Consider the following 134,708-nt stretch of genomic DNA (forward strand, 5'->3'; position numbering starts at 1 on the left):
GGGTTAATGTCAGGGTTAGTGTTAGATTAGGGTTACTGTTTGTGTTAAGGTTAGGGATAAGTTTAGGGATTGCGTTATGTTTAGGCGTGGGGATACGTTTAGGGGTTAGGGTGAGGTTTAGGGTTAGGTTTAGAGTTAAGGTGAGGGTTTAGGGTAAGGGTTATGGTTAGGGTTAGAGTTAGAGTTAGGGTTAGGCTTAGGGTGAATTTTGAGTTAATAGTGAGGGTTAGGGTAAGGGTTAGGGTTAAGGTTAGAGTTAGGATTCAGATTAGTGTTAGGGTTAGTTTTAGGCTTAGGGTTAGGGTAGGGGCAAGGTTAGGGTTAAGGCTAGGATTACGCTCAAGGGTAGGGCGAGGTTAGGGTTAGGGCTCGGTTTAGGGTTAGAGTTAGTACTAGGGTTTAGTGTTAGGGTTAGGGTCAGCTCTCGAGTTATTGTTAGGGATAGGGTTAGGGTAGAGTTAAGATTAGGGTTAAGTGTAGGGTTTAGGGTAAAGTTTAGGTTTAGGTCAGGTTTAGGGTTAGGATTAGGGATAGGGTTAGATTTAGGGAAAGGGTTAGGGTTCGTGGGAGGGTTAGTGTTAGCTTTACAGTTAAGCTGATGATTTACGGTGTTACGGTTAGGGTCAGGGTTAGAGTTAGTGTTAGTTTAAGGTTTAGGGCTAGAGTGAGGGGATAGTTTAGGGTTAGGTTTAGTTTTAGGGTTAGGTTTAGGGTGAAGGTGAAGATTAGGGTTAGGGTAAATATTAGAGTTAGGTGTTTGGGGTATGGTTAGGATCAGTTTAGGGTTAGGTTTCGGGTTCGGATTAGGGTTAGGGTGAGAGTTGGGGGAGATTTAGTATTATGTTTAGTTTTAGGGTTAGGCTTGGGGTGACGTTTATGTTATGTGTGGGGTTTAGCGTTAGTGTTAGGGTTAGGGGTTTTGGGTTCAGTTTAGGGTCAGGGTAAGGGTTTGGGTTAGGTTTAGGGTTAGGGTTAGCGTTAGAGTTAGGTTTAGGGTTAGCTTTAGTTTTGGTTAGGGTTAGGATTGGAATGAAGTTAGGGTAGGTTTAGGGTTATGGGTAGGGTGAAATTTTGGTTGAAGATGAGGGTTCGGTTTAGGGTTAGGGTTAGAGTTATTGTTAGGGTTAGGTTTGAGTTTATGGTAGGATTAAAGTTAGGGTTAAGGTTAGGTTAGGGTTATGGTCAGGGTTAGGATTAGGTTTAGGTTGAGGGTTAGGATCAGAGTTATTGTAAGGGTTAGTTTTAGGGTTACAGGTGGGCCAAGGGTAAGGCTACGGTTAGGTTTAGGGGTAGGGATAGGTTTAGAGTTAGGGTGAGCTTTAGGTTTGGCGTAGGGTGAACTTTAAGATCGGGTGAGTGTTAGGGTTAGGGTTATGGCTAAGGTTTGGTTTAGTTTTCAGGTTAGTGTTAAGATTGTGTTTCGTGTTAGGGTTAAGTTTACGGGTTTTGTTTAGTTTTAGGGTTAGTTTATGGATTTTAGGTTAGGGTTAAGTTCAGTGTTACGGTTAGGCTTGGGGTGTCTGTTTGTGTTAGGCGTTGTGGTTGCGGTGAAGGTTAGGTTTAGGGTTAGGGGTGGGTAGGGTTAGGATTCTGGTTACGGTAAGGTGTTAGGGGTTAGAGTTTTAGTTTAGGGTTAGGGCTTGGGTGAGGGTACTTGTTAGTCGTTGTGGTTCTGGTCATGGTTAGGTTTGGTTTAGGGTTAGGGGTAGGTTTATGATTAGGTTTAGGGTTAGTGTTTAGGTTAGGGTGAGAGTTAGGGTTAAGGTTTGGGTTAGGCTTTGGTGTCAGGGGTTAGGGTTTGGGTTAGTGTTAGGGTTCTCATTAGGGCTTAGGGGTTCAGGTTAATATTAGGATTAGGGAGAGCATTAGGGTTAGGGTTTGGGGATACGGTTAGGGGTTAGGGTGAGGGTTATGGTTAGTTTTACAGTTAAGGTGAGGGATTAGGGTAAGTGTTATGTTTAGGGTTAGAGTTAGGATTAGGTGTAGGTCAGGGTTAGGTGTAGCGTAAGGTTTCAGTTTAGGTTCAGGTTTCGAATTAGAGTTAGTGTTTATTTAGGATCAAGGTTAGAGTTAGGGTTTGGGTTAGGGTTAGGTCTACGGTTAGGATTAGGATTAGGTCTAGGCTTAGGTTGAGGGCTAATGTAAGGCTTAGATTTAGGGTGACAGGTGGAGCAGTGTTATGGTTAGAGTTTGGTTTAAGGTTAGGGTTTGGGTTAGGTTTAGGTTTAGGGTTAAGTTTAAGGTTAGGGTTGGATGAAGTTTAGGATGGGGTGAGGGTTATTCTTACGGTTAGGGCTAGAGTTTGATTTGGTGTTCAGGTTAGTGTTAAGGTTAGGTTTAGGGTTCGGGTAAGGTTTAGGAGGTACGTTTAGGGTTGTTGTTAGGTTTAGGTTCAGGGTTAGAGTGACATTTAGGTTCAGGGTGAGGGTTAAGATAAGGGTTAGCATTACGGTGAGGATTATACTTAGTGTTAGAGGTTAGGTTTAGGGTGTTAGGGTTAGGTTTATGGTTAGGGTAGGGTTAAGTTTAGGGTTAATGTCAGGGTTAGTGTTAGATTAGGGTTACTGTTTGTGTTAGGGTTAGGGATAAGTTTAGGGATTGCGTTATGTTTAGGCGTGGGGATACGTTTAGGGGTTAGGGTGAGGTTTAGGGTTAGGTTTAGAGTTAAGGTGAGGGTTTAGGGTAAGGGTTATGGTTAGGGTTAGAGTTAGAGTTAGGGTTAGGCTTAGGGTGAATTTTGAGTTAATAGTGAGGGTTAGGGTAAGGGTTAGGGTTAAGGTTAGAGTTAGGATTCAGATTAGTGTTAGGGTTAGTTTTAGGTTTAGGGTTAGGGTAGGGGCAAGGTTAGGGTTAAGGCTAGGATTACGCTCAAGGGTAGGGCTAGGTTAGGGTTAGGGCTCGGTTTAGGGTTAGAGTTAGTACTAGGGTTTAGTGTTAGGGTTAGGGTCAGCTCTCGAGTTATTGTTAGGGATAGGGTTAGGGTAGAGTTAAGATTAGGGTTAAGTGTAGGGTTTAGGGTAAAGTTTAGGTTTAGGTCAGGTTTAGGGTTAGGATTAGGGATAGGGTTAGATTTAGGGAAAGGGTTAGGGTTCGTGGGAGGGTTAGTGTTAGCTTTACAGTTAAGCTGATGATTTACGGTGTTACGGTTAGGGTCAGGGTTAGAGTTAGTGTTAGTTTAAGGTTTAGGGCTAGAGTGAGGGGATAGTTTAGGGTTAGGTTTAGTTTTAGGGTTAGGTTTAGGGTGAAGGTGAAGATTAGGGTTAGGGTAAATATTAGAGTTAGGTGTTTGGGGTATGGTTAGGATCAGGTTAGGGTTAGGTTTCGGGTTAGGATTAGGGTTAGGGTGAGAGTTGGGGGAGATTTAGTATTATGTTTAGTTTTAGGGTTAGGCTTGGGGTGACGTTTATGTCATGTGTGGGGTTTAGCGTTAGTGTTAGGGTTAGGGGTTTTGGGTTCAGTTTAGGGTCAGGGTAAGGGTTTGGGTTAGGTTTAGGGTTAGGGTTAGCGTTAGAGTTAGGTTTAGGGTTAGCTTTAGTTTTGGTTAGGGTTAGGATTGGAATGAAGTTAGGGTAGGTTTAGGGTTATGGGTAGGGTGAAATTTTGGTTGAAGATGAGGTTTCGGGTTAGGGTTAGGGTTAGAGTTATTGTTAGGGTTAGGTTTGAGTTTATGGTAGGATTAAAGTTAGGGTTAAGGTTAGGTTAGGGTTATGGTCAGGGTTAGGATTAGGTTTAGGTTGAGGGTTAGGATCAGAGTTATTGTAAGGGTTAGTTTTAGGGTTACAGGTGGGCCAAGGGTAAGGCTACGGTTATGTTTAGGGGTAGGGATAGGTTTAGAGTTAGGGTGAGCTTTAGGTTTGGCGTAGGGTGAACTTTAAGATCGGGTGAGTGTTAGGGTTAGGGTTATGGCTAAGGTTTGGTTTAGTTTTCAGGTTAGTGTTAAGATTGTGTTTCGTGTTAGGGTTAAGTTTACGGGTTTTGTTTAGTTTTAGGGTTAGTTTATGGATTTTAGGTTAGGGTTAAGTTTAGTGTTACGGTTAGGCTTGGGGTGTCTGTTTGTGTTAGGCGTTGTGGTTGGGGTGAAGGTTAGGTTTAGGGTTAGGGGTGGGTAGGGTTAGGATTCTGGTTATGGTAAGGTGTTAGGGGTTAGAGTTTTAGTTTAGGGTTAGGGCTTGGGTGAGGGTACTTGTTAGTCGTGGTTCTGGTCATGGTTAGGTTTGGTTTAGGGTTAGGGGTAGGTTTATGATTAGGTTTAGGGTTAGTGTTTAGGTTAGGGTGAGAGTTAGGGTTAAGGTTTGGGTTAGGCTTTGGTGTCAGGGGTTAGGGTTTGGGTTAGTGTTAGGGTTCTCATTAGGGCTTAGGGGTTCAGGTTAATATTAGGATTAGGGAGAGCATTAGGGTTAGGGTTTGGGGATACGGTTAGGGGTTAGGGTGAGGGTTATTGTTAGTTTTACAGTTAAGGTGAGGGATTAGGGTAAGTGTTATGTTTAGGGTTAGAGTTAGGATTAGGTGTAGGTCAGGGTTAGGTGTAGCGTAAGATTTCAGTTTAGGTTCAGGTTTCGAAATAGAGTTAGTGTTTATTTAGGATCAAGGTTAGAGTTAGGGTTTGGGTTAGGGTTAGGTCTACGGTTAGGATTAGGATTAGGTCTAGGCTTAGGTTGAGGGCTAATGTAAGGCTTAGATTTAGGGTGACAGGTGGAGCAGTGTTATGGTTAGAGTTTGGTTTAAGGTTAGGGTTTGGGTTAGGTTTAGGTTTAGGGTTAAGTTTAAGGTTAGGGTTGGATGAAGTTTAGGATGGGGTGAGGGTTATTCTTACGGTTAGGGCTAGAGTTTGATTTGGTGTTCAGGTTAGTGTTAAGGTTAGGTTTAGGGTTCGGGTAAGGTTTAGGAGGTACGTTTAGGGTTGTTGTTAGGTTTAGGTTCAGGGTTAGAGTGACATTTAGGTTCAGGGTGAGGGTTAAGATAAGGGTTAGCATTACGGTGAGGATTATACTTAGTGTTAGAGGTTAGGTTTAGGGTGTTAGGGTTAGGTTTATGGTTAGGGTAGGGTTAAGTTTAGGGTTAATGTCAGGGTTAGTGTTAGATTAGGGTTACTGTTTGTGTTAGGGTTAGGGATAAGTTTAGGGATTGCGTTATGTTTAGGCGTGGGGATACGTTTAGGGGTTAGGGTGAGGTTTAGGGTTAGGTTTAGAGTTAAGGTGAGGGTTTAGGGTAAGGGTTATGGTTAGGGTTAGAGTTAGAGTTAGGGTTAGGCTTAGGGTGAATTTTGAGTTAATAGTGAGGGTTAGGGTAAGGGTTAGGGTTAAGGTTAGAGTTAGGATTCAGATTAGTGTTAGGGTTAGTTTTAGGTTTAGGGTTAGGGTAGGGGCAAGGTTAGGGTTAAGGCTAGGATTACGCTCAAGGGTAGGGCTAGGTTAGGGTTAGGGCTCGGTTTAGGGTTAGAGTTAGTACTAGGGTTTAGTGTTAGGGTTAGGGTCAGCTCTCGAGTTATTGTTAGGGATAGGGTTAGGGTAGAGTTAAGATTAGGGTTAAGTGTAGGGTTAGGGTAAAGGTTAGGTTTAGGTCAGGTTTAGGGTTAGGATTAGGGATAGGGTTAGATTTAGGGAAAGGGTTAGGGTTCGTGGGAGGGTTAGTGTTAGCTTTACAGTTAAGCTGATGATTTACAGTGTTACGGTTAGGGTCAGGGTTAGACTTAGTGTTAGTTTAAGGTTTAGGGCTAGAGTGAGGGGATAGTTTAGGGTTAGGTTTAGTTTTAGGGTTAGGTTTAGGGTGAAGGTGAAGATTAGGGTTAGGGTAAATATTAGACTTAGGTTTTTGGGGTATGTTTAGGATCAGGTTAGGGTTAGGTTTCGGGTTCGGATTAGGGTTAGGGTGAGAGTTGGGGGAGATTTAGTATTATGTTTAGTTTTAGGGTTAGGCTTGGGGTGACGTTTATGTCATGTGTGGGGTTTAGCGTTAGTGTTAGGGTTAGGGGTTTTGGGTTCAGTTTAGGGTCAGGGTAAGGGTTTGGGTTAGGTTTAGGGTTAGGGTTAGCGTTAGAGTTAGGTTTAGGGTTAGCTTTGGTTTTGGTTAGGGTTAGGATTGGAATGAAGTTAGGGTAGGTTTAGGGTTATGGGTAGGGTGAAATTTTGGTTGAAGATGAGGGTTCGGTTTAGGGTTAGGGTTAGAGTTATTGTTAGGGTTAGGTTTGAGTTTATGGTAGGATTAAAGTTAGGGTTAAGGTTAGGTTAGGGTTATGGTCAGGGTTAGGATTAGGTTTAGGTTGAGGGTTAGGATCAGAGTTATTGTAAGGGTTAGTTTTAGGGTTACAGGTGGGCCAAGGGTAAGGCTACGGTTATGTTTAGGGGTAGGGATAGGTTTAGAGTTAGGGTGAGCTTTAGGTTTGGCGTAGGGTGAACTTTAAGATCGGGTGAGTGTTAGGGTTAGGGTTATGGCTAAGGTTTGGTTTAGTTTTCAGGTTAGTGTTAAGATTGTGTTTCGTGTTAGGGTTAAGTTTACGGGTTTTGTTTAGTTTTAGGGTTAGTTTATGGATTTTAGGTTAGGGTTAAGTTTAGTGTTACGGTTAGGCTTGGGGTGTCTGTTTGTGTTAGGCGTTGTGGTTGGGGTGAAGGTTAGGTTTAGGGTTAGGGGTGGGTAGGGTTAGGATTCTGGTTATGGTAAGGTGTTAGGGGTTAGAGTTTTAGTTTAGGGTTAGGGCTTGGGTGAGGGTACTTGTTAGTCGTTGTGGTTCTGGTCATGGTTAGGTTTGGTTTAGGGTTAGGGGTAGGTTTATGATTAGGTTTAGGGTTAGTGTTTAGGTTAGGGTGAGAGTTAGGGTTAAGGTTTGGGTTAGGCTTTGGTGTCAGGGGTTAGGGTTTGGGTTAGTGTTAGGGTTCTCATTAGGGCTTAGGGGTTCAGGTTAATATTAGGATTAGGGAGAGCATTAGGGTTAGGGTTTGGGGATACGGTGAGGGTTAGGGTGAGGGTTATGGTTAGTTTTACAGTTAAGGTGAGGGATTAGGGTAAGTGTTATGTTTAGGGTTAGAGTTAGGATTAGGTGTAGGTCAGGGTTAGGTATAGCGTAAGATTTCAGTTTAGGTTCAGGTTTCGAATTAGAGTTAGTGTTTATTTAGGATCAAGGTTAGAGTTAGGGTTTGGGTTAGGGTTAGGTCTACGGTTAGGATTAGGATTAGGTCTAGGCTTAGTTGAGGGCTAATGTAAGGCTTAGATTTAGGGTGACAGGTGGAGCAGTGTTATGGTTAGAGTTTGGTTTAAGGTTAGGGTTTGGGTTAGGTTTAGGTTTAGGGTTAAGTTTAGGGTTAGGGTTGGATGAAGTTTAGGATGGGGTGAGGGTTATTCTAACGGTTAGGGCTAGAGTTTGATTTGGTGTTCAGGTTAGTGTTAAGGTTAGGTTTAGGGTTCGTGTAAGGTTTAGGAGGTACGTTTAGGGTTATTGTTAGGTTTAGGTTCAGGGTTAGAGTGACATTTAGGTTCAGGGTGAGGGTTAAGATAAGGGTTAGGATTACGGTGAGGATTATACTTAGTGTTAGAGGTTAGGTTTATGATTAGGGTAGGGTTAAGTTTAGGGTTAATGTCAGGGTTAGTGTTAGATTAGGGTTACTTTTTTTGTTAGGGTTAGGGATAAGTTTAGGGATTGCGTTAGGTTTAGGGGTGGGGATACGGTTAGGGGTTAGGGTGAGGTTTAGGGTTAGGTTTAGAGTTAAGGTGAGGGTTTAGGGTAAGGGTTATGGTTAGGGTTAGAGTTAGAGTTAGGGTTAGGCTTAGGGTGAATTTTGAGTTAATAGTGAGGGTTAGGGTAAGGGTTAGGGTTAAGGTTAGAGTTAGGATTCAGATTAGTGTTAGGATTAGTTTTAGGTTTAGGGTTAGGGTAGGGGCAAGGTTAGGGTTAAGGCTAGGATTACGCTCAAGGGTAGGGCTAGGTTAGGGTTAGGGCTCGGTTTAGGGTTAGAGTTAGTACTAGGGTTTAGTGTTAGGGTTAGGGTCAGCTCTCGAGTTATTGTTAGGGATAGGGTTAGGGTAGAGTTAAGATTAGGGTTAAGTGTAGGGTTAGGGTAAAGGTTAGGTTTAGGTCAGGTTTAGGGTTAGGATTAGGGATAGGGTTAGATTTAGGGAAAGGGTTAGGGTTCGTGGGAGGGTTAGTGTTAGCTTTACAGTTAAGCTGATGATTTACAGTGTTACGGTTAGGGTCAGGGTTAGACTTAGTGTTAGTTTAAGGTTTAGGGCTAGAGTGAGGGGATAGTTTAGGGTTAGGTTTAGTTTTAGGGTTAGGTTTAGGGTGAAGGTGAAGATTAGGGTTAGGGTAAATATTAGACTTAGGTTTTTGGGGTATGGTTAGGATCAGGTTAGGGTTAGGTTTCGGGTTCGGATTAGGGTTAGGGTGAGAGTTGGGGGAGATTTAGTATTATGTTTAGTTTTAGGGTTAGGCTTGGGGTGACGTTTATGTCATGTGTGGGGTTTAGCGTTAGTGTTAGGGTTAGGGGTTTTGGGTTCAGTTTAGGGTCAGGGTAAGGGTTTGGGTTAGGTTTAGGGTTAGGGTTAGCGTTAGAGTTAGGTTTAGGGTTAGCTTTAGTTTTGGTTAGGGTTAGGATTGGAATGAAGTTAGGGTAGGTTTAGGGTTATGGGTAGGGTGAAATTTTGGTTGAAGATGAGGGTTCGGTTTAGGGTTAGGGTTAGAGTTATTGTTAGGGTTAGGTTTGAGTTTATGGTAGGATTAAAGTTAGGGTTAAGGTTAGGTTAGGGTTATGGTCAGGGTTAGGATTAGGTTTAGGTTGAGGGTTAGGATCAGAGTTATTGTAAGGGTTAGTTTTAGGGTTACAGGTGGGCCAAGGGTAAGGCTACGGTTATGTTTAGGGGTAGGGATAGGTTTAGAGTTAGGGTGAGCTTTAGGTTTGGCGTAGGGTGAACTTTAAGATCGGGTGAGTGTTAGGGTTAGGGTTATGGCTAAGGTTTGGTTTAGTTTTCAGTTTAGTGTTAAGATTGTGTTTCGTGTTAGGGTTAAGTTTACGGGTTTTGTTTAGTTTTAGGGTTAGTTTATGGATTTTAGGTTAGGGTTAAGTTTAGTGTTACGGTTAGGCTTGGGGTGTCTGTTTGTGTTAGGCGTTGTGGTTGGGGTGAAGGTTAGGTTTAGGGTTAGGGGTGGGTAGGGTTAGGATTCTGGTTATGGTAAGGTGTTAGGGGTTAGAGTTTTAGTTTAGGGTTAGGGCTTGGGTGAGGGTACTTGTTAGTCGTTGTGGTTCTGGTCATGGTTAGGTTTGGTTTAGGGTTAGGGGTAGGTTTATGATTAGGTTTAGGGTTAGTGTTTAGGTTAGGGTGAGAGTTAGGGTTAAGGTTTGGGTTAGGCTTTGGTGTCAGGGGTTAGGGTTTGGGTTAGTGTTAGGGTTCTCATTAGGGCTTAGGGGTTCAGGTTAATATTAGGATTAGGGAGAGCATTAGGGTTAGGGTTTGGGGATACGGTGAGGGTTAGGGTGAGGGTTATGGTTAGTTTTACAGTTAAGGTGAGGGATTAGGGTAAGTGTTATGTTTAGGGTTAGAGTTAGGATTAGGTGTAGGTCAGGGTTAGGTACAGCGTAAGATTTCAGTTTAGGTTCAGGTTTCGAATTAGAGTTAGTGTTTATTTAGGATCAAGGTTAGAGTTAGGGTTTGGGTTAGGGTTAGGTCTACGGTTAGGATTAGGATTAGGTCTAGGCTTAGTTGAGGGCTAATGTAAGGCTTAGATTTAGGGTGACAGGTGGAGCAGTGTTATGGTTAGAGTTTGGTTTAAGGTTAGGGTTTGGGTTAGGTTTAGGTTTAGGGTTAAGTTTAGGGTTAGGGTTGGATGAAGTTTAGGATGGGGTGAGGGTTATTCTAACGGTTAGGGCTAGAGTTTGATTTGGTGTTCAGGTTAGTGTTAAGGTTAGGTTTAGGGTTCGTGTAAGGTTTAGGAGGTACGTTTAGGGTTATTGTTAGGTTTAGGTTCAGGGTTAGAGTGACATTTAGGTTCAGGGTGAGGGTTAAGATAAGGGTTAGGATTACGGTGAGGATTATACTTAGTGTTAGAGGTTAGGTTTATGATTAGGGTAGGGTTAAGTTTAGGGTTAATGTCAGGGTTAGTGTTAGATTAGGGTTACTTTTTTTGTTAGGGTTAGGGATAAGTTTAGGGATTGCGTTAGGTTTAGGGGTGGGGATACGGTTAGGGGTTAGGGTGAGGTTTAGGGTTAGGTTTAGAGTTAAGGTGAGGGTTTAGGGTAAGGGTTATGGTTAGGGTTAGAGTTAGAGTTAGGGTTAGGCTTAGGGTGAATTTTGAGTTAATAGTGAGGGTTAGGGTAAGGGTTAGGGTTAAGGTTAGAGTTAGGATTCAGATTAGTGTTAGGATTAGTTTTAGGTTTAGGGTTAGGGTAGGGGCAAGGTTAGGGTTAAGGCTAGGATTACGCTCAAGGGTAGGGCTAGGTTAGGTTTAGGGCTCGGTTTAGGGTTAGAGTTAGTGCTAGGGTTTAGGGTTAGGGTTAGGGTCAGCTTTCGAGTTATGGTTAGGGATAGAGTTAGGGTAGAGTTAAGATTAGGGTTAAGTGTAGTGTTAGGGTAAAGGTTAGGTTTAGGTCAGGTTTAGGGTTAGGATTAGGGATAGGGTTAGATTTAGGGAAAGGGTTAGGGTTCGTGGGAGGGTTAGTGTTAGCTTTACAGTTAAGCTGATGATTTACGGTGTTACGGTTAGGGTCAGGGTTAGAGATAGTGTTAGTTTTAGGTTTAGGGCTAAAGTGAGGGGATAGTTTAGGCTTAGGTTTAGTTTTAGGGTTAGGTTTAGGGTGAAGGTGAAGATTAGGGTTAGGGTAAATATTAGAGTTAGGTGTTTGGGGTATGGTTAGGATCAGGTTAGGGTTAGGTTTCGGGTTCGGATTAGGGTTAGGGTGAGAGTTGGGGGAGATTTAGTATTATGTTTAGTTTTCGGGTTAGGCTTGGGGTGACGTTTATGTCATGTGTGGGGTTTAGCGTTAGTGTTAGGGTTAGGGGTTTTGGGTTCAGTTTAGGGTCAGGGTAAGGGTTTGGGTTAGGTTTAGGGTTAGGGTTAGCGTTAGAGTTAGGTTTAGGGTTAGCTTTAGTTTTGGTTAGGGTTAGGATTGGAATGAAGTTAGGGTAGGTTTAGGGTTATGGGTAGGGTGAAATTTTGGTTGAAGATGAGGGTTCGGTTTAGGGTTAGGGTTAGAGTTATTGTTAGGGTTAGGTTTGAGTTTATGGTAGGATTAAAGTTAGGGTTAAGGTTAGGTTAGGGTTATGGTCAGGGTTAGGATTAGGTTTAGGTTGAGGGTTAGGATCAGAGTTATTGTAAGGGTTAGTTTTAGGGTTACAGGTGGGCCAAGGGTAAGGCTACGGTTATGTTTAGGGGTAGGGATAGGTTTAGAGTTAGGGTGAGCTTTAGGTTTGGCGTAGGGTGAACTTTAAGATCGGGTGAGTGTTAGGGTTAGGGTTATGGCTAAGGTTTGGTTTAGTTTTCAGGTTAGTGTTAAGATTGTGTTTCGTGTTAGGGTTAAGTTTACGGGTTTTGTTTAGTTTTAGGGTTAGTTTATGGATTTTAGGTTAGGGTTAAGTTTAGTGTTACGGTTAGGCTTGGGGTGTCTGTTTGTGTTAGGCGTTGTGGTTGGGGTGAAGGTTAGGTTTAGGGTTAGGGGTGGGTAGGGTTAGGATTCTGGTTATGGTAAGGTGTTAGGGGTTAGAGTTTTAGTTTAGGGTTAGGGCTTGGGTGAGGGTACTTGTTAGTCGTTGTGGTTCTGGTCATGGTTAGGTTTGGTTTAGGGTTAGGGGTAGGTTTATGATTAGGTTTAGGGTTAGTGTTTAGGTTAGGGTGAGAGTTAGGGTTAAGGTTTGGGTTAGGCTTTGGTGTCAGGGGTTAGGGTTTGGGTTAGTGTTAGGGTTCTCATTAGGGCTTAGGGGTTCAGGTTAATATTAGGATTAGGGAGAGCATTAGGGTTAGGGTTTGGGGATACGGTGAGGGTTAGGGTGAGGGTTATGGTTAGTTTTACAGTTAAGGTGAGGGATTAGGGTAAGTGTTATGTTTAGGGTTAGAGTTAGGATTAGGTGTAGGTCAGGGTTAGGTATAGCGTAAGATTTCAGTTTAGGTTCAGGTTTCGAATTAGAGTTAGTGTTTATTTAGGATCAAGGTTAGAGTTAGGGTTTGGGTTAGGGTTAGGTCTACGGTTAGGATTAGGATTAGGTCTAGGCTTAGTTGAGGGCTAATGTAAGGCTTAGATTTAGGGTGACAGGTGGAGCAGTGTTATGGTTAGAGTTTGGTTTAAGGTTAGGGTTTGGGTTAGGTTTAGGTTTAGGGTTAAGTTTAGGGTTAGGGTTGGATGAAGTTTAGGATGGGGTGAGGGTTATTCTAACGGTTAGGGCTAGAGTTTGATTTGGTGTTCAGGTTAGTGTTAAGGTTAGGTTTAGGGTTCGTGTAAGGTTTAGGAGGTACGTTTAGGGTTATTGTTAGGTTTAGGTTCAGGGTTAGAGTGACATTTAGGTTCAGGGTGAGGGTTAAGATAAGGGTTAGGATTACGGTGAGGATTATACTTAGTGTTAGAGGTTAGGTTTATGATTAGGGTAGGGTTAAGTTTAGGGTTAATGTCAGGGTTAGTGTTAGATTAGGGTTACTTTTTTTGTTAGGGTTAGGGATAAGTTTAGGGATTGCGTTAGGTTTAGGGGTGGGGATACGGTTAGGGGTTAGGGTGAGGTTTAGGGTTAGGTTTAGAGTTAAGGTGAGGGTTTAGGGTAAGGGTTATGGTTAGGGTTAGAGTTAGAGTTAGGGTTAGGCTTAGGGTGAATTTTGAGTTAATAGTGAGGGTTAGGGTAAGGGTTAGGGTTAAGGTTAGAGTTAGGATTCAGATTAGTGTTAGGATTAGTTTTAGGTTTAGGGTTAGGGTAGGGGCAAGGTTAGGGTTAAGGCTAGGATTACGCTCAAGGGTAGGGCTAGGTTAGGGTTAGGGCTCGGTTTAGGGTTAGAGTTAGTACTAGGGTTTAGTGTTAGGGTTAGGGTCAGCTCTCGAGTTATTCTTAGGGATAGGGTTAGGGTAGAGTTAAGATTAGGGTTAAGTGTAGGGTTAGGGTAAAGGTTAGGTTTAGGTCAGGTTTAGGGTTAGGATTAGGGATAGGGTTAGATTTAGGGAAAGGGTTAGGGTTCGTGGGAGGGTTAGTGTTAGCTTTACAGTTAAGCTGATGATTTACAGTGTTACGGTTAGGGTCAGGGTTAGACTTAGTGTTAGTTTAAGGTTTAGGGCTAGAGTGAGGGGATAGTTTAGGGTTAGGTTTAGTTTTAGGGTTAGGTTTAGGGTGAAGGTGAAGATTAGGGTTAGGGTAAATATTAGAGTTAGGTGTTTGGGGTATGGTTAGGATCAGGTTAGGGTTAGGTTTCGGGTTCGGATTAGGGTTAGGGTGAGAGTTGGGGGAGATTTAGTATTATGTTTAGTTTTCGGGTTAGGCTTGGGGTGACGTTTATGTCATGTGTGGGGTTTAGCGTTAGTGTTAGGGTTAGGGGTTTTGGGTTCAGTTTAGGGTCAGGGTAAGGGTTTGGGTTAGGTTTAGGGTTAGGGTTAGCGTTAGAGTTAGGTTTAGGGTTAGCTTTAGTTTTGGTTAGGGTTAGGATTGGAATGAAGTTAGGGTAGGTTTAGGGTTATGGGTAGGGTGAAATTTTGGTTGAAGATGAGGGTTCGGTTTAGGGTTAGGGTTAGAGTTATTGTTAGGGTTAGGTTTGAGTTTATGGTAGGATTAAAGTTAGGGTTAAGGTTAGGTTAGGGTTATGGTCAGGGTTAGGATTAGGTTTAGGGTGAGGGCTAGGATCAGAGTTATTGTAAGGGTTAGTTTTAGGATTACAGGTGGGCCAAGGGTAAGGCTACGGTTAGGTTTAGGGGTAGGGATATGTTTAGAGTTAGGGTGAGCTTTAGTTTGGCGTAGGGTGAACTTTAAGATCGGGTGAGTGTTAGGGTTAGGGTTATGGCTAAGGTTTGGTTTAGTTTTCAGGTTAGTGTTAAGATTGTGTTTCGTGTTAGGGTTAAGTTTACGGGTTTTGTTTAGTTTTAGGGTTAGTTTATGGATTTTAGGTTAGGGTTAAGTTTAGTGTTACGGTTAGGCTTGGGGTGTCTGTTTGTGTTAGGCATTGTGGTTGGGGTGAAGGTTAGGTTTAGGGTTAGGGGTGGGTAGGGTTAGGATTCTGGTTATGGTAAGGTGTTAGGGGTTAGAGTTTTAGTTTAGGGTTAGGGCTTGGGTGAGGGTACTTGTTAGTCGTGGTTCTGGTCATGGTTAGGTTTGGTTTAGGGTTAGGGGTAGGTTTATGATTAGGTTTAGGGTTAGTGTTTAGGTTAGGGTGAGAGTTAGGGTTAAGGTTTGGGTTAGGCTTTGGTGTCAGGGGTTAGGGTTTGGGTTAGTGTTAGGGTTCTCATTAGGGCTTAGGGGTTCAGGTTAATATTAGGATTAGGGAGAGCATTAGGGTTAGGGTTTGGGGATACGGTTAGGGGTTAGGGTGAGGGTTATGGTTAGTTTTACAGTTAAGGTGAGGGATTAGGGTAAGTGTTATGTTTAGGGTTAGAGTTAGGATTAGGTGTAGGTCAGGGTTAGGTGTAGCGTAAGATTTCAGTTTAGGTTCAGGTTTCGAATTAGAGTTAGTGTTTATTTAGGATCAAGGTTAGAGTTAGGGTTTGGGTTAGGGTTAGGTCTACGGTTAGGATTAGGATTAGGTCTAGGCTTAGTTGAGGGCTAATGTAAGGCTTAGATTTAGGGTGACAGGTGGAGCAGTGTTATGGTTAGAGTTTGGTTTAAGGTTAGGGTTTGGGTTAGGTTTAGGTTTAGGGTTAAGTTTAGGGTTAGGGTTGGATGAAGTTTAGGATGGGGTGAGGGTTATTCTAACGGTTAGGGCTAGAGTTTGATTTGGTGTTCAGGTTAGTGTTAAGGTTAGGTTTAGGGTTCGTGTAAGGTTTAGGAGGTACGTTTAGGGTTATTGTTAGGTTTAGGTTCAGGGTTAGAGTGACATTTAGGTTCAGGGTGAGGGTTAAGATAAGGGTTAGGATTACGGTGAGGATTATACTTAGTGTTAGAGGTTAGGTTTATGATTAGGGTAGGGTTAAGTTTAGGGTTAATGTCAGGGTTAGTGTTAGATTAGGGTTACTTTTTTTGTTAGGGTTAGGGATAAGTTTAGGGATTGCGTTAGGTTTAGGGGTGGGGATACGGTTAGGGGTTAGGGTGAGGTTTAGGGTTAGGTTTAGAGTTAAGGTGAGGGTTTAGGGTAAGGGTTATGGTTAGGGTTAGAGTTAGAGTTAGGGTTAGGCTTAGGGTGAATTTTGAGTTAATAGTGAGGGTTAGGGTAAGGGTTAGGGTTAAGGTTAGAGTTAGGATTCAGATTAGTGTTAGGATTAGTTTTAGGTTTAGGGTTAGGGTAGGGGCACGGTTAGGGTTAAGGCTAGGATTACGCTCAAGGGTAGGGCTAGGTTAGGTTTAGGGCTCGGTTTAGGGTTAGAGTTAGTGCTAGGGTTTAGGGTTAGGGTTAGGGTCAGCTTTCGAGTTATGGTTAGGGATAGGGTTAGGGTAGAGTTAAGATTAGGGTTAAGTGTAGGGTTAGGGTAAAGGTTAGGTTTAGGTCAGGTTTAGGGTTAGGATTAGGGATAGGGTTAGATTTAGGGAAAGGGTTAGGGTTCGTGGGAGGGTTAGTGTTAGCTTTACAGTTAAGCTGATGATTTACGGTGTTACGGTTAGGGTCAGGGTTAGAGATAGTGTTAGTTTTAGGTTTAGGGCTAGAGTGAGGGGATAGTTTAGGCTTAGGTTTAGTTTTAGGGTTAGGTTTAGGGTGAAGGTGAAGATTAGGGTTAGGGTAAATATTAGAGTTAGGTGTTTGGGGTATGGTTAGGATCAGGTTAGGGTTAGGTTTCGGGTTCGGATTAGGGTTAGGGTGAGAGTTGGGGGAGATTTAGTATTATGTTTAGTTTTCGGGTTAGGCTTGGGGTGACGTTTATGTTATGTGTGGGGTTTAGCGTTAGTGTTAGGGTTAGGGGTTTTGGGTTCAGTTTAGGGTCAGGGTAAGGATTTGGGTTAGGTTTAGGGTTAGGGTTAGCGTTAGAGTTAGGTTTAGGGTTAGCTTTAGTTTTGGTTAGGGTTAGGATTGGAATGAAGTTAGGGTAGGTTTAGTTTTATGCGTAAGGTGAAACTTTGGTTGAAGATGAGGGTTCGGTTTAGGGTTAGGGTTAGAGTTGTTGTTAGGGTTAGGTTTGAGTTTATGGTAGGATTAAAGTTAGGGTTAAGGTTAGGTTAGGGTTATGGTCAGGGTTAGGATTAGGTTTAGGGTGAGGGCTAGGATCAGAGTTATTGTAAGGGTTAGTTTTAGGGTTACACTTGAGCCAAGGGTAAGGCTACGGTTAGGTTTAGGGGTAGGGATATGTTTAGAGTTAGGGTGAGCTTTAGTTTGGCGTAGGGTGAACTTTAAGATCGGGTGAGTGTTAGGGTTAGGGTTATGGCTAAGGTTTGGTTTAGTTTTCAGGTTAGTGTTAAGATTGTGTTTCGTGTTAGGGTTAAGTTTACGGGTTTTGTTTAGTTTTAGGGTTAGTTTATGGATTTTAGGTTAGGGTTAAGTTTAGTGTTACGGTTAGGCTTGGGGTGTCTGTTTGTGTTAGGCGTTGTGGTTGGGGTGAAGGTTAGGTTTAGGGTTAGGGGTGGGTAGGGTTAGGATTCTGGTTATGGTAAGGTGTTAGGGGTTAGAGTTTTAGTTTAGGGTTAGGGCTTGGGTGAGGGTACTTGTTAGTCGTGGTTCTGGTCATGGTTAGGTTTGGTTTAGGGTTAGGGGTAGGTTTATGATTAGGTTTAGGGTTAGTGTTTAGGTTAGGGTGAGAGTTAGGGTTAAGGTTTGGGTTAGGCTTTGGTGTCAGGGGTTAGGGTTTGGGTTAGTGTTAGGGTTCTCATTAGGGCTTAGGGGTTCAGGTTAATATTAGGATTAGGGAGAGCATTAGGGTTAGGGTTTGGGGATACGGTTAGGGGTTAGGGTGAGGGTTATGGTTAGTTTTACAGTTAAGGTGAGGGATTAGGGTAAGTGTTATGTTTAGGGTTAGAGTTAGGATTAGGTGTAGGTCAGGGTTAGGTGTAGCGTAAGATTTCAGTTTAGGTTCAGGTTTCGAATTAGAGTTAGTGTTTATTTAGGATCAAGGTTAGAGTTAGGGTTTGGGTTAGGGTTAGGTCTACGGTTAGGATTAGGATTAGGTCTAGGCTTAGGTTGAGGGCTAATGTAAGGCTTAGATTTAGGGTGACAGGTGGAGCAGTGTTATGGTTAGAGTTTGGTTTAAGGTTAGGGTTTGGGTTAGGTTTAGGTTTAGGGTTAAGTTTAGGGTTAGGGTTGGATGAAGTTTAGGATGGGGTGAGGGTTATTCTTACGGTTAGGGCTAGAGTTTGATTTGGTGTTCAGGTTAGTGTTAAGGTTAGGTTTAGGGTTCGGGTAAGGTTTAGGAGGTACGTTTAGGGTTGTTGTTAGGTTTAGGTTCAGGGTTAGAGTGACATTTAGGTTCAGGGTGAGGGTTAAGATAAGGGTTAGCATTACGGTGAGGATTATACTTAGTGTTAGAGGTTAGGTTTAGGGTGTTAGGGTTAGGTTTATGGTTAGGGTAGGGTTAAGTTTAGGGTTAATGTCAGGGTTAGTGTTAGATTAGGGTTACTGTTTGTGTTAGGGTTAGGGATAAGTTTAGGGATTGCGTTATGTTTAGGCGTGGGGATACGTTTAGGGGTTAGGGTGAGGTTTAGGGTTAGGTTTAGAGTTAAGGTGAGGGTTTAGGGTAAGGGTTATGGTTAGGGTTAGAGTTAGAGTTAGGGTTAGGCTTAGGGTGAATTTTGAGTTAATAGTGAGGGTTAGGGTAAGGGTTAGGGTTAAGGTTAGAGTTAGGATTCAGATTAGTGTTAGGGTTAGTTTTAGGTTTAGGGTTAGGGTAGGGGCAAGGTTAGGGTTAAGGCTAGGATTACGCTCAAGGGTAGGGCTAGGTTAGGTTTAGGGCTCGGTTTAGGGTTAGAGTTAGTGCTAGGGTTTAGGGTTAGGGTTAGGGTCAGCTTTCGAGTTATGGTTAGGGATAGGGTTAGGGTAGAGTTAAGATTAGGGTTAAGTGTAGGGTTAGGGTAAAGGTTAGGTTTAGGTCAGGTTTAGGGTTAGGATTAGGGATAGGGTTAGATTTAGGGAAAGGGTTAGGGTTCGTGGGAGGGTTAGTGTTAGCTTTACAGTTAAGCTGATGATTTACGGTGTTACGGTTAGGGTCAGGGTTAGAGATAGTGTTAGTTTTAGGTTTAGGGCTAAAGTGAGGGGATAGTTTAGGCTTAGGTTTAGTTTTAGGGTTAGGTTTAGGGTGAAGGTGAAGATTAGGGTTAGGGTAAATATTAGAGTTAGGTGTTTGGGGTATGGTTAGGATCAGGTTAGGGTTAGGTTTCGGGTTCGGATTAGGGTTAGGGTGAGAGTTGGGGGAGATTTAGTATTATGTTTAGTTTTCGGGTTAGGCTTGGGGTGACGTTTATGTCATGTGTGGGGTTTAGCGTTAGTGTTAGGGTTAGGGGTTTTGGGTTCAGTTTAGGGTCAGGGTAAGGGTTTGGGTTAGGTTTAGGGTTAGGGTTAGCGTTAGAGTTAGGTTTAGGGTTAGCTTTAGTTTTGGTTAGGGTTAGGATTGGAATGAAGTTAGGGTAGGTTTAGGGTTATGGGTAGGGTGAAATTTTGGTTGAAGATGAGGGTTCGGTTTAGGGTTAGGGTTAGAGTTATTGTTAGGGTTAGGTTTGAGTTTATGGTAGGATTAAAGTTAGGGTTAAGGTTAGGTTAGGGTTATGGTCAGGGTTAGGATTAGGTTTAGGGTGAGGGCTAGGATCAGAGTTATTGTAAGGGTTAGTTTTAGGGTTACAGGTGGGCCAAGGGTAAGGCTACGGTTAGGTTTAGGGGTAGGGATATGTTTAGAGTTAGGGTGAGCTTTAGTTTGGCGTAGGGTGAACTTTAAGATCGGGTGAGTGTTAGGGTTAGGGTTATGGCTAAGGTTTGGTTTAGTTTTCAGGTTAGTGTTAAGATTGTGTTTCGTGTTAGGGTTAAGTTTACGGGTTTTGTTTAGTTTTAGGGTTAGTTTATGGATTTTAGGTTAGGGTTAAGTTTAGTGTTACGGTTAGGCTTGGGGTGTCTGTTTGTGTTAGGCGTTGTGGTTGGGGTGAAGGTTAGGTTTAGGGTTAGGGGTGGGTAGGGTTAGGATTCTGGTTATGGTAAGGTGTTAGGGGTTAGAGTTTTAGTTTAGGGTTAGGGCTTGGGTGAGGGTACTTGTTAGTCGTTGTGGTTCTGGTCATGGTTAGGTTTGGTTTAGGGTTAGGGGTAGGTTTATGATTAGGTTTAGGGTTAGTGTTTAGGTTAGGGTGAGAGTTAGGGTTAAGGTTTGGGTTAGGCTTTGGTGTCAGGGGTTAGGGTTTGGGTTAGTGTTAGGGTTCTCATTAGGGCTTAGGGGTTCAGGTTAATATTAGGATTAGGGAGAGCATTAGGGTTAGGGTTTGGGGATACGGTGAGGGTTAGGGTGAGGGTTATGGTTAGTTTTACAGTTAAGGTGAGGGATTAGGGTAAGTGTTATGTTTAGGGTTAGAGTTAGGATTAGGTGTAGGTCAGGGTTAGGTATAGCGTAAGATTTCAGTTTAGGTTCAGGTTTCGAATTAGAGTTAGTGTTTATTTAGGATCAAGGTTAGAGTTAGGGTTTGGGTTAGGGTTAGGTCTACGGTTAGGATTAGGATTAGGTCTAGGCTTAGTTGAGGGCTAATGTAAGGCTTAGATTTAGGGTGACAGGTGGAGCAGTGTTATGGTTAGAGTTTGGTTTAAGGTTAGGGTTTGGGTTAGGTTTAGGTTTAGGGTTAAGTTTAGGGTTAGGGTTGGATGAAGTTTAGGATGGGGTGAGGGTTATTCTAACGGTTAGGGCTAGAGTTTGATTTGGTGTTCAGGTTAGTGTTAAGGTTAGGTTTAGGGTTCGTGTAAGGTTTAGGAGGTACGTTTAGGGTTATTGTTAGGTTTAGGTTCAGGGTTAGAGTGACATTTAGGTTCAGGGTGAGGGTTAAGATAAGGGTTAGGATTACGGTGAGGATTATACTTAGTGTTAGAGGTTAGGTTTATGATTAGGGTAGGGTTAAGTTTAGGGTTAATGTCAGGGTTAGTGTTAGATTAGGGTTACTTTTTTTGTTAGGGTTAGGGATAAGTTTAGGGATTGCGTTAGGTTTAGGGGTGGGGATACGGTTAGGGGTTAGGGTGAGGTTTAGGGTTAGGTTTAGAGTTAAGGTGAGGGTTTAGGGTAAGGGTTATGGTTAGGGTTAGAGTTAGAGTTAGGGTTAGGCTTAGGGTGAATTTTGAGTTAATAGTGAGGGTTAGGGTAAGGGTTAGGGTTAAGGTTAGAGTTAGGATTCAGATTAGTGTTAGGATTAGTTTTAGGTTTAGGGTTAGGGTAGGGGCAAGGTTAGGGTTAAGGCTAGGATTACGCTCAAGGGTAGGGCTAGGTTAGGGTTAGGGCTCGGTTTAGGGTTAGAGTTAGTACTAGGGTTTAGTGTTAGGGTTAGGGTCAGCTCTCGAGTTATTCTTAGGGATAGGGTTAGGGTAGAGTTAAGATTAGGGTTAAGTGTAGGGTTAGGGTAAAGGTTAGGTTTAGGTCAGGTTTAGGGTTAGGATTAGGGATAGGGTTAGATTTAGGGAAAGGGTTAGGGTTCGTGGGAGGGTTAGTGTTAGCTTTACAGTTAAGCTGATGATTTACAGTGTTACGGTTAGGGTCAGGGTTAGACTTAGTGTTAGTTTAAGGTTTAGGGCTAGAGTGAGGGGATAGTTTAGGGTTAGGTTTAGTTTTAGGGTTAGGTTTAGGGTGAAGGTGAAGATTAGGGTTAGGGTAAATATTAGAGTTAGGTGTTTGGGGTATGGTTAGGATCAGGTTAGGGTTAGGTTTCGGGTTCGGATTAGGGTTAGGGTGAGAGTTGGGGGAGATTTAGTATTATGTTTAGTTTTCGGGTTAGGCTTGGGGTGACGTTTATGTCATGTGTGGGGTTTAGCGTTAGTGTTAGGGTTAGGGGTTTTGGGTTCAGTTTAGGGTCAGGGTAAGGGTTTGGGTTAGGTTTAGGGTTAGGGTTAGCGTTAGAGTTAGGTTTAGGGTTAGCTTTAGTTTTGGTTAGGGTTAGGATTGGAATGAAGTTAGGGTAGGTTTAGGGTTATGGGTAGGGTGAAATTTTGGTTGAAGATGAGGGTTCGGTTTAGGGTTAGGGTTAGAGTTATTGTTAGGGTTAGGTTTGAGTTTATGGTAGGATTAAAGTTAGGGTTAAGGTTAGGTTAGGGTTATGGTCAGGGTTAGGATTAGGTTTAGGGTGAGGGCTAGGATCAGAGTTATTGTAAGGGTTAGTTTTAGGATTACAGGTGGGCCAAGGGTAAGGCTACGGTTAGGTTTAGGGGTAGGGATATGTTTAGAGTTAGGGTGAGCTTTAGTTTGGCGTAGGGTGAACTTTAAGATCGGGTGAGTGTTAGGGTTAGGGTTATGGCTAAGGTTTGGTTTAGTTTTCAGGTTAGTGTTAAGATTGTGTTTCGTGTTAGGGTTAAGTTTACGGGTTTTGTTTAGTTTTAGGGTTAGTTTATGGATTTTAGGTTAGGGTTAAGTTTAGTGTTACGGTTAGGCTTGGGGTGTCTGTTTGTGTTAGGCATTGTGGTTGGGGTGAAGGTTAGGTTTAGGGTTAGGGGTGGGTAGGGTTAGGATTCTGGTTATGGTAAGGTGTTAGGGGTTAGAGTTTTAGTTTAGGGTTAGGGCTTGGGTGAGGGTACTTGTTAGTCGTGGTTCTGGTCATGGTTAGGTTTGGTTTAGGGTTAGGGGTAGGTTTATGATTAGGTTTAGGGTTAGTGTTTAGGTTAGGGTGAGAGTTAGGGTTAAGGTTTGGGTTAGGCTTTGGTGTCAGGGGTTAGGGTTTGGGTTAGTGTTAGGGTTCTCATTAGGGCTTAGGGGTTCAGGTTAATATTAGGATTAGGGAGAGCATTAGGGTTAGGGTTTGGGGATACGGTTAGGGGTTAGGGTGAGGGTTATGGTTAGTTTTACAGTTAAGGTGAGGGATTAGGGTAAGTGTTATGTTTAGGGTTAGAGTTAGGATTAGGTGTAGGTCAGGGTTAGGTGTAGCGTAAGATTTCAGTTTAGGTTCAGGTTTCGAATTAGAGTTAGTGTTTATTTAGGATCAAGGTTAGAGTTAGGGTTTGGGTTAGGGTTAGGTCTACGGTTAGGATTAGGATTAGGTCTAGGCTTAGTTGAGGGCTAATGTAAGGCTTAGATTTAGGGTGACAGGTGGAGCAGTGTTATGGTTAGAGTTTGGTTTAAGGTTAGGGTTTGGGTTAGGTTTAGGTTTAGGGTTAAGTTTAGGGTTAGGGTTGGATGAAGTTTAGGATGGGGTGAGGGTTATTCTAACGGTTAGGGCTAGAGTTTGATTTGGTGTTCAGGTTAGTGTTAAGGTTAGGTTTAGGGTTCGTGTAAGGTTTAGGAGGTACGTTTAGGGTTATTGTTAGGTTTAGGTTCAGGGTTAGAGTGACATTTAGGTTCAGGGTGAGGGTTAAGATAAGGGTTAGGATTACGGTGAGGATTATACTTAGTGTTAGAGGTTAGGTTTATGATTAGGGTAGGGTTAAGTTTAGGGTTAATGTCAGGGTTAGTGTTAGATTAGGGTTACTTTTTTTGTTAGGGTTAGGGATAAGTTTAGGGATTGCGTTAGGTTTAGGGGTGGGGATACGGTTAGGGGTTAGGGTGAGGTTTAGGGTTAGGTTTAGAGTTAAGGTGAGGGTTTAGGGTAAGGGTTATGGTTAGGGTTAGAGTTAGAGTTAGGGTTAGGCTTAGGGTGAATTTTGAGTTAATAGTGAGGGTTAGGGTAAGGGTTAGGGTTAAGGTTAGAGTTAGGATTCAGATTAGTGTTAGGATTAGTTTTAGGTTTAGGGTTAGGGTAGGGGCACGGTTAGGGTTAAGGCTAGGATTACGCTCAAGGGTAGGGCTAGGTTAGGTTTAGGGCTCGGTTTAGGGTTAGAGTTAGTGCTAGGGTTTAGGGTTAGGGTTAGGGTCAGCTTTCGAGTTATGGTTAGGGATAGGGTTAGGGTAGAGTTAAGATTAGGGTTAAGTGTAGGGTTAGGGTAAAGGTTAGGTTTAGGTCAGGTTTAGGGTTAGGATTAGGGATAGGGTTAGATTTAGGGAAAGGGTTAGGGTTCGTGGGAGGGTTAGTGTTAGCTTTACAGTTAAGCTGATGATTTACGGTGTTACGGTTAGGGTCAGGGTTAGAGATAGTGTTAGTTTTAGGTTTAGGGCTAGAGTGAGGGGATAGTTTAGGCTTAGGTTTAGTTTTAGGGTTAGGTTTAGGGTGAAGGTGAAGATTAGGGTTAGGGTAAATATTAGAGTTAGGTGTTTGGGGTATGGTTAGGATCAGGTTAGGGTTAGGTTTCGGGTTCGGATTAGGGTTAGGGTGAGAGTTGGGGGAGATTTAGTATTATGTTTAGTTTTCGGGTTAGGCTTGGGGTGACGTTTATGTTATGTGTGGGGTTTAGCGTTAGTGTTAGGGTTAGGGGTTTTGGGTTCAGTTTAGGGTCAGGGTAAGGATTTGGGTTAGGTTTAGGGTTAGGGTTAGCGTTAGAGTTAGGTTTAGGGTTAGCTTTAGTTTTGGTTAGGGTTAGGATTGGAATGAAGTTAGGGTAGGTTTAGTTTTATGCGTAAGGTGAAACTTTGGTTGAAGATGAGGGTTCGGTTTAGGGTTAGGGTTAGAGTTGTTGTTAGGGTTAGGTTTGAGTTTATGGTAGGATTAAAGTTAGGGTTAAGGTTAGGTTAGGGTTATGGTCAGGGTTAGGATTAGGTTTAGGGTGAGGGCTAGGATCAGAGTTATTGTAAGGGTTAGTTTTAGGGTTACACTTGAGCCAAGGGTAAGGCTACGGTTAGGTTTAGGGGTAGGGATATGTTTAGAGTTAGGGTGAGCTTTAGTTTGGCGTAGGGTGAACTTTAAGATCGGGTGAGTGTTAGGGTTAGGGTTATGGCTAAGGTTTGGTTTAGTTTTCAGGTTAGTGTTAAGATTGTGTTTCGTGTTAGGGTTAAGTTTACGGGTTTTGTTTAGTTTTAGGGTTAGTTTATGGATTTTAGGTTAGGGTTAAGTTTAGTGTTACGGTTAGGCTTGGGGTGTCTGTTTGTGTTAGGCGTTGTGGTTGGGGTGAAGGTTAGGTTTAGGGTTAGGGGTGGGTAGGGTTAGGATTCTGGTTATGGTAAGGTGTTAGGGGTTAGAGTTTTAGTTTAGGGTTAGGGCTTGGGTGAGGGTACTTGTTAGTCGTGGTTCTGGTCATGGTTAGGTTTGGTTTAGGGTTAGGGGTAGGTTTATGATTAGGTTTAGGGTTAGTGTTTAGGTTAGGGTGAGAGTTAGGGTTAAGGTTTGGGTTAGGCTTTGGTGTCAGGGGTTAGGGTTTGGGTTAGTGTTAGGGTTCTCATTAGGGCTTAGGGGTTCAGGTTAATATTAGGATTAGGGAGAGCATTAGGGTTAGGGTTTGGGGATACGGTTAGGGGTTAGGGTGAGGGTTATGGTTAGTTTTACAGTTAAGGTGAGGGATTAGGGTAAGTGTTATGTTTAGGGTTAGAGTTAGGATTAGGTGTAGGTCAGGGTTAGGTGTAGCGTAAGATTTCAGTTTAGGTTCAGGTTTCGAATTAGAGTTAGTGTTTATTTAGGATCAAGGTTAGAGTTAGGGTTTGGGTTAGGGTTAGGTCTACGGTTAGGATTAGGATTAGGTCTAGGCTTAGGTTGAGGGCTAATGTAAGGCTTAGATTTAGGGTGACAGGTGGAGCAGTGTTATGGTTAGAGTTTGGTTTAAGGTTAGGGTTTGGGTTAGGTTTAGGTTTAGGGTTAAGTTTAGGGTTAGGGTTGGATGAAGTTTAGGATGGGGTGAGGGTTATTCTTACGGTTAGGGCTAGAGTTTGATTTGGTGTTCAGGTTAGTGTTAAGGTTAGGTTTAGGGTTCGGGTAAGGTTTAGGAGGTACGTTTAGGGTTGTTGTTAGGTTTAGGTTCAGGGTTAGAGTGACATTTAGGTTCAGGGTGAGGGTTAAGATAAGGGTTAGCATTACGGTGAGGATTATACTTAGTGTTAGAGGTTAGGTTTAGGGTGTTAGGGTTAGGTTTATGGTTAGGGTAGGGTTAAGTTTAGGGTTAATGTCAGGGTTAGTGTTAGATTAGGGTTACTGTTTGTGTTAGGGTTAGGGATAAGTTTAGGGATTGCGTTATGTTTAGGCGTGGGGATACGTTTAGGGGTTAGGGTGAGGTTTAGGGTTAGGTTTAGAGTTAAGGTGAGGGTTTAGGGTAAGGGTTATGGTTAGGGTTAGAGTTAGAGTTAGGGTTAGGCTTAGGGTGAATTTTGAGTTAATAGTGAGGGTTAGGGTAAGGGTTAGGGTTAAGGTTAGAGTTAGGATTCAGATTAGTGTTAGGGTTAGTTTTAGGTTTAGGGTTAGGGTAGGGGCAAGGTTAGGGTTAAGGCTAGGATTACGCTCAAGGGTAGGGCTAGGTTAGGTTTAGGGCTCGGTTTAGGGTTAGAGTTAGTGCTAGGGTTTAGGGTTAGGGTTAGGGTCAGCTTTCGAGTTATGGTTAGGGATAGGGTTAGGGTAGAGTTAAGATTAGGGTTAAGTGTAGGGTTAGGGTAAAGGTTAGGTTTAGGTCAGGTTTAGGGTTAGGATTAGGGATAGGGTTAGATTTAGGGAAATGGTTAGGGTTCGTGGGAGGGTTAGTGTTAGCTTTACAGTTAAGCTGATGATTTACGGTGTTACGGTTAGGGTCAGGGTTAGAGATAGTGTTAGTTTTAGGTTTAGGGCTAAAGTGAGGGGATAGTTTAGGCTTAGGTTTAGTTTTAGGGTTAGGTTTAGGGTGAAGGTGAAGATTAGGGTTAGGGTAAATATTAGAGTTAGGTGTTTGGGGTATGGTTAGGATCAGGTTAGGGTTAGGTTTCGGGTTCGGATTAGGGTTAGGGTGAGAGTTGGGGGAGATTTAGTATTATGTTTAGTTTTCGGGTTAGGCTTGGGGTGACGTTTATGTCATGTGTGGGGTTTAGCGTTAGTGTTAGGGTTAGGGGTTTTGGGTTCAGTTTAGGGTCAGGGTAAGGGTTTGGGTTAGGTTTAGGGTTAGGGTTAGCGTTAGAGTTAGGTTTAGGGTTAGCTTTAGTTTTGGTTAGGGTTAGGATTGGAATGAAGTTAGGGTAGGTTTAGGGTTATGGGTAGGGTGAAATTTTGGTTGAAGATGAGGGTTCGGTTTAGGGTTAGGGTTAGAGTTATTGTTAGGGTTAGGTTTGAGTTTATGGTAGGATTAAAGTTAGGGTTAAGGTTAGGTTAGGGTTATGGTCAGGGTTAGGATTAGGTTTAGGGTGAGGGCTAGGATCAGAGTTATTGTAAGGGTTAGTTTTAGGGTTACAGGTGGGCCAAGGGTAAGGCTACGGTTAGGTTTAGGGGTAGGGATATGTTTAGAGTTAGGGTGAGCTTTAGTTTGGCGTAGGGTGAACTTTAAGATCGGGTGAGTGTTAGGGTTAGGGTTATGGCTAAGGTTTGGTTTAGTTTTCAGATTAGTGTTAAGATTGTGTTTCGTGTTAGGGTTAAGTTTACGGGTTTTGTTTAGTTTTAGGGTTAGTTTATGGATTTTAGGTTAGGGTTAAGTTTAGTGTTACGGTTAGGCTTGGGGTGTCTGTTTGTGTTAGGCGTTGTGGTTGGGGTGAAGGTTAGGTTTAGGGTTAGGGGTGGGTAGGGTTAGGATTCTGGTTATGGTAAGGTGTTAGGGGTTAGAGTTTTAGTTTAGGGTTAGGGCTTGGGTGAGGGTACTTGTTAGTCGTGGTTCTGGTCATGGTTAGGTTTGGTTTAGGGTTAGGGGTAGGTTTATGATTAGGTTTAGGGTTAGTGTTTAGGTTAGGGTGAGAGTTAGGGTTAAGGTTTGGGTTAGGCTTTGGTGTCAGGGGTTAGGGTTTGGGTTAGTGTTAGGGTTCTCATTAGGGCTTAGGGGTTCAGGTTAATATTAGGATTAGGGAGAGCATTAGGTTTAGGGTTTGGGGATACGGTTAGGGGTTAGGGTGAGGGTTATGGTTAGTTTTACAGTTAAGGTGAGGGATTAGGGTAAGTGTTATGTTTAGGGTTAGAGTTAGGATTAGGTGTAGGTCAGGGTTAGGTGTAGCGTAAGATTTCAGTTTAGGTTCAGGTTTCGAATTAGAGTTAGTGTTTATTTAGGATCAAGGTTAGAGTTAGGGTTTGGGTTAGGGTTAGGTCTACGGTTAGGATTAGGATTAGGTCTAGGCTTAGTTGAGGGCTAATGTAAGGCTTAGATTTAGGGTGACAGGTGGAGCAGTGTTATGGTTAGAGTTTGGTTTAAGGTTAGGGTTTGGGTTAGGTTTAGGTTTAGGGTTAAGTTTAGGGTTAGGGTTGGATGAAGTTTAGGATGGGGTGAGGGTTATTCTAACGGTTAGGGCTAGAGTTTGATTTGGTGTTCAGGTTAGTGTTAAGGTTAGGTTTAGGGTTCGTGTAAGGTTTAGGAGGTACGTTTAGGGTTATTGTTAGGTTTAGGTTCAGGGTTAGAGTGACATTTAGGTTCAGGGTGAGGGTTAAGATAAGGGTTAGGATTACGGTGAGGATTATACTTAGTGTTAGAGGTTAGGTTTATGATTAGGGTAGGGTTAAGTTTAGGGTTAATGTCAGGGTTAGTGTTAGATTAGGGTTACTTTTTTTGTTAGGGTTAGGGATAAGTTTAGGGATTGCGTTAGGTTTAGGGGTGGGGATACGGTTAGGGGTTAGGGTGAGGTTTAGGGTTAGGTTTAGAGTTAAGGTGAGGGTTTAGGGTAAGGGTTATGGTTAGGGTTAGAGTTAGAGTTAGGGTTAGGCTTAGGGTGAATTTTGAGTTAATAGTGAGGGTTAGGGTAAGGGTTAGGGTTAAGGTTAGAGTTAGGATTCAGATTAGTGTTAGGATTAGTTTTAGGTTTAGGGTTAGGGTAGGGGCAAGGTTAGGGTTAAGGCTAGGATTACGCTCAAGGGTAGGGCTAGGTTAGGTTTAGGGCTCGGTTTAGGGTTAGAGTTAGTGCTAGGGTTTAGGGTTAGGGTTAGGGTCAGCTTTCGAGTTATGGTTAGGGATAGGGTTAGGGTAGAGTTAAGATTAGGGTTAAGTGTAGGGTTAGGGTAAAGGTTAGGTTTAGGTCAGGTTTAGGGTTAGGATTAGGGATAGGGTTAGATTTAGGGAAAGGGTTAGGGTTCGTGGGAGGGTTAGTGTTAGCTTTACAGTTAAGCTGATGATTTACGGTGTTACGGTTAGGGTCAGGGTTAGAGATAGTGTTAGTTTTAGGTTTAGGGCTAGAGTGAGGGGATAGTTTAGGCTTAGGTTTAGTTTTAGGGTTAGGTTTAGGGTGAAGGTGAAGATTAGGGTTAGGGTAAATATTAGAGTTATGTGTTTGGGGTATGGTTAGGATCAGGTTAGGGTTAGGTTTCGGGTTCGGATTAGGGTTAGGGTGAGAGTTGGGGGAGATTTAGTATTATGTTTAGTTTTCGGGTTAGGCTTGGGGTGACGTTTATGTTATGTGTGGGGTTTAGCGTTAGTGTTAGGGTTAGGGGTTTTGGGTTCAGTTTAGGGTCAGGGTAAGGATTTGGGTTAGGTTTAGGGTTAGGGTTAGCGTTAGAGTTAGGTTTAGGGTTAGCTTTAGTTTTGGTTAGGGTTAGGATTGGAATGAAGTTAGGGTAGGTTTAGTTTTATGCGTAAGGTGAAACTTTGGTTGAAGATGAGGGTTCGGTTTAGGGTTAGGGTTAGAGTTGTTGTTAGGGTTAGGTTTGAGTTTATGGTAGGATTAAAGTTAGGGTTAAGGTTAGGTTAGGGTTATGGTCAGGGTTAGGATTAGGTTTAGGGTGAGGGCTAGGATCAGAGTTATTGTAAGGGTTAGTTTTAGGGTTACACTTGAGCCAAGGGTAAGGCTACGGTTAGGTTTAGGGGTAGGGATATGTTTAGAGTTAGGGTGAGCTTTAGTTTGGCGTAGGGTGAACTTTAAGATCGGGTGAGTGTTAGGGTTAGGGTTATGGCTAAGGTTTGGTTTAGTTTTCAGGTTAGTGTTAAGATTGTGTTTCGTGTTAGGGTTAAGTTTACGGGTTTTGTTTAGTTTTAGGGTTAGTTTATGGATTTTAGGTTAGGGTTAAGTTTAGTGTTACGGTTAGGCTTGGGGTGTCTGTTTGTGTTAGGCGTTGTGGTTGGGGTGAAGGTTAGGTTTAGGGTTAGGGGTGGGTAGGGTTAGGATTCTGGTTATGGTAAGGTGTTAGGGGTTAGAGTTTTAGTTTAGGGTTAGGGCTTGGGTGAGGGTACTTGTTAGTCGTGGTTCTGGTCATGGTTAGGTTTGGTTTAGGGTTAGGGGTAGGTTTATGATTAGGTTTAGGGTTAGTGTTTAGGTTAGGGTGAGAGTTAGGGTTAAGGTTTGGGTTAGGCTTTGGTGTCAGGGGTTAGGGTTTGGGTTAGTGTTAGGGTTCTCATTAGGGCTTAGGGGTTCAGGTTAATATTAGGATTAGGGAGAGCATTAGGGTTAGGGTTTGGGGATACGGTTAGGGGTTAGGGTGAGGGTTATGGTTAGTTTTACAGTTAAGGTGAGGGATTAGGGTAAGTGTTATGTTTAGGGTTAGAGTTAGGATTAGGTGTAGGTCAGGGTTAGGTGTAGCGTAAGATTTCAGTTTAGGTTCAGGTTTCGAATTAGAGTTAGTGTTTATTTAGGATCAAGGTTAGAGTTAGGGTTTGGGTTAGGGTTAGGTCTACGGTTAGGATTAGGATTAGGTCTAGGCTTAGGTTGAGGGCTAATGTAAGGCTTAGATTTAGGGTGACAGGTGGAGCAGTGTTATGGTTAGAGTTTGGTTTAAGGTTAGGGTTTGGGTTAGGTTTAGGTTTAGGGTTAAGTTTAGGGTTAGGGTTGGATGAAGTTTAGGATGGGGTGAGGGTTATTCTTACGGTTAGGGCTAGAGTTTGATTTGGTGTTCAGGTTAGTGTTAAGGTTAGGTTTAGGGTTCGGGTAAGGTTTAGGAGGTACGTTTAGGGTTGTTGTTAGGTTTAGGTTCAGGGTTAGAGTGACATTTAGGTTCAGGGTGAGGGTTAAGATAAGGGTTAGCATTACGGTGAGGATTATACTTAGTGTTAGAGGTTAGGTTTAGGGTGTTAGGGTTAGGTTTATGGTTAGGGTAGGGTTAAGTTTAGGGTTAATGTCAGGGTTAGTGTTAGATTAGGGTTACTGTTTGTGTTAGGGTTAGGGATAAGTTTAGGGATTGCGTTATGTTTAGGCGTGGGGATACGTTTAGGGGTTAGGGTGAGGTTTAGGGTTAGGTTTAGAGTTAAGGTGAGGGTTTAGGGTAAGGGTTATGGTTAGGGTTAGAGTTAGAGTTAGGGTTAGGCTTAGGGTGAATTTTGAGTTAATAGTGAGGGTTAGGGTAAGGGTTAGGGTTAAGGTTAGAGTTAGGATTCAGATTAGTGTTAGGGTTAGTTTTAGGTTTAGGGTTAGGGTAGGGGCAAGGTTAGGGTTAAGGCTAGGATTACGCTCAAGGGTAGGGCTAGGTTAGGTTTAGGGCTCGGTTTAGGGTTAGAGTTAGTGCTAGGGTTTAGGGTTAGGGTTAGGGTCAGCTTTCGAGTTATGGTTAGGGATAGGGTTAGGGTAGAGTTAAGATTAGGGTTAAGTGTAGGGTTAGGGTAAAGGTTAGGTTTAGGTCAGGTTTAGGGTTAGGATTAGGGATAGGGTTAGATTTAGGGAAAGGGTTAGGGTTCGTGGGAGGGTTAGTGTTAGCTTTACAGTTAAGCTGATGATTTACGGTGTTACGGTTAGGGTCAGGGTTAGAGATAGTGTTAGTTTTAGGTTTAGGGCTAGAGTGAGGGGATAGTTTAGGCTTAGGTTTAGTTTTAGGGTTAGGTTTAGGGTGAAGGTGAAGATTAGGGTTAGGGTAAATATTAGAGTTATGTGTTTGGGGTATGGTTAGGATCAGGTTAGGGTTAGGTTTCGGGTTCGGATTAGGGTTAGGGTGAGAGTTGGGGGAGATTTAGTATTATGTTTAGTTTTCGGGTTAGGCTTGGGGTGACGTTTATGTTATGTGTGGGGTTTAGCGTTAGTGTTAGGGTTAGGGGTTTTGGGTTCAGTTTAGGGTCAGGGTAAGGATTTGGGTTAGGTTTAGGGTTAGGGTTAGCGTTAGAGTTAGGTTTAGGGTTAGCTTTAGTTTTGGTTAGGGTTAGGATTGGAATGAAGTTAGGGTAGGTTTAGTTTTATGCGTAAGGTGAAACTTTGGTTGAAGATGAGGGTTCGGTTTAGGGTTAGGGTTAGAGTTGTTGTTAGGGTTAGGTTTGAGTTTATGGTAGGATTAAAGTTAGGGTTAAGGTTAGGTTAGGGTTATGGTCAGGGTTAGGATTAGGTTTAGGGTGAGGGCTAGGATCAGAGTTATTGTAAGGGTTAGTTTTAGGGTTACACTTGAGCCAAGGGTAAGGCTACGGTTAGGTTTAGGGGTAGGGATATGTTTAGAGTTAGGGTGAGCTTTAGTTTGGCGTAGGGTGAACTTTAAGATCGGGTGAGTGTTAGGGTTAGGGTTATGGCTAAGGTTTGGTTTAGTTTTCAGGTTAGTGTTAAGATTGTGTTTCGTGTTAGGGTTAAGTTTACGGGTTTTGTTTAGTTTTAGGGTCAGTTTATGGATTTTAGGTTAGGGTTAAGTTTAGTGTTACGGTTAGGCTTGGGGTGTCTGTTTGTGTTAGGCGTTGTGGTTGGGGTGAAGGTTAGGTTTAGGGTTAGGGGTGGGTAGGGTTAGGATTCTGGTTATGGTAAGGTGTTAGGGGTTAGAGTTTTAGTTTAGGGTTAGGGCTTGGGTGAGGGTACTTGTTAGTCGTGGTTCTGGTCATGGTTAGGTTTGGTTTAGGGTTAGGGGTAGGTTTATGATTAGGTTTAGGGTTAGTGTTTAGGTTAGGGTGAGAGTTAGGGTTAAGGTTTGGGTTAGGCTTTGGTGTCAGGGGTTAGGGTTTGGGTTAGTGTTAGGGTTCTCATTAGGGCTTAGGGGTTCAGGTTAATATTAGGATTAGGGAGAGCATTAGGGTTAGGGTTTGGGGATACGGTTAGGGGTTAGGGTGAGGGTTATGGTTAGTTTTACAGTTAAGGTGAGGGATTAGGGTAAGTGTTATGTTTAGGGTTAGAGTTAGGATTAGGTGTAGGTCAGGGTTAGGTGTAGCGTAAGATTTCAGTTTAGGTTCAGGTTTCGAATTAGAGTTAGTGTTTATTTAGGATCAAGGTTAGAGTTAGGGTTTGGGTTAGGGTTAGGTCTACGGTTAGGATTAGGATTAGGTCTAGGCTTAGGTTGAGGGCTAATGTAAGGCTTAGATTTAGGGTGACAGGTGGAGCAGTGTTATGGTTAGAGTTTGGTTTAAGGTTAGGGTTTGGGTTAGGTTTAGGTTTAGGGTTAAGTTTAGGGTTAGGGTTGGATGAAGTTTAGGATGGGGTGAGGGTTATTCTTACGGTTAGGGCTAGAGTTTGATTTGGTGTTCAGGTTAGTGTTAAGGTTAGGTTTAGGGTTCGGGTAAGGTTTAGGAGGTACGTTTAGGGTTGTTGTTAGGTTTAGGTTCAGGGTTAGAGTGACATTTAGGTTCAGGGTGAGGGTTAAGATAAGGGTTAGCATTACGGTGAGGATTATACTTAGTGTTAGAGGTTAGGTTTAGGGTGTTAGGGTTAGGTTTATGGTTAGGGTAGGGTTAAGTTTAGGGTTAATGTCAGGGTTAGTGTTAGATTAGGGTTACTGTTTGTGTTAGGGTTAGGGATAAGTTTAGGGATTGCGTTATGTTTAGGCGTGGGGATACGTTTAGGGGTTAGGGTGAGGTTTAGGGTTAGGTTTAGAGTTAAGGTGAGGGTTTAGGGTAAGGGTTATGGTTAGGGTTAGAGTTAGAGTTAGGGTTAGGCTTAGGGTGAATTTTGAGTTAATAGTGAGGGTTAGGGTAAGGGTTAGGGTTAAGGTTAGAGTTAGGATTCAGATTAGTGTTAGGGTTAGTTTTAGGTTTAGGGTTAGGGTAGGGGCAAGGTTAGGGTTAAGGCTAGGATTACGCTCAAGGGTAGGGCTAGGTTAGGTTTAGGGCTCGGTTTAGGGTTAGAGTTAGTGCTAGGGTTTAGGGTTAGGGTTAGGGTCAGCTTTCGAGTTATGGTTAGGGATAGGGTTAGGGTAGAGTTAAGATTAGGGTTAAGTGTAGGGTTAGGGTAAAGGTTAGGTTTAGGTCAGGTTTAGGGTTAGGATTAGGGATAGGGTTAGATTTAGGGAAAGGGTTAGGGTTCGTGGGAGGGTTAGTGTTAGCTTTACAGTTAAGCTGATGATTTACGGTGTTACGGTTAGGGTCAGGGTTAGAGATAGTGTTAGTTTTAGGTTTAGGGCTAGAGTGAGGGGATAGTTTAGGCTTAGGTTTAGTTTTAGGGTTAGGTTTAGGGTGAAGGTGAAGATTAGGGTTAGGGTAAATATTAGAGTTAGGTGTTTGGGGTATGGTTAGGATCAGGTTAGGGTTAGGTTTCGGGTTCGGATTAGGGTTAGGGTGAGAGTTGGGGGAGATTTAGTATTATGTTTAGTTTTCGGGTTAGGCTTGGGGTGACGTTTATGTTATGTGTGGGGTTTAGCGTTAGTGTTAGGGTTAGGGGTTTTGGGTTCAGTTTAGGGTCAGGGTAAGGATTTGGGTTAGGTTTAGGGTTAGGGTTAGCGTTAGAGTTAGGTTTAGGGTTAGCTTTAGTTTTGGTTAGGGTTAGGATTGGAATGAAGTTAGGGTAGGTTTAGTTTTATGCGTAAGGTGAAACTTTGGTTGAAGATGAGGGTTCGGTTTAGGGTTAGGGTTAGAGTTGTTGTTAGGGTTAGGTTTGAGTTTATGGTAGGATTAAAGTTAGGGTTAAGGTTAGGTTAGGGTTATGGTCAGGGTTAGGATTAGGTTTAGGGTGAGGGCTAGGATCAGAGTTATTGTAAGGGTTAGTTTTAGGGTTACACTTGAGCCAAGGGTAAGGCTACGGTTAGGTTTAGGGGTAGGGATATGTTTAGAGTTAGGGTGAGCTTTAGTTTGGCGTAGGGTGAACTTTAAGATCGGGTGAGTGTTAGGGTTAGGGTTATGGCTAAGGTTTGGTTTAGTTTTCAGGTTAGTGTTAAGATTGTGTTTCGTGTTAGGGTTAAGTTTACGGGTTTTGTTTAGTTTTAGGGTTAGATTATGGATTTTAGGTTAGGGTTAAGTTTAGTGTTACGGTTAGGCTTGGGGTGTCTGTTTGTGTTAGGCGTTGTGGTTGGGGTGAAGGTTAGGTTTAGGGTTAGGGGTGGGTAGGGTTAGGATTCTGGTTATGGTAAGGTGTTAGGGGTTAGAGTTTTAGTTTAGGGTTAGGGCTTGGGTGAGGGTACTTGTTAGTCGTGGTTCTGGTCATGGTTAGGTTTGGTTTAGGGTTAGGGGTAGGTTTATGATTAGGTTTAGGGTTAGTGTTTAGGTTAGGGTGAGAGTTAGGGTTAAGGTTTGGGTTAGGCTTTGGTGTCAGGGGTTAGGGTTTGGGTTAGTGTTAGGGTTCTCATTAGGGCTTAGGGGTTCAGGTTAATATTAGGATTAGGGAGAGCATTAGGGTTAGGGTTTGGGGATACGGTTAGGGGTTAGGGTGAGGGTTATGGTTAGTTTTACAGTTAAGGTGAGGGATTAGGGTAAGTGTTATGTTTAGGGTTAGAGTTAGGATTAGGTGTAGGTCAGGGTTAGGTGTAGCGTAAGATTTCAGTTTAGGTTCAGGTTTCGAATTAGAGTTAGTGTTTATTTAGGATCAAGGTTAGAGTTAGGGTTTGGGTTAGGGTTAGGTCTACGGTTAGGATTAGGATTAGGTCTAGGCTTAGGTTGAGGGCTAATGTAAGGCTTAGATTTAGGGTGACAGGTGGAGCAGTGTTATGGTTAGAGTTTGGTTTAAGGTTAGGGTTTGGGTTAGGTTTAGGTTTAGGGTTAAGTTTAGGGTTAGGGTTGGATGAAGTTTAGGATGGGGTGAGGGTTATTCTTACGGTTAGGGCTAGAGTTTGATTTGGTGTTCAGGTTAGTGTTAAGGTTAGGTTTAGGGTTCGGGTAAGGTTTAGGAGGTACGTTTAGGGTTGTTGTTAGGTTTAGGTTCAGGGTTAGAGTGACATTTAGGTTCAGGGTGAGGGTTAAGATAAGGGTTAGCATTACGGTGAGGATTATACTTAGTGTTAGAGGTTAGGTTTAGGGTGTTAGGGTTAGGTTTATGGTTAGGGTAGGGTTAAGTTTAGGGTTAATGTCAGGGTTAGTGTTAGATTAGGGTTACTGTTTGTGTTAGGGTTAGGGATAAGTTTAGGGATTGCGTTATGTTTAGGCGTGGGGATACGTTTAGGGGTTAGGGTGAGGTTTAGGGTTAGGTTTAGAGTTAAGGTGAGGGTTTAGGGTAAGGGTTATGGTTAGGGTTAGAGTTAGAGTTAGGGTTAGGCTTAGGGTGAATTTTGAGTTAATAGTGAGGGTTAGGGTAAGGGTTAGGGTTAAGGTTAGAGTTAGGATTCAGATTAGTGTTAGGGTTAGTTTTAGGTTTAGGGTTAGGGTAGGGGCAAGGTTAGGGTTAAGGCTAGGATTACGCTCAAGGGTAGGGCTAGGTTAGGTTTAGGGCTCGGTTTAGGGTTAGAGTTAGTGCTAGGGTTTAGGGTTAGGGTTAGGGTCAGCTTTCGAGTTATGGTTAGGGATAGGGTTAGGGTAGAGTTAAGATTAGGGTTAAGTGTAGGGTTAGGGTAAAGGTTAGGTTTAGGTCAGGTTTAGGGTTAGGATTAGGGATAGGGTTAGATTTAGGGAAAGGGTTAGGGTTCGTGGGAGGGTTAGTGTTAGCTTTACAGTTAAGCTGATGATTTACGGTGTTACGGTTAGGGTCAGGGTTAGAGATAGTGTTAGTTTTAGGTTTAGGGCTAGAGTGAGGGGATAGTTTAGGCTTAGGTTTAGTTTTAGGGTTAGGTTTAGGGTGAAGGTGAAGATTAGGGTTAGGGTAAATATTAGAGTTAGGTGTTTGGGGTATGGTTAGGATCAGGTTAGGGTTAGGTTTCGGGTTCGGATTAGGGTTAGGGTGAGAGTTGGGGGAGATTTAGTATTATGTTTAGTTTTCGGGTTAGGCTTGGGGTGACGTTTATGTTATGTGTGGGGTTTAGCGTTAGTGTTAGGGTTAGGGGTTTTGGGTTCAGTTTAGGGTCAGGGTAAGGATTTGGGTTAGGTTTAGGGTTAGGGTTAGCGTTAGAGTTAGGTTTAGGGTTAGCTTTAGTTTTGGTTAGGGTTAGGATTGGAATGAAGTTAGGGTAGGTTTAGTTTTATGCGTAAGGTGAAACTTTGGTTGAAGATGAGGGTTCGGTTTAGGGTTAGGGTTAGAGTTGTTGTTAGGGTTAGGTTTGAGTTTATGGTAGGATTAAAGTTAGGGTTAAGGTTAGGTTAGGGTTATGGTCAGGGTTAGGATTAGGTTTAGGGTGAGGGCTAGGATCAGAGTTATTGTAAGGGTTAGTTTTAGGGTTACACTTGAGCCAAGGGTAAGGCTACGGTTAGGTTTAGGGGTAGGGATATGTTTAGAGTTAGGGTGAGCTTTAGTTTGGCGTAGGGTGAACTTTAAGATCGGGTGAGTGTTAGGGTTAGGGTTATGGCTAAGGTTTGGTTTAGTTTTCAGGTTAGTGTTAAGATTGTGTTTCGTGTTAGGGTTAAGTTTACGGGTTTTGTTTAGTTTTAGGGTTAGATTATGGATTTTAGGTTAGGGTTAAGTTTAGTGTTACGGTTAGGCTTGGGGTGTCTGTTTGTGTTAGGCGTTGTGGTTGGGGTGAAGGTTAGGTTTAGGGTTAGGGGTGGGTAGGGTTAGGATTCTGGTTATGGTAAGGTGTTAGGGGTTAGAGTTTTAGTTTAGGGTTAGGGCTTGGGTGAGGGTACTTGTTAGTCGTGGTTCTGGTCATGGTTAGGTTTGGTTTAGGGTTAGGGGTAGGTTTATGATTAGGTTTAGGGTTAGTGTTTAGGTTAGGGTGAGAGTTAGGGTTAAGGTTTGGGTTAGGCTTTGGTGTCAGGGGTTAGGGTTTGGGTTAGTGTTAGGGTTCTCATTAGGGCTTAGGGGTTCAGGTTAATATTAGGATTAGGGAGAGCATTAGGGTTAGGGTTTGGGGATACGGTTAGGGGTTAGGGTGAGGGTTATGGTTAGTTTTACAGTTAAGGTGAGGGATTAGGGTAAGTGTTATGTTTAGGGTTAGAGTTAGGATTAGGTGTAGGTCAGGGTTAGGTGTAGCGTAAGATTTCAGTTTAGGTTCAGGTTTCGAATTAGAGTTAGTGTTTATTTAGGATCAAGGTTAGAGTTAGGGTTTGGGTTAGGGTTAGGTCTACGGTTAGGATTAGGATTAGGTCTAGGCTTAGGTTGAGGGCTAATGTAAGGCTTAGATTTAGGGTGACAGGTGGAGCAGTGTTATGGTTAGAGTTTGGTTTAAGGTTAGGGTTTGGGTTAGGTTTAGGTTTAGGGTTAAGTTTAGGGTTAGGGTTGGATGAAGTTTAGGATGGGGTGAGGGTTATTCTTACGGTTAGGGCTAGAGTTTGATTTGGTGTTCAGGTTAGTGTTAAGGTTAGGTTTAGGGTTCGGGTAAGGTTTAGGAGGTACGTTTAGGGTTGTTGTTAGGTTTAGGTTCAGGGTTAGAGTGACATTTAGGTTCAGGGTGAGGGTTAAGATAAGGGTTAGCATTACGGTGAGGATTATACTTAGTGTTAGAGGTTAGGTTTAGGGTGTTAGGGTTAGGTTTATGGTTAGGGTAGGGTTAAGTTTAGGGTTAATGTCAGGGTTAGTGTTAGATTAGGGTTACTGTTTGTGTTAGGGTTAGGGATAAGTTTAGGGATTGCGTTATGTTTAGGCGTGGGGATACGTTTAGGGGTTAGGGTGAGGTTTAGGGTTAGGTTTAGAGTTAAGGTGAGGGTTTAGGGTAAGGGTTATGGTTAGGGTTAGAGTTAGAGTTAGGGTTAGGCTTAGGGTGAATTTTGAGTTAATAGTGAGGGTTAGGGTAAGGGTTAGGGTTAAGGTTAGAGTTAGGATTCAGATTAGTGTTAGGGTTAGTTTTAGGTTTAGGGTTAGGGTAGGGGCAAGGTTAGGGTTAAGGCTAGGATTACGCTCAAGGGTAGGGCTAGGTTAGGTTTAGGGCTCGGTTTAGGGTTAGAGTTAGTGCTAGGGTTTAGGGTTAGGGTTAGGGTCAGCTTTCGAGTTATGGTTAGGGATAGGGTTAGGGTAGAGTTAAGATTAGGGTTAAGTGTAGGGTTAGGGTAAAGGTTAGGTTTAGGTCAGGTTTAGGGTTAGGATTAGGGATAGGGTTAGATTTAGGGAAAGGGTTAGGGTTCGTGGGAGGGTTAGTGTTAGCTTTACAGTTAAGCTGATGATTTACGGTGTTACGGTTAGGGTCAGGGTTAGAGATAGTGTTAGTTTTAGGTTTAGGGCTAGAGTGAGGGGATAGTTTAGGGTTAGGTTTAGTTTTAGGGTTAGGTTTAGGGTGAAGGTGAAGATTAGGGTTAGGGTAAATATTAGAGTTAGGTGTTTGGGGTATGGTTAGGATCAGGTTAGGGTTAGGTTTCGGGTTCGGATTAGGGTTAGGGTGAGAGTTGGGGGAGATTTAGTATTATGTTTAGCTTTCGGGTTAGGCTTGGGGTGACGTTTATGTTATGTGTGGGGTTTAGCGTTAGTGTTAGGGTTAGGGGTTTTGGGTTCAGTTTAGGGTCAGGGTAAGGATTTGGGTTAGGTTTAGGGTTAGGGTTAGCGTTAGAGTTAGGTTTAGGGTTAGCTTTAGTTTTGGTTAGGGTTAGGATTGGAATGAAGTTAGGGTAGGTTTAGTTTTATGCGTAAGGTGAAACTTTGGTTGAAGATGAGGGTTCGGTTTAGGGTTAGGGTTAGAGTTGTTGTTAGGGTTAGGTTTGAGTTTATGGTAGGATTAAAGTTAGGGTTAAGGTTAGGTTAGGGTTATGGTCAGGGTTAGGATTAGGTTTAGGGTGAGGGCTAGGATCAGAGTTATTGTAAGGGTTAGTTTTAGGGTTACACTTGAGCCAAGGGTAAGGCTACGGTTAGGTTTAGGGGTAGGGATATGTTTAGAGTTAGGGTGAGCTTTAGTTTGGCGTAGGGTGAACTTTAAGATCGGGTGAGTGTTAGGGTTAGGGTTATGGCTAAGGTTTGGTTTAGTTTTCAGGTTAGTGTTAAGATTGTGTTTCGTGTTAGGGTTAAGTTTACGGGTTTTGTTTAGTTTTAGGGTTAGTTTATGGATTTTAGGTTAGGGTTAAGTTTAGTGTTACGGTTAGGCTTGGGGTGTCTGTTTGTGTTAGGCGTTGTGGTTGGGGTGAAGGTTAGGTTTAGGGTTAGGGGTGGGTAGGGTTAGGATTCTGGTTATGGTAAGGTGTTAGGGGTTAGAGTTTTAGTTTAGGGTTAGGGCTTGGGTGAGGGTACTTGTTAGTCGTGGTTCTGGTCATGGTTAGGTTTGGTTTAGGGTTAGGGGTAGGTTTATGATTAGGTTTAGGGTTAGTGTTTAGGTTAGGGTGAGAGTTAGGGTTAAGGTTTGGGTTAGGCTTTGGTGTCAGGGGTTAGGGTTTGGGTTAGTGTTAGGGTTCTCATTAGGGCTTAGGGGTTCAGGTTAATATTAGGATTAGGGAGAGCATTAGGGTTAGGGTTTGGGGATACGGTTAGGGGTTAGGGTGAGGGTTATGGTTAGTTTTACAGTTAAGGTGAGGGATTAGGGTAAGTGTTATGTTTAGGGTTAGAGTTAGCATTAGGTGTAGGTCAGGGTTAGGTGTAGCGTAAGATTTCAGTTTAGGTTCAGGTTTCGAATTAGAGTTAGTGTTTATTTAGGATCAAGGTTAGAGTTAGGGTTTGGGTTAGGGTTAGGTCTACGGTTAGGATTAGGATTATGTCTAGGCTTAGTTGAGGGCTAATGTAAGGCTTAGATTTAGGGTGACAGGTGGAGCAGTGTTATGGTTAGAGTTTGGTTTAAGGTTAGGGTTTGGGTTAGGTTTAGGTTTAGGGTTAAGTTTAGGGTTAGGGTTGGATGAAGTTTAGGATGGGGTGAGGGTTATTCTAACGGTTAGGGCTAGAGTTTGATTTGGTGTTCAGGTTAGTGTTAAGGTTAGGTTTAGGGTTCGTGTAAGGTTTAGGAGGTACGTTTAGGGTTATTGTTAGGTTTAGGTTCAGGGTTAGAGTGACATTTAGGTTCAGGGTGAGGGTTAAGATAAGGGTTAGGATTACGGTGAGGATTATACTTAGTGTTAGAGGTTAGGTTTAGGGTGTTAGGGTTAGGTTTATGGTTAGGGTAGGGTTAAGTTTAGGGTTAATGTCAGGGTTAGTGTTAGATTAGGGTTACTGTTTGTGTTAGGGTTAGGGATAAGTTTAGGGATTGCGTTATGTTTAGGCGTGGGGATACGTTTAGGGGTTAGGGTGAGGTTTAGGGTTAGGTTTAGAGTTAAGGTGAGGGTTTAGGGTAAGGGTTATGGTTAGGGTTAGAGTTAGAGTTAGGGTTAGGCTTAGGGAGAATTTTGAGTTAATAGTGAGGGTTAGGGTAAGGGTTAGGGTTAAGGTTAGAGTTAGGATTCAGATTAGTGTTAGGGTTAGTTTTAGGTTTAGGGTTAGGGTAGGGGCAAGGTTAGGGTTAAGGCTAGGATTACGCTCAAGGGTAGGGCTAGGTTAGGGTTAGGGCTCGGTTTAGGGTTAGAGTTAGTACTAGGGTTTAGTGTTAGGGTTAGGGTCAGCTTTCGATTTATTGTTAGGGATAGGGTTAGGGTAGAGTTAAGATTAGGGTTAAGTGTAGGGTTAGGGTAAAGGTTAGGTTTAGGTCAGGTTTAGGGTTAGGATTAGGGATAGGGTTAGATTTAGGGAAAGGGTTAGGGTTCGTGGGAGGGTTAGTGTTAGCTTTACAGTTAAGCTGATGATTTACAGTGTTACGGTTAGGGTCAGGGTTAGACTTACTGTTAGTTTAAGGTTTAGGGCTAGACTGAGGGGATAGTTTAGGGTTAGGTTTAGTTTTAGGGTTAGGTTTAGGGTGAAGGTGAAGATTAGGGTTAGGGTAAATATTAGACTTAGGTTTTTGGGGTATGGTTAGGATCAGGTTAGGGTTAGGTTTCGGGTTCGGATTAGGGTTAGGGTGAGAGTTGGGGGAGATTTAGTATTATGTTTAGTTTTCGGGTTAGGCTTGGGGTGACGTTTATGTTATGTGTGGGGTTTAGCGTTAGTGTTAGGGTTAGGGGTTTTGGGTTCAGTTTAGGGTCAGGGTAAGGGTTTGGGTTAGGTTTAGGGTTAGGGTTAGCGTTAGAGTTAGGTTTAGGGTTAGCTTTAGTTTTGGTTAGGGTTAGGATTGGAATGAAGTTAGGGTAGGTTTAGGGTTATGGGTAGGGTGAAATTTTGGTTGAAGATGAGGGTTCGGTTTAGGGTTAGGGTTAGAGTTATTGTTAGGGTTAGGTTTGAGTTTATGGTAGGATTAAAGTTAGGGTTAAGGTTAGGTTAGGGTTATGGTCAGGGTTAGGATTAGGTTTAGGTTGAGGGCTAGGATCAGAGTTATTGTAAGGGTTAGTTTTAGGGTTACAGGTGGGCCAAGGGTAAGGCTACGGTTAGGTTTAGGGGTAGGGATAGGTTTAGAGTTAGGGTGAGCTTTAGGTTTGGCGTAGGGTGAACTTTAAGATCGGGTGAGTGTTAGGGTTAGGGTTATGGCTAAGGTTTGGTTTAGTTTTCAGGTTAGTGTTAAGATTGTGTTTCGTGTTAGGGTTAAGTTTACGGGTTTTGTTTAGTTTTAGGGTTAGTTTATGGATTTTAGGTTAGGGTTAAGTTCAGTGTTACGGTTAGGCTTGGGGTGTCTGTTTGTGTTAGGCGTTGTGGTTGGGGTGAAGGTTAGGTTTAGGGTTAGGGGTGGGTAGGGTTAGGATTCTGGTTATGGTAAGGTGTTAGGGGTTAGAGTTTTAGTTTAGGGTTAGGGCTTGGGTGAGGGTACTTGTTAGTCGTTGTGGTTCTGGTCATGGTTAGGTTTGGTTTAGGGTTAGGGGTAGGTTTATGATTAGGTTTAGGGTTAGTGTTTAGGTTAGGGTGAGAGTTAGGGTTAAGGTTTGGGTTAGGCTTTGGTGTCAGGGGTTAGGGTTTGGGTTAGTGTTAGGGTTCTCATTAGGGCTTAGGGGTTCAGGTTAATATTAGGATTAGGGAGAGCATTAGGGTTAGGGTTTGGGGATACGGTGAGGGTTAGGGTGAGGGTTATGGTTAGTTTTACAGTTAAGGTGAGGGATTAGGGTAAGTGTTATGTTTAGGGTTAGAGTTAGGATTAGGTGTAGGTCAGGGTTAGGTATAGCGTAAGATTTCAGTTTAGGTTCAGGTTTTGAATTAGAGTTAGTGTTTATTTAGGATCAAGGTTAGAGTTAGGGTTTGGGTTAGGGTTAGGTCTACGGTTAGGATTAGGATTATGTCTAGGCTTAGTTGAGGGCTAATGTAAGGCTTAGATTTAGGGTGACAGGTGGAGCAGTGTTATGGTTAGAGTTTGGTTTAAGGTTAGGGTTTGGGTTAGGTTTAGGTTTAGGGTTAAGTTTAGGGTTAGGGTTGGATGAAGTTTAGGATGGGGTGAGGGTTATTCTAACGGTTAGGGCTAGAGTTTGATTTGGTGTTCAGGTTAGTGTTAAGGTTAGGTTTAGGGTTCGTGTAAGGTTTAGGAGGTACGTTTAGGGTTATTGTTAGGTTTAGGTTCAGGGTTAGAGTGACATTTAGGTTCAGGGTGAGGGTTAAGATAAGGGTTAGGATTACGGTGAGGATTATACTTAGTGTTAGAGGTTAGGTTTAGGGTGTTAGGGTTAGGTTTATGGTTAGGGTAGGGTTAAGTTTAGGGTTAATGTCAGGGTTAGTGTTAGATTAGGGTTACTGTTTGTGTTAGGGTTAGGGATAAGTTTAGGGATTGCGTTATGTTTAGGCGTGGGGATACGTTTAGGGGTTAGGGTGAGGTTTAGGGTTAGGTTTAGAGTTAAGGTGAGGGTTTAGGGTAAGGGTTATGGTTAGGGTTAGAGTTAGAGTTAGGGTTAGGCTTAGGGAGAATTTTGAGTTAATAGTGAGGGTTAGGGTAAGGGTTAGGGTTAAGGTTAGAGTTAGGATTCAGATTAGTGTTAGGGTTAGTTTTAGGTTTAGGGTTAGGGTAGGGGCAAGGTTAGGGTTAAGGCTAGGATTACGCTCAAGGGTAGGGCTAGGTTAGGGTTAGGGCTCGGTTTAGGGTTAGAGTTAGTACTAGGGTTTAGTGTTAGGGTTAGGGTCAGCTTTCGATTTATTGTTAGGGATAGGGTTAGGGTAGAGTTAAGATTAGGGTTAAGTGTAGGGTTAGGGTAAAGGTTAGGTTTAGGTCAGGTTTAGGGTTAGGATTAGGGATAGGGTTAGATTTAGGGAAAGGGTTAGGGTTCGTGGGAGGGTTAGTGTTAGCTTTACAGTTAAGCTGATGATTTACAGTGTTACGGTTAGGGTCAGGGTTAGACTTACTGTTAGTTTAAGGTTTAGGGCTAGAGTGAGGGGATAGTTTAGGGTTAGGTTTAGTTTTAGGGTTAGGTTTAGGGTGAAGGTGAAGATTAGGGTTAGGGTAAATATTAGACTTAGGTTTTTGGGGTATGGTTAGGATCAGGTTAGGGTTAGGTTTCGGGTTCGGATTAGGGTTAGGGTGAGAGTTGGGGGAGATTTAGTATTATGTTTAGTTTTCGGGTTAGGCTTGGGGTGACGTTTATGTTATGTGTGGGGTTTAGCGTTAGTGTTAGGGTTAGGGGTTTTGGGTTCAGTTTAGGGTCAGGGTAAGGGTTTGGGTTAGGTTTAGGGTTAGGGTTAGCGTTAGAGTTAGGTTTAAGGTTAGCTTTAGTTTTGGTTAGGGTTAGGATTGGAATGAAGTTAGGGTAGGTTTAGGGTTATGGGTAGGGTGAAATTTTGGTTGAAGATGAGGGTTCGGTTTAGGGTTAGGGTTAGAGTTATTGTTAGGGTTAGGTTTGAGTTTATGGTAGGATTAAAGTTAGGGTTAAGGTTAGGTTAGGGTTATGGTCAGGGTTAGGATTAGGTTTAGGTTGAGGGCTAGGATCAGAGTTATTGTAAGGGTTAGTTTTAGGGTTACAGGTGGGCCAAGGGTAAGGCTACGGTTAGGTTTAGGGGTAGGGATAGGTTTAGAGTTAGGGTGAGCTTTAGGTTTGGCGTAGGGTGAACTTTAAGATCGGGTGAGTGTTAGGGTTAGGGTTATGGCTAAGGTTTGGTTTAGTTTTCAGGTTAGTGTTAAGATTGTGTTTCGTGTTAGGGTTAAGTTTACGGGTTTTGTTTAGTTTTAGGGTTAGTTTATGGATTTTAGGTTAGGGTTAAGTTCAGTGTTACGGTTAGGCTTGGGGTGTCTGTTTGTGTTAGGCGTTGTGGTTGGGGTGAAGGTTAGGTTTAGGGTTAGGGGTGGGTAGGGTTAGGATTCTGGTTATGGTAAGGTGTTAGGGGTTAGAGTTTTAGTTTAGGGTTAGGGCTTGGGTGAGGGTACTTGTTAGTCGTTGTGGTTCTGGTCATGGTTAGGTTTGGTTTAGGGTTAGGGGTAGGTTTATGATTAGGTTTAGGGTTAGTGTTTAGGTTAGGGTGAGAGTTAGGGTTAAGGTTTGGGTTAGGCTTTGGTGTCAGGGGTTAGGGTTTGGGTTAGTGTTAGGGTTCTCATTAGGGCTTAGGGGTTCAGGTTAATATTAGGATTAGGGAGAGCATTAGGGTTAGGGTTTGGGGATACGGTGAGGGTTAGGGTGAGGGTTATGGTTAGTTTTACAGTTAAGGTGAGGGATTAGGGTAAGTGTTATGTTTAGGGTTAGAGTTAGGATTAGGTGTAGGTCAGGGTTAGGTATAGCGTAAGATTTCAGTTTAGGTTCAGGTTTCGAATTAGAGTTAGTGTTTATTTAGGATCAAGGTTAGAGTTAGGGTTTGGGTTAGGGTTAGGTCTACGGTTAGGATTAGGATTATGTCTAGGCTTAGTTGAGGGCTAATGTAAGGCTTAGATTTAGGGTGACAGGTGGAGCAGTGTTATGGTTAGAGTTTGGTTTAAGGTTAGGGTTTGGGTTAGGTTTAGGTTTAGGGTTAAGTTTAGGGTTAGGGTTGGATGAAGTTTAGGATGGGGTGAGGGTTATTCTAACGGTTAGGGCTAGAGTTTGATTTGGTGTTCAGGTTAGTGTTAAGGTTAGGTTTAGGGTTCGTGTAAGGTTTAGGAGGTACGTTTAGGGTTATTGTTAGGTTTAGGTTCAGGGTTAGAGTGACATTTAGGTTCAGGGTGAGGGTTAAGATAAGGGTTAGGATTACGGTGAGGATTATACTTAGTGTTAGAGGTTAGGTTTAGGGTGTTAGGGTTAGGTTTATGGTTAGGGTAGGGTTAAGTTTAGGGTTAATGTCAGGGTTAGTGTTAGATTAGGGTTACTGTTTGTGTTAGGGTTAGGGATAAGTTTAGGGATTGCGTTATGTTTAGGCGTGGGGATACGTTTAGGGGTTAGGGTGAGGTTTAGGGTTAGGTTTAGAGTTAAGGTGAGGGTTTAGGGTAAGGGTTATGGTTAGGGTTAGAGTTAGAGTTAGGGTTAGGCTTAGGGAGAATTTTGAGTTAATAGTGAGGGTTAGGGTAAGGGTTAGGGTTAAGGTTAGAGTTAGGATTCAGATTAGTGTTAGGGTTAGTTTTAGGTTTAGGGTTAGGGTAGGGGCAAGGTTAGGGTTAAGGCTAGGATTACGCTCAAGGGTAGGGCTAGGTTAGGGTTAGGGCTCGGTTTAGGGTTAGAGTTAGTACTAGGGTTTAGTGTTAGGGTTAGGGTCAGCTTTCGATTTATTGTTAGGGATAGGGTTAGGGTAGAGTTAAGATTAGGGTTAAGTGTAGGGTTAGGGTAAAGGTTAGGTTTAGGTCAGGTTTAGGGTTAGGATTAGGGATAGGGTTAGATTTAGGGAAAGGGTTAGGGTTCGTGGGAGGGTTAGTGTTAGCTTTACAGTTAAGCTGATGATTTACAGTGTTACGGTTAGGGTCAGGGTTAGACTTACTGTTAGTTTAAGGTTTAGGGCTAGAGTGAGGGGATAGTTTAGGGTTAGGTTTAGTTTTAGGGTTAGGTTTAGGGTGAAGGTGAAGATTAGGGTTAGGGTAAATATTAGACTTAGGTTTTTGGGGTATGGTTAGGATCAGGTTAGGGTTAGGTTTCGGGTTCGGATTAGGGTTAGGGTGAGAGATGGGGGAGATTTAGTATTATGTTTAGTTTTCGGGTTAGGCTTGGGGTGACGTTTATGTTATGTGTGGGGTTTAGCGTTAGTGTTAGGGTTAGGGGTTTTGGGTTCAGTTTAGGGTCAGGGTAAGGGTTTGGGTTAGGTTTAGGGTTAGGGTTAGCGTTAGAGTTAGGTTTAGGGTTAGCTTTAGTTTTGGTTAGGGTTAGGATTGGAATGAAGTTAGGGTAGGTTTAGGGTTATGGGTAGGGTGAAATTTTGGTTGAAGATGAGGGTTCGGTTTAGGGTTAGGGTTAGAGTTATTGTTAGGGTTAGGTTTGAGTTTATGGTAGGATTAAAGTTAGGGTTAAGGTTAGGTTAGGGTTATGGTCAGGGTTAGGATTAGGTTTAGGTTGAGGGCTAGGATCAGAGTTATTGTAAGGGTTAGTTTTAGGGTTACAGGTGGGCCAAGGGTAAGGCTACGGTTAGGTTTAGGGGTAGGGATAGGTTTAGAGTTAGGGTGAGCTTTAGGTTTGGCGTAGGGTGAACTTTAAGATCGGGTGAGTGTTAGGGTTAGGGTTATGGCTAAGGTTTGGTTTAGTTTTCAGGTTAGTGTTAAGATTGTGTTTCGTGTTAGGGTTAAGTTTACGGGTTTTGTTTAGTTTTAGGGTTAGTTTATGGATTTTAGGTTAGGGTTAAGTTCAGTGTTACGGTTAGGCTTGGGGTGTCTGTTTGTGTTAGGCGTTGTGGTTGGGGTGAAGGTTAGGTTTAGGGTTAGGGGTGGGTAGGGTTAGGATTCTGGTTATGGTAAGGTGTTAGGGGTTAGAGTTTTAGTTTAGGGTTAGGGCTTGGGTGAGGGTACTTGTTAGTCGTTGTGGTTCTGGTCATGGTTAGGTTTGGTTTAGGGTTAGGGGTAGGTTTATGATTAGGTTTAGGGTTAGTGTTTAGGTTAGGGTGAGAGTTAGGGTTAAGGTTTGGGTTAGGCTTTGGTGTCAGGGGTTAGGGTTTGGGTTAGTGTTAGGGTTCTCATTAGGGCTTAGGGGTTCAGGTTAATATTAGGATTAGGGAGAGCATTAGGGTTAGGGTTTGGGGATACGGTGAGGGTTAGGGTGAGGGTTATGGTTAGTTTTACAGTTAAGGTGAGGGATTAGGGTAAGTGTTATGTTTAGGGTTAGAGTTAGGATTAGGTGTAGGTCAGGGTTAGGTATAGCGTAAGATTTCAGTTTAGGTTCAGGTTTTGAATTAGAGTTAGTGTTTATTTAGGATCAAGGTTAGAGTTAGGGTTTGGGTTAGGGTTAGGTCTACGGTTAGGATTAGGATTAGGTCTAGGCTTAGTTGAGGGCTAATGTAAGGCTTAGATTTAGGGTGACAGGTGGAGCAGTGTTATGGTTAGAGTTTGGTTTAAGGTTAGGGTTTGGGTTAGGTTTAGGTTTAGGGTTAAGTTTAGGGTTAGGGTTGGATGAAGTTTAGGATGGGGTGAGGGTTATTCTAACGGTTAGGGCTAGAGTTTGATTTGGTGTTCAGGTTAGTGTTAAGGTTAGGTTTAGGGTTCGTGTAAGGTTTAGGAGGTACGTTTAGGGTTATTGTTAGGTTTAGGTTCAGGGTTAGAGTGACATTTAGGTTCAGGGTGAGGGTTAAGATAAGGGTTAGGATTACGGTGAGGATTATACTTAGTGTTAGAGGTTAGGTTTATGATTAGGGTAGGGTTAAGTTTAGGGTTAATGTCAGGGTTAGTGTTAGATTAGGGTTACTTTTTTTGTTAGGGTAAGGGATAAGTTTAGGGATTGCGTTAGGTTTAGGGGTGGGGATACGGTTAGGGGTTAGGGTGAAGTTTAGGGTTAGGTTTAGAGTTAAGGTGAGGGTTTAGGGTAAGGGTTATGGTTAGGGTTAGAGTTAGAGTTAGGGTTCGGCTTAGGGTGAATTTTGAGTTAATAGTGAGGGTTAGGGTAAGGGTTAGGGTTAAGGTTAGAGTTAGGATTCAGATTAGTGTTAGGATTAGTTTTAGGTTTAGGGTTAGGGTAGGGGCAAGGTTAGGGTTAAGGCTAGGATTACGCTCAAGGGTAGGGCTAGGTTAGGTTTAGGGCTCGGTTTAGGGTTAGAGTTAGTGCTAGGGTTTAGGGTTAGGGTTAGGGTCAGCTTTCGAGTTATGGTTAGGGATAGGGTTAGGGTAGAGTTAAGATTAGGGTTAAGTGTAGGGTTAGGGTAAAGGTTAGGTTTAGGTCAGGTTTAGGGTTAGGATTAGGGATAGGGTTAGATTTAGGGAAAGGGTTAGGGTTCGTGGGAGGGTTAGTGTTAGCTTTACAGTTAAGCTGATGATTTACGGTGTTACGGTTAGGGTCAGGGTTAGAGATAGTGTTAGTTTTAGGTTTAGGGCTAGAGTGAGGGGATAGTTTAGGCTTAGGTTTAGTTTTAGGGTTAGGTTTAGGGTGAAGGTGAAGATTAGGGTTAGGGTAAATATTAGAGTTAGGTGTTTGGGGTATGGTTAGGATCAGGTTAGGGTTAGGTTTCGGGTTCGGATTAGGGTTAGGGTGAGAGTTGGGGGAGATTTAGTATTATGTTTAGTTTTAGGGTTAGGCTTGGGGTGACGTTTATGTTATGTGTGGGGTTTAGCGTTAGTGTTAGGGTTAGGGGTTTTGGGTTCAGTTTAGGGTCAGGGTAAGGATTTGGGTTAGGTTTAGGGTTAGGGTTAGCGTTAGAGTTAGGTTTAGGGTTAGCTTTAGTTTTGGTTAGGGTTAGGATTGGAATGAAGTTAGGGTAGGTTTAGTTTTATGCGTAAGGTGAAACTTTGGTTGAAGATGAGGGTTCGGTTTAGGGTTAGGGTTAGAGTTGTTGTTAGGGTTAGGTTTGAGTTTATGGTAGGATTAAAGTTAGGGTTAAGGTTAGGTTAGGGTTATGGTCAGGGTTAGGATTAGGTTTAGGGTGAGGGCTAGGATCAGAGTTATTGTAAGGGTTAGTTTTAGGGTTACACTTGAGCCAAGGGTAAGGCTACGGTTAGGTTTAGGGGTAGGGATATGTTTAGAGTTAGGGTGAGCTTTAGTTTGGCGTAGGGTGAACTTTAAGATCGGGTGAGTGTTAGGGTTAGGGTTATGGCTAAGGTTTGGTTTAGTTTTCAGGTTAGTGTTAAGATTGTGTTTCGTGTTAGGGTTAAGTTTACGGGTTTTGTTTAGTTTTAGGGTTAGTTTATGGATTTTAGGTTAGGGTTAAGTTTAGTGTTACGGTTAGGCTTGGGGTGTCTGTTTGTGTTAGGCGTTGTGGTTGGGGTGAAGGTTAGGTTTAGGGTTAGGGGTGGGTAGGGTTAGGATTCTGGTTATGGTAAGGTGTTAGGGGTTAGAGTTTTAGTTTAGGGTTAGGGCTTGGGTGAGGGTACTTGTTAGTCGTGGTTCTGGTCATGGTTAGGTTTGGTTTAGGGTTAGGGGTAGGTTTATGATTAGGTTTAGGGTTAGTGTTTAGGTTAGGGTGAGAGTTAGGGTTAAGGTTTGGGTTAGGCTTTGGTGTCAGGGGTTAGGGTTTGGGTTAGTGTTAGGGTTCTCATTAGGGCTTAGGGGTTCAGGTTAATATTAGGATTAGGGAGAGCATTAGGGTTAGGGTTTGGGGATACGGTTAGGGGTTAGGGTGAGGGTTATGGTTAGTTTTACAGTTAAGGTGAGGGATTAGGGTAAGTGTTATGTTTAGGGTTAGAGTTAGGATTAGGTGTAGGTCAGGGTTAGGTGTAGCGTAAGATTTCAGTTTAGGTTCAGGTTTCGAATTAGAGTTAGTGTTTATTTAGGATCAAGGTTAGAGTTAGGGTTTGGGTTAGGGTTAGGTCTACGGTTAGGATTAGGATTAGGTCTAGGCTTAGTTGAGGGCTAATGTAAGGCTTAGATTTAGGGTGACAGGTGGAGCAGTGTTATGGTTAGAGTTTGGTTTAAGGTTAGGGTTTGGGTTAGGTTTAGGTTTAGGGTTAAGTTTAGGGTTAGGGTTGGATGAAGTTTAGGATGGGGTGAGGGTTATTCTAACGGTTAGGGCTAGAGTTTGATTTGGTGTTCAGGTTAGTGTTAAGGTTAGGTTTAGGGTTCGTGTAAGGTTTAGGAGGTACGTTTAGGGTTATTGTTAGGTTTAGGTTCAGGGTTAGAGTGACATTTAGGTTCAGGGTGAGGGTTAAGATAAGGGTTAGGATTACGGTGAGGATTATACTTAGTGTTAGAGGTTAGGTTTATGATTAGGGTAGGGTTAAGTTTAGGGTTAATGTCAGGGTTAGTGTTAGATTAGGGTTACTTTTTTTGTTAGGGTTAGGGATAAATTTAGGGATTGCGTTAGGTTTAGGGGTGGGGATACGGTTAGGGGTTAGGGTGAGGTTTAGGGTTAGGTTTAGAGTTAAGGTGAGGGTTTAGGGTAAGGGTTATGGTTAGGGTTAGAGTTAGAGTTAGGGTTAGGCTTAGGGTGAATTTTGAGTTAATAGTGAGGGTTAGGGTAAGGGTTAGGGTTAAGGTTAGAGTTAGGATTCAGATTAGTGTTAGGATTAGTTTTAGGTTTAGGGTTAGGGTAGGGGCAAGGTTAGGGTTAAGGCTAGGATTACGCTCAAGGGTAGGGCTAGGTTAGGTTTAGGGCTCGGTTTAGGGTTAGAGTTAGTGCTAGGGTTTAGGGTTAGGGTTAGGGTCAGCTTTCGAGTTATGGTTAGGGATAGGGTTAGGGTAGAGTTAAGATTAGGGTTAAGTGTAGGGTTAGGGTAAAGGTTAGGTTTAGGTCAGGTTTAGGGTTAGGATTAGGGATAGGGTTAGATTTAGGGAAAGGGTTAGGGTTCGTGGGAGGGTTAGTGTTAGCTTTACAGTTAAGCTGATGATTTACGGTGTTACGGTTAGGGTCAGGGTTAGAGATAGTGTTAGTTTTAGGTTTAGGGCTAGAGTGAGGGGATAGTTTAGGCTTAGGTTTAGTTTTAGGGTTAGGTTTAGGGTGAAGGTGAAGATTAGGGTTAGGGTAAATATTAGAGTTAGGTGTTTGGGGTATGGTTAGGATCAGGTTAGGGTTAGGTTTCGGGTTCGGATTAGGGTTAGGGTGAGAGTTGGGGGAGATTTAGTATTATGTTTAGTTTTCGGGTTAGGCTTGGGGTGACGTTTATGTTATGTGTGGGGTTTAGCGTTAGTGTTAGGGTTAGGGGTTTTGGGTTCAGTTTAGGGTCAGGGTAAGGATTTGGGTTAGGTTTAGGGTTAGGGTTAGCGTTAGAGTTAGGTTTAGGGTTAGCTTTAGTTTTGGTTAGGGTTAGGATTGGAATGAAGTTAGGGTAGGTTTAGTTTTATGCGTAAGGTGAAACTTTGGTTGAAGATGAGGGTTCGGTTTAGGGTTAGGGTTAGAGTTGTTGTTAGGGTTAGGTTTGAGTTTATGGTAGGATTAAAGTTAGGGTTAAGGTTAGGTTAGGGTTATGGTCAGGGTTAGGATTAGGTTTAGGGTGAGGGCTAGGATCAGAGTTATTGTAAGGGTTAGTTTTAGGGTTACACTTGAGCCAAGGGTAAGGCTACGGTTAGGTTTAGGGGTAGGGATAGGTTTAGAGTTAGGGTGAGCTTTAGTTTGGCGTAGGGTGAACTTTAAGATCGGGTGAGTGTTAGGGTTAGGGTTATGGCTAAGGTTTGGTTTAGTTTTCAGGTTAGTGTTAAGATTGTGTTTCGTGTTAGGGTTAAGTTTACGGGTTTTGTTTAGTTTTAGGGTTAGTTTATGGATTTTAGGTTAGGGTTAAGTTCAGTGTTACGGTTAGGCTTGGGGTGTCTGTTTGTGTTAGGCGTTGTGGTTGGGGTGAAGGTTAGGTTTAGGGTTAGGGGTGGGTAGGGTTAGGATTCTGGTTATGGTAAGGTGTTAGGGGTTAGAGTTTTAGTTTAGGGTTAGGGCTTGGGTGAGGGTACTTGTTAGTCGTTGTGGTTCTGGTCATGGTTAGGTTTGGTTTAGGGTTAGGGGTAGGTTTATGATTAGGTTTAGGGTTAGTGTTTAGGTTAGGGTGAGAGTTAGGGTTAAGGTTTGGGTTAGGCTTTGGTGTCAGGGGTTAGGGTTTGGGTTAGTGTTAGGGTTCTCATTAGGGCTTAGGGGTTCAGGTTAATATTAGGATTAGGGAGAGCATTAGGGTTAGGGTTTGGGGATACGGTGAGGGTTAGGGTGAGGGTTATGGTTAGTTTTACAGTTAAGGTGAGGGATTAGGGTAAGTGTTATGTTTAGGGTTAGAGTTAGGATTAGGTGTAGGTCAGGGTTAGGTATAGCGTAAGATTTCAGTTTAGGTTCAGGTTTTGAATTAGAGTTAGTGTTTATTTAGGATCAAGGTTAGAGTTAGGGTTTGGGTTAGGGTTAGGTCTACGGTTAGGATTAGGATTAGGTCTAGGCTTAGTTGAGGGCTAATGTAAGGCTTAGATTTAGGGTGACAGGTGGAGCAGTGTTATGGTTAGAGTTTGGTTTAAGGTTAGGGTTTGGGTTAGGTTTAGGTTTAGGGTTAAGTTTAGGGTTAGGGTTGGATGAAGTTTAGGATGGGGTGAGGGTTATTCTAACGGTTAGGGCTAGAGTTTGATTTGGTGTTCAGGTTAGTGTTAAGGTTAGGTTTAGGGTTCGTGTAAGGTTTAGGAGGTACGTTTAGGGTTATTGTTAGGTTTAGGTTCAGGGTTAGAGTGACATTTAGGTTCAGGGTGAGGGTTAAGATAAGGGTTAGGATTACGGTGAGGATTATACTTAGTGTTAGAGGTTAGGTTTATGATTAGGGTAGGGTTAAGTTTAGGGTTAATGTCAGGGTTAGTGTTAGATTAGGGTTACTTTTTTTGTTAGGGTAAGGGATAAGTTTAGGGATTGCGTTAGGTTTAGGGGTGGGGATACGGTTAGGGGTTAGGGTGAAGTTTAGGGTTAGGTTTAGAGTTAAGGTGAGGGTTTAGGGTAAGGGTTATGGTTAGGGTTAGAGTTAGAGTTAGGGTTCGGCTTAGGGTGAATTTTGAGTTAATAGTGAGGGTTAGGGTAAGGGTTAGGGTTAAGGTTAGAGTTAGGATTCAGATTAGTGTTAGGATTAGTTTTAGGTTTAGGGTTAGGGTAGGGGCAAGGTTAGGGTTAAGGCTAGGATTACGCTCAAGGGTAGGGCTAGGTTAGGTTTAGGGCTCGGTTTAGGGTTAGAGTTAGTGCTAGGGTTTAGGGTTAGGGTTAGGGTCAGCTTTCGAGTTATGGTTAGGGATAGGGTTAGGGTAGAGTTAAGATTAGGGTTAAGTGTAGGGTTAGGGTAAAGGTTAGGTTTAGGTCAGGTTTAGGGTTAGGATTAGGGATAGGGTTAGATTTAGGGAAAGGGTTAGGGTTCGTGGGAGGGTTAGTGTTAGCTTTACAGTTAAGCTGATGATTTACGGTGTTACGGTTAGGGTCAGGGTTAGAGATAGTGTTAGTTTTAGGTTTAGGGCTAGAGTGAGGGGATAGTTTAGGCTTAGGTTTAGTTTTAGGGTTAGGTTTAGGGTGAAGGTGAAGATTAGGGTTAGGGTAAATATTAGAGTTAGGTGTTTGGGGTATGGTTAGGATCAGGTTAGGGTTAGGTTTCGGGTTCGGATTAGGGTTAGGGTGAGAGTTGGGGGAGATTTAGTATTATGTTTAGTTTTCGGGTTAGGCTTGGGGTGACGTTTATGTTATGTGTGGGGTTTAGCGTTAGTGTTAGGGTTAGGGGTTTTGGGTTCAGTTTAGGGTCAGGGTAAGGATTTGGGTTAGGTTTAGGGTTAGGGTTAGCGTTAGAGTTAGGTTTAGGGTTAGCTTTAGTTTTGGTTAGGGTTAGGATTGGAATGAAGTTAGGGTAGGTTTAGTTTTATGCGTAAGGTGAAACTTTGGTTGAAGATGAGGGTTCGGTTTAGGGTTAGGGTTAGAGTTGTTGTTAGGGTTAGGTTTGAGTTTATGGTAGGATTAAAGTTAGGGTTAAGGTTAGGTTAGGGTTATGGTCAGGGTTAGGATTAGGTTTAGGGTGAGGGCTAGGATCAGAGTTATTGTAAGGGTTAGTTTTAGGGTTACACTTGAGCCAAGGGTAAGGCTACGGTTAGGTTTAGGGGTAGGGATATGTTTAGAGTTAGGGTGAGCTTTAGTTTGGCGTAGGGTGAACTTTAAGATCGGGTGAGTGTTAGGGTTAGGGTTATGGCTAAGGTTTGGTTTAGTTTTCAGGTTAGTGTTAAGATTGTGTTTCGTGTTAGGGTTAAGTTTACGGGTTTTGTTTAGTTTTAGGGTTAGTTTATGGATTTTAGGTTAGGGTTAAGTTTAGTGTTACGGTTAGGCTTGGGGTGTCTGTTTGTGTTAGGCGTTGTGGTTGGGGTGAAGGTTAGGTTTAGGGTTAGGGGTGGGTAGGGTTAGGATTCTGGTTATGGTAAGGTGTTAGGGGTTAGAGTTTTAGTTTAGGGTTAGGGCTTGGGTGAGGGTACTTGTTAGTCGTGGTTCTGGTCATGGTTAGGTTTGGTTTAGGGTTAGGGGTAGGTTTATGATTAGGTTTAGGGTTAGTGTTTAGGTTAGGGTGAGAGTTAGGGTTAAGGTTTGGGTTAGGCTTTGGTGTCAGGGGTTAGGGTTTGGGTTAGTGTTAGGGTTCTCATTAGGGCTTAGGGGTTCAGGTTAATATTAGGATTAGGGAGAGCATTAGGGTTAGGGTTTGGGGATACGGTTAGGGGTTAGGGTGAGGGTTATGGTTAGTTTTACAGTTAAGGTGAGGGATTAGGGTAAGTGTTATGTTTAGGGTTAGAGTTAGGATTAGGTGTAGGTCAGGGTTAGGTGTAGCGTAAGATTTCAGTTTAGGTTCAGGTTTCGAATTAGAGTTAGTGTTTATTTAGGATCAAGGTTAGAGTTAGGGTTTGGGTTAGGGTTAGGTCTACGGTTAGGATTAGGATTAGGTCTAGGCTTAGTTGAGGGCTAATGTAAGGCTTAGATTTAGGGTGACAGGTGGAGCAGTGTTATGGTTAGAGTTTGGTTTAAGGTTAGGGTTTGGGTTAGGTTTAGGTTTAGGGTTAAGTTTAGGGTTAGGGTTGGATGAAGTTTAGGATGGGGTGAGGGTTATTCTAACGGTTAGGGCTAGAGTTTGATTTGGTGTTCAGGTTAGTGTTAAGGTTAGGTTTAGGGTTCGTGTAAGGTTTAGGAGGTACGTTTAGGGTTATTGTTAGGTTTAGGTTCAGGGTTAGAGTGACATTTAGGTTCAGGGTGAGGGTTAAGATAAGGGTTAGGATTACGGTGAGGATTATACTTAGTGTTAGAGGTTAGGTTTATGATTAGGGTAGGGTTAAGTTTAGGGTTAATGTCAGGGTTAGTGTTAGATTAGGGTTACTTTTTTTGTTAGGGTTAGGGATAAGTTTAGGGATTGCGTTAGGTTTAGGGGTGGGGATACGGTTAGGGGTTAGGGTGAGGTTTAGGGTTAGGTTTAGAGTTAAGGTGAGGGTTTAGGGTAAGGGTTATGGTTAGGGTTAGAGTTAGAGTTAGGGTTAGGCTTAGGGTGAATTTTGAGTTAATAGTGAGGGTTAGGGTAAGGGTTAGGGTTAAGGTTAGAGTTAGGATTCAGATTAGTGTTAGGATTAGTTTTAGGTTTAGGGTTAGGGTAGGGGCAAGGTTAGGGTTAAGGCTAGGATTACGCTCAAGGGTAGGGCTAGGTTAGGTTTAGGGCTCGGTTTAGGGTTAGAGTTAGTGCTAGGGTTTAGGGTTAGGGTTAGGGTCAGCTTTCGAGTTATGGTTAGGGATAGGGTTAGGGTAGAGTTAAGATTAGGGTTAAGTGTAGGGTTAGGGTAAAGGTTAGGTTTAGGTCAGGTTTAGGGTTAGGATTAGGGATAGGGTTAGATTTAGGGAAAGGGTTAGGGTTCGTGGGAGGGTTAGTGTTAGCTTTACAGTTAAGCTGATGATTTACGGTGTTACGGTTAGGGTCAGGGTTAGAGATAGTGTTAGTTTTAGGTTTAGGGCTAGAGTGAGGGGATAGTTTAGGCTTAGGTTTAGTTTTAGGGTTAGGTTTAGGGTGAAGGTGAAGATTAGGGTTAGGGTAAATATTAGAGTTAGGTGTTTGGGGTATGGTTAGGATCAGGTTAGGGTTAGGTTTCGGGTTCGGATTAGGGTTAGGGTGAGAGTTGGGGGAGATTTAGTATTATGTTTAGTTTTCGGGTTAGGCTTGGGGTGACGTTTATGTTATGTGTGGGGTTTAGCGTTAGTGTTAGGGTTAGGGGTTTTGGGTTCAGTTTAGGGTCAGGGTAAGGATTTGGGTTAGGTTTAGGGTTAGGGTTAGCGTTAGAGTTAGGTTTAGGGTTAGCTTTAGTTTTGGTTAGGGTTAGGATTGGAATGAAGTTAGGGTAGGTTTAGTTTTATGCGTAAGGTGAAACTTTGGTTGAAGATGAGGGTTCGGTTTAGGGTTAGGGTTAGAGTTGTTGTTAGGGTTAGGTTTGAGTTTATGGTAGGATTAAAGTTAGGGTTAAGGTTAGGTTAGGGTTATGGTCAGGGTTAGGATTAGGTTTAGGGTGAGGGCTAGGATCAGAGTTATTGTAAGGGTTAGTTTTAGGGTTACACTTGAGCCAAGGGTAAGGCTACGGTTAGGTTTAGGGGTAGGGATATGTTTAGAGTTAGGGTGAGCTTTAGTTTGGCGTAGGGTGAACTTTAAGATCGGGTGAGTGTTAGGGTTAGGGTTATGGCTAAGGTTTGGTTTAGTTTTCAGGTTAGTGTTAAGATTGTGTTTCGTGTTAGGGTTAAGTTTACGGGTTTTGTTTAGTTTTAGGGTTAGTTTATGGATTTTAGGTTAGGGTTAAGTTTAGTGTTACGGTTAGGCTTGGGGTGTCTGTTTGTGTTAGGCGTTGTGGTTGGGGTGAAGGTTAGGTTTAGGGTTAGGGGTGGGTAGGGTTAGGATTCTGGTTATGGTAAGGTGTTAGGGGTTAGAGTTTTAGTTTAGGGTTAGGGCTTGGGTGAGGGTACTTGTTAGTCGTGGTTCTGGTCATGGTTAGGTTTGGTTTAGGGTTAGGGGTAGGTTTATGATTAGGTTTAGGGTTAGTGTTTAGGTTAGGGTGAGAGTTAGGGTTAAGGTTTGGGTTAGGCTTTGGTGTCAGGGGTTAGGGTTTGGGTTAGTGTTAGGGTTCTCATTAGGGCTTAGGGGTTCAGGTTAATATTAGGATTAGGGAGAGCATTAGGGTTAGGGTTTGGGGATACGGTTAGGGGTTAGGGTGAGGGTTATGGTTAGTTTTACAGTTAAGGTGAGGGATTAGGGTAAGTGTTATGTTTAGGGTTAGAGTTAGGATTAGGTGTAGGTCAGGGTTAGGTGTAGCGTAAGATTTCAGTTTAGGTTCAGGTTTCGAATTAGAGTTAGTGTTTATTTAGGATCAAGGTTAGAGTTAGGGTTTGGGTTAGGGTTAGGTCTACGGTTAGGATTAGGATTAGGTCTAGGCTTAGTTGAGGGCTAATGTAAGGCTTAGATTTAGGGTGACAGGTGGAGCAGTGTTATGGTTAGAGTTTGGTTTAAGGTTAGGGTTTGGGTTAGGTTTAGGTTTAGGGTTAAGTTTAGGGTTAGGGTTGGATGAAGTTTAGGATGGGGTGAGGGTTATTCTTACGGTTAGGGCTAGAGTTTGATTTGGTGTTCAGGTTAGTGTTAAGGTTAGGTTTAGGGTTCGTGTAAGGTTTAGGAGGTACGTTTAGGGTTATTGTTAGGTTTAGGTTCAGGGTTAGAGTGACATTTAGGTTCAGGGTGAGGGTTAAGATAAGGGTTAGGATTACGGTGAGGATTATACTTAGTGTTAGAGGTTAGGTTTAGGGTGTTAGGGTTAGGTTTATGGTTAGGGTAGGGTTAAGTTTAGGGTTAATGTCAGGGTTAGTGTTAGATTAGGGTTACTGTTTGTGTTAGGGTTAGGGATAAGTTTAGGGATTGCGTTATGTTTAGGGGTGGGGATACGTTTAGGGGTTAGGGTGAGGTTTAGGGTTAGGTTTAGAGTTAAGGTGAGGGTTTAGGGTAAGGGTTATGGTTAGGGTTAGAGTTAGAGTTAGGGTTAGGCTTAGGGAGAATTTTGAGTTTATAGTGAGGGTTAGGGTAAGGGTTAGGGTTAAGGTTAGAGTTAGGATTCAGATTAGTGTTAGGGTTAGTTTTAGGTTTAGGGTTAGGGTAGGGGCAAGGTTAGGGTTAAGGCTAGGATTACGCTCAAGGGTAGGGCTAGGTTAGGGTTAGGGCTCGGTTTAGGGTTAGAGTTAGTACTAGGGTTTAGTGTTAGGGTTAGGGTCAGCTTTCGATTTATTGTTAGGGATAGGGTTAGGGTAGAGTTAAGATTAGGGTTAAGTGTAGGGTTAGGGTAAAGGTTAGGTTTAGGTCAGGTTTAGGGTTAGGATTAGGGATAGGGTTAGATTTAGGGAAAGGGTTAGGGTTCGTGGGAGGGTTAGTGTTAGCTTTACAGTTAAGCTGATGATTTACAGTGTTACGGTTAGGGTCAGGGTTAGACTTACTGTTAGTTTAAGGTTTAGGGCTAGAGTGAGGGGATAGTTTAGGGTTAGGTTTAGTTTTAGGGTTAGGTTTAGGGTGAAGGTGAAGATTAGGGTTAGGGTAAATATTAGACTTAGGTTTTTGGGGTATGGTTAGGATCAGGTTAGGGTTAGGTTTCGGGTTCGGATTAGGGTTAGGGTGAGAGTTGGGGGAGATTTAGTATTATGTTTAGTTTTCGGGTTAGGCTTGGGGTGACGTTTATGTTATGTGTGGGGTTTAGCGTTAGTGTTAGGGTTAGGGGTTTTGGGTTCAGTTTAGGGTCAGGGTAAGGGTTTGGGTTAGGTTTAGGGTTAGGGTTAGCGTTAGAGTTAGGTTTAGGGTTAGCTTTAGTTTTGGTTAGGGTTAGGATTGGAATGAAGTTAGGGTAGGTTTAGGGTTATGGGTAGGGTGAAATTTTGGTTGAAGATGAGGGTTCGGTTTAGGGTTAGGGTTAGAGTTATTGTTAGGGTTAGGTTTGAGTTTATGGTAGGATTAAAGTTAGGGTTAAGGTTAGGTTAGGGTTATGGTCAGGGTTAGGATTAGGTTTAGGTTGAGGGTTAGGATCAGAGTTATTGTAAGGGTTAGTTTTAGGGTTACAGGTGGGCCAAGGGTAAGGCTACGGTTAGGTTTAGGGGTAGGGATAGGTTTAGAGTTAGGGTGAGCTTTAGGTTTGGCGTAGGGTGAACTTTAAGATCGGGTGAGTGTTAGGGTTAGGGTTATGGCTAAGGTTTGGTTTAGTTTTCAGGTTAGTGTTAAGATTGTGTTTCGTGTTAGGGTTAAGTTTACGGGTTTTGTTTAGTTTTAGGGTTAGTTTATGGATTTTAGGTTAGGGTTAAGTTTAGTGTTACGGTTAGGCTTGGGGTGTCTGTTTGTGTTAGGCGTTGTGGTTGGGGTGAAGGTTAGGTTTAGGGTTAGGGGTGGGTAGGGTTAGGATTCTGGTTATGGTAAGGTGTTAGGGGTTAGAGTTTTAGTTTAGGGTTAGGGCTTGGGTGAGGGTACTTGTTAGTCGTTGTGGTTCTGGTCATGGTTAGGTTTGGTTTAGGGTTAGGGGTAGGTTTATGATTAGGTTTAGGGTTAGTGTTTAGGTTAGGGTGAGAGTTAGGGTTAAGGTTTGGGTTAGGCTTTGGTGTCAGGGGTTAGGGTTTGGGTTAGTGTTAGGGTTCTCATTAGGGCTTAGGGGTTCAGGTTAATATTAGGATTAGGGAGAGCATTAGGGTTAGGGTTTGGGGATACGGTTAGGGGTTAGGGTGAGGGTTATGGTTAGTTTTACAGTTAAGGTGAGGGATTAGGGTAAGTGTTATGTTTAGGGTTAGAGTTAGGATTAGGTGTAGGTCAGGGTTAGGTGTAGCGTAAGATTTCAGTTTAGGTTCAGGTTTCGAATTAGAGTTAGTGTTTATTTAGGATCAAGGTTAGAGTTAGGGTTTGGGTTAGGGTTAGGTCTACGGTTAGGATTAGGATTATGTCTAGGCTTAGTTGAGGGCTAATGTAAGGCTTAGATTTAGGGTGACAGGTGGAGCAGTGTTATGGTTAGAGTTTGGTTTAAGGTTAGGGTTTGGGTTAGGTTTAGGTTTAGGGTTAAGTTTAGGGTTAGGGTTGGATGAAGTTTAGGATGGGGTGAGGGTTATTCTAACGGTTAGGGCTAGAGTTTGATTTGGTGTTCAGGTTAGTGTTAAGGTTAGGTTTAGGGTTCGTGTAAGGTTTAGGAGGTACGTTTAGGGTTATTGTTAGGTTTAGGTTCAGGGTTAGAGTGACATTTAGGTTCAGGGTGAGGGTTAAGATAAGGGTTAGGATTACGGTGAGGATTACACTTAGTGTTAGAGGTTAGGTTTATGATTAGGGTAGGGTTAAGTTTAGGGTTAATGTCAGGGTTAGTGTTAGATTAGGGTTACAGTTTGTGTTAAGGTTAGGGATAAGTTTAGGGATTGCGTTATGTTTAGGCGTGGGGATACGTTTAGGGGTTAGGGTGAGGTTTAGGGTTAGGTTTAGAGTTAAGGTGAGGGTTTAGGGTAAGGGTTATGGTTAGGGTTAGAGTTAGAGTTAGGGTTAGGCTTAGGGAGAATTTTGAGTTTATAGTGAGGGTTAGGGTAAGGGTTAGGGTTAAGGTTAGAGTTAGGATTCAGATTAGTGTTAGGGTTAGTTTTAGGTTTAGGGTTAGGGTAGGGGCAAGGTTAGGGTTAAGGCTAGGATTACGCTCAAGGGTAGGGCTAGGTTAGGGTTAGGGCTCGGTTTAGGGTTAGAGTTAGTACTAGGGTTTAGTGTTAGGGTTAGGGTCAGCTTTCGATTTATTGTTAGGGATAGGGTTAGGGTAGAGTTAAGATTAGGGTTAAGTGTAGGGTTAGGGTAAAGGTTAGGTTTAGGTCAGGTTTAGGGTTAGGATTAGGGATAGGGTTAGATTTAGGGAAAGGGTTAGGGTTCGTGGGAGGGTTAGTGTTAGCTTTACAGTTAAGCTGATGATTTACAGTGTTACGGTTAGGGTCAGGGTTAGACTTACTGTTAGTTTAAGGTTTAGGGCTAGAGTGAGGGGATAGTTTAGGGTTAGGTTTAGTTTTAGGGTTAGGTTTAGGGTGAAGGTGAAGATTAGGGTTAGGGTAAATATTAGACTTAGGTTTTTGGGGTATGGTTAGGATCAGGTTAGGGTTAGGTTTCGGGTTCGGATTAGGGTTAGGGTGAGAGTTGGGGGAGATTTAGTATTATGTTTAGTTTTCGGGTTAGGCTTGGGGTGACGTTTATGTTATGTGTGGGGTTTAGCGTTAGTGTTAGGGTTAGGGGTTTTGGGTTCAGTTTAGGGTCAGGGTAAGGGTTTGGGTTAGGTTTAGGGTTAGGGTTAGCGTTAGAGTTAGGTTTAGGGTTAGCTTTAGTTTTGGTTAGGGTTAGGATTGGAATGAAGTTAGGGTAGGTTTAGGGTTATGGGTAGGGTGAAATTTTGGTTGAAGATGAGGGTTCGGTTTAGGGTTAGGGTTAGAGTTATTGTTAGGGTTAGGTTTGAGTTTATGGTAGGATTAAAGTTAGGGTTAAGGTTAGGTTAGGGTTATGGTCAGGGTTAGGATTAGGTTTAGGTTGAGGGTTAGGATCAGAGTTATTGTAAGGGTTAGTTTTAGGGTTACAGGTGGGCCAAGGGTAAGGCTACGGTTAGGTTTAGGGGTAGGGATAGGTTTAGAGTTAGGGTGAGCTTTAGGTTTGGCGTAGGGTGAACTTTAAGATCGGGTGAGTGTTAGGGTTAGGGTTATGGCTAAGGTTTGGTTTAGTTTTCAGGTTAGTGTTAAGATTGTGTTTCGTGTTAGGGTTAAGTTTACGGGTTTTGTTTAGTTTTAGGGTTAGTTTATGGATTTTAGGTTAGGGTTAAGTTTAGTGTTACGGTTAGGCTTGGGGTGTCTGTTTGTGTTAGGCGTTGTGGTTGGGGTGAAGGTTAGGTTTAGGGTTAGGGGTGGGTAGGGTTAGGATTCTGGTTATGGTAAGGTGTTAGGGGTTAGAGTTTTAGTTTAGGGTTAGGGCTTGGGTGAGGGTACTTGTTAGTCGTTGTGGTTCTGGTCATGGTTAGGTTTGGTTTAGGGTTAGGGGTAGGTTTATGATTAGGTTTAGGGTTAGTGTTTAGGTTAGGGTGAGAGTTAGGGTTAAGGTTTGGGTTAGGCTTTGGTGTCAGGGGTTAGGGTTTGGGTTAGTGTTAGGGTTCTCATTAGGGCTTAGGGGTTCAGGTTAATATTAGGATTAGGGAGAGCATTAGGGTTAGGGTTTGGGGATACGGTTAGGGGTTAGGGTGAGGGTTATGGTTAGTTTTACAGTTAAGGTGAGGGATTAGGGTAAGTGTTATGTTTAGGGTTAGAGTTAGGATTAGGTGTAGGTCAGGGTTAGGTGTAGCGTAAGATTTCAGTTTAGGTTCAGGTTTCGAATTAGAGTTAGTGTTTATTTAGGATCAAGGTTAGAGTTAGGGTTTGGGTTAGGGTTAGGTCTACGGTTAGGATTAGGATTATGTCTAGGCTTAGTTGAGGGCTAATGTAAGGCTTAGATTTAGGGTGACAGGTGGAGCAGTGTTATGGTTAGAGTTTGGTTTAAGGTTAGGGTTTGGGTTAGGTTTAGGTTTAGGGTTAAGTTTAGGGTTAGGGTTGGATGAAGTTTAGGATGGGGTGAGGGTTATTCTAACGGTTAGGGCTAGAGTTTGATTTGGTGTTCAGGTTAGTGTTAAGGTTAGGTTTAGGGTTCGTGTAAGGTTTAGGAGGTACGTTTAGGGTTATTGTTAGGTTTAGGTTCAGGGTTAGAGTGACATTTAGGTTCAGGGTGAGGGTTAAGATAAGGGTTAGGATTACGGTGAGGATTATACTTAGTGTTAGAGGTTAGGTTTATGATTAGGGTAGGGTTAAGTTTAGGGTTAATGTCAGGGTTAGTGTTAGATTAGGGTTACAGTTTGTGTTAAGGTTAGGGATAAGTTTAGGGATTGCGTTATGTTTAGGCGTGGGGATACGTTTAGGGGTTAGGGTGAGGTTTAGGGTTAGGTTTAGAGTTAAGGTGAGGGTTTAGGGTAAGGGTTATGGTTAGGGTTAGAGTTAGAGTTAGGGTTAGGCTTGGGGTGAATTTTGAGTTAATAGTGAGGGTTAGGGTAAGGGTTAGGGTTAAGGTTAGAGTTAGGATTCAGATTAGTGTTAGGGTTAGTTTTAGGTTTAGGGTTAGGGTAGGGGCAAGGTTAGGGTTAAGGCTAGGATTACGCTCAAGGGTAGGGCTAGGTTAGGGTTAGGGCTCGGTTTAGGGTTAGAGTTAGTACTAGGGTTTAGTGTTAGGGTTAGGGTCAGCTCTCGAGTTATTGTTAGGGATAGGGTTAGGGTAGAGTTAAGATTAGGGTTAAGTGTAGGGTTTAGGGTAAAGTTTAGGTTTAGGTCAGGTTTAGGGTTAGGATTAGGGATAGGGTTAGATTTAGGGAAAGGGTTAGGGTTCGTGGGAGGGTTAGTGTTAGCTTTACAGTTAAGCTGATGATTTACGGTGTTACGGTTAGGGTCAGGGTTAGACTTAGTGTTAGTTTAAGGTTTAGGGCTAGAGTGAGGGGATACTTTAGGGTTAGGTTTAGTTTTAGGGTTAGGTTTAGGGTGAAGGTGAAGATTAGGGTTAGGGTAAATATTAGAGTTAGGTGTTTGGGGTATGGTTAGGATCAGGTTAGGGTTAGGTTTCGGGTTCGGATTAGGGTTAGGGTGAGAGTTGGGGGAGATTTAGTATTATGTTTAGTTTTAGGGTTAGGCTTGGGGTGACGTTTATGTTATGTGTGGGGTTTAGCGTTAGTGTTAGGGTTAGGGGTTTTGGGTTCAGTTTAGGGTCAGGGTAAGGGTTTGGGTTAGGTTTAGGGTTAGGGTTAGCGTTAGAGTTAGGTTTAGGGTTAGCTTTAGTTTTGGTTAGGGTTAGGATTGGAATGAAGTTAGGGTAGGTTTAGGGTTATGGGTAGGGTGAAATTTTGGTTGAAGATGAGGGTTCGGTTTAGGGTTAGGGTTAGAGTTATTGTTAGGGTTAGGTTTGAGTTTAGGGTAGGATTAAAGTTAGGGTTAAGGTTAGGTTAGGGTTATGGTCAGGGTTAGGATTAGGTTTAGGTTGAGGGTTAGGATCAGAGTTATTGTAAGGGTTAGTTTTAGGGTTACAGGTGGGCCAAGGGTAAGGCTACGGTTAGGTTTAGGGGTAGGGATAGGTTTAGAGTTAGGGTGAGCTTTAGGTTTGGCGTAGGGTGAACTTTAAGATCGGGTGAGTGTTAGAGTTAGGGTTATGGCTAAGGTTTGGTTTAGTTTTCAGGTTAGTGTTAAGATTGTGTTTCGTGTTAGGGTTAAGTTTACGGGTTTTGTTTAGTTTTAGGGTTAGTTTATGGATTTTAGGTTAGGGTTAAGTTCAGTGTTACGGTTAGGCTTGGGGTGTCTGTTTGTGTTAGGCGTTGTGGTTGGGGTGAAGGTTAGGTTTAGGGTTAGGGGTGGGTAGGGTTAGGATTCTGGTTATGGTAAGGTGTTAGGGGTTAGAGTTTTAGTTTAGGGTTAGGGCTTGGGTGAGGGTACTTGTTAGTCGTGGTTCTGGTCATGGTTAGGTTTGGTTTAGGGTTAGGGGTAGGTTTATGATTAGGTTTAGGGTTAGTGTTTAGGTTAGGGTGAGAGTTAGGGTTAAGGTTTGGGTTAGGCTTTGGTGTCAGGGGTTAGGGTTTGGGTTAGTGTTAGGGTTCTCATTAGGGCTTAGGGGTTCAGGTTAATATTAGGATTAGGGAGAGCATTAGGGTTAGGGTTTGGGGATACGGTTAGGGGTTAGGGTGAGGGTTATGGTTAGTTTTACAGTTAAGGTGAGGGATTAGGGTAAGTGTTATGTTTAGGGTTAGAGTTAGGATTAGGTGTAGGTCAGGGTTAGGTGTAGCGTAAGATTTCAGTTTAGGTTCAGGTTTCGAATTAGAGTTAGTGTTTATTTAGGATCAAGGTTAGAGTTAGGGTTTGGGTTAGGGTTAGGTCTACGGTTAGGATTAGGATTAGGTCTAGGCTTAGGTTGAGGGCTAATGTAAGGCTTAGATTTAGGGTGACAGGTGGAGCAGTGTTATGGTTAGAGTTTGGTTTAAGGTTAGGGTTTGGGTTAGGTTTAGGTTTAGGGTTAAGTTTAAGGTTAGGGTTGGATGAAGTTTAGGATGGGGTGAGGGTTATTCTTACGGTTAGGGCTAGAGTTTGATTTGGTGTTCAGGTTAGTGTTAAGGTTAGGTTTAGGGTTCGGGTAAGGTTTAGGAGGTACGTTTAGGGTTGTTGTTAGGTTTAGGTTCAGGGTTAGAGTGATATTTAGGTTCAGGGTGAGGGTTAAGATAAGGGTTAGCATTACGGTGAGGATTATACTTAGTGTTAGAGGTTAGGTTTAGGGTGTTAGGGTTAGGTTTATGGTTAGGGTAGGGTTAAGTTTAGGGTTAATGTCAGGGTTAGTGTTAGATTAGGGTTACTGTTTGTGTTAAGGTTAGGGATAAGTTTAGGGATTGCGTTATGTTTAGGCGTGGGGATACGTTTAGGGGTTAGGGTGAGGTTTAGGGTTAGGTTTAGAGTTAAGGTGAGGGTTTAGGGTAAGGGTTATGGTTAGGGTTAGAGTTAGAGTTAGGGTTAGGCTTAGGGTGAATTTTGAGTTAATAGTGAGGGTTAGGGTAAGGGTTAGGGTTAAGGTTAGAGTTAGGATTCAGATTAGTGTTAGGGTTAGTTTTAGGTTTAGGGTTAGGGTAGGGGCAAGGTTAGGGTTAAGGCTAGGATTACGCTCAAGGGTAGGGCTAGGTTAGGGTTAGGGCTCGGTTTAGGGTTAGAGTTAGTACTAGGGTTTAGTGTTAGGGTTAGGGTCAGCTCTCGAGTTATTGTTAGGGATAGGGTTAGGGTAGAGTTAAGATTAGGGTTAAGTGTAGGGTTAGGGTAAAGGTTAGGTTTAGGTCAGGTTTAGGGTTAGGATTAGGGATAGGGTTAGATTTAGGGAAAGGGTTAGGGTTCGTGGGAGGGTTAGTGTTAGCTTTACAGTTAAGCTGATGATTTACAGTGTTACGGTTAGGGTCAGGTTTAGACTTAGTGTTAGTTTAAGGTTTAGGGCTAGAGTGAGGGGATAGTTTAGGGTTAGGTTTAGTTTTAGGGTTAGGTTTAGGGTGAAGGTGAAGATTAGGGTTAGGGTAAATATTAGAGTTAGGTGTTTGGGGTATGGTTAGGATCAGGTTAGGGTTAGGTTTCGGGTTCGGATTAGGGTTAGGGTGAGAGTTGGGGGAGATTTAGTATTATGTTTAGTTTTTGGGTTAGGCTTGGGGTGACCTTTATGTTATGTGTGGGGTTTCGCGTTAGTGTTAGGGTTAGGGGTTTTGGGTTCAGTTTAGGGTCAGGGTAAGGGTTTGGGTTAGGTTTAGGGTTAGGGTTAGCGTTAGAGTTAGGTTTAGGGTTAGCTTTAGTTTTGGTTAGGGTTAGGATTGGAATGAAGTTAGGGTAGGTTTAGGGTTATGGGTAGGGTGAAATTTTGGTTGAAGATGAGGGTTCGGTTTAGGGTTAGGGTTAGAGTTATTGTTAGGGTTAGGTTTGAGTTTATGGTAGGATTAAAGTTAGGGTTAAGGTTAGGTTAGGGTTATGGTCAGGGTTAGGATTAGGTTTAGGTTGAGGGTTAGGATCAGAGTTATTGTAAGGGTTAGTTTTAGGGTTACAGGTGGGCCAAGGGTAAGGCTACGGTTAGGTTTAGGGGTAGGGATAGGTTTAGAGTTAGGGTGAGCTTTCGGTTTGGCGTAGGGTGAACTTTAAGATCGGGTGAGTGTTAGGGTTAGGGTTATGGCTAAGGTTTGGTTTAGTTTTCAGGTTAGTGTTAAGATTGTGTTTCGTGTTAGGGTTAAGTTTACGGGTTTTGTTTAGTTTTAGGGTTAGTTTATGGATTTTAGGTTAGGGTTAAGTTTAGTGTTACGGTTAGGCTTGGGGTCACTGTTTGTGTTAGGCGTTGTGGTTGGGGTGAAGGTTAGGTTTAGGGTTAAGGGTGGGTAGGGTTAGGATTCTGGTTACGGTAAGGTGTTAGGGGTTAGAGTTTTAGTTTAGGGTTAGGGCTTGGGTGAGGGTACTTGTTAGTCGTTGTGGTTCTGGTCATGGTTAGGTTTGGTTTAGGGTTAGGGGTAGGTTTATGATTAGGTTTAGGCTTAGTGTTTAGGTTAGGGTGAGAGTTAGGGTTAAGGTTTGGGTTAGGCTTTGGTGTCAGGGGTTAGGGTTTGGGTTAGTGTTAGGGTTCTCATTAGGGCTTAGGGGTTCAGGTTAATATTAGGATTAGGGAGAGCATTAGGGTTAGGGTTTGGGGATACGGTTAGGGGTTAGGGTGAGGGTTATGGTTAGTTTTACAGTTAAGGTGAGGGATTAGGGTAAGAGTTATGTTTAGGGTTAGAGTTAGGATTAGGTGTAGGTCAGGGTTAGGGGTAGCGTAAGATTTCAGTTTAGGTTCAGGTTTCGAATTAGAGTTAGTGTTTATTTAGGATCAAGGTTAGAGTTAGGGTTTGGGTTAGGGTTAGGTCTACGGTTAGGATTAGGATTAGGTCTAGGCTTAGGTTGAGGGCGAATGTAAGGCTTAGATTTAGGGTGACAGGTGGAGCAGTGTTATGGTTAGAGTTTGGTTTAAGGTTAGGGTTTGGGTTAGGTTTAGGTTTAGGGTTAAGTTTAGGGTTAGGGTTGGCTGAAGTTTAGGATGGGGTGAGGGGTATTCTACGGTTAGGGCTAGAGTTTGATTTGGCGTTCAGGTTAGTGGTAAGGTTAGGTTTAGGGTTCGGGTAAGGTTTAGGAGGTACGTTTAGGGTTGTTGTTAGGTTTAGGTTCAGGGTTAGAGTGACATTTAGGTTCAGGGTGAGGGTTAAGATAAGGGTTAGCATTACGGTGAGGATTATACTTAGTGTTAGAGGTTAGGTTTAGGGTGTTAGGGTTAGGTTTATGGTTAGGGTAGGGTTAAGTTTAGGGTTAATGTCAGGGTTAGTGTTAGATTAGGGTTACTGTTTGTGTTAGGGTTAGGGATAAGTTTAGGGATTGCGTTATGTTTAGGGGTGGGGATACGGTTAGGGGTTAGGGTGAGGTTTAGGGTTAGGTTTAGAGTTAAGGTGAGGGTTTAGGGTAAGGGTTATGGTTAGGGTTAGAGTTAGAGTTAGGGTTAGGCTTAGGGTGAATTTTGAGTTAATAGTGAGGGTTAGGGTAAGGGTTAGGGTTAAGGTTAGAGTTAGGATTCAGATTAGTGTTAGGGTTAGTTTTAGGTTTAGGGTTAGGGTAGGGGCAAGGTTAGGGTTAAGGCTAGGATTACGCTCAAGGGTAGGGCTAGGTTAGGGTTAGGGCTCGGTTTAGGGTTAGAGTTAGTACTAGGGTTTAGTGTTAGGGTTAGGGTCAGCTTTCGATTTATTGTTAGGGATAGGGTTAGGGTAGAGTTAAGATTAGGGTTAAGTGTAGGGTTAGGGTAAAGGTTAGGTTTAGGTCAGGTTTAGGGTTAGGATTAGGGATAGGGTTAGATTTAGGGAAAGGGTTAGGGTTCGTGGGAGGGTTAGTGTTAGCTTTACAGTTAAGCTGATGATTTACAGTGTTACGGTTAGGGTCAGGTTTAGACTTAGTGTTAGTTTAAGGTTTAGGGCTAGAGTGAGGGGATAGTTTAGGGTTAGGTTTAGTTTTAGGGTTAGGTTTAGGGTGAAGGTGAAGATTAGGGTTAGGGTAAATATTAGAGTTAGGTGTTTGGGGTATGGTTAGGATCAGGTTAGGGTTAGGTTTCGGGTTCGGATTAGGGTTAGGGTGAGAGTTGGGGGAGATTTAGTATTATGTTTAGTTTTTGGGTTAGGCTTGGGGTGACGTTTATGTTATGTGTGGGGTTTAGCGTTAGTGTTAGGGTTAGGGGTTTTGGGTTCAGTTTAGGGTCAGGGTAAGGGTTTGGGTTAGGTTTAGGGTTAGGGTTAGCGTTAGAGTTAGGTTTAGGGTTAACTTTAGTTTTGGTTAGGGTTAGGATTGGAATGAAGTTAGGGTAGGTTTAGGGTTATGGGTAGGGTGAAATTTTGGTTGAAGATGAGGGTTCGGTTTAGGGTTAGGGTTAGAGTTATTGTTAGGGTTAGGTTTGAGTTTATGGTAGGATTAAAGTTAGGGTTAAGGTTAGGTTAGGGTTATGGTCAGGGTTAGGATTAGGTTTAGGGTGAGGGTTAGGATCAGAGTTATTGTAAGGGTTAGTTTTAGGGTTACAGGTGGGCCAAGGGTAAGGCTACGGTTTGGTTTAGGGGTAGGGATAGGTTTAGAGTTAGGGTGAGCTTTCGGTTTGGCGTAGGGTGAACTTTAAGATCGGGTGAGTGTTAGGGTTAGGGTTATGGCTAAGGTTTGGTTTAGTTTTCAGTTTAGTGTTAAGATTGTGTTTCGTGTTAGGGTTAAGTTTACGGGTTTTGTTTAGTTTTAGGGTTAGTTTATGGATTTTAGGTGAGGGTTAAGTTTAGTGTTATGGTTAGGCTTGGGGTGACTGTTTGTGTTAGGCGTTGTGGTTGGGGTGAAGGTTAGGTTTAGGGTTAAGGGTGGGTAGGGTTAGGATTCTGGTTACGGTAAGGTGTTAGGGGTTAGAGTTTTAGTTTAGGGTTAGGGCTTGGGTGAGGGTACTTGTTAGTCGTTGTGGTTCTGGTCATGGTTAGTTTTGGTTTAGGGTTAGGGGTAGGTTTATGATTAGGTTTAGGGTTAGTGTTTAGGTTAGGGTGAGAGTTAGGGTTAAGGTTTGGGTTAGGCTTTGGTGTCAGGGGTTAGGGTTTGGGTTAGTGTTAGGGTTCTCATTAGGGCTTAGGGGTTCAGGTTAATATTAGGATTAGGGAGAGCATTAGGGTTAGGGTTTGGGGATACGGTTAGGGGTTAGGGTGAGGGTTATGGTTAGTTTTACAGTTAAGGTGAGGGATTAGGGTAAGTGTTATGTTTAGGGTTAGAGTTAGGATTAGGTGTAGGTCAGGGTTAGGGGTAGCGTAAGATTTCAGTTTAGGTTCAGGTTTCGAATTAGAGTTAGTGTTTATTTAGGATCAAGGTTAGAGGTAGGGTTTGGGTTAGGGTTAGGTCTACGGTTAGGATTAGGATTAGGTCTAGGCTTAGGTTGAGGGCGAATGTAAGGCTTAGATTTAGGGTGACAGGTGGAGCAGTGTTATGGTTAGAGTTTGGTTTAAGGTTAGGGTTTGGGTTAGGTTTAGGTTTAGGGTTAAGTTTAGGGTTAGGGTTGGATGAAGTTTAGGATGGGGTGAGGGGTATTCTTACGGTTAGGGCTAGAGTTTGATTTGGCGTTCAGGTTAGTGTTAAGGTTAGGTTTAGGGTTCGGGTAAGGTTTAGGAGGTACGTTTAGGGTTGTTGTTAGGTTTAGGTTCAGGGTTAGAGTGACATTTAGGTTCAGGGTGAGGGTTAAGATAAGGGTTAGCATTACGGTGAGGATTATACTTAGTGTTAGAGGTTAGGTTTAGGGTGTTAGGGTTAGGTTTATGGTTAGGGTAGGGTTAAGTTTAGGGTTAATGTCAGGGTTAGTGTTAGATTAGGGTTACTGTTTGTGTTAGGGTTAGGGATAAGTTTAGGGATTGCGTTATGTTTAGGGGTGGGGATACGGTTAGGGGTTAGGGTGAGGTTTAGGGTTAGGTTTAGAGTTAAGGTGAGGGTTTAGGGTAAGGGTTATGGTTAAGGTTAGAGTTAGAGTTAGGGTTAGGCTTAGGGTGAATTTTGAGTTAATAGTGAGGGTTAGGGTAAGGGTTAGGGTTAAGGTTAGAGTTAGGATTCAGATTAGTGTTAGGGTTAGTTTTAGGTTTAGGGTTAGGGTAGGGGCAAGGTTAGGGTTAAGGCTAGGATTACGCTCAAGGGTAGGGCTAGGTTAGGGTTAGGGCTCGGTTTAGGGTTAGAGTTAGTACTAGGGTTTAGTGTTAGGGTTAGGGTCAGCTTTCGATTTATTGTTAGGGATAGGGTTAGGGTAGAGTTAAGATTAGGGTTAAGTGTAGGGTTAGGGTAAAGGTTAGGTTTAGGTCAGGTTTAGGGTTAGGATTAGGGATAGGGTTAGATTTAGGGAAAGGGTTAGGGTTCGTGGGAGGGTTAGTGTTAGCTTTACAGTTAAGCTGATGATTTAGAGTGTTACGGTTAGGGTCAGGTTTAGACTTAGTGTTAGTTTAAGGTTTAGGGCTAGAGTGAGGGGATAGTTTAGGGTTAGGTTTAGTTTTAGGGTTAGGTTTAGGGTGAAGGTGAAGATTAGGGTTAGGGTAAATATTAGAGTTAGGTGTTTGGGGTATGGTTAGGATCAGGTTAGGGTTAGGTTTCGGGTTCGGATTAGGGTTAGGGTGAGAGTTGGGGGAGATTTAGTATTATGTTTAGTTTTTGGGTTAGGCTTGGGGTGACGTTTATGTTATGTGTGGGGTTTAGCGTTAGTGTTATGGTTAGGGGTTTTGGGTTCAGTTTAGGGTCAGGGTAAGGGTTTGGGTTAGGTTTAGGGTTAGGGTTAGCGTTAGAGTTAGGTTTAGGGTTAGCTTTAGTTTTGGTTAGGGTTAGGATTGGAATGAAGTTAGGGTAGGTTTAGGGTTATGGGTAGGGTGAAATTTTGGTTGAAGATGAGGGTTCGGTTTAGGGTTAGGGTTAGAGTTATTGTTAGGGTTAGGTTTGAGTTTATGGTAGGATTAAAGTTAGGGTTAAGGTTAGGTTAGGGTTATGGTCAGGGTTAGGATTAGGTTTAGGGTGAGGGTTAGGATCAGAGTTATTGTAAGGGTTAGTTTTAGGGTTACAGGTGGGCCAAGGGTAAGGCTACGGTTTGGTTTAGGGGTAGGGATAGGTTTAGAGTTAGGGTGAGCTTTCGGTTTGGCGTAGGGTGAACTTTAAGATCGGGTGAGTGTTAGGGTTAGGGTTATGAATAAGGTTTGGTTTAGTTTTCAGGTTAGTGTTAAGATTGTGTTTCGTGTTAGGGTTAAGTTTACGGGTTTTGTTTAGTTTTAGGGTTAGTTTATGGATTTTAGGTGAGGGTTAAGTTTAGTGTTACGGTTAGGATTGGGGTGACTGTGTTAGGCGTTGTGGTTGGGGTGAAGGTTAGGTTTAGGGTTAAGGGTGGGTAGGGTTAGGATTCTGGTTACGGTAAGGTGTTAGGGGTTAGAGTTTTAGCTTAGGGTTAGGGCTTGGGTGAGGGTACTTGTTAGTCGTTGTGGTTCTGGTCATGGTTAGGTTTGGTTTAGGGTTAGGGGTAGGTTTATGATTAGGTTTAGGGTTAGTGTTTAGGTTAGGGTGAGAGTTAGGGTTAAGGTTTGGGTTAGGCTTTGGTGTCAGGGGTTAGGGTTTGGGTTAGTGTTAGGGTTCTCATTAGGGCTTAGGGGTTCAGGTTAATATTAGGATTAGGGAGAGCATTAGGGTTAGGGTTTGGGGATACGGTTAGGGGTTAGGGTGAGGGTTATGGTTAGTTTTACAGTTAAGGTGAGGGATTAGGGTAAGTGTTATGTTTAGGGTTAGAGTTAGGATTAGGTGTAGGTCAGGGTTAGGGGTAGCGTAAGATTTCAGTTTAGGTTCAGGTTTCGAATTAGAGTTAGTGTTTATTTAGGATCAAGGTTAGAGTTAGGGTTTGGGTTAGGGTTAGGTCTACGGTTAGGATTAGGATTAGGTCTAGGCTTAGGTTGAGGGCTAATGTAAGGCTTAGATTTAGGGTGACAGGTGGAGCAGTGTTATGGTTAGAGTTTGGTTTAAGGTTAGGGTTTGGGTTAGGTTTAGGTTTAGGGTTAAGTTTAGGGTTAGGGTTGGATGAAGTTTAGGATGGGGTGAGGGTTATTCTTACGGTTAGGGCTAGAGTTTGATTTGGTGTTCAGGTTAGTGTTAAGGTTAGGTTTAGGGTTCGGGTAAGGTTTAGGAGGTACGTTTAGGGTTGTTGTTAGGTTTAGGTTCAGGGTTAGAGTGACATTTAGGTTCAGGGTGAAGGTTAAGATAAGGGTTACGATTACGGTGAGGATTATACTTAGTGTTAGAGGTTAGGTTTAGGGTGTTAGGGTTAGGTTTATGGTTAGGGTAGGGTTAAGTTTAGGGTTAATGTCAGGGTTAGTGTTAGATTAGGGTTACTGTTTGTGTTTATGTTAGGGTTAGGGATAAGTTTAGGGATTGCGTTAGGCTTAGGGGTGGGGATACGTTTAGGGGTTAGGGATTGGGTTAGGTTTAGGTTTAGGGTTAAGTTTAGGGTTAGGGTTAATGAAGTTTAAAATGGGGTGAGGGTTATTCTTATTGTTAGGGTAGAGTTTGGTTTTGTGTTCAGGTTAGTGTTAAGGTTAGGTTTAGGGTTCGGGTAAGTTTTAGGAGGTACATTTAGGGTTAGTGTTAAGTTTCGGTTCAGGGTGAGGGTTCAGATAAGTGTTAGGATTACGGTGAGGATTATACTTAGTGTTAGAGGTTAGGTTTAGAGTGTTAGGGTTAGGTTTATGATTAGGATAGGGTTAAGTTTAGGGTTAATGTCAGGGTTAGTGTTAGATTAGGGTTACTGTTTGTGTTTGGGTTAGGGATAGGGATAAGTTTAGGGATTGCATTAAGTTTAGGGTGCGGATAAGGTTAGGGGTCAGGGTGAGGGTTAGGGTTAGGTTTAGAGTTACGGTGAAAGTTTAGGGTAAGGGTTATGGTTAGGGTTAGAGTTAGAGTTAGGGTTAGGGTGAATTTTGAGTTAATAGTGAGGGTTAGGGTAAAGATTAGGGTTGAGGTTATAGTTAGGATTCAGATTAGTGTTAGGGTTAGGTTTAGGTTTAGGGTTAGGGTAGGGGTAAGGTTAGGGTTAAGGCTAGGGTTACGCTCAAGGGTAGGGCTAGATTAGGGTTAGGGTGAGGTTTAGGGTTAGAGTTAGTGCTAGGGTTTAGGGTTAGGGTTAGGGTCAGGTTTTGAGTTATTGTTAGGGATAGGGTTAGGGTAGAGTTAAGATTAGGGTTAAGTGTATGGTTAGGGTAAAGGTTAGGTTTAGGTCAGGTTTAGGTTTAGGATTAGGGATAGGGTTAGATTTAGGGAAAGGGTTAGGTTTCGTCGGATGTTTAGTGTTAGGTTTACAGTTAAGCTGATGATTTACGGTGTTACTGTTAGGGTAAGTGTTAGAGTTAGTGATAGTTTAAGGTTTAGGGCTAGAGTGAGGGGATAGTTTACGGTTAGGTTTAGTTTTAGGGTTAGGTTTAGGGTGAAGGTGAAGATTAGGGTTAGGGTAAATATTAGAGTTAGGTGTTTGGGGTATGTTTAGGATCAGGTTAGGGTTAGGATTAGGGTTAGGGTGAGAGTTGGGGGAGATTTAGTATTATGTTTAGTTTTAGGGTTAGGCTTGGGGTGAAGTTTATGTTATGTGTGAGGGTTAGCTTTAGGGTTAGGGTTAGGGGTTTGGGTTCAGGTTAGGGTCACGGTTAGGGTTTGGGTTAGGTTTAGGGTTAGGGTTAGCGTTAGAGTTAGGTTTAGGGTTAGCTTTAGTTTTGGTTAGGGTTAGGATTGGAATGAAGTTAGGGTAGGTTTAGGGTTATGGGTAGGGTGAAATTTTGGTTGAAGGTGAGGGTTCGTTTTAGGGTTAGGGTTCGAGTTATTGTTAGGGTTAGGTTTGAGTTTATGGTAGGGTTAAAGTTAGGGTTAAGGTTAGGTTAGGGTTATGGTCACGGTTAGGATTAGGTTTAGGGTGAGGGTTAGGATCAGAGTTATTGTAAGGGTTAGTTTTAGGGTTACAGGTGGGCCAAGGGGAAGGCTAGGGTTAGGTTGAGGGGTATGGATAGGTTTAGAGTTAAGGGTGAGCTTTAGGTTTGAGATACGGTGAACTTTAAGATCGGGTGAGTGTTAGGGTTAGGGTTATGGCTAAGGTTTGGTTTCGTTTTCAGGTTAGTGTTAAGGTTGTGTTTCGTGTTAGTGTTAGGTTTGCTGGTTTTGTTTAGTTTCAGGGTTAGTTTATAGATTTTAGGTTAGGGTTTAGTTTAGTGTTACCGTTAGGCTTAGGTCACGGTTTGTGTTAGGCGCTGTGGTTGGGGTGAGTGTTAGGTTTAGGGTTAGGGTTGGGTAGGGTTCGGATACTAGGTTATGGTAAGGTGTTTGGAGTCAGAGTTTTCGATTACGGTTAGGACTTGGGTGAGGGTACTTGTTAGTCATTGTGGTTCTGGTCATGGTTAGGTTTGTTTTAGGTTTAGGGGTAGGGTTATGATTAGGTTTAGGGTTAGTGTTTAGGTTAGGGTAAGAGTTAGGGTTAAGGTTTGGGTTAGGCTTTGGTGTCAGGTGTTAGGTTTTGGGTTAGTGTTAGGGTTATCATTCGGGCTTAGGTGTTCAGGTCTATATTAGGATTAGGGAGAGCATTAGGGTTAGGGTTTGGGGATACGGTTAAGGGTAGGGTGAGGGTTATGGTTAGTTTTACAGTTCAGGTGAGGGATTAGGGTAAGTGTTATGTTTAGGGTTAGAGTTAGGGTTAGGGGTAGGTTTAGGTTTAGGTGTAGCGTAAGCTTTCGGTTTAGGTTCAGGTTTCGAATTAGAGTTAGTGTTCTATTTACAATCAAGTTTAGAGTTAAGGTTAGGGTTAGGGTTAGGTCTATGGTTAGGATTAGGATTACGTCTATGCTTAGGTTGAGGGCTAACGTAAGGCTTAGTTTTAGGGTTAGGGGTGGAGCAGTGTTATGGTTAGAGTTTGGTTTAAGGTTAGGGTTTGGGTTAGGTTTAGGTTTAGGGTTAAGGTTAGGGTTAGGGTTAATGAAGTTTAGGATGGGGTGAGGGGTATTCTTATTGTGAGGGCTAGAGTATGATTTAGTGTTCAGGTTAGTGTTAAGGTTAGGTTTAGGGTTCGGTTAAGTTTTAGGAGGTACATTTAGTTTTAGTGTTAGGTTTAGGTTCAGGGTGAGTTTTAAGATATGGGTTAAAATTACGGTGAGGATTATACATAGTGTTAGAGGCCAGGTTTAGGGTGTTAGGGTTAGGTTTATGGGTAGGATAGGGTTAAGTTTATTGTTAATGTCAGGGTCATTGTTAGATTAGAGTTACTGTTTGTGTTTGGGTTAGGGATAGGGATAAGTTTAGAGATTGCGTTAGGTTTAGGGTGGGGATACGGTTAGGGGTTAGGGTGAGGGTTAGGGTTAGGTTTAGAGTTAAGGTGAGGGTTTAGGGTAAGGGTTATGGTTAGGGTTAGAGTTAGATTTAGGGTTAGGGTTAGGGTGAATTTTCAGTTAATAGTGAGGGTTAGGGTAAGGGTTAGGGTTAAGGTTAGAGTTAGGATTCAGATTAGTGTTAGGGTTAGGTTTAGGTTTAGGGTTAGGGTGGGGCAAGGTTTGGGTTAAGGCTAGGATTACGCTCAAGGGTAGGGCTAGGTTAGGGTTAGGGTTAGGTTTAGGCTTAGAGTTAGTACCAGGGTTTAGGGTTTGGGTTAGGGTCAGCTTTCGAGTTATTGTTAGGGATAGGGTTAGGGTAGAGTTAAGATTAGGGTTAAGTGTAGGGTTAGGGTAAAGGTTACGTTTAGGGCAGGTTTAGAGTTAGGATTAGGGATAGGGTTAGATTTAGGGAAAGGGCTAGGGTTCGTGGGAGGGTTAGTGTTAGGTTTACCGTTAAGCTGATGATTTACAGTGTTACTGTTAGGGTCAGGGTTAGAGTTAGTGTTAGTTTAAGGTTTAGGGCTAGAGTGAGGGGATAGTTTAGGGTTAAGTTTAGTTTTACGGTTAGGTTTAGGGTGAAGGTGAAGATTAGGGTTAGGGTAAATATTAGAGTTAGGTGTTTGGGGTATGGTTAGGATCAGGTTAGGGTTAGGTTTAGGGTTAAGATTAGGGTTAGGGTGAGAGTTGGGGGAGATTTAGTATTATGTTTAGTTATAGGGTTAGGCTTGGGGTGAAGTTTATGTTATGTGTAAGGGTTAGCTTTAGGGTTAGGGTTAGGGGTTTGGTTCAGGTTAGGGTCAGGGTTAGGGTTTGGGTTAGGTTTAGGGTTAGGGTTAGCGTTAGAGTTAGGTTTAGGGTTAGCTTTAGTTTTGGTTAGGTTTGAGATTTGAATGAAGTTAGGGTAGGTTTAGGGTTATGGGTAGGTTGAAATTTTGGTTGAAGATGAGGGTTCGGATTAGGGTTAGGGTTAGAGTTATTGTTAGGGTTAGGTTTGAGTTTATGGTAGGGTTAATGTTAGGGTTAACTTTAGGTTAGGGTTGTGGTCAGGGTTAAGATTAAGTTTAGGGTGAGGGTTAGGATCAGAGTTATTGTAAGGGTTACTTTTAAGGTTACCGGTGGGCCAAGGGTAAGGCTAGCGTTATGTATAGGGGTAGGGATAGGATTAGAGTTAGGGTGAGCTTTAGGTTTGGCATAGGGTGAACTTTAAGATCGGGTGAGTGTTAGGGTTAGGGTTATGGCTAAGGTTTGGTTTAGTTTTCAGGGTAGTGTTAAGGTTGTGTTTCGTGTTAGGGTTAAGTTTACGGGTTTTGTTTAGTTTTAGGGTTAGATTATAGATTTTAGGTTAGGGTTAAGTTTAGTGTTACGGTTACGCTTGGGGTCACTGTTTGTGTTAGGCGTTGTGGTTGGGGTGAAGGTTAGGTTTAGGGTTAGGGGTGGGTAGGGTTAGGATTCTGGTTACGGTAAGGTGTTAGGGGTTAGAGTTTTAGTTTAGGGTTAGGGCTTGGGTGAGGGTACTTGTTAGTCGTTGTGGTTCTGGTCATGGTTAGGTTTGGTTTAGGGTTAGGGGTGGGTTTATGATTAGGTTTAGGGTTAGTGTTTAGGTTAGGGTGAGAGTTAGGGTTAAGGTTTGGGTTAGGCTTTGGTGTCAGGGGTTAGGCTTTGGGTTAGGGTTAGGGTTATCTTTCGGGCTTAGGGTTTCTGGTCTATATTAGGATTAGGGAGAGCATTAGGGTTAGGGTTTGGGGATACGGTTAGGGGTTAGGGTGAGGGTTATGGTTAGTTTTACAGTTCAGGTGAGGGATTAGGGTAAGTGTTATGTTTGGGTTAGAGTTAGGGTTAGGGGTAGGTTTAGGGTTAGGTGTAGCGTAAGATTTCGGTTTAGGTTCAGGTTTCGAATTAGAGTGAGTGTTCTATTTAGAGTCAAGGTTAGAGTTAGGGTTAGGGTTAGGGTTCGGTCTATGGTTAGGATTAGGATTAGGTCTAGGCTTAGGTTGAGGGCTAATGTGAGGCTTAGTTTTAGGGTTACAGGTGGAGCAGTGTTATGGTTAGAGTTTGGTTTAAGGTTAGGGTTTGGGTTTGGTTTAGGTGTAGGGTTAAGGTTAGGGTTAGGGTTGGAGGAAGTTTAGGATGGGGTGAGGGTTATTCTTATCATTAGGCCTAGAGTTTGATTTTGTGTTCAGGTTAGTGTTAAGGTTAGGTTTAGGGTTTGGGTAAGTTTTAGGAGGAACATAGAGGTTTAGTGTTAGGTTTAGGTTCAGGGTGAGGGTTAAGATAAGAGTTAGGATTAGGGTGAGGATTAAACTTAGTGTTAGAGGTTAGGTTTAGGGTGTTAGGGTTAGGTTTATGGTTAGGATAGGGTTAAGTTTATTGTTAATGTCAGGGTTAGTGTTAGATTAGGGTTACTGTTTGTGTTTGGGTTAGGGATAGGGATAAGTTTAGAGATTGCGTTAGGTTTAGGGTGGGGATACGGTTAGGGGTTAGGGTGAGGGTTAGGGTTAGGTTTAGAGTTAAGGTGAGGGTTTAGGGTAAGGGTTATGGTTAGGGTTAGAGTTAGAGTTAGGGTTAGGGTTAGGGTGAATTTTCAGTTAATAGTGAGGGTTAGGGTAAGGTTTAGGGTTACGGTTAGAGTTAGGATTCAGATTAGTGTTAGGGTTAGGTTTAGGTTTAGGGTTAGGGTAGGGGCACTGTTAGGGTTAAGGCTAGGATTACGCTCAAGGGTAGGGCTAGGTTAGGGTTAGGGTTAGGTTTAGGCTTAGAGTTAGTACTAGGGTATAGGGTTAGGGTTAGGGTCAGCTTTCGAGTTATTGTTAGGGATAGGGTTAGGGTAGAGTTAAGATTAGGGTTAAGTGTAGGGTTAGGATAAAGGTTACGTTTAGGGCAGGTTTAGAGTTAGGATTAGGGATAGGGTTAGATTTAGGGAAAGGGTTAGGGTTCGTGAGAGGGTTAGTGTTAGTTTTACCGTTAAGCTGATGATTTACGGTGTTACGGTTAGGGTCAGGGTTAGAGTTAGTGTTAGTTTAAGGTTTAGGGCTAGAGTGAGGGGATAGTTTAGGGTTAGGTTTAGTTTTAGGGTTAGGTTTAGGGTGAAGGTGAAGATTAGGGTTAGGGTAAATATTAGAGTTAGGTGTTTGGGGTATGGTTAGGATCAGGTTAGGGTTAGGTTTAGGGTTAGGATTAGGGTTAGGGTGAGAGTTGGGGGAGATTTAGTATTATGTTTAGTTTTAGGGTTAGGCTTGGGGTGAAGTTTATGTTATGTGTGAGGGTTAGCTTTAGGGTTAGGTTTAGGGGTTTGGGTTCAGGTTAGGGTCAGGGTTTGGGTCTGGGTTAGGTTAAGGGTTAGGGTTAGCGTTAGAGTTAGGTTGCGGGTTAGCTTTAGTTTTGGTTAGGGTTAGGATTTGAATGAAGTTAGGGTAGGTTTAGGGTTATGGGTAGGGTGAAATTTTGGTTAAAGGTGAGGATTCGGTTTAGGGTTAGGGTTCGAGTTATTGTTAGGGTTAGGTTTGAGTTTATGGTAGGGTTAAAGTTAAGGTTCATGTTAGGTTAGGGTTATGGTCAGGGTTAGGATTAGGTTTAGGGTGAAGGTTAGGACCAGAGTTATTGTAAGGGTTACTTTTAGAGTTACAGGTGGGCCAAGGGGAAGGCTAGGGTTAGGTTGAGGGGTATGGATAGGTTTAGAGTTAAGGGTGAGCTTTAGGTTTGGGATACGGTGAACTTTAAGATCGGGTGAGTGTTAGGCTTAGGGTTATGGCTAAGGTTTGGTTTAGTTTTCAGGTTAGTGTTAAGGTTGTGTTTCGTTTTAGGGTTAGGTTTGCGGGTTTTGTTTAGTTTTAGGGTTAGTTTATAGATTTTAGGTTAGGGTTAAGTTTAGTGTTACGGTTAGGCTAAGGTCACGATTTGTGTTAGGCGCTGTGGTTGGGGTGAGTGTTAGGTTTAGGGTTGGGTAGGGTTCGGATTCTGGTTATGGTAATTTGTTAGGGCTTAGAGTTTTAGTTTAGGTTTAGGGCTTGGGTGAGGGTACTTGTTAGTCATTGTGGTTCTGGTTATGGTTAGGTTTGTTTTAGGGTTAGGGGTAGGTTTATGATTAGGTTTAGGGTTAGTGTTTAGGTTAGGGTGAGAGTTAGGGTTAAGGTTTGGGTTAGGCTTTTGTGTCAGGGGTTAGGCTTTGGGTTAGGGTTAGGGTTATCTTTCGGGCTTAGGGTTTCTGGTCTATATTAGGATTAGGGAGAGCATTAGGGTTAGGGTTTGGGGATACGGTTAGGGGTTAGGGTGAGGGTTATGGTTAGTTTTACAGTTCAGGTGAGGGATTAGGCTAAGTGTTATGTTTAGGGTTAGAGTTAGGGTTAGGGGTAGGTTTAGGGTTAGGTGTAGCGTAAGATTTCGGTTTAGGTTCGGGTTTCGAATTAGAGTGAGTGTTCTATTTAGAATCAAGGTTAGAGTTAGGGTTAGGGTTAGGGGTAGGCCTATGGTTAGGATTAGGATTAGGTCTAGGCTTAGGTTGAGGGCTAATGTGAGGCTTAGTTTTAGGGTTACAGGTGGAGCAGTGTTATGGTTAGAGTTTGGTTTAAGGTTAGGTTTTGGGTTTGGTTTAGGTGTAGGGTTAAGGATAGGGTTAGGGTTGGAGGAAGTTTAGGATGGGGTGAGGGTTATTCTTATCATTAGGCCTAGAGTTTGATTTTGTGTTCAGGTTAGTGTTAAGGTTAGGTTTAGGGTTCGGGTAAGTTTTAGGAGGAACATAGAGGTTTAGTGTTAGGTTTAGGTTCAGGGTGAGGGTTAAGATAAGAGTTAGGATTAGGGTGAGGATTATACTTAGTGTTAGAGGTTAGGTTTAGGGTGTTAGGGTTAGGTTTATGGTTAGGATAGGGTTAAGTTTATTGTTAATGTCAGGGTTAGTGTTAGATTAGGGTTACTGTTTGTGTTTGGGTTAGGGATAGGGATAAGTTTAGAGATTGCGTTAGGTTTAGGGTGGGGATACGGTTAGGGGTTAGGGTGAGGGTTAGGGTTAGGTTTAGAGTTAAGGTGAGGGTTTAGGGTAAGGGTTATGGTTAGGGTTAGAGTTAGAGTTAGGGTTAGGGTTAGGGTGAATTTTCAGTTAATAGTGAGGGTTAGGGTAAGGGTTAGGGTTAAGGTTAGAGTTAGGATTCAGATTAGTGTTAGGGTTAGGTTTAGGTTTTGGGTTAGGGTAGGGGCAAGGTTAGGGTTAAGGCTAGGATTACGCTCAAGGGTAGGGCTAGGTTAGGGTTAGGGTTAGGTTTAGGCTTAGAGTTAGTACTAGGGTTTAGGGTTAGGCTTAGGGTCAGCTTTCGAGTTATTGTTAGGGATAGGGTTAGGGTAGAGTTAAGATTAGGGTTAAGTGTAGGGTTAGGGTAAAGGTTACGTTTAGGGCAGGTTTAGAGTTAGGATTAGGGATAGGGTTAGATTTAGGGAAAGGGTTAGGGTTCGTGGGAGTGTTAGTGTTAGTTTTACCGTTAAGCTGATGATTTACGGTTTTACGGTTAGGGTCAGGGTTAGAGTTAGTGTTAGTTTAAGGTTTAGGGCTAGAGTGAGGGGATAGTTTAGGGTTAGGTTTAGTTTTAGGGTTAGGTTTAGGGTGAAGGTGAAGATTAGGGTTTGGGTAAATATTAGAGTTAGGTGTTTGGGGTATGGTTAGGATCAGGTTAGGGTTAGGTTTAGGGTTAGGATTAGGGTTAGGGTGAGAGTTGGGGGAGATTTAGTATTATGTTTAGTTTTAGGGTTAGGCTTGGGGTGAAGTTTATGTTATGTGTGAGGGTTAGTTTTAGGGTTAGGGTTACGGGTTTGGGTTCAGGTTAGGGTCAGAGTTAGGGTCTGGGTTAGGTTTAGGGTTAGGGTTAGCGTTAGAGTTAGGTTGCGGGTTAGCTTTAGTTTTGGTTAGGGTTAGGATTGGAATGAAGTTAGGGTAGGTTTAGGGTTGCGGGTAGGGTGAAATTTTGGTTGCAGGTGAGGGTTCGGTTTAGGGTTAGGGTTCGAGTTATTGTTAGGGTTAGGTTTGAGTTTATGGTAGGGTTAAAGTAAGGGTTAAGGTTAGGTTAGGGTTATGGTCAGGGTTAGGATTAGCTTTAGGGTGAGGGTTAGGATTAAAGTTATTGTAAGGGTTACTTTTAGAGTTACAGGTGGGCCAAGGGGAAGGCTAGGGTTAGGTGGAGGGGTATGGATAGGTTTAGAGTTAAGGGTGAGCTTTAGGTTTGGGATACGGTGAACTTTAAGATCGGGTGAGTGTTAGGCTTAGGGTTATGGCTAAGGTTTGGTTTAGTTTTCAGGTTAGTGTTAAGGTTGTGTTTCGTGTTAGGGTTAGGTTTGCGGGTTTTGTTTAGTTTTAGGGTTAGTTTATAGATTTTAGGTTAGGGTTAAGTTTAGTGTTACGGTTAGGCTTAAGTCACGGTTTGTGTTAGGCGCTGTGCTTGGGGTGAGTGTTAGGTTTAGGGTTAGGATTGGGTAGGGTTCGGATTCTGGTTATGGTAAGGTGTTAGGGCTTAGAGTTTTAGTTTAGGGTTAGGGCTTGGGTGAGGGTACTTGTTAGTCATTGTGGTTCTGGTCATGGTTAGGTTTGTTTTAGGGTTAGGGGTAGGTTTATGATTAGGTTTAGGGTTAGTGTTTAGGTTAGGGTGAGAGTTAGGGTTAAGGTTTGGGTTAGGCTTTGGTGTCAGGGGTTGGGGTTTGGGTTAGGGTTAGGGTTATCATTCGGGCTTAGGGTTTCTGGTCTATATTAGGATTAGGGAGAGCATTAGGGTTAGGGTTTGGGGATACGGTTAGGGGTTAGGGTGAGGGTTATGGTTAGTTTTACAGTTCAGGTGAGGGATTAGGGTAAGAGTTATGTTTAGGGTTAGAGTTAGGGTGAGGGGTAGGTTTAGGGTTAGGTGTAGCGTAAGATTTCGGTTTAGGTTCAGGTTTCGAATTAGAGTGAGTGTTCTATTTAGAATCAAGGTTAGAGTTAGGGTTAGGGTTCGGTCTATGGTTAGGATTAGGATTAGGTCTAGGCTTAGGTTGAGGGCTAATGTGAGGCTTAGTTTTAGGGTTACAGGTGGAGCAGTGTTATGGTTAGAGTTTGGTTTAAGGTTAGGGTTTGGGTTTGGTTTAGGTGTAGGGTTAAGGTTAGGGTTAGGGTTGGAGGAAGTTTAGGATGGGGTGAGGGTTATTCTTATCATTAGGCCTAGAGTTTGATTTTGTGTTCAGGTTAGTGTTAAGGTTAGGTTTAGGGTTCGGGTAAGTTTTAGGAGGAACATAGAGGTTTAGTGTTAGGTTTAGGTTCAGGGTGAGGGTTAAGATAAGAGTTAGGATTAGGGTGAGGATTATACTTAGTGTTAGAGGTTAGGTTTAGGGTGTTAGGGTTAGGTTTATGGTTAGGATAGGGTTAAGCTTATTGTTAATGTCAGGGTTAGTGTTAGATTAGGGTTACTGTTTGTGTTTGGGTTAGGGATAGGGATAAGTTTAGAGATTGCGTTAGGTTTAGGGTGGGGATACGGTTAGGGGTTAGGGTGAGGGTTAGGGTTAGGTTTAGAGTTAAGGTGAGGGTTTAGGGTAAGGGTTATGGTTAGGGTTAGAGTTAGAGTTAGGGTTAGGGTTAGGGTGAATTTTCAGTTAATAGTGAGGGTTAGGGTAAGGGTTAGGGTTAAGGTTAGAGTTAGGATTCAGATTAGTGTTAGGGTTAGGTTTAGGTTTTGGGTTAGGGTAGGGGCAAGGTTAGGGTTAAGGCTAGGATTACGCTCAAGGGTAGGGCTAGGTTAGGGTTAGGGTTAGGTTTAGGCTTAGAGTTAGTACTAGGGTTTAGGGTTAGGCTTAGGGTCAGCTTTCGAGTTATTGTTAGGGATAGGGTTAGGGTAGAGTTCAGATTAGGGTTAAGTGTAGGGTTAGGGTAAAGGTTACGTTTAGGGCAGGTTTAGAGTTAGGATTAGGGATAGGGTTAGATTTAGGGAAAGGGTTAGGGTTCGTGGGAGTGTTAGTGTTAGTTTTACCGTTAAGCTGATGATTTACGGTTTTACGGTTAGGGTCAGGGTTAGAGTTAGTGTTAGTTTAAGGTTTAGGGCTAGAGTGAGGGGATAGTTTAGGGTTAGGTTTAGTTTTAGGGTTAGGTTTAGGGTGAAGGTGAAGATTAGGGTTAGGGTAAATATTAGAGTTAGGTGTTTGGGGTATGGTTAGGATCAGGTTAGGGTTAGGTTTAGGGTTAGGATTAGGGTTAGGGTGAGAGTTGGGGGAGATTTAGTATTATGTTTAGTTTTAGGGTTAGGCTTGGGGTGAAGTTTATGTTATGTGTGAGGGTTAGCTTTAGGGTTAGGGTTACGGGTTTGGGTTCAGGTTAGGGTCAGAGTTAGGGTCTGGGTTAGGTTTAGGGTTAGGGTTAGCGTTAGAGTTAGGTTGCGGGTTAGCTTTAGTTTTGGTTAGGGTTAGGATTGGAATGAAGTTAGGGTAGGTTTAGGGTTGCGGGTAGGGTGAAATTTTGGTTGCAGGTGAGGGTTCGGTTTAGGGTTAGGGTTCGAGTTATTGTTAGGGTTAGGTTTGAGTTTATGGGAGGGTTAAAGTTAGGGTTAAGGTTAGGTTAGGGTTATGGTCAGGGTTAGGATTAGCTTTAGGGTGAGGGTTAGGATCAGAGTTATTGTAAGGGTTACTTTTAGAGTTACAGGTGGGCCAAGGGGAAGGCTAGGGTTAGGTTGAGGGGTATAGATAGGTTTAGAGTTAAAGGTGAGCTTTAGGTTTGGGATACGGTGAACTTTAAGATCGGGTGAGTGTTAGGGTTAGGGTTATGGCTAAGGTTTGGTTTAGTTTTCAGGTTAGTGTTAAGGTTGTGTTTCATGTTAGGGTTAGGTTTGCGGGTTCGGTTTAGTTTTAGGGTTAGTTTATAGATTTTAGGTTAGGGTTAAGTTTAGTGTTACGGTTAGGCTTAGGTCACGGTTTGTGTTAGGCGCTGTGGTTGGGGTGAGTGTTAGGTTTAGGGTTAGGGTTGGGTAGGGTTCGGATTCTGGTTCTGGTAAGGTGTTAGGGCTTAGAGTTTTAGTTTAGGGTTAGGGCTTGGGTGAGGGTACTTGTTAGTCATTGTGGTTCTGGTCATGGTTAGGTTTGTTTTAGGGTTAGGGGTAGGTTTATGATTAGGTTTAGGGTTAGTGTTTAGGTTAGGGTGAGAGTTAGGGTTAAGGTTTGGGTTAGGCTTTGGTGTCAGGGGTTGGGGTTTGGGTTAGGGTTAGGGTTATCATTCGGGCTTAGGGTTTCTGGTCTATATTAGGATTAGGGAGAGCATTAGGGTTAGGGTTTGGGGATACGGTTAGGGGTTAGGGTGAGGGTTATGGTTAGTTTTACAGTTCAGGTGAGGGATTAGGGTAAGAGTTATGTTTAGGGTTAGAGTTAGGGTGAGGGGTAGGTTTAGGGTTAGGTGTAGCGTAAGATTTCGGTTTAGGTTCAGGTTTCGAATTAGAGTGAGTGTTCTATTTAGAATCAAGGTTAGAGTTAGGGTTAGGGTTCGGTCTATGGTTAGGATTAGGATTAGGTCTAGGCTTAGGTTGAGGGCTAATGTGAGGCTTAGTTTTAGGGTTACAGGTGGAGCAGTGTTATGGTTAGAGTTTGGTTTAAGGTTAGGGTTTGGGTTTGGTTTAGGTGTAGGGTTAAGGTTAGGGTTAGGGTTGGAGGAAGTTTAGGATGGGGTGAGGGTTATTCTTATCATTAGGCCTAGAGTTTGATTTTGTGTTCAGGTTAGTGTTAAGGTTAGGTTTAGGGTTCGGGTAAGTTTTAGGAGGAACATAGAGGTTTAGTGTTAGGTTTAGGTTCAGGGTGAGGGTTAAGATAAGAGTTAGGATTAGGGTGAGGATTATACTTAGTGTTAGAGGTTAGGTTTAGGGTGTTAGGGTTAGGTTTATGGTTAGGATAGGGTTAAGCTTATTGTTAATGTCAGGGTTAGTGTTAGATTAGGGTTACTGTTTGTGTTTGGGTTAGGGATAGGGATAAGTTTAGAGATTGCGTTAGGTTTAGGGTGAACTTTGAGATCGGGTGAGTGTTAGGGTTAGGGTTATGGCTAAGGTTTGGTTTAGTTTTCAGGTTAGTGTTAAGATTGTGTTTCGTGTTAGGGTTAAGTTTACGGGTTTTGTTTACTTTTAGGGTTAGTTTATGGATTTTAGGTTAGGGTTAAGTTTAGTGTTACGGTTAGGCTTGGGGTCACTGTTTGTGTTAGGCGTTGTGGTTGGGGTGAAGGTTAGGTTTAGGGTTAGGGGTGGGTAGGGTTAGGATTCTGGTTACGGTAAGGTGTTAGGGGTTAGAGTTTTAGTTTAGGGTTAGGGCTTGGGTGAGGGTACTTGTTAGTCATTGTGGTTCTGGTCATGGTTAGGTTTGTTTTAGGGTTAGGGGTAGGTTTATGATTAGGTTTAGGGTTAGTGTTTAGGTTAGGGTGAGAGTTAGGGTTAAGGTTTGGGTTAGGCTTTGGTGTCAGGGGTTGGGGTTTGGGTTAGGGTTAGGGTTATCATTCTTGCTTAGGGTTTCTGGTCTATATTAGGATTAGGGAGAGCATTAGGGTTAGGGTTTGGGGATACGGTTAGGGGTTAGGGTGAGGGTTATGGTTAGTTTTACAGTTCAGGTGAGGGATTAGGGTAAGAGTTATGTTTAGGGTTAGAGTTAGGGTGAGGGGTAGGTTTAGGGTTAGGTGTAGCGTAAGATTTCGGTTTAGGTTCAGGTTTCGAATTAGAGTGAGTGTTCTATTTAGAATCAAGGTTAGAGTTAGGGTTAGGGTTCGGTCTATGGTTAGGATTAGGATTAGGTCTAGGCTTAGGTTGAGGGCTAATGTGAGGCTTAGTTTTAGGGTTACAGGTGGAGCAGTGTTATGGTTAGAGTTTGGTTTAAGGTTAGGGTTTGGGTTTGGTTTAGGTGTAGGGTTAAGGTTAGGGTTAGGGTTGGAGGAAGTTTAGGATGGGGTGAGGGTTATTCTTATCATTAGGCCTAGAGTTTGATTTTGTGTTCAGGTTAGTGTTAAGGTTAGGTTTAGGGTTCGGGTAAGTTTTAGGAGGAACATAGAGGTTTAGTGTTAGGTTTAGGTTCAGGGTGAGGGTTAAGATAAGAGTTAGGATTAGGGTGAGGATTATACTTAGTGTTAGAGGTTAGGTTTAGGGTGTTAGGGTTAGGTTTATGGTTAGGATAGGGTTAAGCTTATTGTTAATGTCAGGGTTAGTGTTAGATTAGGGTTACTGTTTGTGTTTGGGTTAGGGATAGGGATAAGTTTAGAGATTGCGTTAGGTTTAGGGTGGGGATACGGTTAGGGGTTAGGGTGAGGGTTAGGGTTAGGTTTAGAGTTAAGGTGAGGGTTTAGGGTAAGGGTTATGGTTAGGGTTAGAGTTAGAGTTAGGGTTAGGGTTAGGGTGAATTTTCAGTTAATAGTGAGGGTTAGGGTAAGGGTTAGGGTTAAGGTTAGAGTTAGGATTCAGATTAGTGTTAGGGTTAGGTTTAGGTTTTGGGTTAGGGTAGGGGCAAGGTTAGGGTTAAGGCTAGGATTACGCTCAAGGGTAGGGCTAGGTTAGGGTTAGGGTTAGGTTTAGGCTTAGAGTTAGTACTAGGGTTTAGGGTTAGGCTTAGGGTCAGCTTTCGAGTTATTGTTAGGGATAGGGTTAGGGTAGAGTTCAGATTAGGGTTAAGTGTAGGGTTAGGGTAAAGGTTACGTTTAGGGCAGGTTTAGAGTTAGGATTAGGGATAGGGTTAGATTTAGGGAAAGGGTTAGGGTTCGTGGGAGTGTTAGTGTTAGTTTTACCGTTAAGCTGATGATTTACGGTTTTACGGTTAGGGTCAGGGTTAGAGTTAGTGTTAGTTTAAGGTTTAGGGCTAGAGTGAGGGGATAGTTTAGGGTTAGGTTTAGTTTTAGGGTTAGGTTTAGGGTGAAGGTGAAGATTAGGGTTAGGGTAAATATTAGAGTTAGGTGTTTGGGGTATGGTTAGGATCAGGTTAGGGTTAGGTTTAGGGTTAGGATTAGGGTTAGGGTGAGAGTTGGGGGAGATTTAGTATTATGTTTAGTTTTAGGGTTAGGCTTGGGGTGAAGTTTATGTTATGTGTGAGGGTTAGCTTTAGGGTTAGGGTTACGGGTTTGGGTTCAGGTTAGGGTCAGAGTTAGGGTCTGGGTTAGGTTTAGGGTTAGGGTTAGCGTTAGAGTTAGGTTGCGGGTTAGCTTTAGTTTTGGTTAGGGTTAGGATTGGAATGAAGTTAGGGTAGGTTTAGGGTTGCGGGTAGGGTGAAATTTTGGTTGCAGGTGAGGGTTCGGTTTAGGGTTAGGGTTCGAGTTATTGTTAGGGTTAGGTTTGAGTTTATGGGAGGGTTAAAGTTAGGGTTAAGGTTAGGTTAGGGTTATGGTCAGGGTTAGGATTAGCTTTAGGGTGAGGGTTAGGATCAGAGTTATTGTAAGGGTTACTTTTAGAGTTACAGGTGGGCCAAGGGGAAGGCTAGGGTTAGGTTGAGGGGTATAGATAGGTTTAGAGTTAAAGGTGAGCTTTAGGTTTGGGATACGGTGAACTTTAAGATCGGGTGAGTGTTAGGGTTAGGGTTATGGCTAAGGTTTGGTTTAGTTTTCAGGTTAGTGTTAAGGTTGTGTTTCATGTTAGGGTTAGGTTTGCGGGTTCGGTTTAGTTTTAGGGTTAGTTTATAGATTTTAGGTTAGGGTTAAGTTTAGTGTTACGGTTAGGCTTAGGTCACGGTTTGTGTTAGGCGCTGTGGTTGGGGTGAGTGTTAGGTTTAGGGTTAGGGTTGGGTAGGGTTCGGATTCTGGTTCTGGTAAGGTGTTAGGGCTTAGAGTTTTAGTTTAGGGTTAGGGCTTGGGTGAGGGTACTTGTTAGTCATTGTGGTTCTGGTCATGGTTAGGTTTGTTTTAGGGTTAGGGGTAGGTTTATGATTAGGTTTAGGGTTAGTGTTTAGGTTAGGGTGAGAGTTAGGGTTAAGGTTTGGGTTAGGCTTTGGTGTCAGGGGTTAGGCTTTGGGTTAGGGTTAGGGTTATCTTTCGGGCTTAGGGTTTCTGGTCTATATTAGGATTAGGGAGAGCATTAGGGTTAGGGTTTGGGGATACGGTTAGGGGTTAGGGTGAGGGTTATGGTTAGTTTTACAGTTCAGGTGAGGGATTAGGGTAAGTGTTATGTTTAGGGTTAGAGTTAGGGTAAGGGGTAGGTTTAGGGTTAGGTGTAGCGTAAGATTTCGGTTTAGGTTCAGGTTTCGAATTAGAGTGAGTGTTCTATTTAGAATCAAGGTTAGAGTTAGGGTTAGGCCTATGGTTAGGATTAGGATTAGGTCTAGGCATAGGTTGAGGGCTAATGTGAGGCTTAGTTTTAGGGTTACAGGTGGAGCAGTGTTATGGTTAGAGTTTGGTTTAAGGTTAGGGTTTGGGTTTGGTTTAGGTGTAGGGTTAAGGTTAGGGTTAGGGTTGGAGGAAGTTTAGGATGGGGTGAGGGTTATTCTTATCATTAGGCCTAGAGTTTGATTTTGTGTTCAGGTTAGTGTTAAGGTTAGGTTTAGGGTTTGGGTAAGTTTTAGGAGGAACATAGAGGTTTAGTGTTAGGTTTAGGTTCAGGGTGAGGGTTAAGATAAGAGTTAGGATTAGGGTGAGGATTAAACTTAGTGTTAGAGGTTAGGTTTAGGGTGTTAGGGTTAGGTTTATGGTTAGGATAGGGTTAAGTTTATTGTTAATGTCAGGGTTAGTGTTAGATTAGGGTTACTGTTTGTGTTTGGGTTAGGGATAGGGATAAGTTTAGAGATTGCGTTAGGTTTAGGGTTGGGATACGGTTAGGGGTTAGGGTGAGGGTGAGGGTTAGGTTTAGAGTTAAGGTGAGGGTTTAGGGTAAGGGTTATGGTTAGGGTTAGAGTTAGAGTTAGGGTTAGGGTTAGGGTGAATTTTCAGTTAATAGTGAGGGTTAGGGTAAGGGTTAGGGTTACGGTTAGAGTTAGGATTCAGATTAGTGTTAGGGTTAGGTTTAGGTTTAGGGTTAGGGTAGGGGCAAGGTTAGGGTTAAGGCTAGGATTACGCTCAAGGGTAGGGCTAGGTTAGGGTTAGGGTTAGGTTTAGGCTTAGAGTTAGTACTAGGGTATAGGGTTAGGGTTAGGGTCAGCTTTCGAGTTATTGTTAGGGATAGGGTTAGGGTAGAGTTAAGATTAGGGTTAAGTGTAGGGTTAGGATAAAGGTTACGTTTAGGGCAGGTTTAGAGTTAGGATTAGGGATAGGGTTAGATTTAGGGAAAGGGTTATGGTTCGTGAGAGGGTTAGTGTTAGGTTTACCGTTAAGCTGATGATTTACGGTGTTACGGTTAGGGTCAGGGTTAGAGTTAGTGTTAGTTTAAGGTTTAGGGCTAGAGTGAGGGGATAGTTTAGGGTTAGGTTTAGTTTTAGGGTTAGGTTTAGGGTGAAGGTGAAGATTACGGTTAGGGTAAATATTAGAGTTAGGTGTTTGGGGTATGGTTAGGATCAGGTTAGGGTTAGGTTTAGGGTTAGGATTAGGGTTAGGGTGAGAGTTGGGGGAGATTTAGTATTATGTTTAGTTTTAGGGTTAGGCTTGGGGTGAAGTTTATGTTATGTGTGAGGGTTAACTTTAGGGTTAGGTTTAGGGGTTTGGGTTCAGGTTAGGGTCAGGGTTTGGGTCTGGGTTAGGTTAAGGGTTAGGGTTAGCGTTAGAGTTAGGTTGCGGGTTAGCTTTAGTTTTGGTTAGGGTTAGGATTTGAATGAAGTTAGGGTAGGTTTAGGGTTATGGGTAGGGTGAAATTTTGGTTAAAGGTGAGGATTCGGTTTAGGGTTAGGGTTCGAGTTATTGTTAGGTTTAGGTTTCAGTTTATGGTAGGGTTAAAGTTAAGGTTCATGTTAGGTTAGGGTTATGGTCAGGGTTAGGATTAGGTTTAGGGTGAAGGTTAGGACCAGAGTTATTGTAAGGGTTACTTTTAGAGTTACAGGTGGGCCAAGGGGAAGGCTAGGGTTAGGTTGAGGGGTATGGATAGGTTTAGAGTTAAGGGTGAGCTTTAGGTTTGGGATACGGTGAACTTTAAGATCGGGTGAGTGTTAGGGTTAGGGTTATGGCTAAGGTTTGGTTTAGTTTTCAGGTTAGTGTTAAGGTTGTGTTTCGTTTTAGGGTTAGGTTTGCGGGTTTTGTTTAGTTTTAGGGTTAGTTTATAGATTTTAGGTTAGGGTTAAGTTTAGTGTTACGGTTAGGCTAAGGTCACGATTTGTGTTAGGCGCTGCGGTTGGGGTGAGTGTTAGGTTTAGGGTTGGGTAGGGTTCGGATTCTGGTTATGGTAATTTGTTAGGGCTTAGAGTTTTAGTTTAGGTTTAGGGCTTGGGTGAGGGTACTTGTTATTCATTGTGGTTCTGGTTATGGTTAGGTTTGTTTTAGGGTTAGGGGTAGGTTTATGATTAGGTTTAGGGTTAGTGTTTAGGTTAGGGTGAGAGTTAGGGTTAAGGTTTGGGTTAGGCTTTTGTGTCAGGGGTTAGGCTTTGGGTTAGGGTTAGGGTTATCTTTCGGGCTTAGGGTTTCTGGTCTATATTAGGATTAGGGAGAGCATTAGGGTTAGGGTTTGGGGATACGGTAAGGGGTTAGGGTGAGGATTATGGTTAGTTTTACAGTTCAGGTGAGGGATTAGGGTAAGTGTTATGTTTAGGGTTAGAGTTAGGGTTAGGGGTAGGTTTAGGGTTAGGAGTAGCGTAAGATTTCGGTTTAGGTTCGGGTTTCGAATTAGAGTGAGTGTTCTATTTAGAATCAAGGTTAGAGTTAGGGTTAGGGTTAGGGGTAGGCCTATGGTTAGGATTAGGATTAGGTCTAGGCTTAGGTTGAGGGCTAATGTGAGGCTTAGTTTTAGGGTTACAGGTGGAGCAGTGTTATGGTTAGAGTTTGGTTTAAGGTTAGGGTTTGGGTTTGGTTTAGGTGTAGGGTTAAGGATAGGGTTAGGGTTGGAGGAAGTTTAGGATGGGGTGAGGGTTATTCTTATCATTAGGCCTAGAGTTTGATTTTGTGTTCAGGTTAGTGTTAAGGTTAGGTTTAGGGTTCGGGTAAGTTTTAGGAGGAACATAGAGGTTTAGTGTTAGGTTTAGGTTCAGGGTGAGGGTTAAGATAAGAGTTAGGATTAGGGTGAGGATTATACTTAGTGTTAGAGGTTAGGTTTAGGGTGTTAGGGTTAGGTTTATGGTTAGGATAGGGTTAAGTTTATTGTTAATGTCAGGGTTAGTGTTAGATTAGGGTTACTGTTTGTGTTTGGGTTAGGGATAGGGATAAGTTTAGAGATTGCGTTAGGTTTAGGGTGGGGATACGGTTAGGGGTTAGGGTGAGGGTTAGGGTTAGGTTTAGAGTTAAGGTGAGGGTTTAGGGTAAGGGTTATGGTTAGGGTTAGAGTTAGAGTTAGGGTTAGGGTTAGGGTGAATTTTCAGTTAATAGTGAGGGTTAGGGTAATGGTTAGGGTTAAGGTTAGAGTTAGGATTCAGATTAGTGTTAGGGTTAGGTTTAGGTTTTGGGTTAGGGTAGGGGCAAGGTTAGGGTTAAGGCTAGGATTACGCTCAAGGGTAGGGCTAGGTTAGGGTTAGGGTTAGGTTTAGGCTTAGAGTTAGTACTAGGGTTTAGGGTTAGGCTTAGGGTCAGCTTTCGAGTTATTGTTAGGGATAGGGTTAGGGTAGAGTTAAGATTAGGGTTAAGTGTAGGGTTAGGGTAAAGGTTACATTTAGGGCAGGTTTAGAGTTAGGATTAGGGATAGGGTTAGATTTAGGGAAAGGGATAGGGTTCGTGGGAGTGTTAGTGTTAGTTTTACCGTTAAGCTGATGATTTACGGTGTTACGGTTAGGGTCAGGGTTAGAGTTAGTGTTAGTTTAAGGTTTAGGGCTAGAGTGAGGGGATAGTTTAGGGTTAGGTTTAGTTTTAGGGTTAGGTTTAGGGTGAAGGTGAAGATTAGCGTTTGGGTAAATATTAGAGTTAGGTGTTTGGGGTATGGTTAGGATCAGGTTAGGGTTAGGTTTAGGGTTAGGATTAGGGTTAGGGTGAGAGTTGGGGTAGATTTAGTATTATGTTTAGTTTTAGGGTTAGGCTTGGGGTGAAGTTTATGTTATGTGTGAGGGTTAGCTTAGGGTTAGGGTTACGGGTTTGGGTTCAGGTTAGGGTCAGAGTTAGGGTCTGGGTTAGGTTTAGGGTTAGGGTTAGCGTTAGAGTTAGGTTGCGGGTTAGCTTTAGTTTTGGTTAGGGTTAGGATTGGAATGAAGTTAGGGTAGGTTTAGGGTTGCGGGTAGGGTGAAATTTTGGTTGCAGGTGAGGGTTCGGTTTAGGGTTAGGGTTCGAGTTATTGTTAGGGTTAGGTTTGAGTTTATGGTAGGGTTAAAGTAAGGGTTAAGGTTAGGTTAGGGTTATGGTCAGGGTTAGGATTAGCTTTAGGGTGAGGGTTAGGATTAGAGTTATTGTAAGGGTTACTTTTAGAGTTACAGGTGGGCCAAGGGGAAGGCTAGGGTTAGGTTGAGGGGTATGGATAGGTTTAGAGTTAAGGGTGAGCTTTAGGTTTGGGATACGGTGAACTTTAAGATCGGGTGAGTGTTAGGGTTAGGGTTATGGCTAAGGTTTGGTTTAGTTTTCAGGTTAGTGTTAAGGTTGTGTTTTGTTTTAGGGTTAGGTTTGCGGGTTTTGTTTAGTTTTAGGGTTAGTTTATAGATTTTAGGTTAGGGTTAAGTTTAGTGTTACGGTTAGGCTAAGGTCACGATTTGTGTTAGGCGCTGTGGTTGGGGTGAGTGTTAGGTTTAGGGTTGGGTAGGGTTCGGATTCTGGTTATGGTAATTTGTTAGGGCTTAGAGTTTTAGTTTAGGGTTAGGGCTTGGGTGAGGGTACTTGTTAGTCATTGTGGTTCTGGTTATGGTTAGGTTTGTTTTAGGGTTAGGGGTAGGTTTATGATTAGGTTTAGGGTTAGTGTTTAGGTTAGGGTGAGAGTTAGGGTTAAGGTTTGGGTTAGGCTTTTGTGTCAGGGGTTAGGCTTTGGGTTAGGGTTAGGGTTATCTTTCGGGCTTAGGGTTTCTGGTCTATATTAGGATTAGGGAGAGCATTAGGGTTAGGGTTTGGGGATACGGTAAGGGGTTAGGGTGAGGATTATGGTTAGTTTTACAGTTCAGGTGAGGGATTAGGGTAAGTGTTATGTTTAGGGTTAGAGTTAGGGTTAGGGGTAGGTTTAGGGTTAGGAGTAGCGTAAGATTTCGGTTTAGGTTCGGGTTTCGAATTAGAGTGAGTGTTCTATTTAGAATCAAGGTTAGAGTTAGGGTTAGGGTTAGGGGTAGGCCTATGGTTAGGATTAGGATTAGGTCTAGGCTTAGGTTGAGGGCTAATGTGAGGCTTAGTTTTAGGGTTACAGGTGGAGCAGTGTTATGGTTAGAGTTTGGTTTAAGGTTAGGGTTTGGGTTTGGTTTAGTTGTAGGGTTAAGGATAGGGTTAGGGTTGGAGGAAGTTTAGGATGGGGTGAGGGTTATTCTTATCATTAGGCCTAGAGTTTGATTTTGTGTTCAGGTTAGTGTTAAGGTTAGGTTTAGGGTTCGGGTAAGTTTTAGGAGGAACATAGAGGTTTAGTGTTAGGTTTAGGTTCAGGGTGAGGGTTAAGATAAGAGTTAGGATTAGGGTGAGGATTATACTTAGTGTTAGAGGTTAGGTTTAGGGTGTTAGGGTTAGGTTTATGGTTAGGATAGGGTTAAGTTTATTGTTAATGTCAGGGTTAGTGTTAGATTAGGGTTACTGTTTGTGTTTGGGTTAGGGATAGGGATAAGTTTAGAGATTGCGTTAGGTTTAGGGTGGGGATACGGTTAGGGGTTAGGGTGAGGGTTAGGGTTAGGTTTAGAGTTAAGGTGAGGGTTTAGGGTAAGGGTTATGGTTAGGGTTAGAGTTAGAGTTAGGGTTAGGGTTAGGGTGAATTTTCAGTTAATAGTGAGGGTTAGGGTAATGGTTAGGGTTAAGGTTAGAGTTAGGATTCAGATTAGTGTTAGGGTTAGGTTTAGGTTTTGGGTTAGGGTAGGGGCAAGGTTAGGGTTAAGGCTAGGATTACGCTCAAGGGTAGGGCTAGGTTAGGGTTAGGGTTAGGTTTAGGCTTAGAGTTAGTACTAGGGTTTAGGGTTAGGCTTAGGGTCAGCTTTCGAGTTATTGTTAGGGATAGGGTTAGGGTAGAGTTAAGATTAGGGTTAAGTGTAGGGTTAGGGTAAAGGTTACATTTAGGGCAGGTTTAGAGTTAGGATTAGGGATAGGGTTAGATTTAGGGAAAGGGATAGGGTTCGTGGGAGTGTTAGTGTTAGTTTTACCGTTAAGCTGATGATTTACGGTGTTACGGTTAGGGTCAGGGTTAGAGTTAGTGTTAGTTTAAGGTTTAGGGCTAGAGTGAGGGGATAGTTTAGGGTTAGGTTTAGTTTTAGGGTTAGGTTTAGGGTGAAGGTGAAGATTAGCGTTTGGGTAAATATTAGAGTTAGGTGTTTGGGGTATGGTTAGGATCAGGTTAGGGTTAGGTTTAGGGTTAGGATTAGGGTTAGGGTGAGAGTTGGGGTAGATTTAGTATTATGTTTAGTTTTAGGGTTAGGCTTGGGGTGAAGTTTATGTTATGTGTGAGGGTTAGCTTAGGGTTAGGGTTACGGGTTTGGGTTCAGGTTAGGGTCAGAGTTAGGGTCTGGGTTAGGTTTAGGGTTAGGGTTAGCGTTAGAGTTAGGTTGCGGGTTAGCTTTAGTTTTGGTTAGGGTTAGGATTGGAATGAAGTTAGGGTAGGTTTAGGGTTACGGGTAGGGTGAAATTTTGGTTGCAGGTGAGGGTTCGGTTTAGGGTTAGGGTTCGAGTTATTGTTAGGGTTAGGTTTGTGTTTATGGGAGGGTTAAAGTTAGGGTTAAGGTTAGGTTAGGGTTATGGTCAGGGTTAGGATTAGCTTTAGGGTGAGGGTTAGGATCAGAGTTATTGTAAGGGTTACTTTTAGAGTTACAGGTGGGCCAAGGGGAAGGCTAGGGTTAGGTTGAGGGGTATAGATAGGTTTAGAGTTAAGGGTGAGCTTTAGGTTTGGGATACGGTGAACTTTAAGATCGGGTGAGTGTTAGGGTTAGGGTTATGGCTAAGGTTTGGTTTAGTTTTCAGGTTAGTGTTAAGGTTGTGTTTCGTGTTAGGGTTAGGTTTGCGGGTTCGGTTTAGTTTTAGGGTTAGTTTATAGATTTTAGGTTAGGGTTAAGTTTAGTGTTACGGTTAGGCTTAGGTCACGGTTTGTGTTAGGCGCTGTGGTTGGGGTGAGTGTTAGGTTTAGGGTTAGGGTTGGGTAGGGTTCGGATTCTGGTTATGGTAAGGTGTTAGGGCTTAGAGTTTTAGTTTAGGGTTAGGGCTTGGGTGAGGGTACTTGTTAGTCATTGTGGTTCTGGTCATGGTTAGGTTTGTTTTAGGGTTAGGGGTAGGTTTATGATTAGGTTTAGGGTTAGTGTTTAGGTTAGGGTGAGAGTTAGGGTTAAGGTTTGGGTTAGGCTTTGGTGTCAGGGGTTAGGCTTTGGGTTAGGGTTAGGGTTATCTTTCGGGCTTAGGGTTTCTGGTCTATATTAGGATTAGGGAGAGCATTAGGGTTAGGGTTTGGGGATACGGTTAGGGGTTAGGGTGAGGGTTATGGTTAGTTTTACAGTTCAGGTGAGGGATTAGGGTAAGTGTTATGTTTAGGGTTAGAGTTAGTGTAAGGGGTAGGTTTAGGGTTAGGTGTAGTGTAAGATTTCGGTTTAGGTTCAGGTTTCGAATTAGAGTGAGTGTTCTATTTAGAATCAAGGTTAGAGTTAGGGTTAGGGTTAGGGTTAGGTCTATGGTTAGGATTAGGATTAGGTCTAGGCTTAGGTTGAGGGCTAATGTGAGGCTTAGTTTTAGGGTTACAGGTGGAGCAGTGTTATGGTTAGAGTTTGGTTTAAGGTTAGGGTTTGGGTTTGGTTTAGGTGTAGGGTTAAGGATAGGTTTAGGGTTGGAGGAAGTGTAGGATGGGGTGAGGGTTATTCTTATCATTAGGCCTAGAGTTTGATTTTGTGTTCAGGTTAGTGTTAAGGTTAGGTTTAGGGTTCGGGTAAGTTTTAGGAGGAACATAGAGGTTTAGTGTTAGGTTTAGGTTCAGGGTGAGGGTTAAGATAAGAGTTAGGATTAGGGTGAGGATTATACTTAGTGTTAGAGGTTAGGTTTAGGGTGTTAGGGTTAGGTTTATGGTTAGGATAGGGTTAAGTTTATTGTTAATGTCAGGGTTAGTGTTAGATTAGGGTTACTGTTTGTGTTTGGGTTAGGGATAGGGATAAGTTTAGAGATTGCGTTAGGTTTAGGGTGGGGATACGGTTAGGGGTTAGGGTGAGGGTTAGGGTTAGGTTTAGAGTTAAGGTGAGGGTTTAGGGTAAGGGTTATGGTTCGGGTTAGAGTTAGAGTTAGGGTTAGGGTTAGGGTGAATTTTCAGTTAATAGTGAGGGTTAGGGTAAGGGTTAGGGTTAAGGTTAGAGTCAGGATTCAGATTAGTGTTAGTGTTAGGGTTAGGTTTAGGGTTAGGGTGGGGCAAGGTTAGGGTTAAGGCTAGGATTACGCTCAAGGGTAGGGCTAGGTTAGGGTTAGGGTTAGGTTTAGGCTTAGAGTTAGTACTAGGGTTTAGGGTTAGGCTTAGGGTCAGCTTTCGAGTTATTGTTAGGGATAGGGTTAGGGTAGAGTTAAGATTAGGGTTAAGTGTAGGGTTAGGGTAAAGGTTACGTTTAGGGCAGGTTTAGAGTTAGGATTAGGGATAGGGTTAGATTTAGGGAAAGGGTTAGGGTTCGTGGGAGGGTTAGTGTTAGTTTTACCGTTAAGCTGATGATTTACGGTGTTACGGTTAGGGTCAGGGTTAGAGTTAGTGTTAGTTTAAGGTTTAGGGCTAGAGTGAGGGGATAGTTTAGGGTTAGGTTTAGTTTTAGGGTTAGGTTTAGGGTGAAGGTGAAGATTAGGGTTTGGGTAAATATTAGAGTTAGGTGTTTGGGGTATGGTTAGGATCAGGTTAGGGTTAGGTTTAGGGTTAGGATTAGGGTTAGGGTGAGAGTTGGGGGAGATTTCGTATTATGTTTAGTTTTAGGGTTAGGCTTGGGGTGAAGTTTATGTTATGTGTGAGGGTTAGCTTTAGGGTTAGGGTTAGGGTTTTGTGTTCAGGTTAGGGTCTGGGTTAGGTTTAGGGTTAGCGTTAGAGTTAGGTTGCGGGTTAGCTTTAGTTTTGGTTAGGGTTAGGATTGGAATGAAGTTAGGGTAGGTTTAGGGTTACGGGTAGGGTGAAATTTTGGTTGCAGGTGAGGGTTCGGTTTAGGGTTAGGGTTCGAGTTATTGTTAGGGTTAGGTTTGAGTTTATGGTAGGGTTAAAGTTAGGGTTAAGGTTAGGTTAGGGTTATGGTCAGGGTTAGGATTAGCTTTAGGGTGAGGGTTAGGATCAGAGTTATTGTAAGGGTTACTTTTAGAGTTACAGGTGGGCCAAGGGGAAGGCTAGGGTTAGGTTGAGGGGTATAGATAGGTTTAGAGTTAAGGGTGAGCTTTAGGTTTGGGATACGGTGAACTTTAAGATCGGGTGAGTGTTAGGGTTAGGGTTATGGCTAAGGTTTGGTTTAGTTTTCAGGTTAGTGTTAAGGTTGTGTTTCGTGTTAGGGTTAGGTTTGCGGGTTCGGTTTAGTTTTAGGGTTAGTTTATAGATTTTAGGTTAGGGTTAAGTTTAGTGTTACGGTTAGGCTTAGGTCACGGTTTGTGTTAGGCGCTGTGGTTGGGGTGAGTGTTAGGTTTAGGGTTAGGGTTGGGTAGGGTTCGGATTCTGGTTATGGTAAGGTGTTAGGGCTTAGAGTTTCAGTTTAGGGTTAGGGCTTGGGTGAGGGTACTTGTTAGTCATTGTGGTTCTGGTCATGGTTAGGTTTGTTTTAGGGTTAGGGGTAGGTTTATGATTAGGTTTAGGGTTAGTGTTTAGGTTAGGGTGAGAGTTAGGCTTAAGGTTTGGGTTAGGCTTTGGTGTCAGGGGTTAGGGTTTGGGTTAGGGTTAGGGTTATCTTTCGGGCTTAGGGTTTCTGGTCTATATTAGGATTAGGGAGAGCATTAGGGTTAGGGTTTGGGGATACGGTTAGGGGTTAGGGTGAGGGTTATGGTTAGTTTTACAGTTCAGGTGAGGGATTAGGGTTAGTGTTATGTTTAGGGTTAGAGTTAGGGTTAGGGGTAGGTTTAGGGTTAGGTGTAGCGTAAGATTTCGGTTTAGGTTCAGGTTTCGAATTAGAGTGAGTGTTCTATTTAGAGTCAAGGTTAGAGTTAGGGTTAGGGTTAGGGTTAGGTCTATGGTTAGGATTAGGATTAGGTCTAGGCTTAGGTTGAGGGCTAATGTGAGGCTTAGTTTTAGGGTTACAGGTGGAGCAGTGTTATGGTTAGAGTTTGGTTTAAGGTTAGGGTTTGGGTTTGGTTTAGGTGTAGGGTTAAGGATAGGGTTAGGGTTGGAGGAAGTGTAGGATGGGGTGAGGGTTATTCTTATCATTAGGCCTAGAGTTTGATTTTGTGTTCAGGTTAGTGTTAAGGTTAGGTTTAGGGTTCGGGTAAGTTTTAGGAGGAACATAGAGGTTTAGTGTTAGGTTTAGGTTCAGGGTGAGGGTTAAGATAAGAGTTAGGATTAGGGTGAGGATTATACTTAGTGTTAGAGGTTAGGTTTAGGGTGTTAGGGTTAGGTTTATGGTTAGGATAGGGTTAAGTTTATTGTTAATGTCAGGGTTAGTGTTAGATTAGGGTTACTGTTTGTGTTTGGGTTAGGGATAGGGATAAGTTTAGAGATTGCGTTAGGTTTAGGGTGGGGATACGGTTAGGGGTTAGGGTGAGGGTTAGGGTTAGGTTTAGAGTTAAGGTGAGGGTTTAGGGTAAGGGTTATGGTTCGGGTTAGAGTTAGAGTTAGGGTTAGGGTTAGGGTGAATTTTCAGTTAATAGTGAGGGTTAGGGTAAGGGTTAGGGTTAAGGTTAGAGTCAGGATTCAGATTAGTGTTAGTGTTAGGGTTAGGTTTAGGGTTAGGGTGGGGCAAGGTTAGGGTTAAGGCTAGGATTACGCTCAAGGGTAGGGCTAGGTTAGGGTTAGGGTTAGGTTTAGGCTTAGAGTTAGTACTAGGGTTTAGGGTTAGGCTTAGGGTCAGCTTTCGAGTTATTGTTAGGGATAGGGTTAGGGTAGAGTTAAGATTAGGGTTAAGTGTAGGGTTAGGGTAAAGGTTACGTTTAGGGCAGGTTTAGAGTTAGGATTAGGGATAGGGTTAGATTTAGGGAAAGGGTTAGGGTTCGTGGGAGGGTTAGTGTTAGTTTTACCGTTAAGCTGATGATTTACGGTGTTACGGTTAGGGTCAGGGTTAGAGTTAGTGTTAGTTTAAGGTTTAGGGCTAGAGTGAGGGGATAGTTTAGGGTTAGGTTTAGTTTTAGGGTTAGGTTTAGGGTGAAGGTGAAGATTAGGGTTTGGGTAAATATTAGAGTTAGGTGTTTGGGGTATGGTTAGGATCAGGTTAGGGTTAGGTTTAGGGTTAGGATTAGGGTTAGGGTGAGAGTTGGGGGAGATTTCGTATTATGTTTAGTTTTAGGGTTAGGCTTGGGGTGAAGTTTATGTTATGTGTGAGGGTTAGCTTTAGGGTTAGGGTTAGGGTTTTGTGTTCAGGTTAGGGTCTGGGTTAGGTTTAGGGTTAGAGTTAGAGTTAGGTTGCGGGTTAGCTTTAGTTTTGGTTAGGGTTAGGATTGGAATGAAGTTAGGGTAGGTTTAGGGTTACGGGTAGGGTGAAATTTTGGTTGCAGGTGAGGGTTCGGTTTAGGGTTAGGGTTCGAGTTATTGTTAGGGTTAGGTTTGAGTTTATGGTAGGGTTAAAGTTAGGGTTAAGGTTAGGTTAGGGTTATGGTCAGGGTTAGGATTAGCTTTAGGGTGAGGGTTAGGATCAGAGTTATTGTAAGGGTTACTTTTAGAGTTACAGGTGGGCCAAGGGGAAGGCTAGGGTTAGGTTGAGGGGTATAGATAGGTTTAGAGTTAAGGGTGAGCTTTAGGTTTGGGATACGGTGAACTTTAAGATCGGGTGAGTGTTAGGGTTAGGGTTATGGCTAAGGTTTGGTTTAGTTTTCAGGTTAGTGTTAAGGTTGTGTTTCGTGTTAGGGTTAGGTTTGCGGGTTCGGTTTAGTTTTAGGGTTAGTTTATAGATTTTAGGTTAGGGTTAAGTTTAGTGTTACGGTTAGGCTTAGGTCACGGTTTGTGTTAGGCGCTGTGGTTGGGGTGAGTGTTAGGTTTAGGGTTAGGGTTGGGTAGGGTTCGGATTCTGGTTATGGTAAGGTGTTAGGGCTTAGAGTTTCAGTTTAGGGTTAGGGCTTGGGTGAGGGTACTTGTTAGTCATTGTGGTTCTGGTCATGGTTAGGTTTGTTTTAGGGTTAGGGGTAGGTTTATGATTAGGTTTAGGGTTAGTGTTTAGGTTAGGGTGAGAGTTAGGCTTAAGGTTTGGGTTAGGCTTTGGTGTCAGGGGTTAGGGTTTGGGTTAGGGTTAGGGTTATCTTTCGGGCTTAGGGTTTCTGGTCTATATTAGGATTAGGGAGAGCATTAGGGTTAGGGTTTGGGGATACGGTTAGGGGTTAGGGTGAGGGTTATGGTTAGTTTTACAGTTCAGGTGAGGGATTAGGGTTAGTGTTATGTTTAGGGTTAGAGTTAGGGTTAGGGGTAGGTTTAGGGTTAGGTGTAGCGTAAGATTTCGGTTTAGGTTCAGGTTTCGAATTAGAGTGAGTGTTCTATTTAGAGTCAAGGTTAGAGTTAGGGTTAGGGTTAGGGTTAGGTCTATGGTTAGGATTAGGATTAGGTCTAGGCTTAGGTTGAGGGCTAATGTGAGGCTTAGTTTTAGGGTTACAGGTGGAGCAGTGTTATGGTTAGAGTTTGGTTTAAGGTTAGGGTTTGGGTTTGGTTTAGGTGTAGGGTTAAGGATAGGGTTAGGGTTGGAGGAAGTGTAGGATGGGGTGAGGGTTATTCTTATCATTAGGCCTAGAGTTTGATTTTGTGTTCAGGTTAGTGTTAAGGTTAGGTTTAGGGTTCGGGTAAGTTTTAGGAGGAACATAGAGGTTTAGTGTTAGGTTTAGGTTCAGGGTGAGGGTTAAGATAAGAGTTAGGATTAGGGTGAGGATTATACTTAGTGTTAGAGGTTCGGTTTAGGGTGTTAGGGTTAGGTTTATGGTTAGGATAGGGTTAAGTTTATTGTTAATGTCAGGGTTAGTGTTAGATTAGGGTTACTGTTTGTGTTTGGGTTAGGGATAGGGATAAGTTTAGAGATTGCGTTAGGTTTAGGGTGGGGATACGGTTAGGGGTTAGGGTGAGGGTGAGGGTTAGGTTTAGAGTTAAGGTGAGGGTTTAGGGTAAGGGTTATGGTTAGGGTTAGAGTTAGAGTTAGGGTTAGGGTTAGGGTGAATTTTCAGTTAATAGTGAGGGTTAGGGTAAGGGTTAGGGTTAAGGTTAGAGTTAGGATTCAGATTAGTGTTAGGGTTAGGTTTAGGTTTTGGGTTAGGGTAGGGGCAAGGTTAGGGTTAAGGCTAGGATTACGCTCAAGGGTAGGGCTAGGTTAGGGTTAGGGTTAGGTTTAGGCTTAGAGTTAGTACTAGGGTTTAGGGTTAGGCTTAGGGTCAGCTTTCGAGTTATTGTTAGGGATAGGGTTAGGGTAGAGTTCAGATTAGGGTTAAGTGTAGGGTTAGGGTAAAGGTTACGTTTAGGGCAGGTTTAGAGTTAGGATTAGGGATAGGGTTAGATTTAGGGAAAGGGTTAGGGTTCGTGGGAGTGTTAGTGTTAGTTTTACCGTTAAGCTGATGATTTACGGTTTTACGGTTAGGGTCAGGGTTAGAGTTAGTGTTAGTTTAAGGTTTAGGGCTAGAGTGAGGGGATAGTTTAGGGTTAGGTTTAGTTTTAGGGTTAGGTTTAGGGTGAAGGTGAAGATTAGGGTTAGGGTAAATATTAGAGTTAGGTGTTTGGGGTATGGTTAGGATCAGGTTAGGGTTAGGTTTAGGGTTAGGATTAGGGTTAGGGTGAGAGTTGGGGGAGATTTAGTATTATGTTTAGTTTTAGGGTTAGGCTTGGGGTGAAGTTTATGTTATGTGTGAGGGTTAGCTTTAGGGTTAGGGTTACGGGTTTGGGTTCAGGTTAGGGTCAGAGTTAGGGTCTGGGTTAGGTTTAGGGTTAGGGTTAGCGTTAGAGTTAGGTTGCGGGTTAGCTTTAGTTTTGGTTAGGGTTAGGATTGGAATGAAGTTAGGGTAGGTTTAGGGTTGCGGGTAGGGTGAAATTTTGGTTGCAGGTGAGGGTTCGGTTTAGGGTTAGGGTTCGAGTTATTGTTAGGGTTAGGTTTGAGTTTATGGGAGGGTTAAAGTTAGGGTTAAGGTTAGGTTAGGGTTATGGTCAGGGTTAGGATTAGCTTTAGGGTGAGGGTTAGGATCAGAGTTATTGTAAGGGTTACTTTTAGAGTTACAGGTGGGCCAAGGGGAAGGCTAGGGTTAGGTTGAGGGGTATAGATAGGTTTAGAGTTAAAGGTGAGCTTTAGGTTTGGGATACGGTGAACTTTAAGATCGGGTGAGTGTTAGGGTTAGGGTTATGGCTAAGGTTTGGTTTAGTTTTCAGGTTAGTGTTAAGGTTGTGTTTCATGTTAGGGTTAGGTTTGCGGGTTCGGTTTAGTTTTAGGGTTAGTTTATAGATTTTAGGTTAGGGTTAAGTTTAGTGTTACGGTTAGGCTTAGGTCACGGTTTGTGTTAGGCGCTGTGGTTGGGGTGAGTGTTAGGTTTAGGGTTAGGGTTGGGTAGGGTTCGGATTCTGGTTCTGGTAAGGTGTTAGGGCTTAGAGTTTTAGTTTAGGGTTAGGGCTTGGGTGAGGGTACTTGTTAGTCATTGTGGTTCTGGTCATGGTTAGGTTTGTTTTAGGGTTAGGGGTAGGTTTATGATTAGGTTTAGGGTTAGTGTTTAGGTTAGGGTGAGAGTTAGGGTTAAGGTTTGGGTTAGGCTTTGGTGTCAGGGGTTAGGCTTTGGGTTAGGGTTAGGGTTATCTTTCGGGCTTAGGGTTTCTGGTCTATATTAGGATTAGGGAGAGCATTAGGGTTAGGGTTTGGGGATACGGTTAGGGGTTAGGGTGAGGGTTATGGTTAGTTTTACAGTTCAGGTGAGGGATTAGGGTAAGTGTTATGTTTAGGGTTAGAGTTAGGGTAAGGGGTAGGTTTAGGGTTAGGTGTAGCGTAAGATTTCGGTTTAGGTTCAGGTTTCGAATTAGAGTGAGTGTTCTATTTAGAATCAAGGTTAGAGTTAGGGTTAGGCCTATGGTTAGGATTAGGATTAGGTCTAGGCATAGGTTGAGGGCTAATGTGAGGCTTAGTTTTAGGGTTACAGGTGGAGCAGTGTTATGGTTAGAGTTTGGTTTAAGGTTAGGGTTTGGGTTTGGTTTAGGTGTAGGGTTAAGGTTAGGGTTAGGGTTGGAGGAAGTTTAGGATGGGGTGAGGGTTATTCTTATCATTAGGCCTAGAGTTTGATTTTGTGTTCAGGTTAGTGTTAAGGTTAGGTTTAGGGTTTGGGTAAGTTTTAGGAGGAACATAGAGGTTTAGTGTTAGGTTTAGGTTCAGGGTGAGGGTTAAGATAAGAGTTAGGATTAGGGTGAGGATTAAACTTAGTGTTAGAGGTTAGGTTTAGGGTGTTAGGGTTAGGTTTATGGTTAGGATAGGGTTAAGTTTATTGTTAATGTCAGGGTTAGTGTTAGATTAGGGTTACTGTTTGTGTTTGGGTTAGGGATAGGGATAAGTTTAGAGATTGCGTTAGGTTTAGGGTGGGGATACGGTTAGGGGTTAGGGTGAGGGTGAGGGTTAGGTTTAGAGTTAAGGTGAGGGTTTAGGGTAAGGGTTATGGTTAGGGTTAGAGTTAGAGTTAGGGTTAGGGTTAGGGTGAATTTTCAGTTAATAGTGAGGGTTAGGGTAAGGGTTAGGGTTACGGTTAGAGTTAGGATTCAGATTAGTGTTAGGGTTAGGTTTAGGTTTAGGGTTAGGGTAGGGGCAAGTTTAGGGTTAAGGCTAGGATTACGCTCAAGGGTAGGGCTAGGTTAGGGTTAGGGTTAGGTTTAGGCTTAGAGTTAGTACTAGGGTATAGGGTTAGGGTTAGGGTCAGCTTTCGAGTTATTGTTAGGGATAGGGTTAGGGTAGAGTTAAGATTAGGGTTAAGTGTAGGGTTAGGATAAAGGTTACGTTTAGGGCAGGTTTAGAGTTAGGATTAGGGATAGGGTTAGATTTAGGGAAAGGGTTATGGTTCGTGAGAGGGTTAGTGTTAGGTTTACCGTTAAGCTGATGATTTACGGTGTTACGGTTAGGGTCAGGGTTAGAGTTAGTGTTAGTTTAAGGTTTAGGGCTAGAGTGAGGGGATAGTTTAGGGTTAGGTTTAGTTTTAGGGTTAGGTTTAGGGTAAAGGTGAAGATTACGGTTAGGGTAAATATTAGAGTTAGGTGTTTGGGGTATGGTTAGGATCAGGTTAGGGTTAGGTTTAGGGTTAGGATTAGGGTTAGGGTGAGAGTTGGGGGAGATTTAGTATTATGTTTAGTTTTAGGGTTAGGCTTGGGGTGAAGTTTATGTTATGTGTGAGGGTTAACTTTAGGGTTAGGTTTAGGGGTTTGGGTTCAGGTTAGGGTCAGGGTTTGGGTCTGGGTTAGGTTAAGGGTTAGGGTTAGCGTTAGAGTTAGGTTGCGGGTTAGCTTTAGTTTTGGTTAGGGTTAGGATTTGAATGAAGTTAGGGTAGGTTTAGGGTTATGGGTAGGGTGAAATTTTGGTTAAAGGTGAGGATTCGGTTTAGGGTTAGGGTTCGAGTTATTGTTAGGTTTAGGTTTCAGTTTATGGTAGGGTTAAAGTTAAGGTTCATGTTAGGTTAGGGTTATGGTCAGGGTTAGGATTAGGTTTAGGGTGAAGGTTAGGACCAGAGTTATTGTAAGGGTTACTTTTAGAGTTACAGGTGGGCCAAGGGGAAGGCTAGGGTTAGGTTGAGGGGTATGGATAGGTTTAGAGTTAAGGGTGAGCTTTAGGTTTGGGATACGGTGAACTTTAAGATCGGGTGAGTGTTAGGGTTAGGGTTATGGCTAAGGTTTGGTTTAGTTTTCAGGTTAGTGTTAAGGTTGTGTTTCGTTTTAGGGTTAGGTTTGCGGGTTTTGTTTAGTTTTAGGGTTAGTTTATAGATTTTAGGTTAGGGTTAAGTTTAGTGTTACGGTTAGGCTAAGGTCACGATTTGTGTTAGGCGCTGTGGTTGGGGTGAGTGTTAGGTTTAGGGTTGGGTAGGGTTCGGATTCTGGTTATGGTAATTTGTTAGGGCTTAGAGTTTTAGTTTAGGTTTAGGGCTTGGGTGAGGGTACTTGTTAGTCATTGTGGTTCTGGTTATGGTTAGGTTTGTTTTAGGGTTAGGGGTAGGTTTATGATTAGGTTTAGGGTTAGTGTTTAGGTTAGGGTGAGAGTTAGGGTTAAGGTTTGGGTTAGGCTTTTGTGTCAGGGGTTAGGCTTTGGGTTAGGGTTAGGGTTATCTTTCGGGCTTAGGGTTTCTGGTCTATATTAGGATTAGGGAGAGCATTAGGGTTAGGGTTTGGGGATACGGTAAGGGGTTAGGGTGAGGGTTATGGTTAGTTTTACAGTTCAGGTGAGGGATTAGGGTAAGTGTTATGTTTAGGGTTAGAGTTAGGGTTAGGGGTAGGTTTAGGGTTAGGAGTAGCGTAAGATTTCGGTTTAGGTTCGGGTTTCGAATTAGAGTGAGTGTTCTATTTAGAATCAAGGTTAGAGTTAGGGTTAGGGTTAGGGGTAGGCCTATGGTTAGGATTAGGATTAGGTCTAGGCTTAGGTTGAGGGCTAATGTGAGGCTTAGTTTTAGGGTTACAGGTGGAGCAGTGTTATGGTTAGAGTTTGGTTTAAGGTTAGGGTTTGGGTTTGGTTTAGGTGTAGGGTTAAGGATAGGGTTAGGGTTGGAGGAAGTTTAGGATGGGGTGAGGGTTATTCTTATCATTAGGCCTAGAGTTTGATTTGGTGTTCAGGTTAGTGTTAAGGTTAGGTTTAGGGTTCGGGTAAGTTTTAGGAGGAACATAGAGGTTTAGTGTTAGGTTTAGGTTCAGGGTGAGGGTTAAGATAAGAGTTAGGATTAGGGTGAGGATTATACTTAGTGTTAGAGGTTAGGTTTAGGGTGTTAGGGTTAGGTTTATGGTTAGGATAGGGTTAAGTTTATTGTTAATGTCAGGGTTAGTGTTAGATTAGGGTTACTGTTTGTGTTTGGGTTAGGGATAGGGATAAGTTTAGAGATTGCGTTAGGTTTAGGGTGGGGATACGGTTAGGGGTTAGGGTGAGGGTTAGGGTTAGGTTTAGAGTTAAGGTGAGGGTTTAGGGTAAGGGTTATGGTTAGGGTTAGAGTTAGAGTTAGGGTTAGGGTTAGGGTGAATTTTCAGTTAATAGTGAGGGTTAGGGTAATGGTTAGGGTTAAGGTTAGAGTTAGGATTCAGATTAGTGTTAGGGTTAGGTTTAGGTTTTGGGTTAGGGTAGGGGCAAGGTTAGGGTTAAGGCTAGGATTACGCTCAAGGGTAGGGCTAGGTTAGGGTTAGGGTTAGGTTTAGGCTTAGAGTTAGTACTAGGGTTTAGGGTTAGGCTTAGGGTCAGCTTTCGAGTTATTGTTAGGGATAGGGTTAGGGTAGAGTTAAGATTAGGGTTAAGTGTAGGGTTAGGGTAAAGGTTACATTTAGGGCAGGTTTAGAGTTAGGATTAGGGATAGGGTTAGATTTAGGGAAAGGGATAGGGTTCGTGGGAGTGTTAGTGTTAGTTTTACCGTTAAGCTGATGATTTACGGTGTTACGGTTAGGGTCAGGGTTAGAGTTAGTGTTAGTTTAAGGTTTAGGGCTAGAGTGAGGGGATAGTTTAGGGTTAGGTTTAGTTTTAGGGTTAGGTTTAGGGTGAAGGTGAAGATTAGCGTTTGGGTAAATATTAGAGTTAGGTGTTTGGGGTATGGTTAGGATCAGGTTAGGGTTAGGTTTAGGGTTAGGATTAGGGTTAGGGTGAGAGTTGGGGTAGATTTAGTATTATGTTTAGTTTTAGGGTTAGGCTTGGGGTGAAGTTTATGTTATGTGTGAGGGTTAGCTTAGGGTTAGGGTTACGGGTTTGGGTTCAGGTTAGGGTCAGAGTTAGGGTCTGGGTTAGGTTTAGGGTTAGGTTTAGCGTTAGAGTTAGGTTGCGGGTTAGCTTTAGTTTTGGTTAGGGTTAGGATTGGAATGAAGTTAGGGTAGGTTTAGGGTTGCGGGTAGGGTGAAATTTTGGTTGCAGGTGAGGGTTCGGTTTAGGGTTAGGGTTCGAGTTATTGTTAGGGTTAGGTTTGAGTTTATGGTAGGGTTAAAGTAAGGGTTAAGGTTAGGTTAGGGTTATGGTCAGGGTTAGGATTAGCTTTAGGGTGAGGGTTAGGATTAGAGTTATTGTAAGGGTTACTTTTAGAGTTACAGGTGGGCCAAGGGGAAGGCTAGGGTTAGGTTGAGGGGTATGGATAGGTTTAGAGTTAAGGGTGAGCTTTAGGTTTGGGATACGGTGAACTTTAAGATCGGGTGAGTGTTAGGGTTAGGGTTATGGCTAAGGTTTGGTTTAGTTTTCAGGTTAGTGTTAAGGTTGTGTTTTGTTTTAGGGTTAGGTTTGCGGGTTTTGTTTAGTTTTAGGGTTAGTTTATAGATTTTAGGTTAGGGTTAAGTTTAGTGTTACGGTTAGGCTAAGGTCACGATTTGTGTTAGGCGCTGTGGTTGGGGTGAGTGTTAGGTTTAGGGTTGGGTAGGGTTCGGATTCTGGTTATGGTAATTTGTTAGGGCTTAGAGTTTTAGTTTAGGGTTAGGGCTTGGGTGAGGGTACTTGTTAGTCATTGTGGTTCTGGTTATGGTTAGGTTTGTTTTAGGGTTAGGGGTAGGTTTATGATTAGGTTTAGGGTTAGTGTTTAGGTTAGGGTGAGAGTTAGGGTTAAGGTTTGGGTTAGGCTTTTGTGTCAGGGGTTAGGCTTTGGGTTAGGGTTAGGGTTATCTTTCGGGCTTAGGGTTTCTGGTCTATATTAGGATTAGGGAGAGCATTAGGGTTAGGGTTTGGGGATACGGTAAGGGGTTAGGGTGAGGATTATGGTTAGTTTTACAGTTCAGGTGAGGGATTAGGGTAAGTGTTATGTTTAGGGTTAGAGTTAGGGTTAGGGGTAGGTTTAGGGTTAGGAGTAGCGTAAGATTTCGGTTTAGGTTCGGGTTTCGAATTAGAGTGAGTGTTCTATTTAGAATCAAGGTTAGAGTTAGGGTTAGGGTTAGGGGTAGGCCTATGGTTAGGATTAGGATTAGGTCTAGGCTTAGGTTGAGGGCTAATGTGAGGCTTAGTTTTAGGGTTACAGGTGGAGCAGTGTTATGGTTAGAGTTTGGTTTAAGGTTAGGGTTTGGGTTTGGTTTAGTTGTAGGGTTAAGGATAGGGTTAGGGTTGGAGGAAGTTTAGGATGGGGTGAGGGTTATTCTTATCATTAGGCCTAGAGTTTGATTTTGTGTTCAGGTTAGTGTTAAGGTTAGGTTTAGGGTTCGGGTAAGTTTTAGGAGGAACATAGAGGTTTAGTGTTAGGTTTAGGTTCAGGGTGAGGGTTAAGATAAGAGTTAGGATTAGGGTGAGGATTATACTTAGTGTTAGAGGTTAGGTTTAGGGTGTTAGGGTTAGGTTTATGGTTAGGATAGGGTTAAGTTTATTGTTAATGTCAGGGTTAGTGTTAGATTAGGGTTACTGTTTGTGTTTGGGTTAGGGATAGGGATAAGTTTAGAGATTGCGTTAGGTTTAGGGTGGGGATACGGTTAGGGGTTAGGGTGAGGGTTAGGGTTAGGTTTAGAGTTAAGGTGAGGGTTTAGGGTAAGGGTTATGGTTAGGGTTAGAGTTAGAGTTAGGGTTAGGGTTAGGGTGAATTTTCAGTTAATAGTGAGGGTTAGGGTAATGGTTAGGGTTAAGGTTAGAGTTAGGATTCAGATTAGTGTTAGGGTTAGGTTTAGGTTTTGGGTTAGGGTAGGGGCAAGGTTAGGGTTAAGGCTAGGATTACGCTCAAGGGTAGGGCTAGGTTAGGGTTAGGGTTAGGTTTAGGCTTAGAGTTAGTACTAGGGTTTAGGGTTAGGCTTAGGGTCAGCTTTCGAGTTATTGTTAGGGATAGGGTTAGGGTAGAGTTAAGATTAGGGTTAAGTGTAGGGTTAGGGTAAAGGTTACATTTAGGGCAGGTTTAGAGTTAGGATTAGGGATAGGGTTAGATTTAGGGAAAGGGATAGGGTTCGTGGGAGTGTTAGTGTTAGTTTTACCGTTAAGCTGATGATTTACGGTGTTACGGTTAGGGTCAGGGTTAGAGTTAGTGTTAGTTTAAGGTTTAGGGCTAGAGTGAGGGGATAGTTTAGGGTTAGGTTTAGTTTTAGGGTTAGGTTTAGGGTGAAGGTGAAGATTAGCGTTTGGGTAAATATTAGAGTTAGGTGTTTGGGGTATGGTTAGGATCAGGTTAGGGTTAGGTTTAGGGTTAGGATTAGGGTTAGGGTGAGAGTTGGGGTAGATTTAGTATTATGTTTAGTTTTAGGGTTAGGCTTGGGGTGAAGTTTATGTTATGTGTGAGGGTTAGCTTAGGGTTAGGGTTACGGGTTTGGGTTCAGGTTAGGGTCAGAGTTAGGGTCTGGGTTAGGTTTAGGGTTAGGGTTAGCGTTAGAGTTAGGTTGCGGGTTAGCTTTAGTTTTGGTTAGGGTTAGGATTGGAATGAAGTTAGGGTAGGTTTAGGGTTGCGGGTAGGGTGAAATTTTGGTTGCAGGTGAGGGTTCGGTTTAGGGTTAGGGTTCGAGTTATTGTTAGGGTTAGGTTTGTGTTTATGGGAGGGTTAAAGTTAGGGTTAAGGTTAGGTTAGGGTTATGGTCAGGGTTAGGATTAGCTTTAGGGTGAGGGTTAGGATCAGAGTTATTGTAAGGGTTACTTTTAGAGTTACAGGTGGGCCAAGGGGAAGGCTAGGGTTAGGTTGAGGGGTATAGATAGGTTTAGAGTTAAGGGTGAGCTTTAGGTTTGGGATACGGTGAACTTTAAGATCGGGTGAGTGTTAGGGTTAGGGTTATGGCTAAGGTTTGGTTTAGTTTTCAGGTTAGTGTTAAGGTTGTGTTTCGTGTTAGGGTTAGGTTTGCGGGTTCGGTTTAGTTTTAGGGTTAGTTTATAGATTTTAGGTTAGGGTTAAGTTTAGTGTTACGGTTAGGCTTAGGTCACGGTTTGTGTTAGGCGCTGTGGTTGGGGTGAGTGTTAGGTTTAGGGTTAGGGTTGGGTAGGGTTCGGATTCTGGTTATGGTAAGGTGTTAGGGCTTAGAGTTTTAGTTTAGGGTTAGGGCTTGGGTGAGGGTACTTGTTAGTCATTGTGGTTCTGGTCATGGTTAGGTTTGTTTTAGGGTTAGGGGTAGGTTTATGATTAGGTTTAGGGTTAGTGTTTAGGTTAGGGTGAGAGTTAGGGTTAAGGTTTGGGTTAGGCTTTGGTGTCAGGGGTTAGGCTTTGGGTTAGGGTTAGGGTTATCTTTCGGGCTTAGGGTTTCTGGTCTATATTAGGATTAGGGAGAGCATTAGGGTTAGGGTTTGGGGATACGGTTAGGGGTTAGGGTGAGGGTTATGGTTAGTTTTACAGTTCAGGTGAGGGATTAGGGTAAGTGTTATGTTTAGGGTTAGAGTTAGGGTAAGGGGTAGGTTTAGGGTTAGGTGTAGCGTAAGATTTCGGTTTAGGTTCAGGTTTCGAATTAGAGTGAGTGTTCTATTTAGAATCAAGGTTAGAGTTAGGGTTAGGGTTAGGGTTAGGTCTATGGTTAGGATTAGGATTAGGTCTAGGCTTAGGTTGAGGGCTAATGTGAGGCTTAGTTTTACGGTTACAGGTGGAGCAGTGTTATGGTTAGAGTTTGGTTTAAGGTTAGGGTTTGGGTTTGGTTTAGGTGTAGGGTTAAGGATAGGTTTAGGGTTGGAGGAAGTGTAGGATGGGGTGAGGGTTATTCTTATCATTAGGCCTAGAGTTTGATTTTGTGTTCAGGTTAGTGTTAAGGTTAGGTTTAGGGTTCGGGTAAGTTTTAGGAGGAACATAGAGGTTTAGTGTTAGGTTTAGGTTCAGGGTGAGGGTTAAGATAAGAGTTAGGATTAGGGTGAGGATTATACTTAGTGTTAGAGGTTAGGTTTAGGGTGTTAGGGTTAGGTTTATGGTTAGGATAGGGTTAAGTTTATTGTTAATGTCAGGGTTAGTGTTAGATTAGGGTTACTGTTTGTGTTTGGGTTAGGGATAGGGATAAGTTTAGAGATTGCGTTAGGTTTAGGGTGGGGATACGGTTAGGGGTTAGGGTGAGGGTTAGGGTTAGGTTTAGAGTTAAGGTGAGGGTTTAGGGTAAGGGTTATGGTTAGGGTTAGAGTTAGAGTTAGGGTTAGGGTTAGGGTGAATTTTCAGTTAATAGTGAGGGTTAGGTTAATGGTTAGGGTTAAGGTTAGAGTTAGGATTCAGATTAGTGTTAGGGTTAGGTTTAGGTTTTGGGTTAGGGTAGGGGCAAGGTTAGGGTTAAGGCTAGGATTACGCTCAAGGGTAGGGCTAGGTTAGGGTTAGGGTTAGGTTTAGGCTTAGAGTTAGTACTAGGGTTTAGGGTTAGGCTTAGGGTCAGCTTTCGAGTTATTGTTAGGGATAGGGTTAGGGTAGAGTTAAGATTAGGGTTAAGTGTAGGGTTAGGGTAAAGGTTACATTTAGGGCAGGTTTAGAGTTAGGATTAGGGATAGGGTTAGATTTAGGGAAAGGGATAGGGTTCGTGGGAGTGTTAGTGTTAGTTTTACCGTTAAGCTGATGATTTACGGTGTTACGGTTAGGGTCAGGGTTAGAGTTAGTGTTAGTTTAAGGTTTAGGGCTAGAGTGAGGGGATAGTTTAGGGTTAGGTTTAGTTTTAGGGTTAGGTTTAGGGTGAAGGTGAAGATTAGCGTTTGGGTAAATATTAGAGTTAGGTGTTTGGGGTATGGTTAGGATCAGGTTAGGGTTAGGTTTAGGGTTAGGATTAGGGTTAGGGTGAGAGTTGGGGTAGATTTAGTATTATGTTTAGTTTTAGGGTTAGGCTTGGGGTGAAGTTTATGTTATGTGTGAGGGTTAGCTTAGGGTTAGGGTTACGGGTTTGGGTTCAGGTTAGGGTCAGAGTTAGGGTCTGGGTTAGGTTTAGGGTTAGGGTTAGCGTTAGAGTTAGGTTGCGGGTTAGCTTTAGTTTTGGTTAGGGTTAGGATTGGAATGAAGTTAGGGTAGGTTTAGGGTTGCGGGTAGGGTGAAATTTTGGTTGCAGGTGAGGGTTCGGTTTAGGGTTAGGGTTCGAGTTATTGTTAGGGTTAGGTTTGTGTTTATGGGAGGGTTAAAGTTAGGGTTAAGGTTAGGTTAGGGTTATGGTCAGGGTTAGGATTAGCTTTAGGGTGAGGGTTAGGATCAGAGTTATTGTAAGGGTTACTTTTAGAGTTACAGGTGGGCCAAGGGGAAGGCTAGGGTTAGGTTGAGGGGTATAGATAGGTTTAGAGTTAAGGGTGAGCTTTAGGTTTGGGATACGGTGAACTTTAAGATCGGGTGAGTGTTAGGGTTAGGGTTATGGCTAAGGTTTGGTTTAGTTTTCAGGTTAGTGTTAAGGTTGTGTTTCGTGTTAGGGTTAGGTTTGCGGGTTCGGTTTAGTTTTAGGGTTAGTTTATAGATTTTAGGTTAGGGTTAAGTTTAGTGTTACGGTTAGGCTTAGGTCACGGTTTGTGTTAGGCGCTGTGGTTGGGGTGAGTGTTAGGTTTAGGGTTAGGGTTGGGTAGGGTTCGGATTCTGGTTATGGTAAGGTGTTAGGGCTTAGAGTTTTAGTTTAGGGTTAGGGCTTGGGTGAGGGTACTTGTTAGTCATTGTGGTTCTGGTCATGGTTAGGTTTGTTTTAGGGTTAGGGGTAGGTTTATGATTAGGTTTAGGGTTAGTGTTTAGGTTAGGGTGAGAGTTAGGGTTAAGGTTTGGGTTAGGCTTTGGTGTCAGGGGTTAGGCTTTGGGTTAGGGTTAGGGTTATCTTTCGGGCTTAGGGTTTCTGGTCTATATTAGGATTAGGGAGAGCATTAGGGTTAGGGTTTGGGGATACGGTTAGGGGTTAGGGTGAGGGTTATGGTTAGTTTTACAGTTCAGGTGAGGGATTAGGGTAAGTGTTATGTTTAGGGTTAGAGTTAGGGTAAGGGGTAGGTTTAGGGTTAGGTGTAGCGTAAGATTTCGGTTTAGGTTCAGGTTTCGAATTAGAGTGAGTGTTCTATTTAGAATCAAGGTTAGAGTTAGGGTTAGGGTTAGGGTTAGGTCTATGGTTAGGATTAGGATTAGGTCTAGGCTTAGGTTGAGGGCTAATGTGAGGCTTAGTTTTAGGGTTACAGGTGGAGCAGTGTTATGGTTAGAGTTTGGTTTAAGGTTAGGGTTTGGGTTTGGTTTAGGTGTAGGGTTAAGGATAGGTTTAGGGTTGGAGGAAGTGTAGGATGGGGTGAGGGTTATTCTTATCATTAGGCCTAGAGTTTGATTTTGTGTTCAGGTTAGTGTTAAGGTTAGGTTTAGGGTTCGGGTAAGTTTTAGGAGGAACATAGAGGTTTAGTGTTAGGTTTAGGTTCAGGGTGAGGGTTAAGATAAGAGTTAGGATTAGGGTGAGGATTATACTTAGTGTTAGAGGTTAGGTTTAGGGTGTTAGGGTTAGGTTTATGGTTAGGATAGGGTTAAGTTTATTGTTAATGTCAGGGTTAGTGTTAGATTAGGGTTACTGTTTGTGTTTGGGTTAGGGATAGGGATAAGTTTAGAGATTGCGTTAGGTTTAGGGTGGGGATACGGTTAGGGGTTAGGGTGAGGGTTAGGGTTAGGTTTAGAGTTAAGGTGAGGGTTTAGGGTAAGGGTTATGGTTCGGGTTAGAGTTAGAGTTAGGGTTAGGGTTAGGGTGAATTTTCAGTTAATAGTGAGGGTTAGGGTAAGGGTTAGGGTTAAGGTTAGAGTCAGGATTCAGATTAGTGTTAGTGTTAGGGTTAGGTTTAGGGTTAGGGTGGGGCAAGGTTAGGGTTAAGGCTAGGATTACGCTCAAGGGTAGGGCTAGGTTAGGGTTAGGGTTAGGTTTAGGCTTAGAGTTAGTACTAGGGTTTAGGGTTAGGCTTAGGGTCAGCTTTCGAGTTATTGTTAGGGATAGGGTTAGGGTAGAGTTAAGATTAGGGTTAAGTGTAGGGTTAGGGTAAAGGTTACGTTTAGGGCAGGTTTAGAGTTAGGATTAGGGATAGGGTTAGATTTAGGGAAAGGGTTAGGGTTCGTGGGAGGGTTAGTGTTAGTTTTACCGTTAAGCTGATGATTTACGGTGTTACGGTTAGGGTCAGGGTTAGAGTTAGTGTTAGTTTAAGGTTTAGGGCTAGAGTGAGGGGATAGTTTAGGGTTAGGTTTAGTTTTAGGGTTAGGTTTAGGGTGAAGGTGAAGATTAGGGTTTGGGTAAATATTAGAGTTAGGTGTTTGGGGTATGGTTAGGATCAGGTTAGGGTTAGGTTTAGGGTTAGGATTAGGGTTAGGGTGAGAGTTGGGGGAGATTTCGTATTATGTTTAGTTTTAGGGTTAGGCTTGGGGTGAAGTTTATGTTATGTGTGAGGGTTAGCTTTAGGGTTAGGGTTAGGGTTTTGTGTTCAGGTTAGGGTCTGGGTTAGGTTTAGGGTTAGCGTTAGAGTTAGGTTGCGGGTTAGCTTTAGTTTTGGTTAGGGTTAGGATTGGAATGAAGTTAGGGTAGGTTTAGGGTTACGGGTAGGGTGAAATTTTGGTTGCAGGTGAGGGTTCGGTTTAGGGTTAGGGTTCGAGTTATTGTTAGGGTTAGGTTTGAGTTTATGGTAGGGTTAAAGTTAGGGTTAAGGTTAGGTTAGGGTTATGGTCAGGGTTAGGATTAGCTTTAGGGTGAGGGTTAGGATCAGAGTTATTGTAAGGGTTACTTTTAGAGTTACAGGTGGGCCAAGGGGAAGGCTAGGGTTAGGTTGAGGGGTATAGATAGGTTTAGAGTTAAGGGTGAGCTTTAGGTTTGGGATACGGTGAACTTTAAGATCGGGTGAGTGTTAGGGTTAGGGTTATGGCTAAGGTTTGGTTTAGTTTTCAGGTTAGTGTTAAGGTTGTGTTTCGTGTTAGGGTTAGGTTTGCGGGTTCGGTTTAGTTTTAGGGTTAGTTTATAGATTTTAGGTTAGGGTTAAGTTTAGTGTTACGGTTAGGCTTAGGTCACGGTTTGTGTTAGGCGCTGTGGTTGGGGTGAGTGTTAGGTTTAGGGTTAGGGTTGGGTAGGGTTCGGATTCTGGTTATGGTAAGGTGTTAGGGCTTAGAGTTTCAGTTTAGGGTTAGGGCTTGGGTGAGGGTACTTGTTAGTCATTGTGGTTCTGGTCATGGTTAGGTTTGTTTTAGGGTTAGGGGTAGGTTTATGATTAGGTTTAGGGTTAGTGTTTAGGTTAGGGTGAGAGTTAGGCTTAAGGTTTGGGTTAGGCTTTGGTGTCAGGGGTTAGGGTTTGGGTTAGGGTTAGGGTTATCTTTCGGGCTTAGGGTTTCTGGTCTATATTAGGATTAGGGAGAGCATTAGGGTTAGGGTTTGGGGATACGGTTAGGGGTTAGGGTGAGGGTTATGGTTAGTTTTACAGTTCAGGTGAGGGATTAGGGTTAGTGTTATGTTTAGGGTTAGAGTTAGGGTTAGGGGTAGGTTTAGGGTTAGGTGTAGCGTAAGATTTCGGTTTAGGTTCAGGTTTCGAATTAGAGTGAGTGTTCTATTTAGAGTCAAGGTTAGAGTTAGGGTTAGGGTTAGGGTTAGGTCTATGGTTAGGATTAGGATTAGGTCTAGGCTTAGGTTGAGGGCTAATGTGAGGCTTAGTTTTAGGGTTACAGGTGGAGCAGTGTTATGGTTAGAGTTTGGTTTAAGGTTAGGGTTTGGGTTTGGTTTAGGTGTAGGGTTAAGGATAGGGTTAGGGTTGGAGGAAGTGTAGGATGGGGTGAGGGTTATTCTTATCATTAGGCCTAGAGTTTGATTTTGTGTTCAGGTTAGTGTTAAGGTTAGGTTTAGGGTTCGGGTAAGTTTTAGGAGGAACATAGAGGTTTAGTGTTAGGTTTAGGTTCAGGGTGAGGGTTAAGATAAGAGTTAGGATTAGGGTGAGGATTATACTTAGTGTTAGAGGTTCGGTTTAGGGTGTTAGGGTTAGGTTTATGGTTAGGATAGGGTTAAGTTTATTGTTAATGTCAGGGTTAGTGTTAGATTAGGGTTACTGTTTGTGTTTGGGTTAGGGATAGGGATAAGTTTAGAGATTGCGTTAGGTTTAGGGTGGGGATACGGTTAGGGGTTAGGGTGAGGGTGAGGGTTAGGTTTAGAGTTAAGGTGAGGGTTTAGGGTAAGGGTTATGGTTAGGGTTAGAGTTAGAGTTAGGGTTAGGGTTAGGGTGAATTTTCAGTTAATAGTGAGGGTTAGGGTAAGGGTTAGGGTTAAGGTTAGAGTCCGGATTCAGATTAGTGTTAGTGTTAGGGTTAGGTTTAGGGTTAGGGTGGGGCAAGGTTAGGGTTAAGGCTAGGATTACGCTCAAGGGTAGGGCTAGGTTAGGGTTAGGGTTAGGTTTAGGCTTAGAGTTAGTACTAGGGTTTAGGGTTAGGCTTAGGGTCAGCTTTCGAGTTATTGTTAGGGATAGGGTTAGGGTAGAGTTAAGATTAGGGTTAAGTGTAGGGTTAGGGTAAAGGTTACGTTTAGGGCAGGTTTAGAGTTAGGATTAGGGATAGGGTTAGATTTAGGGAAAGGGTTAGGGTTCGTGGGAGGGTTAGTGTTAGTTTTACCGTTAAGCTGATGATTTACGGTGTTACGGTTAGGGTCAGGGTTAGAGTTAGTGTTAGTTTAAGGTTTAGGGCTAGAGTGAGGGGATAGTTTAGGGTTAGGTTTAGTTTTAGGGTTAGGTTTAGGGTGAAGGTGAAGATTAGGGTTTGGGTAAATATTAGAGTTAGGTGTTTGGGGTATGGTTAGGATCAGGTTAGGGTTAGGTTTAGGGTTAGGATTAGGGTTAGGGTGAGAGTTGGGGGAGATTTCGTATTATGTTTAGTTTTAGGGTTAGGCTTGGGGTGAAGTTTATGTTATGTGTGAGGGTTAGCTTTAGGGTTAGGGTTAGGGTTTTGTGTTCAGGTTAGGGTCTGGGTTAGGTTTAGGGTTAGCGTTAGAGTTAGGTTGCGGGTTAGCTTTAGTTTTGGTTAGGGTTAGGATTGGAATGAAGTTAGGGTAGGTTTAGGGTTACGGGTAGGGTGAAATTTTGGTTGCAGGTGAGGGTTCGGTTTAGGGTTAGGGTTCGAGTTATTGTTAGGGTTAGGTTTGAGTTTATGGTAGGGTTAAAGTTAGGGTTAAGGTTAGGTTAGGGTTATGGTCAGGGTTAGGATTAGCTTTAGGGTGAGGGTTAGGATCAGAGTTATTGTAAGGGTTACTTTTAGAGTTACAGGTGGGCCAAGGGGAAGGCTAGGGTTAGGTTGAGGGGTATAGATAGGTTTAGAGTTAAGGGTGAGCTTTAGGTTTGGGATACGGTGAACTTTAAGATCGGGTGAGTGTTAGGGTTAGGGTTATGGCTAAGGTTTGGTTTAGTTTTCAGGTTAGTGTTAAGGTTGTGTTTCGTGTTAGGGTTAGGTTTGCGGGTTCGGTTTAGTTTTAGGGTTAGTTTATAGATTTTAGGTTAGGGTTAAGTTTAGTGTTACGGTTAGGCTTAGGTCACGGTTTGTGTTAGGCGCTGTGGTTGGGGTGAGTGTTAGGTTTAGGGTTAGGGTTGGGTAGGGTTCGGATTCTGGTTATGGTAAGGTGTTAGGGCTTAGAGTTTTAGTTTAGGGTTAGGGCTTGGGTGAGGGTACTTGTTAGTCATTGTGGTTCTGGTCATGGTTAGGTTTGTTTTAGGGTTAGGGGTAGGTTTATGATTAGGTTTAGGGTTAGTGTTTAGGTTAGGGTGAGAGTTAGGCTTAAGGTTTGGGTTAGGCTTTGGTGTCAGGGGTTAGGGTTTGGGTTAGGGTTAGGGTTATCTTTCGGGCTTAGGGTTTCTGGTCTATATTAGGATTAGGGAGAGCATTAGGGTTAGGGTTTGGGGATACGGTTAGGGGTTCGGGTGAGGGTTATGGTTAGTTTTACAGTTCAGGTGAGGGATTAGGGTTAGTGTTATGTTTAGGGTTAGAGTTAGGGTTAGGGGTAGGTTTAGGGTTAGGTGTAGCGTAAGATTTCGGTTTAGGTTCAGGTTTCGAATTAGAGTGAGTGTTCTATTTAGAGTCAAGGTTAGAGTTAGGGTTAGGGTTAGGGTTAGGTCTATGGTTAGGATTAGGATTAGGTCTAGGCTTAGGTTGAGGGCTAATGTGAGGCTTAGTTTTAGGGTTACAGGTGGAGCAGTGTTATGGTTAGAGTTTGGTTTAAGGTTAGGGTTTGGGTTTGGTTTAGGTGTAGGGTTAAGGATAGGGTTAGGGTTGGAGGAAGTGTAGGATGGGGTGAGGGTTATTCTTATCATTAGGCCTAGAGTTTGATTTTGTGTTCAGGTTAGTGTTAAGGTTAGGTTTAGGGTTCGGGTAAGTTTTAGGAGGAACATAGAGGTTTAGTGTTAGGTTTAGGTTCAGGGTGAGGGTTAAGATAAGAGTTAGGATTAGGGTGAGGATTATACTTAGTGTTAGAGGTTCGGTTTAGGGTGTTAGGGTTAGGTTTATGGTTAGGATAGGGTTAAGTTTATTGTTAATGTCAGGGTTAGTGTTAGATTAGGGTTACTGTTTGTGTTTGGGTTAGGGATAGGGATAAGTTTAGAGATTGCGTTAGGTTTAGGGTGGGGATACGGTTAGGGGTTAGGGTGAGGGTGAGGGTTAGGTTTAGAGTTAAGGTGAGGGTTTAGGGTAAGGGTTATGGTTAGGGTTAGAGTTAGAGTTAGGGTTAGGGTTAGGGTGAATTTTCAGTTAATAGTGAGGGTTAGGGTAAGGGTTAGGGTTAAGGTTAGAGTCCGGATTCAGATTAGTGTTAGTGTTAGGGTTAGGTTTAGGGTTAGGGTGGGGCAAGGTTAGGGTTAAGGCTAGGATTACGCTCAAGGGTAGGGCTAGGTTAGGGTTAGGGTTAGGTTTAGGCTTAGAGTTAGTACTAGGGTTTAGGGTTAGGCTTAGGGTCAGCTTTCGAGTTATTGTTAGGGATAGGGTTAGGGTAGAGTTAAGATTAGGGTTAAGTGTAGGGTTAGGGTAAAGGTTACGTTTAGGGCCGGTTTAGAGTTAGGATTAGGGATAGGGTTAGATTTAGGGAAAGGGTTAGGGTTCGTGGGAGGGTTAGTGTTAGTTTTACCGTTAAGCTGATGATTTACGGTGTTACGGTTAGGGTCAGGGTTAGAGTTAGTGTTAGTTTAAGGTTTAGGGCTAGAGTGAGGGGATAGTTTAGGGTTAGGTTTAGTTTTAGGGTTAGGTTTAGGGTGAAGGTGAAGATTAGGGTTTGGGTAAATATTAGAGTTAGGTGTTTGGGGTATGGTTAGGATCAGGTTAGGGTTAGGTTTAGGGTTAGGATTAGGGTTAGGGTGAGAGTTGGGGGAGATTTCGTATTATGTTTAGTTTTAGGGTTAGGCTTGGGGTGAAGTTTATGTTATGTGTGAGGGTTAGCTTTAGGGTTAGGGTTAGGGGTTTGGGTTCAGGTTAGGGTCAGGGTTAGGGTCTGGGTTAGGTTTAGGGTTAGGGTTAGCGTTAGAGTTAGGTTGCGGGTTAGCTTTAGTTTTGGTTAGGGTTAGGATTGGAATGAAGTTAGGGTAGGTTTAGGGTTACGGGTAGGGTGAAATTTTGGTTGCAGGTGAGGGTTCGGTTTAGGGTTAGGGTTCGAGTTATTGTTAGGGTTAGGTTTGAGTTTATGGTAGGGTTAAAGTTAGGGTTAAGGTTAGGTTAGGGTTATGGTCAGGGTTAGGATTAGCTTTAGGGTGAGGGTTAGGATCAGAGTTATTGTAAGGGTTACTTTTAGAGTTACAGGTGGGCCAAGGGGAAGGCTAGGGTTAGGTTGAGGGGTATAGATAGGTTTAGAGTTAAGGGTGAGCTTTAGGTTTGGGATACGGTGAACTTTAAGATCGGGTGAGTGTTAGGGTTAGGGTTATGGCTAAGGTTTGGTTTAGTTTTCAGGTTAGTGTTAAGGTTGTGTTTCGTGTTAGGGTTAGGTTTGCGGGTTCGGTTTAGTTTTAGGGTTAGTTTATAGATTTTAGGTTAGGGTTAAGTTTAGTGTTACGGTTAGGCTTAGGTCACGGTTTGTGTTAGGCGCTGTGGTTGGGGTGAGTGTTAGGTTTAGGGTTAGGGTTGGGTAGGGTTCGGATTCTGGTTATGGTAAGGTGCTAGGGCTTAGAGTTTTAGTTTAGGGTTAGGGCTTGGGTGAGGGTACTTGTTAGTCATTGTGGTTCTGGTCATGGTTAGGTTTGTTTTAGGGTTAGGGGTAGGTTTATGATTAGGTTTAGGGTTAGTGTTTAGGTTAGGGTGAGAGTTAGGCTTAAGGTTTGGGTTAGGCTTTGGTGTCAGGGGTTAGGGTTTGGGTTAGGGTTAGGGTTATCTTTCGGGCTTAGGGTTTCTGGTCTATATTAGGATTAGGGAGAGCATTAGGGTTAGGGTTTGGGGATACGGTTAGGGGTTCGGGTGAGGGTTATGGTTAGTTTTACAGTTCAGGTGAGGGATTAGGGTTAGTGTTATGTTTAGGGTTAGAGTTAGGGTTAGGGGTAGGTTTAGGGTTAGGTGTAGCGTAAGATTTCGGTTTAGGTTCAGGTTTCGAATTAGAGTGAGTGTTCTATTTAGAGTCAAGGTTAGAGTTAGGGTTAGGGTTAGGGTTAGGTCTATGGTTAGGATTAGGATTAGGTCTAGGCTTAGGTTGAGGGCTAATGTGAGGCTTAGTTTTAGGGTTACAGGTGGAGCAGTGTTATGGTTAGAGTTTGGTTTAAGGTTAGGGTTTGGGTTTGGTTTAGGTGTAGGGTTAAGGATAGGGTTAGGGTTGGAGGAAGTGTAGGATGGGGTGAGGGTTATTCTTATCATTAGGCCTAGAGTTTGATTTTGTGTTCAGGTTAGTGTTAAGGTTAGGTTTAGGGTTCGGGTAAGTTTTAGGAGGAACATAGAGGTTTAGTGTTAGGTTTAGGTTCAGGGTGAGGGTTAAGATAAGAGTTAGGATTAGGGTGAGGATTATACTTAGTGTTAGAGGTTCGGTTTAGGGTGTTAGGGTTAGGTTTATGGTTAGGATAGGGTTAAGTTTATTGTTAATGTCAGGGTTAGTGTTAGATTAGGGTTACTGTTTGTGTTTGGGTTAGGGATAGGGATAAGTTTAGAGATTGCGTTAGGTTTAGGGTGGGGATACGGTTAGGGGTTAGGGTGAGGGTGAGGGTTAGGTTTAGAGTTAAGGTGAGGGTTTAGGGTAAGGGTTATGGTTAGGGTTAGAGTTAGAGTTAGGGTTAGGGTTAGGGTGAATTTTCAGTTAATAGTGAGGGTTAGGGTAAGGGTTAGGGTTAAGGTTAGAGTCCGGATTCAGATTAGTGTTAGTGTTAGGGTTAGGTTTAGGGTTAGGGTGGGGCAAGGTTAGGGTTAAGGCTAGGATTACGCTCAAGGGTAGGGCTAGGTTAGGGTTAGGGTTAGGTTTAGGCTTAGAGTTAGTACTAGGGTTTAGGGTTAGGCTTAGGGTCAGCTTTCGAGTTATTGTTAGGGATAGGGTTAGGGTAGAGTTAAGATTAGGGTTAAGTGTAGGGTTAGGGTAAAGGTTACGTTTAGGGCAGGTTTAGAGTTAGGATTAGGGATAGGGTTAGATTTAGGGAAAGGGTTAGGGTTCGTGGGAGGGTTAGTGTTAGTTTTACCGTTAAGCTGATGATTTACGGTGTTACGGTTAGGGTCAGGGTTAGAGTTAGTGTTAGTTTAAGGTTTAGGGCTAGAGTGAGGGGATAGTTTAGGGTTAGGTTTAGTTTTAGGGTTAGGTTTAGGGTGAAGGTGAAGATTAGGGTTTGGGTAAATATTAGAGTTAGGTGTTTGGGGTATGGTTAGGATCAGGTTAGGGTTAGGTTTAGGGTTAGGATTAGGGTTAGGGTGAGAGTTGGGGGAGATTTCGTATTATGTTTAGTTTTAGGGTTAGGCTTGGGGTGAAGTTTATGTTATGTGTGAGGGTTAGCTTTAGGGTTAGGGTTAGGGGTTTGGGTTCAGGTTAGGGTCAGGGTTAGGGTCTGGGTTAGGTTTAGGGTTAGGGTTAGCGTTAGAGTTAGGTTGCGGGTTAGCTTTAGTTTTGGTTAGGGTTAGGATTGGAATGAAGTTAGGGTAGGTTTAGGGTTACGGGTAGGGTGAAATTTTGGTTGCAGGTGAGGGTTCGGTTTAGGGTTAGGGTTCGAGTTATTGTTAGGGTTAGGTTTGAGTTTATGGTAGGGTTAAAGTTAGGGTTAAGGTTAGGTTAGGGTTATGGTCAGGGTTAGGATTAGCTTTAGGGTGAGGGTTAGGATCAGAGTTATTGTAAGGGTTACTTTTAGAGTTACAGGTGGGCCAAGGGGAAGGCTAGGGTTAGGTTGAGGGGTATAGATAGGTTTAGAGTTAAGGGTGAGCTTTAGGTTTGGGATACGGTGAACTTTAAGATCGGGTGAGTGTTAGGGTTAGGGTTATGGCTAAGGTTTGGTTTAGTTTTCAGGTTAGTGTTAAGGTTGTGTTTCGTGTTAGGGTTAGGTTTGCGGGTTCGGTTTAGTTTTAGGGTTAGTTTATAGATTTTAGGTTAGGGTTAAGTTTAGTGTTACGGTTAGGCTTAGGTCACGGTTTGTGTTAGGCGCTGTGGTTGGGGTGAGTGTTAGGTTTAGGGTTAGGGTTGGGTAGGGTTCGGATTCTGGTTATGGTAAGGTGCTAGGGCTTAGAGTTTTAGTTTAGGGTTAGGGCTTGGGTGAGGGTACTTGTTAGTCATTGTGGTTCTGGTCATGGTTAGGTTTGTTTTAGGGTTAGGGGTAGGTTTATGATTAGGTTTAGGGTTAGTGTTTAGGTTAGGGTGAGAGTTAGGCTTAAGGTTTGGGTTAGGCTTTGGTGTCAGGGGTTAGGGTTTGGGTTAGGGTTAGGGTTATCTTTCGGGCTTAGGGTTTCTGGTCTATATTAGGATTAGGGAGAGCATTAGGGTTAGGGTTTGGGGATACGGTTAGGGGTTCGGGTGAGGGTTATGGTTAGTTTTACAGTTCAGGTGAGGGATTAGGGTTAGTGTTATGTTTAGGGTTAGAGTTAGGGTTAGGGGTAGGTTTAGGGTTAGGTGTAGCGTAAGATTTCGGTTTAGGTTCAGGTTTCGAATTAGAGTGAGTGTTCTATTTAGAGTCAAGGTTAGAGTTAGGGTTAGGGTTAGGGTTAGGTCTATGGTTAGGATTAGGATTAGGTCTAGGCTTAGGTTGAGGGCTAATGTGAGGCTTAGTTTTAGGGTTACAGGTGGAGCAGTGTTATGGTTAGAGTTTGGTTTAAGGTTAGGGTTTGGGTTTGGTTTAGGTGTAGGGTTAAGGATAGGGTTAGGGTTGGAGGAAGTGTAGGATGGGGTGAGGGTTATTCTTATCATTAGGCCTAGAGTTTGATTTTGTGTTCAGGTTAGTGTTAAGGTTAGGTTTAGGGTTCGGGTAAGTTTTAGGAGGAACATAGAGGTTTAGTGTTAGGTTTAGGTTCAGGGTGAGGGTTAAGATAAGAGTTAGGATTAGGGTGAGGATTATACTTAGTGTTAGAGGTTCGGTTTAGGGTGTTAGGGTTAGGTTTATGGTTAGGATAGGGTTAAGTTTATTGTTAATGTCAGGGTTAGTGTTAGATTAGGGTTACTGTTTGTGTTTGGGTTAGGGATAGGGATAAGTTTAGAGATTGCGTTAGGTTTAGGGTGGGGATACGGTTAGGGGTTAGGGTGAGGGTGAGGGTTAGGTTTAGAGTTAAGGTGAGGGTTTAGGGTAAGGGTTATGGTTAGGGTTAGAGTTAGAGTTAGGGTTAGGGTTAGGGTGAATTTTCAGTTAATAGTGAGGGTTAGGGTAAGGGTTAGGGTTAAGGTTAGAGTCCGGATTCAGATTAGTGTTAGTGTTAGGGTTAGGTTTAGGGTTAGGGTGGGGCAAGGTTAGGGTTAAGGCTAGGATTACGCTCAAGGGTAGGGCTAGGTTAGGGTTAGGGTTAGGTTTAGGCTTAGAGTTAGTACTAGGGTTTAGGGTTAGGCTTAGGGTCAGCTTTCGAGTTATTGTTAGGGATAGGGTTAGGGTAGAGTTAAGATTAGGGTTAAGTGTAGGGTTAGGGTAAAGGTTACGTTTAGGGCAGGTTTAGAGTTAGGATTAGGGATAGGGTTAGATTTAGGGAAAGGGTTAGGGTTCGTGGGAGGGTTAGTGTTAGTTTTACCGTTAAGCTGATGATTTACGGTGTTACGGTTAGGGTCAGGGTTAGAGTTAGTGTTAGTTTAAGGTTTAGGGCTAGAGTGAGGGGATAGTTTAGGGTTAGGTTTAGTTTTAGGGTTAGGTTTAGGGTGAAGGTGAAGATTAGGGTTTGGGTAAATATTAGAGTTAGGTGTTTGGGGTATGGTTAGGATCAGGTTAGGGTTAGGTTTAGGGTTAGGATTAGGGTTAGGGTGAGAGTTGGGGGAGATTTCGTATTATGTTTAGTTTTAGGGTTAGGCTTGGGGTGAAGTTTATGTTATGTGTGAGGGTTAGCTTTAGGGTTAGGGTTAGGGGTTTGGGTTCAGGTTAGGGTCAGGGTTAGGGTCTGGGTTAGGTTTAGGGTTAGGGTTAGCGTTAGAGTTAGGTTGCGGGTTAGCTTTAGTTTTGGTTAGGGTTAGGATTGGAATGAAGTTAGGGTAGGTTTAGGGTTACGGGTAGGGTGAAATTTTGGTTGCAGGTGAGGGTTCGGTTTAGGGTTAGGGTTCGAGTTATTGTTAGGGTTAGGTTTGAGTTTATGGTAGGGTTAAAGTTAGGGTTAAGGTTAGGTTAGGGTTATGGTCAGGGTTAGGATTAGCTTTAGGGTGAGGGTTAGGATCAGAGTTATTGTAAGGGTTACTTTTAGAGTTACAGGTGGGCCAAGGGGAAGGCTAGGGTTAGGTTGAGGGGTATAGATAGGTTTAGAGTTAAGGGTGAGCTTTAGGTTTGGGATACGGTGAACTTTAAGATCGGGTGAGTGTTAGGGTTAGGGTTATGGCTAAGGTTTGGTTTAGTTTTCAGGTTAGTGTTAAGGTTGTGTTTCGTGTTAGGGTTAGGTTTGCGGGTTCGGTTTAGTTTTAGGGTTAGTTTATAGATTTTAGGTTAGGGTTAAGTTTAGTGTTACGGTTAGGCTTAGGTCACGGTTTGTGTTAGGCGCTGTGGTTGGGGTGAGTGTTAGGTTTAGGGTTAGGGTTGGGTAGGGTTCGGATTCTGGTTATGGTAAGGTGTTAGGGCTTAGAGTTTCAGTTTAGGGTTAGGGCTTGGGTGAGGGTACTTGTTAGTCATTGTGGTTCTGGTCATGGTTAGGTTTGTTTTAGGGTTAGGGGTAGGTTTATGATTAGGTTTAGGGTTAGTGTTTAGGTTAGGGTGAGAGTTAGGCTTAAGGTTTGGGTTAGGCTTTGGTGTCAGGGGTTAGGGTTTGGGTTAGGGTTAGGGTTATCTTTCGGGCTTAGGGTTTCTGGTCTATATTAGGATTAGGGAGAGCATTAGGGTTAGGGTTTGGGGATACGGTTAGGGGTTAGGGTGAGGGTTATGTTTAGTTTTACAGTTCAGGTGAGGGATTAGGGTTAGTGTTATGTTTAGGGTTAGAGTTAGGGTTAGGGGTAGGTTTAGGGTTAGGTGTAGCGTAAGATTTCGGTTTAGGTTCAGGTTTCGAATTAGAGTGAGTGTTCTATTTAGAGTCAAGGTTAGAGTTAGGGTTAGGGTTAGGGTTAGGTCTATGGTTAGGATTAGGATTAGGTCTAGGCTTAGGTTGAGGGCTAATGTGAGGCTTAGTTTTAGGGTTACAGGTGGAGCAGTGTTATGGTTAGAGTTTGGTTTAAAGTTAGGGTTTGGGTTTGGTTTAGGTGTAGGGTTAAGGATAGGGTTAGGGTTGGAGGAAGTGTAGGATGGGGTGAGGGTTATTCTTATCATTAGGCCTAGAGTTTGATTTTGTGTTCAGGTTAGTGTTAAGGTTAGGTTTAGGGTTCGGGTAAGTTTTAGGAGGAACATAGAGGTTTAGTGTTAGGTTTAGGTTCAGGGTGAGGGTTAAGATAAGAGTTAGGATTAGGGTGAGGATTATACTTAGTGTTAGAGGTTAGGTTTAGGGTGTTAGGGTTAGGTTTATGGTTAGGATAGGGTTAAGTTTATTGTTAATGTCAGGGTTAGTGTTAGATTAGGGTTACTGTTTGTGTTTGGGTTAGGGATAGGGATAAGTTTAGAGATTGCGTTAGGTTTAGGGTGGGGATACGGTTAGGGGTTAGGGTGAGGGTGAGGGTTAGGTTTAGAGTTAAGGTGAGGGTTTAGGGTAAGGGTTATGGTTAGGGTTAGAGTTAGAGTTAGGGTTAGGGTTAGGGTGAATTTTCAGTTAATAGTGAGGGTTAGGGTAAGGGTTAGGGTTAAGGTTAGAGTCAGGATTCAGATTAGTGTTAGTGTTAGGGTTAGGTTTAGGGTTAGGGTGGGGCAAGGTTAGGGTTAAGGCTAGGATTACGCTCAAGGGTAGGGCTAGGTTAGGGTTAGGGTTAGGTTTAGGCTTAGAGTTAGTACTAGGGTTTAGGGTTAGGCTTAGGGTCAGCTTTCGAGTTATTGTTAGGGATAGGGTTAGGGTAGAGTTAAGATTAGGGTTAAGTGTAGGGTTAGGGTAAAGGTTACGTTTAGGGCAGGTTTAGAGTTAGGATTAGGGATAGGGTTAGATTTAGGGAAAGGGTTAGGGTTCGTGGGAGGGTTAGTGTTAGTTTTACCGTTAAGCTGATGATTTACGGTGTTACGGTTAGGGTCAGGGTTAGAGTTAGTGTTAGTTTAAGGTTTAGGGCTAGAGTGAGGGGATAGTTTAGGGTTAGGTTTAGTTTTAGGGTTAGGTTTAGGGTGAAGGTGAAGATTAGGGTTTGGGTAAATATTAGAGTTAGGTGTTTGGGGTATGGTTAGGATCAGGTTAGGGTTAGGTTTAGGGTTAGGATTAGGGTTAGGGTGAGAGTTGGGGGAGATTTCGTATTATGTTTAGTTTTAGGGTTAGGCTTGGGGTGAAGTTTATGTTATGTGTGAGGGTTAGCTTTAGGGTTAGGGTTAGGGGTTTGGGTTCAGGTTAGGGTCAGGGTTAGGGTCTGGGTTAGGTTTAGGGTTAGGGTTAGCGTTAGAGTTAGGTTGCGGGTTAGCTTTAGTTTTGGTTAGGGTTAGGATTGGAATGAAGTTAGGGTAGGTTTAGGGTTACGGGTAGGGTGAAATTTTGGTTGCAGGTGAGGGTTCGGTTTAGGGTTAGGGTTCGAGTTATTGTTAGGGTTAGGTTTGAGTTTATGGTAGGGTTAAAGTTAGGGTTAAGGTTAGGTTAGGGTTATGGTCAGGGTTAGGATTAGCTTTAGGGTGAGGGTTAGGATCAGAGTTATTGTAAGGGTTACTTTTAGAGTTACAGGTGGGCCAAGGGGAAGGCTAGGGTTAGGTTGAGGGGTATAGATAGGTTTAGAGTTAAGGGTGAGCTTTAGGTTTGGGATACGGTGAACTTTAAGATCGGGTGAGTGTTAGGGTTAGGGTTATGGCTAAGGTTTGGTTTAGTTTTCAGGTTAGTGTTAAGGTTGTGTTTCGTGTTAGGGTTAGGTTTGCGGGTTCGGTTTAGTTTTAGGGTTAGTTTATAGATTTTAGGTTAGGGTTAAGTTTAGTGTTACGGTTAGGCTTAGGTCACGGTTTGTGTTAGGCGCTGTGGTTGGGGTGAGTGTTAGGTTTAGGGTTAGGGTTGGGTAGGGTTCGGATTCTGGTTATGGTAAGGTGTTAGGGCTTAGAGTTTTAGTTTAGGGTTAGGGCTTGGGTGAGGGTACTTGTTAGTCATTGTGGTTCTGGTCATGGTTAGGTTTGTTTTAGGGTTAGGGGTAGGTTTATGATTAGGTTTAGGGTTAGTGTTTAGGTTAGGGTGAGAGTTAGGCTTAAGGTTTGGGTTAGGCTTTGGTGTCAGGGGTTAGGGTTTGGGTTAGGGTTAGGGTTATCTTTCGGGCTTAGGGTTTCTGGTCTATATTAGGATTAGGGAGAGCATTAGGGTTAGGGTTTGGGGATACGGTTAGGGGTTCGGGTGAGGGTTATGGTTAGTTTTACAGTTCAGGTGAGGGATTAGGGTTAGTGTTATGTTTAGGGTTAGAGTTAGGGTTAGGGGTAGGTTTAGGGTTAGGTGTAGCGTAAGATTTCGTTTTAGGTTCAGGTTTCGAATTAGAGTGAGTGTTCTATTTAGAGTCAAGGTTAGAGTTAGGGTTAGGGTTAGGGTTAGGTCTATGGTTAGGATTAGGATTAGGTCTAGGCTTAGGTTGAGGGCTAATGTGAGGCTTAGTTTTAGGGTTACAGGTGGAGCAGTGTTATGGTTAGAGTTTGGTTTAAGGTTAGGGTTTGGGTTTGGTTTAGGTGTAGGGTTAAGGATAGGGTTAGGGTTGGAGGAAGTGTAGGATGGGGTGAGGGTTATTCTTATCATTAGGCCTAGAGTTTGATTTTGTGTTCAGGTTAGTGTTAAGGTTAGGTTTAGGGTTCGGGTAAGTTTTAGGAGGAACATAGAGGTTTAGTGTTAGGTTTAGGTTCAGGGTGAGGGTTAAGATAAGAGTTAGGATTAGGGTGAGGATTATACTTAGTGTTAGAGGTTAGGTTTAGGGTGTTAGGGTTAGGTTTATGGTTAGGATAGGGTTAAGTTTATTGTTAATGTCAGGGTTAGTGTTAGATTAGGGTTACTGTTTGTGTTTGGGTTAGGGATAGGGATAAGTTTAGAGATTGCGTTAGGTTTAGGGTGGGGATACGGTTAGGGGTTAGGGTGAGGGTGAGGGTTAGGTTTAGAGTTAAGGTGAGGGTTTAGGGTAAGGGTTATGGTTAGGGTTAGAGTTAGAGTTAGGGTTAGGGTTAGGGTGAATTTTCAGTTAATAGTGAGGGTTAGGGTAAGGGTTAGGGTTAAGGTTAGAGTCAGGATTCAGATTAGTATTAGTGTTAGGGTTAGGTTTAGGGTTAGGGTGGGGCAAGGTTAGGGTTAAGGCTAGGATTACGCTCAAGGGTAGGGCTAGGTTAGGGTTAGGGTTAGGTTTAGGCTTAGAGTTAGTACTAGGGTTTAGGGTTAGGCTTAGGGTCAGCTTTCGAGTTATTGTTAGGGATAGGGTTAGGGTAGAGTTAAGATTAGGGTTAAGTGTAGGGTTAGGGTAAAGGTTACGTTTAGGGCAGGTTTAGAGTTAGGATTAGGGATAGGGTTAGATTTAGGGAAAGGGTTAGGGTTCGTGGGAGGGTTAGTGTTAGTTTTACCGTTAAGCTGATGATTTACGGTGTTACGGTTAGGGTCAGGGTTAGAGTTAGTGTTAGTTTAAGGTTTAGGGCTAGAGTGAGGGGATAGTTTAGGGTTAGGTTTAGTTTTAGGGTTAGGTTTAGGGTGAAGGTGAAGATTAGGGTTTGGGTAAATATTAGAGTTAGGTGTTTGGGGTATGGTTAGGATCAGGTTAGGGTTAGGTTTAGGGTTAGGATTAGGGTTAGGGTGAGAGTTGGGGGAGATTTCGTATTATGTTTAGTTTTAGGGTTAGGCTTGGGGTGAAGTTTATGTTATGTGTGAGGGTTAGCTTTAGGGTTAGGGTTAGGGGTTTGGGTTCAGGTTAGGGTCAGGGTTAGGGTCTGGGTTAGGTTTAGGGTTAGGGTTAGCGTTAGAGTTAGGTTGCGGGTTAGCTTTAGTTTTGGTTAGGGTTAGGATTGGAATGAAGTTAGGGTAGGTTTAGGGTTACGGGTAGTGTGAAATTTTGGTTGCAGGTGAGGGTTCGGTTTAGGGTTAGGGTTCGAGTTATTGTTAGGGTTAGGTTTGAGTTTATGGTAGGGTTAAAGTTAGGGTTAAGGTTAGGTTAGGGTTATGGTCAGGGTTAGGATTAGCTTTAGGGTGAGGGTTAGGATCAGAGTTATTGTAAGGGTTACTTTTAGAGTTACAGGTGGGCCAAGGGGAAGGCTAGGGTTAGGTTGAGGGGTATAGATAGGTTTAGAGTTAAGGGTGAGCTTTAGGTTTGGGATACGGTGAACTTTAAGATCGGGTGAGTGTTAGGGTTAGGGTTATGGCTAAGGTTTGGTTTAGTTTTCAGGTTAGTGTTAAGGTTGTGTTTCGTGTTAGGGTTAGGTTTGCGGGTTCGGTTTAGTTTTAGGGTTAGTTTATAGATTTTAGGTTAGGGTTAAGTTTAGTGTTACGGTTAGGCTTAGGTCACGGTTTGTGTTAGGCGCTGTGGTTGGGGTGAGTGTTAGGTTTAGGGTTAGGGTTGGGTAGGGTTCGGATTCTGGTTCTGGTAAGGTGTTAGGGCTTAGAGTTTCAGTTTAGGGTTAGGGCTTGGGTGAGGGTACTTGTTAGTCATTGTGGTTCTGGTCATGGTTAGGTTTGTTTTAGGGTTAGGGGTAGGTTTATGATTAGGTTTAGGGTTAGTGTTTAGGTTAGGGTGAGAGTTAGGCTTAAGGTTTGGGTTAGGCTTTGGTGTCAGGGGTTAGGGTTTGGGTTAGGGTTAGGGTTATCTTTCGGGCTTAGGGTTTCTGGTCTATATTAGGATTAGGGAGAGCATTAGGGTTAGGGTTTGGGGATACGGTTAGGGGTTCGGGTGAGGGTTATGGTTAGTTTTACAGTTCAGGTGAGGGATTAGGGTTAGTGTTATGTTTAGGGTTAGAGTTAGGGTTAGGGGTAGGTTTAGGGTTAGGTGTAGCGTAAGATTTCGGTTTAGGTTCAGGTTTCGAATTAGAGTGAGTGTTCTATTTAGAGTCAAGGTTAGAGTTAGGGTTAGGGTTAGGGTTAGGTCTATGGTTAGGATTAGGATTAGGTCTAGGCTTAGGTTGAGGGCTAATGTGAGGCTTAGTTTTAGGGTTACAGGTGGAGCAGTGTTATGGTTGAAGTTTGGTTTAAGGTTAGGGTTTGGGTTTGGTTTAGGTGTAGGGTTAAGGATAGGGTTAGGGTTGGAGGAAGTGTAGGATGGGGTGAGGGTTATTCTTATCATTAGGCCTAGAGTTTGATTTTGTGTTCAGGTTAGTGTTAAGGTTAGGTTTAGGGTTCGGGTAAGTTTTAGGAGGAACATAGAGGTTTAGTGTTAGGTTTAGGTTCAGGGTGAGGGTTAAGATAAGAGTTAGGATTAGGGTGAGGATTATACTTAGTGTTAGAGGTTAGGTTTAGGGTGTTAGGGTTAGGTTTATGGTTAGGATAGGGTTAAGTTTATTGTTAATGTCAGGGTTAGTGTTAGATTAGGGTTACTGTTTGTGTTTGGGTTAGGGATAGGGATAAGTTTAGAGATTGCGTTAGGTTTAGGGTGGGGATACGGTTAGGGGTTAGGGTGAGGGTGAGGGTTAGGTTTAGAGTTAAGGTGAGGGTTTAGGGTAAGGGTTATGGTTAGGGTTAGAGTTAGAGTTAGGGTTAGGGTTAGGGTGAATTTTCAGTTAATAGTGAGGGTTAGGGTAAGGGTTAGGGTTAAGGTTAGAGTCAGGATTCAGATTAGTGTTAGGGTTAGGTTTAGGTTTAGGGTTAGGGTGGGGCAAGGTTAGGGTTAAGGCTAGGATTACGCTCAAGGGTAGGGCTAGGTTAGGGTTAGGGTTAGGTTTAGGCTTAGAGTTAGTACTAGGGTTTAGGGTTAGGCTTAGGGTCAGCTTTCGAGTTATTGTTAGGGATAGGGTTAGGGTAGAGTTAAGATTAGGGTTAAGTGTAGGGTTAGGGTAAAGGTTACGTTTAGGGCAGGTTTAGAGTTAGGATTAGGGATAGGGTTAGATTTAGGGAAAGGGTTAGGGTTCGTGGGAGGGTTAGTGTTAGTTTTACCGTTAAGCTGATGATTTACGGTGTTACGGTTAGGGTCAGGGTTAGAGTTAGTGTTAGTTTAAGGTTTAGGGCTAGAGTGAGGGGATAGTTTAGGGTTAGGTTTAGTTTTAGGGTTAGGTTTAGGGTGAAGGTGAAGATTAGGGTTTGGGTAAATATTAGAGTTAGGTGTTTGGGGTATGGTTAGGATCAGGTTAGGGTTAGGTTTAGGGTTAGGATTAGGGTTAGGGTGAGAGTTGGGGGAGATTTCGTATTATGTTTAGTTTTAGGGTTAGGCTTGGGGTGAAGTTTATGTTATGTGTGAGGGTTAGCTTTAGGGTTAGGGTTAGGGGTTTGGGTTCAGGTTAGGGTCAGGGTTAGGGTCTGGGTTAGGTTTAGGGTTAGGGTTAGCGTTAGAGTTAGGTTGCGGGTTAGCTTTAGTTTTGGTTAGGGTTAGGATTGGAATGAAGTTAGGGTAGGTTTAGGGTTACGGGTAGGGTGAAATTTTGGTTGCAGGTGAGGGTTCGGTTTAGGGTTAGGGTTCGAGTTATTGTTAGGGTTAGGTTTGAGTTTATGGTAGGGTTAAAGTTAGGGTTAAGGTTAGGTTAGGGTTATGGTCAGGGTTAGGATTAGCTTTAGGGTGAGGGTTAGGATCAGAGTTATTGTAAGGGTTACTTTTAGAGTTACAGGTGGGCCAAGGGGAAGGCTAGGGTTAGGTTGAGGGGTATAGATAGGTTTAGAGTTAAGGGTGAGCTTTAGGTTTGGGATACGGTGAACTTTAAGATCGGGTGAGTGTTAGGGTTAGGGTTATGGCTAAGGTTTGGTTTAGTTTTCAGGTTAGTGTTAAGGTTGTGTTTCGTGTTAGGGTTAGGTTTGCGGGTTCGGTTTAGTTTTAGGGTTAGTTTATAGATTTTAGGTTAGGGTTAAGTTTAGTGTTACGGTTAGGCTTAGGTCACGGTTTGTGTTAGGCGCTGTGGTTGGGGTGAGTGTTAGGTTTAGGGTTAGGGTTGGGTAGGGTTCGGATTCTGGTTATGGTAAGGTGTTAGGGCTTAGAGTTTTAGTTTAGGGTTAGGGCTTGGGTGAGGGTACTTGTTAGTCATTGTGGTTCTGGTCATGGTTAGGTTTGTTTTAGGGTTAGGGGTAGGTTTATGATTAGGTTTAGGGTTAGTGTTTAGGTTAGGGTGAGAGTTAGGCTTAAGGTTTGGGTTAGGCTTTGGTGTCAGGGGTTAGGGTTTGGGTTAGGGTTAGGGTTATCTTTCGGGCTTAGGGTTTCTGGTCTATATTAGGATTAGGGAGAGCATTAGGGTTAGGGTTTGGGGATACGGTTAGGGGTTCGGGTGAGGGTTATGGTTAGTTTTACAGTTCAGGTGAGGGATTAGGGTTAGTGTTATGTTTAGGGTTAGAGTTAGGGTTAGGGGTAGGTTTAGGGTTAGGTGTAGCGTAAGATTTCGTTTTAGGTTCAGGTTTCGAATTAGAGTGAGTGTTCTATTTAGAGTCAAGGTTAGAGTTAGGGTTAGGGTTAGGGTTAGGTCTATGGTTAGGATTAGGATTAGGTCTAGGCTTAGGTTGAGGGCTAATGTGAGGCTTAGTTTTAGGGTTACAGGTGGAGCAGTGTTATGGTTAGAGTTTGGTTTAAGGTTAGGGTTTGGGTTTGGTTTAGGTGTAGGGTTAAGGATAGGGTTAGGGTTGGAGGAAGTGTAGGATGGGGTGAGGGTTATTCTTATCATTAGGCCTAGAGTTTGATTTTGTGTTCAGGTTAGTGTTAAGGTTAGGTTTAGGGTTCGGGTAAGTTTTAGGAGGAACATAGAGGTTTAGTGTTAGGTTTAGGTTCAGGGTGAGGGTTAAGATAAGAGTTAGGATTAGGGTGAGGATTATACTTAGTGTTAGAGGTTAGGTTTAGGGTGTTAGGGTTAGGTTTATGGTTAGGATAGGGTTAAGTTTATTGTTAAT

Source organism: Elephas maximus, chromosome 7 (assembly GCF_024166365.1).
Source record: "Elephas maximus indicus isolate mEleMax1 chromosome 7, mEleMax1 primary haplotype, whole genome shotgun sequence".
Taxonomy (NCBI): Eukaryota; Metazoa; Chordata; class Mammalia; order Proboscidea; family Elephantidae; genus Elephas; species Elephas maximus.